This window comes from Schistocerca cancellata, chromosome 1 (assembly GCF_023864275.1).
Source record: "Schistocerca cancellata isolate TAMUIC-IGC-003103 chromosome 1, iqSchCanc2.1, whole genome shotgun sequence".
NCBI classification, from domain to species: Eukaryota; Metazoa; Arthropoda; class Insecta; order Orthoptera; family Acrididae; genus Schistocerca; species Schistocerca cancellata.
Window position 1 is genome coordinate 243,593,847 of NC_064626.1, and position 144,179 is coordinate 243,738,025.

The 144,179-nt window shown below is 40.7% G+C and overlaps 1 protein-coding gene across 1 annotated transcript; it reads left to right on the plus strand.

Moving 5' to 3' along the window:
- The first annotated feature begins 17,603 nt into the window (after positions 1–17,603).
- Positions 17,604–100,223, plus strand: LOC126170135 (rab5 GDP/GTP exchange factor). The gene is made up of 11 exons (XM_049920699.1): positions 17,604–17,708; positions 18,241–18,407; positions 25,649–25,770; positions 28,144–28,404; positions 28,524–28,653; positions 32,132–32,229; positions 69,392–69,648; positions 78,888–79,019; positions 95,262–95,372; positions 97,463–97,594; positions 97,688–100,223. Exons 2-11 carry the CDS (start codon positions 18,244–18,246, stop codon positions 98,402–98,404), a joined length of 2,124 nt encoding a protein of 707 aa, XP_049776656.1. The 5' UTR covers positions 17,604–17,708; positions 18,241–18,243; the 3' UTR covers positions 98,405–100,223.
- The last annotated feature ends 43,956 nt before the right edge of the window (positions 100,224–144,179 follow it).

Genomic DNA, 144,179 nt, shown 5'->3' on the forward strand with positions numbered 1-144,179 from the left:
TAAGGCAAAAATGTCAAAGTCAACTGGTGTGTGTTATATCTTAACTATTTCATAATGCATACTAACAAAACAGGAAAACAATCATACATACAAAAAAATGGCAAAATGTGCACGGTCTGACGTGTAACGACAAGAAAAGCGACCTGCTAACCTTACCTCGCCAGGCACTTGCCAAGAAAAAATACGATAATCATCAGTAAGTATTCATGAGAGTATAATTGCATACGTGATCATAAAATTAGCAAATGGCATTATAGCTTGTTAAATCATAAAGTGATTTCATTCAATAAACGGTTTAATGTTTGAGATATGGTGGTTGCCTTTCGATTTTCTGGTTCTCAAAGTTTCGACGTGTACAACATTGGGGTGAGGGATGCTGCGAATCCGATATGGACCTGCGTATAGAAGTTCAAATTTACTGCACTTACCTTTTAATTTACTGGATAAATGGTGTGTACGTACTAATATTTTCTGTCCAACGTGAAAGTCACGGCGTATACAAACCTGTTTTTGCTGTCTTCTCCGGCGCTCTGCAGCACGTTTGATGTTGTTCAGCGCAATGTCAATTATTTCATGGTGTCGTAGTCGACGACAGGTAGGGAAGTTGACTAATTCTTTAATTTTGTTTGGTGGTTCAACGTTTTTCAGTATAACAGACGGAGATAGCATAGTGGATTCATTCGGAATCGAATTAATTACATCTTGGAATGAGAGTATGTGTGTATCCCAATCAATATGTCTTTTGTGGCAGTATATTCGGCACAGCTTACCAATTTCTTTCATTAACCGTTCACAGGGGTTCGAAGAAGCGTGGTACTTGGATATATAGATCGGAGAAATGTTTCTGGCTTGTAACATGCGTGTCCATATGCTACTACGAAATTGAGACCCATTGTCAGAAATTACTTTCATCACATGCCCTACATGAAATAGAAAATGTTTTACAAATGCTTTCGAAACAGTTTTAGCAGTAGCTTTGCGTAACGGAGTGAAAGTAACAAATTTTGAAGTTAGTTCAACAGCGACAAAGATGTAGCAAAAACCTCTATTAGTTCTGGGAATCGGACCAAAAATATCTACTGCGGCCATATGTCTTAATTTAACAGGTACAATCGGATATAATGGAGGAATATGTGACGTTGTGTCTGACTTAGCTTTCTGGCAAATTTTACAAGACGCTAAAACTCGTCGTATACGTTTCTCCATGTTGTTAAAATAACAGTTCTGTCTCAGTATAAGAAAACATTTTCGTGCTCCGTAATGTGCGTAACTTAAATGAGTGTACCAGATTAATTTGTTAACCAGTTCGTCAGGAATACATAATAACCAATTGTTGGTGTCAGGGTGAGAGCGGCGAAACAAAATGTCATTGCGTACAGTGTAATGGTTTCTAATCGTAACATTATTCTTATCTTGCCAAAGGTGTTTAATTTCTTTCCACACATTGTCTTTATTTTGTTCTTGTGCTATGTCCTGTAATGACGATAAAATAAAATTTTCAAATGCTACTTGCTGAATGTACATGACACTGAAATTTGTTTTGCAGAAGTTGGTTGCTACGTCTTGCTGATTGTTGCCGAGAGAACGCGATAGTGCGTCTGCTATAACATTTTGCGTACCGGGTATGTGAACTATTGTGAAATTAAATTCCTGTAAATAAAGTTTCCATCTACTTAACCTGTCGTGAGTGAATCTAGCCGAAAGTAAAAATTGTATTGCTCTGTGGTCTGTGTAAACGGTGGTATGTCTGCCATAAAGAAAGTGCCGAAATCTCGTGAAAGCCCAAACAACACATAATGTTTCCAGTTCTGTGACGGAATAATTTCGTTCAGCAGGTGATAGAATGCGGCTTGCAAATGCGATGTTTTTAATTACTGTAGAACCATCTTCTTCAATTTCCTGAAAAATATGTACGCCTAAAGCTGTGTTGGAACTGTCGGTGGCAATGGAAAAATTATTGGTAAGATCTGGGTGCGATAAAAGTGGAGCATTTAACAAAGCGTATTTCAAATAACATTCTCATGAACAAAATTCTGCGTGAAAAGTATTGCTTACGTTACTGGAATATGCAATCTGTGCTGTATCTGGTTAAATTCTATCTGACGTGTTATTGAATGTATGCTGAAAATTGTGCTAATTAATTTTACGTATGTCGTGATAGTCACTTCTATACGGCACATTGCTATAGGAATTAAAATACTGTGTTTTCTGTACGTAGTTATTTCATTGCTGCCGTGCGTTACTATTTGTTGTAGCTGGGACTATACGTGCTCGCGGCGGAACATTAAAGCCTGGTTGACCTTGTGCATTACATTGTTGGTTACATATGCTAAGCGGCTGACTTTCATGCTGTTGTGGAGAAAAATGTCTATTGTTACAAAAATGCGTTTACTGTTACTGATAATTTTATACATACTGATGATTAAAATTTTGTCAGTTATTAAAATTACGCTGGTAGTTCTGGAGTGCCTAATGAAAATTGTCACTTTCGGTATAACTTGTCAAATCCGGTTTTCATTATTCATTCTTCTTAATTCTAGGTAGAGCAATAGTTAAAGAGCGGTTTTGACAGATATAAAGGATAGTAGAAGAGAAGGCAGCAGTGCAGAAAACTAAAGATGAAACAGCACTACTACAGCTCGGGGCCCTATGCTCGCTACGGCACATATTCATTAAAGCATAATGAATCCCCTGAGGTCAATTATGCGCTACAAATAAATTTTAGCTTTTGCGTTACACGCAATGGCGGTAAAATTCCAAAATCAAATTGCTGTATTCTTGCTAATTCAAGTTTCCTCATTACAGCCAATGCTGATAAAAATGCAATAGCAAATTGTCGCATCAGGTTCAAAACTCGTTTCCGCATTACAGGCAATAGCGGTGAAAGTACAAAAATAGATTGTCGCATACAGTTCAAAGCGTGTACCTGTACGCTGTCATTATTAAATTCTTTACATTTTCTGGCGGATAAAAATTGCTCGTAATCTACGTTCTCGTCATTGAATTTGTAAACACGTTCGGGTTTGTATGAGAATTTGTTCGTCTGTGTCATTTCGGATTTCAAGTTTCGTAGCCTTTCAGATTTTAAGTCGCGTGGCTTTTCGGATTTTAATTCGCGTAGTCTCTGTAAATTGTTCACATTATACGCGTTGCGCGAGTCTGACAAATGCTCGCAACGTGGCGGGTTCTGTGACGTATTGGTGACTGAAATAATTGTTAATTCTGTTACTGTAATACTTTCGTCAATTTGGTTATTGTGTCGTGCAAATTTCTCGTTAACTTCCGTATTCGGAGTGTGTGAAACTTCCACTGACTCTAAATTAAACTCGTCGCGTATCTGTACTGTGTTTTTACGGCATTGTTCAGTGACTGCATTAATTTCGTGTATCTGTGTTTCGTTCGCTGAACATTGTTCAGTGACTGCATTAATCTTGTCTTTATATGATTCTGTTGTGCCTACACGTGTACTACTTAATTCTTGTGCAACAGTTCCAACTTCTTCATTACTGTTATTAGCACAAGCCTTAGACTTCTCACATGATTGTTCTTCCGTGTCGTGACGTTGCACGATAACAGCTGTAATCTGTTCACTAACTTGTTTGTTCTGTTCGTTAAGGTTCTCTTGTTTTTCGTTCGTCAGTTTGAAACTTTCATCAATCGTTTCGCTAAGTTGTTTGAAATGGTTGTCGAAACTTTCATTAAGTTTGTCGTATGTTTCATTCGTCTGTTTGAAACTTTCATTAAGTTGTTTGAAATGGTTGTCGAAAATTTCGTGCTGTTGTTTGAACTGTTCACTAAGTTCGTTCTTAAACTGTAGCATTATTGCCATAAATTGTTCCAAAGTAACATTACCTACTCCTTTATCTGTACTGTTTGATTGTGTACCTGGAATTGTCGCGCTTTGTGTGACCATTTGGTCATTCTGTAATTTACAAAAAGGATTGTCATTCGGACCTACACTGTCACTCACTATTTCGGAATGAAATAAATCCGTCGTACTTTGTGTATCCTGTTCATTTTCATTAGAAAAATTCGTCTGTACATTACTTGAATTCTCCAAACCGGGTGCGTTAAGCTGGGCAGCGCTCATTACAATAGACCGCTCCGCGTCATCAATTGTCGTCAATTTAACAGACGAGACAATTGAGTTCGTTTGTTCCTCATTAAGATAAAAGTCACCATTAGTGGTTGTAATGCACTGATTGTTAGTGAACGCAGGATTGTCATCACTACACTGCGTGTCACATGTCCTATCGATCACGTTGTTTAAGTCGGTAATTTCGTTCATAATACCTCGCGATACACTATTCACAGTCTTTCGCGGCATTTTTACAATAGTCACAAATATTCACAAAACAATAAACACAAATGCAAAAACAACACACAAATACAACAGAGCAACAAATTGCCGTTGACCTGTAGAAAGAAAGTCACAAGTTAATAAAAGCGTAGCGCCAAATCCTAATTATATCTAAGCAAATAAGAGCAGATATCTGACTGTTGTTCAAAAGACTCTCAACGAAATACGATCCTGGACTGGGTGTCGCCAAGTGTAACCTCCCCACAAAAAAAGAAAAGACAATATTTAATAAAAAATGGAGCCAAGTAAAACTTTCCCACAAAATGTTGAAAGACAATAATTTGAATGTTAGCAAGAATACGACCTAACGTAACCTCCTAGCAAATCAATTCAATGACAATGACCATTAGACAAAAATTAGCAATCTGACTCAAGTATAAATTCCTCACAAAACAAAATGAAAGTCAATTCAGTGATAATGAAATTTCAATTAAACCGAAATATCGGTCTTTGGCCCTGTACAAAAATCAGAATTAAATTCTTACCTCATTGTAACTGCTAGTCACATTTCTGCTCTTATTCTTGCGCACAGCTTGGAGGAACTGCATTGCAAATAATAATATTCCTTTTTTTTTTTTTTTAATTTAACTGAGACTTTAGTTTAAGGGAAGTGGAACTTCAATTAAATAAATTTTTCTTTGTAAAATTGCTTTTGAAATCAAAATTATTATTGGGGCACTTGTTGGAAATTAATTACAATAAATAAACTTTACATTATCTGATGATTACCTTAATTAACAATATACCTCATTCAGCATCTTGACCAGTGTTGCCCACAGACTGCTCTGCATGACGACTACTAGCGTACTCCACGACGACTACCACTGAACTGCTCTCAACGACTACTGACTGAGTACTGCCCTCAACTAGACAGAGCTACAGACTCGCAACGACTTACTGACAGACTGAGAACCGCTCGCAACACTCGCGCGGTCAAGCGCATACTCTCTGGTCACAGATGCTACAATGCCTCGCCATCGCTGCTATGTTACATACGTGTTTCACTGTGTGTGTGTGTGTGTAAGTATAATCTAACTTCTGCACCATTTCAGTGCAGTAATGTGTTCATTGTAAATAAGTATTACAGTAGTAGTATTACAGGTTTATTACCTTATAAATAAATAAAAAACTTTTTTATTTTAAATTCAGTGCATTAGTATTTGTAAAATGACTCTTAGTGTTCATAAAAAATGACGATCATTCCACTTGGGACCTGTGGAATGGTACATTAGCTTATTTGTTTTAGTTGTAAATATTTGTCATGTATTGTTGTTTTTCTGACATGTTCCACATCCAGGAGGACCTCCTCACTACGGATCAATTGGAATGAAAGTAAATCTAATCTAATCTAATCTAAAACGTACTGAAGGGAGCTAGAACATTAAGAAGAATCGCTTCTCGGCTTTTGACAAGGTATCGCTTAATAAAGTAGGATCAGTTTATTCTATCTCGTGAGATTTTTTTAAAGTCAAAAAACACTTATGCTGTTGACAAGATCAATGTTTATCTCTCTCGCATTCCTTTGTTTCTCAACATTCTCCTCAGCTCTTTCATCTCTGTAATACATGCTCTCTGGCGACTTGTGACGTCATTGTTCAAAGCCGACGAGTTGTATCCCCTGCTGCACTAGTCCCCAATTTTTGATCAGGAAAAAGTTACGACGATTGCAACTTAAATACCGAAGCCATTTGTTATGAGAATACTCCATTACTATAAATAATCCACATAGATGCACTGAAAGAAACTTTACTGGGTAAAGTAATGCATCAGAATACTATAGGCACAAACAATGAAATTTCTGTAGATTTACTATACACTTTACTTTTCTTGACCATTATAAGATTACTAACGGAAGTTACTTACCGTAAATTACCTGGAACATAAACTATCCTTTCTCCTCTGCAAACATCTGCTTTTGCAGCGCGTATTATCAATTTTTTTTCCGTGACTGAAAAGCGTTAACGCACACAAATCCCAAAACCCGCCATTATACACACACAGTCACACCCACAAGGCATTAGCATATCATGTTCAAAGAATATCCGCGTTTCGAAAACTACCAGCGATATTGGCTAGCGTAAGAGACAACGTCATGTCCATGGATTTACCTCCATGGTCATGTCATGATGTGACATCATGATTCCTCGGTGCCCGCGAGACGCTTCTTCTATGGAGGATGCTAAGTTCACCGGACTTGGATACGATGTGACGTCATGATGACGTATACACGCTACATCGAAAACTATAGAAACCGTATATCGACTATTCGACTTTTGTGAACTTTCGAGAGGTTGTGACAGGGTAGCGCTGTGCTCTGCGCCATTCGTTTAGATGTGTTTTGCGTTCCTTGCGTTTAAATCGTGTATTGTACTGTGTGTGTGTCCTGTGCGTTGTTTTTCGTTGCTCGTCTCTAATTATGTGTTCAGCATTCGAGAGACTAATGAGAGAAAATCTGAAAAGAGTTCAGCATCGATGACGACGGGCAATTGCGTGGTTATTGTGAATCTCAAGCAGAAATTGATGTACTTCTGACCCAGCTGAAGTGCATCGGTTATTCGTACTCGGTGAGAAGAAGCACTCAGCAGCCAAAATCTTTAGATGCGTCAAGACACTAACCTTTCGTTAAGATTACATTGAGAAATCCACTTCCCCTCGTATTTCATCTCCGATCGACGATTTTTCTTCAACAATGCCTCATATTTTTCTTTTTAAGTTCGAAATTCAATCATTCTACACACCAGTCATTACTGGACACTAAGGTACCTGTCTCTTATCTTGCAAGTGGTTTATTTAAGTTTTGACAAAACTAACACATATTAGTAGATGAAGATTGAATTCGCAAACATTTACTTGGAAGTCAAGATTTATGCATAATGGGTGGTTAAACTATGTTCAGGAAATGGAGGCTTCGTGGAAATCAGTTTACCAACAAAAAAGAGGAAGCAGGTTGAAATGAAGAACATAAGCTCTCAGCTTCATTATCGAAACTTGGAACAGGGGAATTGTACAGGTGTGTGAATGATGTTGATATAGATTCCACTGGTTTCAGACTTATTGATTTAGAATTTCTCTGCCAGGGTATAAAACTTTCATGTTCATGTGTTAGCTGTAAAAGTATGGAATGCATGATTGTTGTTGAAGAAAGAAGAGTGGGAATAGCTTGTGATTTTAAATTAATTTGTAATTCGTGTGGCGATGAATTTTCATTTTCCTCCTTCAAAAAAAGCTAACACTGGTACCTATGAAAGCAATTTTAGGTTAGTGTGTAATCTGAGATGACTTGGACAGAGTAGGGAAGGAGGTAATTTATTGTGTGGTTTTCTGAACCTTCCTCCACCTTGTGCAAGGTTTGAAAAAATAAATAAGGAAATGTCTGATGCTTATGTGATACTGCCAAAGTTTCTATGAAAAAAGCAGTGGAGGAATTAGTGGAAATAAACCAAAAAGAAATAGATTCTGGGATAGATATTCATGATAGTGAATCTCCTACAAATGTGTGTGTCTGTAGGTGGGACCTGGATGAAAAGGGGTCACAGCTCTGTATGAAGTTGCATCTGTTATTCGTATTAACTCAGGGAAAGTTTTAGATGTAGAAATTATGTCTATAAACTATCACTACTGTGCAATAAGGAAAATGTACAACAACAAAGACAGTGAGAAACTGTGGCAATAAAAGCATGCAGTAGCATGCTGTAAGAATTATAGTGGCTCAAGTGGGGGCATGGAGGCTGCTGCAGTATTGAGGATGTTCTCCAGATCTGAGGACCATTATGATGTTAGATATACTCAATACCTTGGTGATGGTGACTCCTCTTCATTCACACTGTAACAGATAAAAATCCATACAATACAACAATAGAAAAGTTGGAATGTGTTGGCCACATCCAAAAAGTGGCTTGGTGGTAGGATTTATCTTGCTGAAAGAGAAGAAAGGTGAAGTACTTGAGGATGGAAAACAGCTAGGAGGAAAAAGCAGGCTTGCTCTGAAAGAAGAACACACATAATTTACAGGCAATAAGGCATGCTGTGTGTGCGATTTTCTTCAATGAACTATCCGCTGACCAAACACCAATGTACAATCTGTGTCCAAACGACCATTGGTGTAAGTTCAACAACATAAATGAAACATATTCACATAAACTTTCATTACCAGAACCTTGTATGAGCCCACATTCAGGTTTCTCGCAAACCCTGATTTATTGAGGAAGTGTCTTCACAGAAAAACACAAATACAAAAGAAAGCCTCATTAATTTATTTTGAATTAGATGCTCAAAAAGGACATCCTGTGGACGTGAAATAATCAAAATAGATGTCTATGATGCAGTTTCATGTTACAATAACGAAAAAATGGCAGAATTGAAGTGCTGAAGAGAGTTGGTATAAATCCTGGTGTGTTTTCAACAAAAGCATTTTACACCATCGATGAGAGCAGGATCAAGAAAGCTAACAGATCAGTGTCTTACCTGCAAATAAAGGCCAGGAAGATTCGAAGAGGAGAGAAGAGACTCCTAGAGGATGAGGAGTATCAGTATGGAGGATTTTAAAACTGAGATAAGCTTATTACATGTAGAAGTGTGAGAAGAAAATATTTGAACCTCTTTTTCTCTGTTTTCCATTTTTTACATTATTAGAAGTGTTTACTCAAAAAGTATATGTGCTAATGCTATGAAATTTTCAGGAACTGTTCGCAATGTGTTGCTATCTCCCTGGAACTAAAAAATACGAGATGCTGCAATTACATTCTGATTTTTAGATGATTGTCTGTAGAAAAAAAGTTAATTTTGCATGTTCAAAATTAAAATCTCTGTTAAATACGATTTGTACCATAAATTAATAACTGTAGTTCAGTGGTCTTAAAACTTTCTAAGGACACTACAATAAAATTTTCAGATTTATTGCATGATTAGAATTTTAGTTATGGCTTTTTATAAAAAAGGCAATAAAAAATTAAAAATTAAAATTTCTAGCAAAATATTAATCCTGAATATTTTATTTTTCTGCTAAAACGCAGCTCTTCTTCTTTACACATGCAAAATTTTAGATTTGTACATTAATAAATATGGGTGTAATGATTTTTGTAAATAAATTTTTGCATTTTCCATTACATTCCCCTTTAAAACGTAAACAATGTGCTTAACGCCAGGCTTTCTTTTCAAGGATACTACTCTTGCAGAAAAGGGCGTGCATAGTTGCAATTTTGAAAATTTATGCATGTGTGCAAAGTTGAACACAAAAAAGGCATCATGTGTACATGGAGCCAAACCTCAACTTAGTGGATTGATTACTTAACAGGCGCTATAAGCGTTCAATGGAAAAATTTAATCTAATACTTATTACAAGTAATAAATGCCATATTTCGAAGTTAGCGATATTTTTTTTCTCAATAAAACATTCATGACTCTGCGGAGTAGGGGTAGGGGGTTTGGACCACCTCGTCATGGTCACCCTTCGTCTTTGTCCCACCGTATGTATCTACGCCTGTGTATGTTACAGATACACAGATGCTACACCTGGCACAGAAGACATCAAAAGGTACCCAGCCTCAGCAGTACCTCTCCTCGATTTTGACTGATAATCTTTATAATAAACATGTATATGACAATGGTATCGAGCACTTGCACAATTCCCAAAAACTAAACACAACTCTACTCTTCCATGATATGTCACAGGTAGCAAGAAGGCTGCTATTGCTCTTATTTGCTGTCCTGCATATCGCAGAGCTTTTTTTCCTTGGCACTTCTCTGCTCTGCTCTTAAAGCTGATTCCATTCGTTTGCAGTGGCGGATTTACATACTGGCCCATTAGCACGAGCCTAGGGGCGGCACCTTAATGGCGGAGTCATTTTTTGCTCTGTACTCATTTTAACCTTTTACGTTTTAAAATAACTGCACCTACAAAGAAACAAAAAAATTTGGTATTGTTAAACAACTTTCTAGTTTAAATAAGCCATAAGAACGAAATTCGACAATACAAATTTGGAAATATGCATAGTTTACTTGGTGACTGTATGAAAATTTAACATTGGGTTTCTATCTGGTATCATGTTCATGACTGTTCAAAATATTTTGAAGTAAGCAGTTAGGATGGCAATCTACAATACAATGTTTGAAACATTTTTATTCCGAGAAAACCCTACCATATTTTCCTCATGAAAATACTGGGACCTTTGAACAGCTGTGATAAACTAATCAGCAGTTTCTTAAATATTGTAACATGTCTGGACCTCAATATGTAAACCTCACTTTACTTAAATTTCTTGTAGAAATTGCAGGGACATCTCAAGTCAGCCCTCCATTACTGTAATTAACGTAAACGCTCTCAGTCTTCAGTATCTGAGCTTTGATTTAATGACACCCATTTAACAAAACCAATTGGTACTCGGAATGTTTTACATTTTTAATCACATGTTTATACGAAATAACACAAGAAGAATACTTAATAATGTGTGAAACACACTTCACAACAGTTTCAAAATTATATTTATTTATTTAGTTCCTTTTTTGGCGAAAAAATGAGAAAAACAAACTACCATTTTCCTCTTTTATTGTGCTGCAGCCTGCACGATATCAAAGTTCCCACTCTGTGCAATTGAATAGTACGTGGCATTGCAAATTTTATGTTAAACTTCTTAACTCAGCTTTTTTTCTTTGAGGAAACGTTATTTTTATTATATGTTGGAACAAAAAGTGCATTTGCATGTAGACATAAGAGCAGTGTTCACACAAATGACAATACCCCATATCAACTGCCAACAAGACTACTTAAACATGTGTAGTCTGTCTTCTCTGCCCACAGATTGGATTGGACTGTTTGGGGGAAGAGACCAAACAGCGAGGTCATCGGTCTCATTGGATTAGGGAATGACAGAAAAGGAAGTCAACCATGCCCTTTCAAAGGAACCATCCCGGCATTTGCCTGGAGCGATTTAGGGAAATCACGGGAAACCTAAATCAGGATGGCCGGACGCGGGCTTGAACCGTCGTCCTCCCGAATGCGAGTCCAGTGTGCTAACCACTGCGCCACCTCCCTCGATCTCTGCCCACAGAAACCGCTAAAATGTTATACGAATAAGTGGAATAAGAGTCGATCCAGTATCACAATGGGTCCAAAGAAATATGAACAGTTCACAAAGTACAGACAAAATACAATTTCGTAAATGTGAAGTTATCCAACGGTGTAATCACGTAAACATCTGTCACTGACGTAGTAAAAAACATGTTTATCTCTCAGTTAAATGATCAGATAGCTGTGTAATTTGTGTTAGAGAAATATGGTACCGATGTGTAAAGTTGTATAAGCAAATACCATATTAGCTAGGGCTCCTTGTGCTTGCCAAACACATGGTACACAAAATAGGCGTGTACCCCCCTGAGGATTATTGTAATTATACCCTCAGGTGTTACAGATTACAGCAATGGAATGAAATGTATAGGGACTGGATAACAGCATTGCTGGTTCTAAGGACAATTCCAAAAAACTTTGTGAGTGCACAAGTGGTGGTTATGGACTTGCTATATTAACTGCAAGACTCTTCACTGGTGATTGTGCACCCGCACATTCGCAACAGATGGCTGCTGGCCATCTCTACATGGACTACAGTGGGTCTGCATCTTTGATGACCCACCAATACCATTATTTCTACAAGGACAGCAGTGGGTCTGCACCTCTGGTGGCCCACCAATACCGTAATCTCTACCAGGACTACAGTGGGTCTACTCTGTGATGACCTACCTACCAATCTTCTTCAAAAGTCGAATGACTCTGCTGTGGGTTTGCTCCATTGTGGCCCATTACCTGTCTGCATGTCAAGAGTCAGCACTGTCTTTCTGTTGGAAGGACAACACTACTTCTTCAAGACTGCATGGACATCCACTACTTCCGTGTGCATTGTCTTTTACTGCTCAGACTTTGATAAAAGAAACGGCAGTTTTACTGTGATGAATGATCAGGACTGTCTTTATGGACTGTGAGAAGATTTTAGCTTTTGACCAACATTGTATAAATAAGTGTGTGCATTTGATATCTTTGTTATTGTAATTATGAAAAATTTTTTCAAATCATTATTGGCCACTGGCCAAAAAAATTTGTAAAATTTTTTGTGGGGAGCATGGGGGCTATGTAAGTAGGCTGTTTAGATTTTTATGTTGGTAATGCCACGTAGCGCTCTGTATGAAAATCACTTGCTGTGCTGTGTGCAGTATGTGGCTAGTTTGCATTGTTGTCTGCCATTGTAGTGTTGGGCAGCGGCAGCTGGATGTGAACAGCGCGTAGCGTTGCACAGTTGGAGGTGAGCCACCAGCAGTGGTGGATGTGGGGAGAGAGATGGCGGAAGTTTTGAAATTGAACTGCTATATATATTATGATTATTAAGGTAAATACAGTGTTTGTTCTCTATTAAAATCTTTCATTTGCTAACTATCCCTATCAGTAGTTAGTGACTTCCGTAGTTTGAATCTTTTATTTAGCTGGCAGTAGTGGCGCTCGCTGTATTGCAGTAGTTCGAGTAACGAAGATTTTTGTGAGGTAATTGATTTGTGAAAGGTATAGGTTAAAGTTAGTCAGGGCCATTGTTTTGTAGGGATTATTGAAAGTCAGATTGCGTTGCGCTAAAAATATTGTGTGTCACTTTAGTGAATGTTTGAGTACGTTCAGTTTTGCTCAGCTGTTTGAAAAGCAAATAGTGTAAGAGGTTTATCAGCACAGTCTTGTATAAATAGTTCTAAGGGGACGTTTCAAATGTTATACGAATAAGTGGAATAAGAGTCGATCCAGTATGTCTCACTGCACGATATTGCAAAAATTATTTGCTTTTTAAATTAGAAATACGGTGTCAAGAATATTCATATATGCGTCCCAGCTAAAATTCCAGCGACGCGGGAAATAGAAGCCGAAAAAGGGACTGTCCCATTTTCTTTACGAGACGATTCCAACCGGCAGGTGTGCTTCTACTGTTCGCTGACAACAGAGAAACAGGCGACAATGAAATTAAATTATTCTGCATTTTCGTTCTTTCATAGCACAGCTACATCTCCTAATCCGAGTTGGACAATTCATTACCCTGCGTTAAAAGGAAAAATCTTTGTGCTCGTGTGCAATGTTTAACGTAAAAAGCTTTGTGCTCGTGTGTGGGGTAGTACGATTGGATCTGGTTACAGTCTTTCTTTCTTTCTTTCCTTTACAAATTTTGGTTGACAATTCTGTAAGTGCCTTAACATGAATAACAGTGAAAAAAGCAAATGTGCAAAATTAAGTGGGGCGGCACTTCGGAAATTATCGAAGAAAGTTGAGAACGAGAAGCCAATGTTTTAAAAACGTTTGGCAGAGTAGATAAAGTTTTTGCAAAAAATGTTGCTGGTTCGACGTAAGAGTTCAAGTAGTATGGATGATATTTCTGGCACTGCAGCTGTTGTAAAAGAAGTACAGACAGACAAATCAAAAGTCAAAAATGAAGAAAAGCAAATTGTTCCTGATTTCGAGTTTCACGACGAGAAATAATCTCGTTAGCGATGATGGTCCTGCAGAATGGTGTGTCAATCAACAATCGACATTCTCTTACAATGTGGCATCAATCAAAATTATAACTTCGATTTTTCTAATTCAAGACGATCGATAAAACCAGATATTTGACCAAAATGTATTTTACTGTAAACTTTTAAATGGTGAATCAGATCTGCGCGATTTCCTAGTATATTCCTGCAGCACCGGTGCTAGTTTTTGTACACCATGTAAATTGTTTGGAAGTAAGGCCGCAACTGCTACTAATGGTATTGCAAATTGGAAAAATATTTCTAATAGTTTACCTCATCATGAGAATTCACTTGAACACAAAAATCCTGTGTTATCAGTCTTAACAAGAAAAAAAGTGACTTGGAACAATAGATAACCATTTTGAGTCATATGTTGAGACAGAAAAAATGTACTGGTGCATTGTGCTGAAAAGGGTGTTTGCAGTAGTGATGAAGCTAACAAGTCGTGGGCTTCCCCTATGCGGACACGTTGAAAGATTCCATTTATTACATAATGATGAATTTATGATGTCTCTTGCACTTATAGCCGAGTTTGATCCTTTTCTCCCAGAGCACGATGAACGATATGGAAATCCAGGGCAGGGAAATACTAGTTATCTTTCTTCAATAATCTGTGATGAAATAATAGAGCTTCTTTCTGAACGAAAATAAAGAATTATCATAAGTGAAATAAATAAGGCCAAATATATCTCTATAACAGTATATTCTACTGCAGACATTTCACATACTGATCTATTATCTTTCATATTAATATATGTGAACGAGAATGGTGAACCTGTTTAACCTTTCTTCCTGTTTTTACCAAACCCGGGACAAAAGTCCGAAAACGTAGCTGAGGCCGTACTAAAAGCCCTGTCTACAAATTCCGTTGATATTACTGACTGTAGAAGCCAGTCATATGACAATGCAAGCAATATGTCGGGAACCTACACTGGTTTGCAGGCACACCGAAAGTGCATTATGTGCCTTGTGCAGCATATTCTTTGAATTTAGTTGGCACTAGTGCTGCAAGTATGTACCGTTACAATTTTTTCTATGCTTCTACGCAGCACTGGGATAAACCCCTTTCTTTCATGAAACCAGGAAGCAAAACGGTAAAAAGTTGATCAAAAACATATTGGTCAGCAAAAGAGGAAGTGTGTGTAAGTCTATATGAAAACTAAGAGGGCATTATCAATGCCCTCACACATATTGCCAATAATCCGTTCGAAAAACCACTTGTGCGAAATGAGGCTTCAGCTTTATTGAATCAAGTCAGCAGGTTAGAAACCGTATTCGTGATGACAGTTTGGAATTACGTACACCAGAAGTTTAATAGTGTAAATCTGAAACTGCAAAGGGTAAATATTGATACTAAAATAGTGCATGAATTATATGAATCACTTGTAGGATTTATTGCTTCTATTCGTGACATGTTCGACTATTATGAAAATAAATCCATGGAGATTGTGACTGATATAGACTATGAATACACCTATAAAAGATCACGAAAACGCAAACTTCATGATGACGAAGGAGCAGACTCTGCAGAAGTTTTTCTGACTGGAAGGGAAAAGTTTAGAGTTGAAACATTTCTCCCAGTACTCGACAACTTACACGCCGAATTAGTGAGGAGGAAGAAAAACTATAGAACACTGTTGGACTCCTTCACAGTTTCAGTAACCTTAAGAACAGTTCGCTTGACGATATTGCTGAACGTGCAATAAAATGCCAAGCATCATATGATACGGATTTAGAGCCTTTCTTACCTAGTGAATTTCGTGGAACTTTTGAAATCTTCTGAGATTAGTGATGTACCAGTCGAAATGAGTAAATTTTTACGAAAATAAAGATTACAGTTGCCGGCCGGTGTAGCCGTGCGGTTAAAGGCGCTTCAGTCTGGAACCGCGTGACCGCTACGGTCGCAGGTTCGAATCCTGCCTCGGGCATGGATGTGTGTGATGTCCTTAGGTTAGTTAGGTTTAATTAGTTCTAAGTTCTAGGCGACTGATGACCTCAGAAGTTGAGTCGCATAGTGCTCAGAGCCATTCTTTGAAAGATTACAGTCCTTGTTTCCGAATGTTGACATTGGTCTTAGAATATTTTTATGCATGGCACTTACAAATTGTTCAGCAGAACGCTCGTTTTCGGCTCTTAAAAGACTGAAATCGTAGCTACGTTCTACGTTATCTGAGGAGAAACTGAACGCCTTGTCCATTCCTCACATTGAAGCCGACCTCCTAACTGATAACCGGCTGAAATATGAAGATATGACCAACGAGTTTTCTGTCGTCAAAGCCAGACGCAAATATTGCTGACTGGTGAGTTTGTTTATTTATTCATAATAGTTTAAAAAATTTTACAATTGCCGATTGCAGACCGCTGAACTAAAACTCGTTTACGCGCGGACGTGACCGAAGGCGCCCGACAATACTAAACAATACACGAATGACCCAGGTCGCTCGGCGCTGTACAGTCAAGTCATACTGATACTGTGCTATATTAAAACTGACGCGTATTCTTGGCGTCTGCTGAAATGTATAGTTATCCGGGAATATACGTTATTGGAGAGTACGCTCAGATGAAAAAGTGTTAATAAATAACGTAGTTCAGTTCTGTCAATAAATACGTAAAAGCTTTGCTTGTACCGTTCGAGAGAGCTATGGTTAGAGCAGTAGCTGCAGTTCAAAACTGTTCAGCCCTTACATGAATTAAATTTGTTGTGTACACTTATTATGCAGCATCTAGCTACACAGACCCTAATGCTTTACACGTTAACTATTAGATTATAAAACAAGTTTAGTTTTTCCACACTAGCCTGTAAAATTATGTAATAGCAAATTCCGTTCTGTGTTTGTTTGTCTGTACTTAGTTATTAGCTCGTGCACCGAAATCTCTATTTCATTTTCATATCTTACGGTTTCCTATAGATTCACGTATTAATACCGAACACGTTTATTTATGTGCTACACATTCAAGTTATTAGATCGTAAAACGACAGTTTAATTTTAATTTTGAACGCTTGTCTGTAAAAGTACGTATTAATTTCTTATGTATGACACGTTCGCTTCAATTTTTACATCGTAACACAACTTTTTTATTTTCATTTTCGTGTAAAAGAACATGTAAAATGTGAATGTATAACACAAATCCTTTGTCTCCTACACCCTCTGCTAAATTTTTAGGCCATAAAAGCAAAGCTATTTGCTTGTGTTCGTTTCTGTTGTCTTACGACAGAAGAATGTGTTAACACAATGCAGTTTTAAGTTTGTTCTATCCGCTGCCGTACTCCAAGTACAGTTCAGGAACCATACTACACCAAACATTTTGATTGAGCGCGACTAGACCGCTGACGCGTCCTTCAGAACAATGAAAAACGGAGTATGGAAACAGCTCACAGTGCTCCCGCCCGAAATGGCAATTGTGATCGGGTACTAGTTATTATTTGAAACATGTTTTTTTTTGGGAGTGGGTCATGTAGTATGGTGTGCCTCGGGACGCAAAATTTTTAAATCCGCCACTGATCGTTCGTTTTTCGACCACTTTTATGGTCCATGTTAGTGGTTCCAGATGCACGGACAACATAATTGCCGCACATCTCGTGATTTTCTCGATTTAAACTAACAACACAAAAGAGACAGTTGAACTATTGTGATGTTCACCACGTCAGTGTGGGCGTGGAAGTGCTCACCCTTTAAAAAAAAAAAAAAAAAAGAAAAAAAGGTCAGACGCTAGACACAATCCGTCAATCTTTTTGCAAGTAAATCAACATCTTTGGCAAGGTACTAACAGCAGTTTGACGGCTGAAGAATGGCGAGAAGACGATTGTAAACACACTGACGTAAGTAAAATGTATTAGGAAGTGGCAAATTGACATTCACGTGTAAATATGCCTGTTGATGAAGTGTGCTGCAGAATGTTTGTTTACGACAGAAAGGAATGTAGTGATCCTGATTAGCTTGAAGTATCGCGTAAATACATTTTTTTTAAAGGACAAACAAAATTTTCAGTCGTTATTTACCGACAAAAAATTTCGCAGGTTTCATAACACGCAGTAAATGCTTCTGAATGATTAACAATTGTGAAAAATTGATTCCTAAAGTGCTAGGTGAGCATGAGCATATAAGCTTGCATTTGCTACCCTCGTCCGTAGGGTAATACATTCGTGTACAAAACACCTTGATTTTAATGGAATTGACACTTTTGTGCGCAACGTTAGTCAGCTGCTACAGCTACAAAGCTTTTTTACTGGACTTTCAGATAATATGATTTTAAATTTTTGCCACATATTGATGTTGAACTTGGTTTACATTTTGTTGATTAACTGCTTACAGAATATGTCACTATGTTTTCTATTGTGAATCTTTCCGTAGATTATGTACGCAACGAAAGGTCCCAGTTTGAGAATTGGAGAAGACGACCTTAAGTGTAAAAATGGTTGCGGATTTTATGGTACGCCAGAATGGGGGGGTTATTGTTCTCAGTGCAACAGAGAACAACGGAGGAAGACTGGCCACAGCAGTTTATCTTCAGTTGAAAGGTAAATATATTTTTCGCTTATTGTAAATGCCTGAGTGAATTTGTTGAAAAGTATTCTGCCTGTTATGGGGGACAGCACTTTGTGTATTGACGGTGTATTGGAAGTGTTTTTGACGTTGGTAAGTGTCATAAGAGCATTGATTATGTCTTACTAATTACATGCCAAAGTCAAAATCTTTTCCATAATTCCAAATCGGCAGGACAGCACGAATATATTTCAGTCTTTGAACTTGAAATGGGCATACTATATTAATTTCCTGGCAGTATAGTAACAAATTGTGTGTGTCCAAATGCATGAGATGTCAAAGCTGAAGTTCCGCAAGATCTGAAAGTGATTTCTGTGATAACTGAAACCATCAATACAAAATTGCAATGTCTTTGAATAATTATTTCGAAAAAATAACCAAATCACAGTAGACTTATTGAAGGCAACACAGCACTGTGCTTTGCAATATTGTTACTACTCTGTCCAGACACAACTCATGAATTACATCTGCATCTTGAATTTTGGCAGTACCCCTCTCTTATTTTCAGTAAAACGGAGGTCTTGGTTGGAGTCCCAATGTCTCTCACATTTTTAATCATTGAAGTTTCTTAATGGAAAATCTGATTGAGTAAAAGAAATCGGTGTGAAGTAAATCTTGAACAAGTGCAGTGAAGGTTGTGGTACTGGTGTTGTTGTTGTTCTGATTAGAACAATGACATCACTATCACCACTGCTTAAAAATGAAAGTTGTTGTGATGTACCAATCTCTTGCATAACTCAAGCTGTAGATGATTTTGGAAGGTGATAACTGCGTTGTGGGTTGGTGAAGCCAACAAATTTGCCATGACAATCCATTTTCCCACTGTTGTTTAGTATCTGCAAAATTTTACTATATCTGAAACCTTTAATGTCAAGAATATACCTGCTCCAAACCCGTATATTCCCAAGGATGTCCTAGTAGTTTGTGTGAAGTCATAGTTGCCACAGTGAATGGTGAAATAGATCCTTTGTTGATGTTGTCATTGGTCAAAGTTGACAGTTTTTAGTCAAAGTTGACAGTTTTTATTCTATGTTATTTCTTTCTTTTGAACAAAACACTGATTTTAGTCAAGGACAAAATGTTACAAGAAATGTTAGCTGTGCTGACTGTGAATGACATGAGTTTTGGTGCTTTCTAAGATAGAGTTGGTGGCATTCATGTGGAAGGAAGAGACATTGTTGAGGGTATTATTTAGAAGGATTGCGAAGAAAGAACACAGCTAAGATGCTTTTGGAAATATGGTACAGTTACACATCAACCTTTTTTATTTTCTGTCAGCCCCATAGCAAACAGTGCCTGAAAAATGGAAGTTAAGTGTTTCTTTTGTGTGTGTGTGTGTGTGTGTCCCTGACCTCTTCATTTCTCATCCTGTACATCCGTGGTACTCCTACTCTGCTTCTGCAATATTTCATTTCATATGCTTGCATTTTGCTTAAATTCTTTTTCTGAAATTGCCACGTTTTAGAAGCATAGGTCAGGATAGGCACATAGTAGGTTTGATGTGTTATTCCTTTGATCTTCTGTGCGAGCCTCTGTTCCACAACAAAATACTGACAATTCTCAGAAATTTTACTGCTTGCTTCCCTCTCCCATTGACTTCATCATTTCTCCCTTTTGTTTCCATCACAATTTCAAGATTTGTTAAGCTGTCAACTTTTCTGCTGTTCCTCTGCCAGCACGAATCTTGGAATAGTCTCCCTCTTCAAGGTCCCAATTATGATCTCTGTCTTCCTTACATTATATTTCATACCAGATAAGCCAATCACCTCTGCTCATGTGTCTAATTGCTGGTGAACCCCATCTTCGTTACATCATCAGTAAAAGCCACTGTTATTCAGAGGTAACATTCTTTATTTCATGAATAGGCAAGTGATGCTACTTTTTTAGTGGGATTCAGAAGCTTTGGTATAAAAGAGAACAGTGTTATAATGCGTGTTAATGTTGAAAGTGAAACTCACACAAAAGTATACAAGAAATGGGATGAAACAGAAATCTAAGGGGGCGAAATTGCACTTACCGTGTCAGTGGATGTTATGTTGCGTGCCAATACTGATAATGATTAATGTGATGAATGTTGGGAACTGAGTACAATGAATGGAGTTGTTTGTCGATAGGGAATGAGCATGTATGTTCATAATTTTCTATGGTTCATACATAAAATTACTGTGTATTTTGTTCTGTTAGGTTACAATTTAATCATGTTGTCACAGTTTTTGGCGAAACTGGAAGTAAGACTTACAAGTAGGTAATTGCAATGACTGATGCATGTGTCAGACTACACTACCCATCAGTCTGTTATTGGATCATATTTTTGTTTTATGTATGTAGTTTGAAGTACAAGTGAAAATTTGTACCAAGGTGGGGAATTGAGCCTGTGTGTCCTGCTTACTAGGCAGGTGTGTTAGCCACTAAGCCCCCCTTGGCACAGTGCACCACAAAAAGGCACAGATTATCCTGGCATGGCTCCTTCCTGAATCTCAATTCTCACTGCTGCCCTAGTCTACTTTCTGTTCATCTCTAAGGGGGAATTTAAAGTAGTTTGGGGTAGCAATGAGAATCTGGATCAAGGAGGGAGGCATGGCAGGGTAATCCATGCAGTTGTGTAAATCACTGTGTCAAGGTGGCTGAGTGGCTAATGCACCTGTCTAGTAAGCAGGAGACCTGGGTTAGTTTCCTGGTCTTGGTACAAATTTTCACTCACTGTTTCAGTTGGTAAACACAAAATCATATCTCTAAGAGACCAGTAAAGTCTCTGAAATTATGTCATTTAATTTGCCTATTTTTGTATTCATTTCTTGTCTTCGCCAACACTCAAGCAAATTGTCAGTGCCTGAGATAACTGATTTTTCCATTCACCAAATAAATACAAAAATCTGTAACCAACTTTAAAATTCATAATAACAAGATCAGTGAAAAATATTTGGCACTCTCAAGAACAAAAGTTATCAATTTGTATCTGCTGTCAAATGAAATCTTTAGATTCAGCGATTTTCATTGGCTACCATACACCATTGCCCATTTGGCTATGACAAACAGCAATGAACTGCCAACATCAGCCTGCAACACAGCACCTGCTGACACCATAAATGCACCTTAGCCTAATGTGGCTGGAATCAGCTGTTGCAGTCCAAATACTGCCAAGTGAGTCTCTCATGCTAAGCTCCATCATTATACGCAGAAAGAAAATAGGCCAGCACTAATAAGCTAAAATATATTTCCTCTTGACCCTCACTTTACGCGACATAGAGGTAGAGTCAGCTAAGATATTTGTAGATTGAACTACATGCTAACTTCTAACAGATCATAAGGGGGTTAGGAAAGCTGTTCCAAATGTACATACATACTCGTGTTTAAGTGAACAGCTTTTGAATAAAGAAGTAAACAACCACAAGGCTTCATGCATGACGGAGTCTCTCAAGAGAGTCCCACTTGACAGTGTTTACACTGCATTAATATATTCCTTCCAAGTTGCCTGTCAGTTTTAGCAGATTTGTTGGATTTTTCGAGAAAAGTCATGAGTGCCAACATACCAAGCTTTATGTCACTATACTCGTCCTTTCAAGAGCTTGAATGCTGGTAATAAGTATACTGTTCAATTAAAAATATTTTTTTCAAATGATGTCTTCTCGCTTTCAGTTGTTAGTTGTTTGTTATTTTATGATTGCAATTTCGGCATTATGCCGTGTTTATGTTAGACAGAGATGATAATGTAATATGCTCATCAAAGAACAGTTGATCAGTGATACTGGTCAATAATCCCTTTCATGTGCTGCAATCTTGAGTGGATTATATATATCATGACAGGTGACACATCTAAAAGTGTGCACTTGAATACGATAGAGTAAATGTCTAAAACACTCGACAAAAAATGTTTAATTCTAGTTCTGTTACTTGATTATGTATTGTGGTTGTCCCTTGAAGGTGCTACAAATTTCAGTTTCTTCCAGAGTGTCCATTAATCTGTCTTCCTCTAACCTATCTAGTGCAAAGGGCGTTAAAGACGTTTTGCACAGTCGTCTCTAATTTTTTTATTTTTTGCAGGAGGAAAATGAATTTTTTTGTGAACATACTTGGAACATTTAGCTATACATAGAGCCTACTCAGTGTAGCCTCCATCAGCTGTGACCCCATCAGCTGTGACCCCATCAGCTGTGACCCACCTGGTCCAACGTTCTTTCCATGAAGTAAATGCACTTTGGTGAAATTCTGGAGATTGACTTTTACACCATTGTTTGACACAGGAAATAAGGTCTTTCTCACTGTCAAATGTTTTACCGCACAGGTGGGCCTTCAGACGACCAAAGAGGTAAAAATCAGACAGAGCCAAGTCCGGACTGTAGGGAGGATGAGGAAAAATTTTCCAACCCATTTTCCTGATTTTCTCCTGCATCATAAGGGCTGTATGAGGTTTGGCATTATCATGGTGTAGTCTGATGAGCCGACCCTGAAGCTGTGGTCTGTGAGTCTTGATCGCACATTGCAGCATGTCCAATGACAAACAGTAACGGTCCCAGTTCATTGTGGAGCCAGGATCCCAAAAGTCAATGAAAATGACACCACACTTATCCAAGGAGGAGGAGGCTATCACCTTTTGGCCTGCTGTTCTTGAAAGTCTTGGTTTCTTCTTCCGAGGGGAACCCGGATGACGCCACTCCATGGGTCGGGTTTTGCTTTTAGGTAGGGGAAAAACAACTATGTTTCATCCTGGATAATGACACCGTCAAAACACTGTTTTCACTCTTCAGTAAAGGTCTTCATGAGACTCTCGCACCCATTGTTCCTCATCATTTCCATTTCGCTTGAAAGTAATCTAGGCACCTAACGTGTATAGACTTTTCTGTACGCTAGTGACTGTACCTGTGATACCACACTACCCAATGACAATCGAGTCATTTCAGCAAGCTGTCGTGTCATCGCACATCTGTCGTTTTGGATGATTTGATCAGTGGTCTCCTTATTCACATCTCTCACTGCAGTCAGTGGTCTACCGCATTGTGAATTGTCCAGTAGAGAGAAATCACCTTCTTTAACCCTTTCACGTCAGCACTGTAATTGTTGCATTGTGCGCTGTGGATGAGCGCCAGTCCCGCCTGGTCGTGCCCTCTGTATGGCGCATTTTTCACACTGCCTGCAGCACTACTCTGTCCTGCTTTCACATTCATAGTGTTATCACAATTATTGGACTTTACACTATATATTTCTTCGGGAAAATATTTATACAAATCGCACATGTTTCTGATAGCTTGTACAAATAGTCATTGTCATGAGGCTGTTCGTTATTGGCGAAATGTAAAAAAGTGCAAGATATGTTGAAATCGGTCTCTAGGTAGCAGTTTAGAAAATGTTGGTGTATGAATAATGGTGCGTGGGTCAGACTTCCACACAAGTGGAGCGTAGTGAAGCGGAGAAATATGACGTGAGGCAGAACTGCTACAGCAGTCCACTGGCTGGGCGGCACAGGCCATACTCAACTGCTGCAGCAATACACCGTCTGAACAGCACGTTCGCTCCCGACTTCTACAGAAGTTCGCCGTAGTGAAAGGGTTGAATCTCTGCAACCACCTCTGGATACTGCTGTTTTTCGCTGTGCCTCCCCTTAAACACGGAGCAGCTTCCTTTGAATTGATGTGGCAGAGTCATTGCCAGTCTTGAAGAAGAACTCCATACCCTCCATCGTCACAACGTAACATTTACTTCATAGTCCATAATGTCTCACCTGTAAATAAAAGAAAATACTTTTATATACCAACTTATAGCTAAATGTTCCAAGTATCTTCACAAAAAATTTCATTCTCCTCCTACATAAAATAAAAAAATTAGAGACGACAGTGCAAAACTTTTTGAACGCCCTTTGCACCCTTAAAGATTTCTCAATGTTGCTGGGCTAGTATTATGATTGTAGTTTTGTAGGTGAGCACTAAATGAAAATTTACAGTTCTTGCTTATGTTTGTGTGTTCTCTGAATCTGATAGGGAAATGTCTATCTGTTTTCATCATATACAAATTTTCAGTTTTGATTCGTACATTAGTTTTACGTAAATTATCGGCACCATAGTAAGGTACACATTACATTGTAATCTCTGCCTTAATGTAAACCTCTATGTCAAAATTTTGTTAGTATATGAGTGTGCTAACAAACAACAGAGTGATGATCATGCAGATAATACTAACATGGGTAGCACCACATGGGGATACTGGGCTTTAATTTCAATACAAAGTCCCCCTCCTTAGGTGTTGTTGATGAAGGGACAGAGATGTCCACTCTTTCCTGTTTTCTTTTTGTTCTCTTCCTAAAATATACCATAAATTTATAATATCCTGCTTCCAAACTCAAGTAATTTTTCTTTTCACCTTCACGTGATCCTGCATGGGCAACAGTGCCTGCGTCTCAACTGTGCATCTTTACCCTGCTGTGCGGTGGTGGCCATGGCTTGCTAGCTGTCTATCTGGAGCACTACAGACTGCATAAAGTAATAAGATGGCAGACCTAGCAGTCATAATGCAGCTTGTGTGTGTGGGGGGGGGGGGGGGGGGGGGGGAGGGGATGGCTATGTGAATTATTATGTTTTGCGATATTTCAAACTGGCATAATACCAAAATTGCAGTTGTGAAATAAAACAAACTGACGACTGATAGCAAGATGAGAATTTTTAAAAAAATTATAGAAGCTATGGACCCATATTACAAAAAATGCTTGTTTCAGTATCTTAGTTGATATTAGATAAGAGGATTAAACATGCATCAAAATTATGGCTCCTTGCTGCTCTCTCTCTCTCTCTCTCTCTCTCTCTCTCTCTCTCTCTCTCTCTCTCTCTCCCCCTCTCCCCCCCTCCCTCTCCCCCCCTCCCTCTCCCTCTCCCACCCCTCCTTCTTGCTGTGTGCGTGTGTGTGTCAGAGAGAGAACTGCTGACACTGTATAATATATTATAGCTCCTTTCTCATGCTTCCAATTTTTTTATTGAGACTGTGAGCCAAATTTTAGAAAATTCTCAGAATATAACGTTATCCCCCCCTTCCTCCCCCCCCCTCCTCAAAGACTGTAAATATTTATAGTGGACCTAGTTAACTTGGTATAGTGACTCTCACTTCATTTCACTTTGTGTCATTGTTCATGATGTATTTATTTCCTGTGATGCAGTTTCTAATTACCTGAATTATCAATGGTGCATTAACCAGTAATAGAAGTCTGCAGAAATATTTCATCTTCTTTTTGCAGAGGACACATTACTGAAGGACAGTCAAGAACTTCTGTTGCTGGATTCACAAAATTTGAAGTTAAGAAGCGTCAGCAAGCTGAAAAAAGAACAAAGCTGCCAAAATTTTTCAAGAAAACCAAAGGTATGATGATATTATCAGGAGGGAAAAAAATAAGTGGAAAAAACTAAAGCTAAGCAAGCACAAAACTATTCCAATTTTTGAATTGTAATAATTCTCGAATTTATATGATAGGAAAATTTAACCGAGAAAATTAATAACGCATGAGAGAGAATTTCTGGCTGGTACTTACCTTCAGGATCCGTAATATGTAATACTACAGACACACACAGAAGTAAAAGGGACACACTACCTGCTTTTTGGAACTAAAAGGTGTTTTCTCAGTGAGAAAGTAGTATGCTAGCAAAAGTTAAAAGTAAGAACATGTCAGTCAGACCTCAGAATGAGAGAGGCCCATCTGTAATGAGGAGGAGGGTAGTCTACAGTGAAACAGTAATTGTGATACAACTTATGAATTCTACAAATATTTTTATGTTTATTAAGGAATGATAGAGGTCATAAGATTATCTCTTAATTCTGTAGAGAATTGGGGGAATTCCTAAAAGCCAAGGAAGTACTCTAGATGTTGGGTCATTTTAATAAACAGCTTACGAACAATTGAGTTTCATGGATAGAAGACTGGCATTTTATCATCTTGTTAGTGTCCTTATTTTTCTAGGTTCATTTTTACAAGTCTACCACTGCATTTGTTCCAGGTGCCAAGCATTGTTTGATTTGAGTGTGCAGCATGTCACAGTTTTGTATTTAAGGGAGATGAAAATATTGTAGAAATTTCATAATAAAAGAAACAACTAACAAAAACTTTGGGCAGATAATCACTCACCAGAAGATGATTTGTGTGTGGCAGGAAGGCTCTCTCAGAATTACTAAGTCAAGGAAAGCAATTCGTTTTGTATCTGTGATATTTGAGTTATTGAAAATGGATGTTGAATTCAGGTTTGAAGTAATGAATTTCTTGTGGTGGCTGTATGTAAAGTTGGGGGAGAATCGTGCATGGCAAAATTCAAGACAAATATTTGATTGATATGCTAATGGAATGAATGGTTGTGTGTAAATCTGGGGGAGGATTGTGTTTGACAAAATTTAAGATGAGTATTTGATTAATATGATAATGGAAATTCTCTGGTGGAATATAAATAATGGAAGGAGTAAGAATAACAACTTGCCATATAGCTGAGGTGTTGATTGTCGACAGGCAAATAAACAAGACAGAACATTGCTGGCTTTTGGACAGGTCATGCTTCAGGACTAACAGAATACATGCACATGTGGCACATTCTTCACTCCCCCCCCCCCCCCACCCCCCCAAAAAAAAACCACACACACACACACATACACACACACACACACACACACACACACACACACACACACACACACACATGCATGACAACTTTGTACTGGCTAACTGCGTTGTTCCAGCTTAGCAGCCAGAAGGGGGTGACTAGCTGTCATATGTAGTGGGCAATGAGAAGAAGAAGACGGGGAGACAGAGGGTTGAGAAAGGGTGTCAGATGGTTGGGAGGGAAAACCTATGTGCAACTAGTGAGCTCATTATCTGTGCTGATATTGGAAGCTGTGTGCATTGCACAATGGCATGGAGGAGAGGACTGGGAGGGGGTGATATAACTGAGGTAGAGGAGACTATGGAGAAGTGAGTGTGAGTGCAGGATGAATGAAGTTAGGGACAGGGGTGGAAGTGTGTGTGTGGTAGGGTCTAGTGGTGATTAAGGCCAGGAGGAATATGGTATAGGAGGATGTGTTACAAGGACAATTTCCACCTGTATAATTTAGAGAAGTTGGTATTTTGTGGAAGGATCCAGGTGGCATGAATTTGAAGCAGCCATTGAAATCTAGTATGTTGCACTCAACAGTGCGTACTGGTGCTGTGCGTACTGGTGCTGGGTGGTAAACCATGCTATTGGGCACAATTTGGTGGTGCCCGTTCATTATGACGGTCAGTTGGTTGGTTGTCATGTCCACGTTAAATGCAGTGTAGAAGTTCATTAGAGCTGGTGTGTATGACTATGGTATCTTTCCTTCTTCTTTCCTCTGATTAAGAGGAAAAGGAACTTTTTGTTCTCTCAGTTTGAGATTTTTGTATTCTGTGGTTTTTGTATGTATTGTCTATTCTATACTGTGGCTTGAATTTACAATTTCAGCATTTCTAGATGAAATACCAAGAAAGAGACTGCTAAAGTTGCAACACTGGCTCATATTCTGGTTGACTTTTTATCTGATATGCTCACATTTTTAAGTTGATGTTAATAAAAAAAACCTTTATGAATTACAGAACCCATACTTCCACTATCTGTACTTTGTGTTCATAGTACAAAAATGTGAATGCAGTTTCAAAATGAAGATATTAGCTATAGCTTTCATTAAAAACCATATTTGGAAGGAATCAGTAGTGCATTTTGACATCTTTATTTTTAGATGCTGGAAGAACTGAACTGCTCCATGAAACACATGTCAGAACTCCGGAACTTGAAAAACTGCAGCAAGAACATCAAGCTTTGTTTGAGGCTGTTGGACAGAGGGCTGATCAGGATGTTCACAAATATGTGCATTCAGTAATAAAGGCAGTTTCTAAAAGTGCAGAACAAATCACAGCTAGTGATGCAGATGTGTCAGAGGTTGTGCAGAACTTTTACCAGAATTTTGCAAAACGTATGGATGCAAGTGCCAGTTACATTGGTGAGAGGCCATTCATTCAACTTATTGAAGTAGGCTGTGTAAACTCATTGCTGGTACCTAACTACTGTTATTATTGTAAATAATTTCTTGTATAAACATTGTCCTATATTTCTTTCTAGGTCTCACACAGGAGGACAAGGAAATGCTTTTGGATTATTTTGAGAAATATCTTATGATTGCTGTGTATAGACTACTGTTTTGTCCTCCTTGGACAACTGATGAAGAAAAGGATTTAGCAATCCAAAACAGGTATTCAGCTTTTATGATTTATTGTCTGTTCTATTAACTTGTTGTGAAAGTGAACCCATGAACATCACAAATTTGTCTGTATAATGTATGTTTTCCTCTATGTAGGAAACATTGAGCTCTATAATGCATCTTTTGGATCATCAGAATCTCTGTTGTGTACATACTATTACTACCCACTCAAAATGAATACAGTTCCACATACTGATGGCTCTATCATAAAGGCTGTATGTGTCTGGCATTGCCTTAGATCTTCTGTGTTTTGAACTATGAGGCAATGCCCGAAGACAAGATTAGGAAATCCATGCCATTAAATAGATCCCATATTTTAACACAGCATGAACGATGTAAGGGAAACTACCTCAGTGAAAAACATGTTTCTAAAATATGTGCCAGGGAAAGACCTGCTGGAACGAAGAACAGCACAAAGCAGGCCAAGGGAAATAGTATGTTTCTGTCTTCCACTTAAGTAGCTGCCAGGTTTTGACTTGACCATTGCTATACAATCAGTTAGTTATTTTCACAATTTAAGCAAAAAACATAGGCTTTGACAGACACTATTGTTGTCATGGAGCTTCTGAAGAACTCTGATTGTCTGCATATGTAGGAAGTTCAGTAGTTGACAATGACACTGCATCACAAGCAGTGATTTTTGCTTTCAGTGGTGTCATGAAGAAGAAGGCATAAGCTATGGTTAGCCAATTGTATGATCAATTTCTCAGGCCTACTTTAATATCATTTTTTAAATAAGTTTTTTGATTATAAGTAAAGATCTGTGTGCAACTTCCTGGGAGATTAAAACTGTGTGCCGGACCGAGACTCAAACTCGGGACCTTTCCCCGCGAAAGGCAAAGGTCCCGAGTTCGAGTCTCGGTCCGGCACACAGTTTTAATCTGCCAGGAAGTTTCATATCAGTGCACACTCCGCTGCAGGGTGAAAATCTCAAAGGTCTGTGTATTAAAAATATTGCCTTCAGTAAAATGAAGGTATTTCAGGTATGCTCCAAGTTATCTGTATACTTTCGGAAGAGCTTCTGAGAGTAGTTTTGATGATATGGAATACCCATACGTGATTCGTCTTTCAATTCTGGCTGTCCCATTATTTTCATGAAGTAGTGAAACAAAAGAAAAATTCTCTCCAACAAAGTACAATAACATTTTAGGCAGAAATTCGCTGGCCAGTATTTACTGCCTTGAGAAGAAATGATTAGTACAGCCAGTATACATACATAAAAGTTCTCATGCTGTCCTAACTTTTAGAAACTAAACAATGGAAAATCCCGGATGGAATGTAACAATATTATGAAAAGTGTAGTTGGTACTCACTGTATAGTGGAGGCGATGAATCACAGATAGGCACAACAAAAAGACTGTCACAAAATAAGCTTTTCTGAAGCCACACTATGAGCAGCAGCAGTGCAATATGGGAGAGGCAACTGAATGGGGGTAAGGAGGAGTGTGGGGCAGGGAGGGGGAGAAGTAACAGGATCGGGGTGGGGGACGGTGAAGTGCTGCTGGGAAACGTGCAGGGGTGAGATGGAGAGAGGGTAAGGCAGCTAGGTGCAGTCAGGAGGTTAGACAGAGAGCGGGAGAGAAGTGTGGTAGTAGAAAAGCAGAGAAGTAAAATGTGTGTTGGTGGAATAGAAGGCTGTGTAGTGCTGGAATGGGAACAGAGAAGGAGCTGATCGGTGAGGCCAATGACTAATGAAGGTTGAGGCCAGGAGAGTTATGGGAATGTAGGATATATTGCAGGGTTGAGTTCCAACTTGCATAATTCAGAAAAACTGGTATGGGTAGGAAGGATCCATATGGCACAGGCTGTGAAGCAGTCACTGAAATGAAGAATGTTCTGTTGGGCGGCGTGCTCAGCAACAGGGTGGTCCAGTTGTTTCTTGATGATTGTTTGTCGGAGGCCATTCGTGCGCACAGCCAGCTTGTTGGTTGTCATACCCATGAAGAATGCACAGCTTAGCTTGTAGATCAGATGGCTGGTTTCTCGGGCAGCTCTGCCTTTGATGGGATATGTAATGTTTGTGACCGGACTGGAGTAGATTGTGGTGGGTGAATGTATGGGACAGGTCTTGGATAGGTCTATTACAGGGGTATGAGCCAAATGGTAAGGGGTTGGGAGCAGAGGTTGTTTAGGGATGGGCGAGTATATTGTGTAGGTTCGGCAGATGGCAGAATACCAGTGTGGGAAGGGTGGGAAGGATATTGGGGAGGACATTTCTCATTTCAGGGCATGATGAGAGGTAGTCGAAACCCTGGTGGAGAATTTAATTCAGTTGCTCCAGTCCTGGGTGGTACTACGTTACAAGGGGAATGCTCCTCTGTGGCTGGATGGTGAGACTGGGAATGTGAGGCACAGGAGATTTGTTTTTGTACAAGATTGGGAGGATAATTACCATCTGTAAAGGCCTCAGTGAGATCCTCAGTATATTTTGAGAGGGACCGCTTATCACTGCAGATGGGACGACCTTGGGTGGCTAGGCTGTATGGAAGGGACTTCTTGGCATGGAACGGGCGGCAGCTATCGAAGTGGAGGTATTGCTGGTGGTTAGTAGGTTTGAAATGTTCAGAGGCGTATAGCTGCCCTACTCTCTCTCTCCACATCATCCCTGCACGCTTCCTGGCAGTACTTCATCCCCCCAGCCCCTACCCTGCTATCCTTCGTCCTTCCAGCCTCTGCCTCCTCCTTACCCCTACCCAGTTGCGTCTCCCATCAGGCACTGCCACTGCTACTCATACTGTGGCTTCAGCTGCCACAGACTTTTGTTGTGTCGGTGTCAGCTACACTTGCATGAGTGTGTGCATGTGTCTGTCGTCTATTTTTGACAAAGGCCTTGTTGACCAAAAGCTTATTTTGTTACAGTCTTTTTGTTGTTCTAATCTGTGACTCAGCATCTCCATTGTATGGTGAGCAGCAACTATCCTTTTCATAATACTGTCATTATTCCATCCTGGATTTTCCATTCTTTCACTAACTGTTCTATTGTCTTTCATCTAATTTTCTAGGCGTCACCTCAATTAGAGGATGTATTTTATAAAAGTCTGGTGCTTAAAAAGATTTATATATAAAAAATACATGTTTTTCTACTTATGAGGTGTTGTAAAAGTTTCGTACTCCATAATTTGTTCCCAAGAGTAACTCAGTAAATAATGATTAATTTGAAATGTAGACGAGTTTATTCAACCGTAGTACTGCTGTCAAACGTAATATCATAGTGAACGTTTTGTTCAGTCATTTTATTGTGGGCATACAAACCAGTTAAGTGCTCTCACATACATACCTTCAGCTACTGTTTTCTTTTTTCCATATTGGTTTCCATTGAACTGAAGATGTGTTATTGTTTGCACCCACCATCAGACACTGAAGAGAAGCTATTACTGGTTTTATGTTAAAGTTATGGGTATTATTGCTGTGTCAGTATTTGTATGGTTAGAAGTGATTTTTGTAATAAATAGCATTTATTTGTTTGTAGGATACGGCAACTGAGTTGGGTTAGTGCTAAACATTTGGACTGCAGAATTGATGAAACAAATTTAGAAGTTCGTGATCTTGTGTACACTGCTATCACAGGTAAAGATAGTTTTCGTTGATTATGTTTCAAAAGTTTCAATTACAGTTTGTGTATAAATTTCTTTAGAATACTGTAAACTGATAGACTTGCATCTGAATATGGAATCATTATATATGAAGTGCTCAGTGCTTCAGGAAATCTGTTGAATAATGTGCACTGACATAACTGGAGAATTTTGTAGTATGAGAGCAGCTGATTCATGATATAAATATTATGCTTGATTAAAATAACTATGTTATTTGCTGTTCCAGTGAGATGTGTGCTTGTGGTTAGCTGTAAGTTAATCACAGTTATTTCTTATATCCCAAATGCTCATTGTATTGCCTGTTTTGTATGTGCATGCAAAATCTTGTCAGGCATGGCAGTTTAGAAGTGGCAGAGGGGAAGGACCCAAATATTGATGGACTTTATATCATCCATTGTCTCTCTAAAAATATTTCTATCTAAAGAATCCAAATAGATAGTTTCTGGGCAAAGCTTTACTTTCTATATGAAAACTTAAAAACTTATTTCACATCTTGGCATTGTGTTTCAGCTTGGCAATCACGCTTAATTCAAAGAGCTTGCAGTGGAAGATGCGCATACTGGATACATAGTGTTACATAAACTTAGAATCGTATCATATTTCTTTATGAAACATGGTTATAATGTTGAAACTGATTTCTAAGCTTGAGTAAAGATACACTGAAGTATATTATTTGGTGGTGGGAGGTCACATCCTGCTTGAAACTGTTCTCTCAGGCTATGTCGGATTCATTGATGAGCGTCGTGTTTCTCTATTGGGATCTATTAATCAAGCACTCTGAGTCACAGTCAAAATCTACACTCAATTAACACTTGTTTTATTTTATGTTATTTAAAAGTTAATAGTATGGCTCCTTGGTAAAGTGCCATACTACAAATACAAAAGTCTCGGGTGCTATGTTTAGTCAATCCAATGATATTTATCTGTCACTTATCATGTCTTTCATTTCTGGCAGTGTGTGTTGAAGTAGAAAGTGCCAAGTTACACCTTGCTTTGGAATCCATGTTAAACTGTAGGTCCCTCTGTAACTAGCTGGATAAGCCATTTCAAAGCTCCTCTTTTTTTTGTAACATGTACTTGGTCTTTTTGGGTGCGAAAGATAATTTTAACTCCTTGGCATGTATGAAATAATTCTGGAAGATCTGTGTTACATCCTTCTTCCATGTTACTTCTGGAACTTCCCTTGATAACTATTATGTCATTGACTTAAGCCACTACTCCTACAACTGCATTGTCTTCTTTCAGTTGTTTTGTTACTTGTTAGTGGTCAGATCCCAGAAGACTTGTGGATCCCAGTGAGCAGTCATTTGAAATTTCTTTTTTAAGTGTCTCTCCTGGGCACCACAGAGTTGCTTCTGTATTTAAGCAGTATTTATTAGAATGATTGTATACCAGTCATGGACAGTCAGACACCCACAGGCAGTCAAAGAATGCTTTCCAAGTGATTGAATGCCCTTATGGTATCTACCATTATGATTATAACGTATTTATGCAGAGCATTCACAGTGCCTCCTGTTGACTTCACACTTGTAAACTCATGTTGTGTGGAGTTGATTCCGTGAAGTCTTTTCTCCTGTACTGCACTGCACAGCATTTTCTTCAGCAGTTTCTCTAAGGTATTGAGAAAGCAACTTGATCTAGAACTTTGGAGCTAGGGGACATTACTCTTCACCCTTTTCAAGATAATCACATTTGGTTTTCTTCCCAGTATATGATGTTCTTCCCCACAGTAAACACAATGTTATAGAGTTAACACTAACATAAACTTAGGTGCATATGAGGAGCATGCAAAACTTCAGCAGGGTATCCATCAGGGTGAGTGATTTATTCGTTTTCAGTTCCTGGGTGTTTTTCCTGACACCCTATACTGCAAATGGAAAATCTGTCCCATTTCACCATATGCTTCCTTTCTTGTATTACACAGTTCTCTATCTTCCTCTGCAGTGTCATCTGGAAAGTGCATCTGCATCAGTAAGTTTGCATATTGCCACCAATTTGTCATGCTGCCATCTGCTCACTTTAAAGTTGATAACTTTGTCTGTGATTTTACCTCTTTACAGACAATTTCATGTGGTGTTCCAAATGGGTCAAGATATACATTTGGTGCCAAGGATCATTTACAGCTCTCCATTTTTGCCTGCAGCAGGTGGTCTTTAAATAGCTGCTTAAGGTCTATGTATCTGCCCAGTCTGTGAGCTCTTTTTTCCACAGTTCGGCCTTTATGGTAATGATTTGTATTCTCAGTCTTTGGACACCATTGTTCTGTGGTAATTGTGAACTCTTGACTCATTTGTTTTATGGCTAATATTGCACTTTTAGTGGTCTCTTGTATTACAGTGATAAGGTCTTCAGCTTTTGTGTCCCCATTGTCATCTATTTGCACTGTGTCCAGACAGTCGAATGTACTCCTTAGATGTTTCCAATCAGCTTTCCTTGTCTTGTATTGTGTCTTTAATGTGTTTAATGCATTATTATCTCTGAAGTTCATTTCTACAGAAATCAACTGTAGAGATTAGAACATTATCATCATTCGTGGTGAGGCCTTTTTTAACTTTCCAGATTCTGATCTTCCTGGTACCACATTTGCCAACTATTGTGATGTCTATTTTAAACTGCATTCCAGGCATCCCACCACATGTGGGAGGATTTGCACTTCTGTCTTCATCTTACATATTTAATTATTTTATGTATTTCTTTAGTAATATGGCTTCTTCGCTCCGCACTGAACTAAACCGTAATGTTAGCTTAAGGTTTGCATCTGTGGTATAGATTATTGGCTTCCTTTGGCCAGGGTGACTGATGTCTTTAAATTGCTCTACGTAATAATCTATGACGTCACTGAATGGGAAAAACAGGGTGTCCTTAAAAGAATGACCCATTATAAACTATGCTCGTATCAGCTGTAAGGATTGTAAAGTGTTGATTCAAGGACGCAATTAGATAAGTGTACGCGGTACTCTGCTTTGTTCTCTTCATGCTTGCAGCACATAATATGCAAAATGGCGACTCATGAGTTTACAGTGTTTTGCGTTCTGCAGTTTGCTGAAAGTGAATCTGTAATTAAAGTTCAGCAAGCATTTTGTTTAAATTTTTTTATCCTCCGTGTTGCAAAAACATTTTCCAGTGCCTTAGTCGTATGAAACAGTCAGATGTGTGTGTAAAGGGCAAAGCATGGGACGACTGAAAGTATCCGAAGAGAAAGTTAACCATGTCAGAGCATCTTATCTTTGTAGTCCTAAGAAGTCTGTTTGGAACGGAAGTCTTGAACTTCAGTTGCCAAAGACGGCAGTGTGAAACATTTTAAGAAAATGTTGACACATGTGTCTTTACTGGTTACATTAAGTACATGCTTTAAACTCAGATGATTGTGGCTTATGTTATAACTATGCAACTGAAGTGTTAGTCTTGATCGTATGGTGTTGAAGAGGCAACTTTTCATGCAACAAAGGGACCACCTGGCAATTAGATTCTTGTAATTTTTTACATTTATGGTATGTGCAGTTCAGAACTCAAATATACCTCTCCCAAAGCAGTTCAGTGCACCTTAGCCTATTTTCGAAAGAATTTTTAAAGTTTTCCAACCATGTTTAGTATGCTAAAATAGGACTCTGTACTAGAGTGTTCACTCATGGAAGCCTGGTGGAATTAAATTTTTAAACAAAAATGCATATTCTACAAGCATTACTGTGAAGGGGTGAATACATAAAGTGCACAAGACTTGTAATCACTAGATTGAGTCTTGTTTCAATCTTTTTTTCTGTTCAGTTCGATTACCTATGTCATTTAAATATGAAATGAATCAAATACATGCTAATTAACATATTGTCACAATATTATGAGAAGGGAAGTTGCTACTCACCATATAGCGGAGATGCTGAGTCACAGATACACACAATAAAAAGACTTTCACAATTACAGGGTGTATACGACCAAGGACAACTGGGAGATCCGGGAAAAATCCGGGAATTTTTTAGAATTCCGGGAAGTTTTCATTGTTTTTGTTTTCAGTTAAATTTTTGTAATTTTGACTGGCAAGAACCGATACTCTAACAAAGGATATTACTGTATACCACTATTTCAGAATAATACTGCAACAATAAAACATGAACAAGAGAAAAAATGAAACAACATCAACATCAACATCATCATTTAAGACTGATTATGCCTTTCAGCGTTCAGTCTGGAGCATAGCCCCCCTTATACAGTTCCTCCATGATCCCCTATTCAGTGCTAACATTGGTGCCTCTTCTGATGTTAAACCTATTACTTCAAAATCATTCTTAACCGAATCCAGGTACCTTCTCCTCGGTCTGCCTCGACTCCTCTTACCCTCTACTGCTGAATCCATGAGTCTCTTGGGTAACCTTGCTTCTCCCATGCGTGTAACATGACCCCACCATCTAAGCCTGTTCGCCCTGACTGCTACATCTATAGAGTTCATTCCCAGTTTTTCTTTAGGAAAATAAAACTTAAATTGCAAAGGAAATGCGCCATATACAGCAACAAAACACAGTGCTCATACAAGCGTCTGCCAACAGCAAAATGTGTCAAAGGCTTTAGGAAGTCTATGCAATGTTCTGTAACAATAAATTGTCTCCGATGAACGTGGCGTCACAACTGTTTACATTAGATTCGTTTTAGCAGTTACGAGCAGGATCATGTGCATGCGCAGTTGAGTAGTATCTTCTCCCGCTTCTGGCTACAGAAATGTGGCTTTTGGCTGTGTAAGCAGTCGCAGCAAGCAGCTAGATGCTATAGGGAAAAATTTTACTGGAGCGCCCAAGCTGCCAGATTCTTGCATGCGCAGCAGGCCCAGTTCTAGGACGGGGGTGGGGGGCAAATTCATACTATTGAGGGGAAAAACCTTGTTTCACAAAGCAACTAGCATCCAGCGCACGTTAGTCTATCGATTATTCATATGATTTTGAAATGCATCCCTGTCGGTTTTTGAACATTTTTGAACACATTCTAAGTTGATTTCTGAATCAATTGTAAGTTGATTTGTGAATGCGTGCATAGTGTACATGATGTCTCTGTCAGGGGAATCCTTGTCACATGTAGAAATAAACTTTCCTACAGACAAAAGGGGCTATACGAGCTGAGTGGAGTAAGGCCAAAAGGATGAATGACAACCACTGTGTGGTTGATTGGGTTTGCGAAAGATGAGCGTTGTTATAATTACTAGCTAAATCCATAGATTCAGACTAAAGGAGTGGAAATAATCGAATAACAGGTAAGAAAGATTACGTATTACCTTCTCGGTGTATCTAAGAAAATGAAATTTTGACAGAAAATTTTTAGCCAGATCGCTATATTAGTGAGGGCTAGTTGTACAGTCCCTGGCTAGCAGCCGCTTTAAATTCTATTCTGGAAGAAGCGCAGAAAACGCGTTGTACGAACATGTAGCAACGCCTAACCGGAGAATAATTGCGGGATAGCTAAACCGGCGATTCTGGCAGAGTAAGTGGAGTTAACGTGCAAATAATGCAAATACGCTTTGACGTTGGCAGGAATAGTTTCAGAATTACTGATAACAAGACTGTTTGTTAGAACGAGGAAGGAGAAGAAACGGGGACATCACATAAATTATGGAACAATATGACGATTCCAAGATTGTATACAAATTTCGTACTAGTACTTTTCGATCTTATACTTGAGAAACTGGAGCACATGATTGAAGTGTGAAACTATTTCCTAACGTAAGGCTTTTTGCTTGTAGTAGGCCTAATAGGCATTTGATATTGGTACTTCGTGAATTATATTCTGTCATTACAAAAAAGACCTTTTGTGCCAAAACAGTCTTGTTTATTTGGTGTGTATGACAATTGTTGCAGTATGAGAAAGGCCTATTTTGTTTTATCTAGCAGAGAGTGACAAAATAGACGTAATCAGATCGGGAAACCACACCAGTCTTGGGTCCTATTTGCATTAACAGCTTTTTCAGTATTAGACGACAACATTTCGACTTTTCATGTAGCAAAATATTTGACGAACTTTGATGAGGTAATAGATTCTTTCGCAGAAAGGAAAGCACGCCATGTAAAGCTGTAGGAAGATAAGAGAGAACAAAAATTCTAGGAGCTAAGGATTGAAGAAATGTGTATTGTCTTGCTGTTCTCATGTCTTTACTGGGTTTATGTATCGTATAGGTATCAGATAGATTATATAACGGAACGACAGAGATTTAGGAACCAAGTTTTAAATTGTAAGACATTTCGAGGGGCAGATGTGGACTCTGACCACAATCTATTGGTTATGAACTGTAGATTAAAACTGAAGAAACTGCAAAAAGGTGGAAATTTAAGGAGATGGGACCTGGATAAACTGAAAGAACCAGAGGTGTACAGAGTTTCAGGGAGAGCATAAGGGAACAATTGACAGGAATGGGGGAAAGAAGTACAGTAGAAGAAGAATGGGTAGCTCTGAGGGATGAAGTAGTGAAGGCAGCAGAGGATCAAGTAGGTAAAAAGACGAGGGCTAGTAGAATTCCTTGGATAACAGAAGAAATATTGAACTTAATTGACGAAAGGAGAAAATATAAACATGCAGTAAATGAAGCAAGCAAAAAGGAATACAGACGTCTCGAAAATGAGATCGACAGGAAGTGCAACATGACTAAGTAGGAATGGCTAGAGGACAAAGATAAGGATGTAGAGGCTTATCTCACTAGGGGTAAGATAGATACTGCCTACAGGAAAATTAAAGAGACCTTTGGAGAAAAGAGAACCACTTGTATGAATATCAAGAGCTCAGATGGAAACCCAGTTCTAAGCAAAGATGGGAAAGCAGAAAGGTGGAAGGAGTATATAGAGGATCTATACCAGGGCGATGTACTTGAGGACAATATTATGGAAATGGAAGAGGATGTAGATGAAGATGAAATGGGAGATACGATACTGTGTGAAGAGTTTGACAGAGCACTGAAAGACCTGAGTTGAAACAAGGCCCCGGGAGTAGACAACATTCCATTAGAACTACTGATGGCCTTGGGAGAGCCAGTCCTGACAAAACTCTACCATCTGGTGAGCAAGATGTATGAGACAGGCGAAATACCCTCAGACTTCAAGAAGAATATAATAATTCCAATCCCAAAGGAAGCAGGTGTTGACAGATGTGAAAATTACCGAACTATCAGTTTAATAAGTCACAGCTGCAAAATAATAACGCAAATTCTTTACAGACGAATGGAAAAACTAGTAGAAGCCGACCTCGGGGAAGATCAGTTTGGATTCCGTAGAAATATTGGAACACGTGAGGCAATACTGACCTTACGACTTATCTTAGAAGAAAGATTAAGGAAAGGCAAACCTACGTTTCTAGCATTTGTAGACTTAGAGAAAGCTTTTGACAGTGTTGACTGGAATACTCTATTTCAAATTCTAAAGGTGGCAGGGGAAAAAGACAGGGAGCGAAAGGCTATTTACAATTTGTACAGAAACCAGATGGCAGTTATAAGAGTCGAGGGGCATGAAAGGGAAGCAGTGGTTGGGAAGAGAGTGAGACAGGGTTGTAGCCTCTCCCCGATGTTATTCAATCTGTATATTGAGCAAGCAGTAAAGGAAACAAAAGAAAAATTCAGAGTAGATATTAAAATCCATGGAGAAGAAATAAAAACTTTGAGGTTCGCCGATGACATTGTAATTCTATCAGAGGCAGCAAAGGACTTGGAAGAGCAGTTGAATGGAATGAACAGTGTCTTGAAAGGAGGATATAAGATGAACATCAACAAAAGCAAAACGAGGATAATGGAATGTAGTCGAATTAAGTCGAGTGATGCTGAGGGAATTAGATTAGGAAATGAGGCACTTAAAGTAGTAAAGGAGTTTTGCTATTTGGGGAGCAAAATAACTGATGATGTTCGAAGTAGAGAGGATATAAAATGTAGACTAGCTATGGCAAGGAAAGCGTTTCTCAAGAAGAGAAATTTGTTAACATCGAGTATAGATTTAAATGTCAGGAAGTCGTTTCTGAAAGTATTCGTATGGAGTGTAGCCACGTATGGAAGTGAAACGTGGACGATAAATAGTTTAGACAAGAAGAGAATAGAAGCTTTCGAAATGTAGTGCTACATAAAAATGCTGAAGATTAGATGGGTAGATCACATAACTAATGAGGAGGTATTGAATAGAATTGGGGAGAAGAGGAGCTTGTGGCACAACTTGACTAGAAGAAGGGATCGGTTGGTAGGACATGTTCTGAGACATTGAGGGATCACCAGTATAGTATTGTAGGGCAGTGTGGAGGGTAAAAATCATAGAGGGAGACCAAGAGATGAATACACTAAGCAAATTCAGAAGGATGTGGGTTGCAGTAAGTACTGGGGGATGAAGAATCTTGCACAGGATACGGTAGCATGGAGAGCTGCATCAAACCAGTCTCAGGACTGACGACCACAACAACAACAACAACATATTTAATTTTATGTCACTCAAAGCAGCAAGTTGTTAGCTGATAGGGAATAAAGAGTGCAAATTTTCTGAAGAGTTCTTTGTTTAAAAAAAGAGGAACAGGATGTCAAACCGGCCGTCTGTAAACAGGAGAGGCACCACAGGACATTTTAATTTCCACTGTCCTGAATATGGTTTGATGGCATCCTTTACAAAATATACACGTTTCAATTCCACAGAGCGAAGTACAGTGATGCGTGATAGAAGAATGCTGTGTGAGGAGGCGAGGCACTGTCCTTTGGCACTCTTACGACCAAATAACATGTCTTACATTTCCTCGAAAGCATGTTTTATGCATCAGAATCTTCAGAAAGATGTGCGCTACAAAATGAACATATTTTTGAAAATTCGATTTTTTTAAATTTTTGACGTCCTATCTCAAACGCTTGAGGGAGTGGCAGGTTATTGCACTGGATCGGAAATATCGTAGATCCGGGTCTGATGCACTTAGCAATCTGAGTTACAGTGGGGTAGTGGGTAGTCTCCACGTGACCCATGTTTACATTTAGTGATTTTGCTGTTTCCTCTTCGTTTACTGCTTTCACGTCAAATGAAAACAAAACAGATTTCTGATTTCCACCTTTCTGACAGTCAAGCATTAATTGCCTTGCAGAAGAATGAAGTTATCTTTGTCAGTTTGCTACAGAAATTTTCTTTTTAATTCCACACACTGTTCGCTGCATTTCAAGTGCACGTTTTCAACTTCCAGCACGTATGGCAGTATGCCATAATAAAGAACCAATCATGAGATAACACAGTACTGGTACTCAAAGAAAATTTACATCCCAAAAACCACATTGAAAAGCTTAATATCAGGTCGTAGCCTACTTAACTGAGAATATGGACATACAAATGTTCACTTTCAATGTGCACATTTTAGTATGGGTCTCGAAATTCCGATGCTCTCGGAGTATCCTCTGATATCTTGTTTCTTCTATGACATAAAGCATGATCTTTTAATGTTTTACACTGCGAACATACCGGCTCCTTGTGACATCGTATCTGCGCAAGCGCGGTGACGTCTGTCATGTGGCGCTGTCTGGCAACTGCGGAAACGAACCTATTTCTAACAGGTCACGGGAAAATATTCCGAATGGTGGTTTGAAAAGCGTTACCATCAAAATACCATTCTGGCAGTTACAACAGAGCTATGTGCGATGAATTTCTTAAACCACAGAGCGTTTCACTCTCATTTAAAAATCAACTCTTTGATGACGAGCTATTTAGAAGAATTTCGAGCCCAGAAGATTAGACATTTAAGTCGTTATTAAAAATTTTACGATTACATTTGTGTGATATATCTTAAATTGTAATACGAGCATAAAAGACCGATACTGTATGTGAAAGCTTAGCTTCTCTTGCAGCGTATTAATCTTACAGACCAATATTATATGTGAAAGCGTTGCTTTTCTTGTAGCAACTCTATGTATATTAATTTAAGCTATTAACTTTCCCTGTTTGTGTGTTTGTGCTACTTAACAGTGATGTTGCTGTTGGCTGACTACATCATGTGTCCTATGCTCTGAATATCCGCTGTCATCGGCTGGCGAGATCATGTGACATGAGCTATGAACGACTTACAAAAGCGCATCGCAATTTCGATTTCAATGCTTCGGAAAGTAACATGCGGTGTTTGGTGGAATTTATACTTTCGTAATACGAAAATATGCACCATATATGTTGCTGCACATCAAAGATCTTTCCAAAACGCGTGTTTTCCCCCGTGTTTAGTTTTATAAAGCGTCGGAAATTCTACTCCCATGTATAAAACCATAATTATTCAAAGGACTGATAAGTTATACAGTTCCGAGGGAAAATATACTGTCAGTTAGCAGGGAAAAAAAAAATGTTTTCACCCGGGAGAAAGTGTATTTTTAACCGGTAAATCCGGGAGAAATCTGGGAACTTTTTTTCCTTGTCCACGTATACACCCTGAATTAAAGCTTTCGGCCATAGGCCCTCATCAACAATACACACACATACGCACACACAAACACACACACTCAAGCAAACACAACTCACACAGACGGCAATCTCGGGCAACTGAAACACACACTTGACAGCAGCCGTGTGTGTGAGTTGCATTTGCTTTTGTGTGTGTGTGTGTGTGTGTGTGTGTGTGTGTGTCTATTGTTGATGAAGGCCAGTGGCCGAAAGCTTTAATTGTGAAAGTCTTTTTGTTGTGCCTATCTGTGACTCAGCATCTTCGCTATATGGTGAGTAGCACCTTTCCTTCTCATAATATTGTTACATGCCATCATGGATTTTCCCATTGCAAAGAAAAATTCTTAGTTACTAATATTTTATGAAAGATTGTTAATCAAGACTGTATAATTACAAAATATTACATCTATCTTTTTATATTTTAAGATTTATGTTAATGGTCATAGAACATTCATCTTTGTTTTAAAATTTTATTCTGCTAGGATAATGGTCATAATGGTCAGTACGAGAGAGGCCTTTTCCCATTGACCTCCATGTTCACCTGACCTCTCACCATATGATTTTTTCCTTTGTGGCTGTATCCCAACTCAGCAGTTTTGACGTAACCTAAAATGCTTTGTGTGTACTCTGTCCTCTAAAATTTTTCACTGAGAGATGAATTGTCAAAAGGTAATAACTCCTTAAAAATACATAAATTTTTAAGCTAATTTCTATCAGTTTATGTATGTTTGTATTCTGTAATAATTTGGTTGACTTTTCAACACTGGTGAAGTGAATCGAGTATTTGCCACAGTTAAATTGCTTCTCAGTATAATATCTTGAGATAAGTAGATGGTTGCAAACTTGTTTGCAATTACTAGACATCAGAGGCATTTCTTTCCTTTATCAACACACAAGAGTAGATAACTGAACATTACAAACTCTGTAAGAATATATATCACAGATAGTATTCTCATGTCTGCTGACATGTGAGTGTACAAAACTGTACTTCAGTATCCAATACGTGACCTAACTCACTGAAAATGGTACCACATTTCATATTGTTTTGGTTTGTGAGGAGACCTCGTTTATTACAAAAGTTGTCAGTATGTTGTGTCATGCAGCTATCGTATTTTCTTCAGTTCTTCCCCTCCATCATTTTACTGAGTTACTTATAACTTCCTATTGTAAGGTTTGCAAAAATGTAAGTGGCCAGTGGAATAAATTTGTCTATCAGTCTCATTGGTAGTTGGTAAACACTGCTGCCACTCAAGGTCTTAAATGTGAAACAATCAGTTTTTATGTGTGGAACCCAGGGAATAGTAGGTTTCTGTGTCATTCAGTATAATTTCAGGTGAATGAAAAAAAAAAAAAAAAAGTGAACTATTAACTCTATGCTCTGTGTTCTTGTTTAGTTAATCTCCCTTATACAATAAATCAAGGTTTATTCTGTCATGTACATTACTTAACCCATAGCCTGCATGTTTTACGTACATTTGTACAGTCAGATCTGTGACAACCACAGCATGCTGAGATTTATGAAAAGGTTGATATTTGAACTATTGAATCTGTGCAGTCACAGTAGATGGTCAAGAATAAGTATTTTGTGAAGTCAGAAGTTGCAATAAGGACTTCACCTATCTTAGCTTCATCTCAGAAATACGTTTTATTGTGTTCGTGGGGGATGTTACACTGAAACTGGATCAATCTTGAGTCAGTGTTACATTAGTAGTGACTGCTAGAAATCATCAGTGGAGCAGCTCTTCAGTAAGCAAATTCTGAAAGGATTACACAAACAGTAACAAAAGTACTATGGCTGCTCCTACACTCATTGCATACCAGTCCAATGCTCAAACATTTACTGTATGCAGCCTGTGTCAGTTTGTTCCAGAAGGTAGCTTAATTTTGAGCATAGCATACATCAAGGATATCAAACTGTGGTGCAGGATTTCAGTGGGAGTGGTCTTTGGCTAAGGGTTGTGTGTCTGTGACAAACACCAACTATTTGGTTTTATTAACAATAATTTCCTGTGCCAGAGTGCTTATAGAAATAAACAAGGCAAACACATGCTTTCAGTTTTCACATCAATTAACTTCAAATGAAACATTAACCAAACACTTGCCTTACTGTAATAAAATATTCAAAGGTGACACTAAGAACATAGAATAGTACTTAACCTAATATATATATATATATATATATATATATATATATATATATATATATATATATATATACACCTAAAAACAAAGATGATGTGACTTACCAAATGAAAGTGCTGGCAGGTCGACAGACACACAAACATACACACAAAATTCAAGCTTTCGCAACAAACTGTTGCCTCATCAGGAAAGAGGGAAGGAGAGGGAAAGACGAAAGGATGTGGGTTTTAAGGGAGAGGGTAAGGAGTCATTCCAGTCCCGGGAGCGGAAAGACTTACCTTAGGGGGAAAAAAGGACGGGTATACACTCGCAGACACACACACATATCCATCCACACATATACAGACACAAGCAGACATATTTAAAGACAAAGAGTTTGGGCAGAGATGTCAGTCGAGGCAGAAGTGCAGAGGCAAAGATGTTGATGAATGACAGGTGAGGTATGAGTGGCGGAAATTTGAAATTAGCGGAGATTGAGGCCTGGTGGATGACGGGAAGAGAGGATATATTGAAGAGCAAGTTCCCATCTCCGGAGTTCGGATAGGTTGGTGTTAGTAGGAAGTATCCAGATAACCCGGACGGTGTAACACTGCGCCAAGATGTGCTGGTCGTGCACCAAGGCATGTTTAGCCACAGGGTGATCCTCATTACCAACAAACACTGTCTGCCTGTGTCAATTCATGCGGATGGACAGTTTGTTGCTGGTCATTCCCACATAGAATGCATCACAGTGTAGGCAGGTCAGTTGGTAGATCACGTGGGTGCTTTCACACGTGGCTCTGCCTTTGATTGTGTACACCTTCCGGGTTACAGGACTGGAGTAGGTGGTGGTGGGAGGGTGCATGGGACAGGTTTTACACCGGGGGCGGTTACAAGGGTAGGAGCCAGAGGGTAGGGAAGGTGGTTTGGGGATTTCATAGGGATGAACTAAGAGGTTACGAAGGTTAGGTGGACGGCGGAAAGACACTCTTGGTGGAGTGGGGAGGATTTCATGAAGGATGGATCTCATTTCAGGGCAGGATTTGAGGAAGTCGTATCCCTGCTGGAGAGCCACATTCAGAATCTGATCCAGTCCCGGAAAGTATCCTGTCACAAGTGGGGCACTTTTGTGGTTCTTCTGTGAGAGGTTCTGGGTTTGAGAGGATGAGGAAGTGGCTCTGGTTATTTGCTTCTGTACCAGGTCGGGAGGGTAGTTGCGGGATGCGAAAGCTGTTGTCAGGTTTTGGTGTAATGCTTCAGGGATTCCGGACTGGAGCAGATTCGTTGGCACGAAGACCTAGGTTGTAGGGAAGGGACCATTTGACGTGGAATGGGTGGCAGCTGTCGTAATTGAGGTACTGTTGCTTGTTGGTGGGTTTGATGTGGACGGACGTGTGAAGCTGGCCATTGGACAGGTGAAGGTCAACATCAAGGAAAGTGGCATGGGATTTGGAGTAGGACCAGGTGAATCTGATGGAACCAAAGGAGTTGAGGTTGGAGAGGAAATTCTGGAGTTCTTCTTCACTGTGAGTCCAGATCATGAAGATGTCATCAATAAATCTGTACCAAACTTTGGGTTGGCAGGCCTGGGTAACCAAGAAGGCTTCCTCTAAGCGACCCATGAATAGGTTGGCGTACGAGGGGGCCATCCTGGTACCCATGGCTGTTCCCTTTAATTGTTGGTATGTCTGGTTTTCAAAAGTGAAGAAGTTGTGGGTCAGGATGAAGCTGGCTAAGGTAATGAGGAAAGATGTTTTAGGTAGGGTGGCAGGTGATCGGTGTGAAAGGAAGTGCTCCATCGCAGCGAGGCCCTGGATGTGCGGGATATTTGTGTATAAGGAAGTGGCATCAATGGTTACAAGGATGGTTTCTGGGGGTAACGGATTTTTTTAGCCGCTCCCCACAAGTTTTAACGTCATTATTTCTACAATTGTTAGCCCCATTTTCGTAATCTTTCACCACAACACCACTCCTTTAGTACGTTTTTTCGAAATTTTCTCGAAATTTTCCCGAATTTCTCCGTCCTTTAACGTGATTTAGCGGCAACACAACCACCTAACCTTTTTGCACATCGCTGTCTACCAACCCAAGTTCACCACAGGATCAACTTAACCAACACTTTTTCGTCTTTTTTCATACCAGATCTCCAATTGCTTTCTAGTTCACCTTTATCTCTCCCCATATATTTCTATCTTTCTTTTTCATTTCAACCTCATGTTAAACTCTCCACCTTGTAATACCATGTCACCCTCACAACACCCCCACAATGACCCCATTAAGTTTTATTTACATTCCCTCCGCAAACATGCCTTCACCCTAGCCAGATTACGCTCACATATTTTATTTTCTCAGGCTTGTCTGAAATTTGGCATAACCCCCAAAGGCCTCACACTTAAAGTTCCCATCTCTGGCTGCAACCCTTCTTTCCATCAGTCCCTATACCAGTTCCAAACTGAACAATCCATTGCCCTCACCCACCTAATCCTTCACCTACACATCAACTCAGCCAATGAACGCACCCGTCAACTCCTATCCTTAATAAAAGTCCTCAATCTTTCCTCTCCCACATCCACACCGGCTATTCAGAGCATCCTCCTACAGGCCAACCGCCAATTAGAACAGCATGCCACCCTTCACCTCAAAAAACTATCCAATCTCCTGGTTTCCCACCTCCGGAAAGGCAACTCACTCACCCTTCACAACCTTTCCAGCAAACCTCAACCACCTCTCATTGCACACAAACCCAGTCTCTCCCATCTACTCAATCTCCCACTTCCAGCTCCACTCCCTCCAAAACCTCAAAATTCCGATCAACACAATCTGGCATCACAACACCCTAATTCAGTAGTTAACCTTTCCTCCAAACCTCTCTCCCAATCCGAAACCTCTGTCCTATCCAAAGGCCTCACCTTCAGCCCCACTCCCAGATTCAACCAAACAGCCCTAGTCAAAGATTTACTGTCCTACACTCGTACTCTCTGCTGGAAGTATCACTTTGCCACGAAGAAAAATGATCCTAATCCTACCCCTAATGATCCAACTCCCCAAGACACTATCCAAATTGAACCCTGCCTGGAACAGTTCCGTCCTCCGTCACAGCGGGACCCACCTCCTCTTCCTCAAAATCACCCTCTCCAAACCTTCCAGGAATTTCTGACTTCCAGCCTTGCCTCTCAATCCTTCTTAAAAAACCTTAATCCTACTCCCAACATCACCACTGCTGAAGCCCAGGCTATCCGTGATCTGAAGGCTGACCGGTCCATCGTCATTCTTCCGGCGGACAAGGGTTCCACAACCGTGGTACTTGATCGTCGGGAGTATGTGGCTGAGGGACTGCGTCAGCTTTCAGACAACACCACATACAAAGTTTGCCAAGGTAATCCCATTCCTGATGTCCAGGCAGAGCTTCAAGGAATCCTCAGAACCTTAGGCCCCCTACAAAACCTTTCACCTGACTCCATCAACCTCCTGACCCCACCGACACCCCGCACCCCTACCTTCTACCTTCTTCCTAAAATTCACAAACCCAATCATCCCGGCCACCCCATTGTAGCTGGTTACCAAGCCCCCACAGAACGTATCTCTGCCTACGTAGATCAACACCTTCAACCCATTACATGCAGTCTCCCATCCTTCATCAAAGACACCAACCACTTTCTTGAACGCCTGGAATCCTTACCCAATCCGTTACCCCCAGAAACCATCCTTGTAACCATTGATGCCACTTCCTTATACACAAATATCCCGCACGTCCAGGGCCTCGCTGCAATGGAGCACTTCCTTTCACGCCGATCACCTGCCACCCTACCTAAAACATCTTTCCTCATTACCTTAGCCAGCTTCATCCTGACCCACAACTTCTTCACTTTTGAAAACCAGACATACCAACAATTAAAGGGAACAGCCATGGGTACCAGGATGGCCCCCTCGTACGCCAACCTATTCATGGGTCGCTTAGAGGAAGCCTTCTTGGTTACCCAGGCCTGCCAACCCAAAGTTTGGTACAGATTTATTGATGACATCTTCATGATCTGGACTCACAGTGAAGAAGAACTCCAGAATTTCCTCTCCAACCTCAACTCCTTTGGTTCCATCAGATTCACCTGGTCCTACTCCAAATCCCATGCCACTTTCCTTGATGTTGACCTTCACCTGTCCAATGGCCAGCTTCACACGTCCGTCCACATCAAACCCACCAACAAGCAACAGTACCTCAATTACGACAGCTGCCACCCATTCCACATCAAACGGTCCCTTCCCTACAGCCTAGGTCTTCGTGGCAAACGAATCTGCTCCAGTCCGGAATCCCTGAAGCATTACACCAAAACCTGACAACAGCTTTCGCATCCCGCAACTACCATCCCGACCTGGTACAGAAGCAAATAACCAGAGCCACTTCCTCATCCTCTCAAACCCAGAACCTCTCACAGAAGAACCACAAAAGTGCCCCACTTGTGACAGGATACTTTCCGGGACTGGATCAGATTCTGAATGTGGCTCTCCAGCAGGGATACGACTTCCTCAAATCCTGCCCTGAAATGAGATCCATCCTTCATGAAATCCTCCCCACTCCACCAAGAGTGTCTTTCCGCCGTCCACCTAACCTTCGTAACCTCTTAGTTCATCCCTATGAAATCTCCACACCACCTTCCCTACCCTCTGGCTCCTACCCTTGTAACCGCCCCCGGTGTAAAACCTGTCCCATGCACCCTCCCACCACCACCTACTCCAGTTCTGTAACCCGGAAGGTGTACACAATCAAAGGCAGAGCCACGTGTGAAAGCACCCACGTGATCTACCAACTGACCTGCCTACACTGTGATGCATTCTATGTGGGAATGACCAGCAACAAACTGTCCATCCGCATGAATGGACACAGGCAGACAGTGTTTGTTGGTAATGAGGATCACCCTGTGGCTAAACATGCCTTGGTGCACGACCAGCACATCTTGGCGCAGTGTTACACCGTCCGGGTTATCTGGATACTTCCTACTAACACCAACCTATCCGAACTCCGGAGATGGGAACTTGCTCTTCAATATATCCTCTCTTCCCGTCATCCACCAGGCCTCAATTTCCGCTAATTTCAAATTTCCGCCACTCATACCTCACCTGTCATTCATCAACATCTTTGCCTCTGCACTTCTGCCTCGACTGACATCTCTGCCCAAACTCTTTGTCTTTAAATATGTCTGCTTGTGTCTGTATATGTGTGGATGGATATGTGTATGTGTGCGAGTGTATACCCGTCCTTTTTTCCCCCTAAGGTAAGTCTTTCCGCTCCTGGGACTGGAATGACTCCTTACCCTCTCCCTTAAAACCCACATCCTTTCGTCTTTCCCTCTCCTTCCCTCTTTCCTGATGAGGCAACTGTTTGTTGCGAAAGCTTGAATTTTGTGTGTATGTTTGTGTTCGTTTGTGTGTCTGTCGACTTGCCAGCACTTTCATTTGGTAAGTCACATCATCTTTGTTTTTAGGTATATTTTTCCTTCGTGGAATGTTTCCTTCTATTATAACCATATCATTAATTTGAACCCAACAATTACGTTTGTTATTGTCGCCTTTGCATTTCGAAATCTTTCCTGTCGTCTTACTTCTCTTTTTTCTCTTTATTTTCTCTTTCTGTTTTTTACCAGTAGTTTCACTTTGTATTCACCTTCCCCTTTTACCGTAATCTACTATACAATTTTATCCCGCCTATATATGCTCAACAATACGTAACCCACTTCCCAACCATAACCAAAAAATTTTATTTTCCGCCTTCAACACTACCGCTGCTATAAAATCCACCGTTTCTAGTTCAATAACAGCTGCTTTCACGTATTTAACAACCATTTCGGCTAGTTCTAATAACTTTAACTTTATTTCCACTTCCGTTTTTCGCACTTCACTGATCATTTTAGCCGCTCCCCACAGGTTTTAACGTCATTATTTCTACAATTGTTAGCCCCATTTTCGTAATCTTTCACCACAACACCACTCCTTTAATACGTTTTTTCGAAATTTTCCTGAATTTCTCCGTCCTTTAACGTGATTTAGCGGCAACACAACCGCCTAACCTTTTTGCACATCGCTGTCTACCAACCCAAGCTCACCACAGGATCAACTTAACCAACACTTTTTCGTCTTTTTTCATACCAGATCTCCAATTGCTTTCTAGTTCACTTTTATCTCTCCCCATATATTTCTATCTTTCTTTTTCATTTCAACCTCATGTTAAACTCTCCACCTTCTAATACCATGTCACCCTCACAACACCCCCACAATGACCCCATTAAGTTTTATTTACATTCCCTCCGCAAACATGCCTTCACCCTAGCCAGATTACGCTCACATATTTTATTTTCTCAGGCTTGTCTGAAATTTGGCATAACCCCCAAAGGCCTCACACTTAAAGTTCCCATCTCTGGCTGCAACCCTTCTTTCCATCAGTCCCTATACCAGTTCCAACCTGAACAATCCATTGCCCTCACCCACCTAATCCTTCACCTACACATCAACTCAGCCAATGAACACACCCGTCAACTCCTATCCTTAATAAAAGTCCTCAATCTTTCCTCTCCCACATCCACACCGGCTATTCAGAGCATCCTCCTACAGGCCAACCGCCAATTAGAACAGCATGCCACCCTTCACCTCAAAAAACTATCCAATCTCCTGGTTTCCCACCTCCGGAAAGGCAACTCACTCACCCTTCACAACCTTTCCAGCAAACCTCAACCACCTCTCATTGCACACAAACCCAGTCTCTCCCATCTACTCAATCTCCCACTTCCAGCTCCACTCCCTCCAAAACCTCAAAATTCCGATCAACACAATCGGGCACCACAACACCCTAATTCAGTAGTTAACCTTTCCTCCAAACCTCTCTCCCAATCCGAAACCTCTGTCCTATCCAAAGGCCTCACCTTCAGCCCCACTCCCAGATTCAACCAAACAGCCCTCGTCAAAGATTTACTGTCCTACACTCGTACTCTCTGCTGGAAGTATCACTTTGCCACGAAGAAAAATGATCCTAATCCTACCCCTAATGATCCAACTCCCCAAGACACTATCCAAATTGAACCCTGCCTGGAACAGTTCCGTCCTCCGTCACAGTGGGACCCACCTCCTCTTCCTCAAAATCACCCTCTCCAAACCTTCCAGGAATTTCTGACTTCCAGCCTTGCCTCTCAATCCTTCTTAAAAAACCTTAATCCTACTCCCAACATCACCACTGCTGAAGCCCAGGCTATCCGTGATCTGAAGGCTGACCGGTCCATCGTCATTCTTCCGGCGGACAAGGGTTCCACAACCGTGGTACTTGATCGTCGGGAGTATGTGGCTGAGGGACTGCGTCAGCTTTCAGACAACACCACATACAAAGTTTGCCAAGGTAATCCCATTCCTGATGTCCAGGCAGAGCTTCAAGGAATCCTCAGAACCTTAGGCCCCCTCCAAAACCTTTCACCTGACTCCATCAACCTCCTGACCCCACCGACACCCCGCACCCCTACCTTCTACCTTCTTCCTAAAATTCACAAACCCAATCATCCCGGCCGCCCCATTGTAGCTGGTTACCAAGCCCCCACAGAACGTATCTCTGCCTACGTAGATCAACACCTTCAACCCATTACATGCAGTCTCCCATCCTTCATCAAAGACACCAACCACTTTCTTGAACGCCTGGAATCCTTACCCAATCCGTTACCTCCAGAAACCATCCTTGTAACCATTGATGCCACTTCCTTATACACAAATATCCCGCACGTCCAGGGCCTCGCTGCGATGGAGCACTTCCTTTCACGCCGATCACCTGCCACCCTACCTAAAACATCTTTCCTCATTACCTTAGCCAGCTTCATCCTGACCCACAACTTCTTCACTTTTGAAAACCAGACATACCAACAATTAAAGGGAACAGCCATGGGTACCAGGATGGCCCCCTTGTACGCCAACCTATTCATGGGTCGCTTAGAGGAAGCCTTCTTGGTTACCCAGGCCTGCCAACCCAAAGTTTGGTACAGATTTATTGATGACATCTTCATGATCTGGACTCACAGTGAAGAAGAACTCCAGAATTTCCTCTCCAACCTCAACTCCTTTGGTTCCATCAGATTCACCTGGTCCTACTCCAAATCCCATGCCACTTTCCTTGATGTTGACCTTCACCTGTCCAATGGCCAGCTTCACACGTCCGTCCACATCAAAACCCACCAACAAGCAACAGTACCTCAATTACGACATCTGCCACCCATTCCACATCAAACGGTCCCTTCCCTACAGCCTAGGTCTTCGTGGCAAACGAATCTGCTCCAGTCCGGAATCCCTGAAGCATTACACCAAAACCTATATATATATATATATATATATATATATATATATATATATAACAAAAGCGCTGGCAGGTCGATAGACACACAAATAAACACAAACATACACACAAAACTCTAGCTTTCGCAACCAATGGTTGCCTCGTCAGGAAAGAGGGAAGGAGAAGGAAAGACAAAAGGATTGGGTTTTAAGGGAGAGGGTAAGGAGTCATTCCAATCCCGGGAGCGGAAAGACTTACCTTGGGGGGAAAAAAGTACAGGTTTACACTCGCACACACACACATATCCATCCACACATACACAGACACAAGCAGACATTTGTAAAGGCAAAGAGTTTGGGCAGAGATGTCAGTCGGGACGGAAATACAGAGGCAAAGATGATGTTGAAAGACAGGTGAGGTATGAGCGGCGGCAGATTGAAATTAGCGGAGATTGAGGCCTGGCGGATAGCGAGAAGAGAGGATATGCTGAAGGGCAAGTTCCCATCTCCGGAGTTCTGACAGGTTGGTGTTAGTGGGAAGTATCCAGATAACCCGGACGGTGTAACACTGTGCCAAGATGTGCTGGCCGTGCACCAAGGCATGTTTAGCCACAGGGTGATCCTCATTACCAACAAACACTGTCTGCCTGTGTCCATTCATGCGAATGGACAGTTTGTTGCTGGTCATTCCCACATAGAATGCATCACAGTGTAGGCAGGTCAGTTGGTAGATCACGTGGGTGCTTTCACACGTGGCTCTGCCTTTGATCGTGTACACCTTCCGGGTTACAGGACTGGAATAGGTGGTGGTGGGAGGGTGCATGGGACAGGTTTTACACCGGGGGCGGTTACAAGGGTAGGAGCCAGAGGGTAGGGAAGGTGGTTTGGGGATTTCATAGGGATGAACTAAGAGGTTACGAAGGTTAGGTGGACGGCGGAAAGACACTCTTGGTGGAGTGGGGAGGATTTCATGAAGGATGGATCTCATTTCAGGGCAGGATTTGAGGAAGTCGTATCCCTGCTGGAGAGCCACATTCAGAATCTGATCCAGTCCCGGAAAGTATCCTGTCACAAGTGGGGCACTTTTGGGGTTCTTCTGTGGAAGGTTCCGGGTTTGAGGAGATGAGGAAGTGGCTCTGGTTATTTGCTTCTGTACCAGGTCGGGAGGGTAGTTACGGGATGCAAAAGCTGTTTTCAGGTTGTTGGTGTAATGGTTCAAGGATTCCGGACTGGAGCAGATTCGTTTGCCACGAAGACCTAGGCTGTAGGGAAGGGACCGTTTGATGTGGAATGGGTGGCAGCTGTCATAATGGAGGTACTGTTGCTTGTTGGTGGGTTTGATGTGGACGGACGTGTGAAGCTGGCCATTGGACAGGTGGAGGTCAACGTCAAGGAAAGTGGCATGGGATTTAGAGTAGGACCAGGTGAATCTGATGGAACCAAAGGAATTGAGGTTGGAGAGGAAATTCTGGAGTTCTTCTTCACTGTGAGTCCAGATCATGAAAATGTCATCAATAAATCTGTACCAAACTTCGGGTTGGCAGGCCTGGGTAACCAAGAAGGCTTCCTCTAAGCGACCCATGAATAGGTTGGCGTACGAGGGGGCCATCCTGGTACCCATGGCTGTTCCCTTTAATTGTTGGTATGTCTGGCCTTCAAAAGTGAAGAAGTTGTGGGTCAGGATGAAGCTGGCTAAGGTAATGAGGAAAGAGGTTTTAGGTAGGGCGGCAGGTGATCGGCGTGAAAGGAAGTGCTCCATCGCAGCGAGGCCCTGGACATGCGGAATATTTGTGTATAAGGAAGTGGCATCAATGGTTACAAGGATGGTTTCCGGGGGTAACAGACTGGGTAGGGATTCCAGGCGTTCGAGAAAGTGGTTGGTGTCTTTGATGAAGGATGGGAGACTGCATGTAATGGGTTGAAGGTGTTGATCTACGTAGGCAGAGATGCGTTCTGTGGGGGCTTGGTAACCAGCTACAATGGGACGGCCGGGATGATTGGGTTTGTGAATTTTGGGAAGAAGGTAGAAGGTGGGGGTGCGGGGTGTTGGTGGGGTCAGGAGGTTGATGGAGTCAGGTGAAAGGTTTTGTAGGGGGCCTAAGGTTCTGAGGATTCCTTGAAGCTCCGCCTGGACATCAGGAATGGGATTACCATGGCAAACTTTGTAAGTAGTGTTGTCTGAAAGCTGACGCAGTCCCTCAGCCACATACTTCCGACGATCAAGTACCACAGTCGTGGAACCCTTGTCCGCCGGAAGAATGACGATGGATTGGTCAGCCTTCAGATCACGGATAGCCTGGGCTTCAGCAGTGGTGATGTTGGGAGTAGGATTAAGGTTTTTTAAGAAGGATTGAGAGGCAAGGCTGGAAGTCAGAAATTCCTGGAAGGTTAGGAGAGGGTGATTTTGAGGAAGAGGAGGTGGGTCCCGCTGTGACGGAGGACGGAACTGTTCCAGGCATGGTTCAATTTGGATAGTATCTTGGGGAGTTGGATCATTGGGAGTAGGATTAGGATCATTTTTCTTCGTGGCAAAGTGATATTTCCAGCAGAGAGTACGGGTGTAGGACAGTAAATCTTTGACAAGGGCTGTTTGGTTAAATCTGGGAGTGGGGCCGAAGGTGAGGCCTTTGGATAGGACAGAGGTTTCGGATTGGGAGAGAGGTTTGGAGGAGAGGTTAACTACTGAATTGGGGTGTTGTGGTTCCAGATTGTGTTGATTGGAGTTTAGAGGTTTTGGAGGGAGTGGAGCTGGAAGTGGGAGATTGAGTAGATGGGAGAGACTGGGTTTGTGTGCAATGAGAGGAGGTTGAGGTTTGCTGGAAAGGTTGTGAAGGGTGAGTGAGTTGCCTTTCCGGAGGTGGGAAACCAGGAGATTGGATAGTTTTTTAAGGTGGAGGGTGGCATGCTTTTCTAATTTGCGGTTGGCCTGTAGGAGGATGCTCTGAACAACCGGTGTGGATGTGGGAGAGGAAAGATTGAGGACTTTTATTAGGGACAGGAGTTGATGGGTGTGTTGATTGGCTGAGTGGATGTGTAGGTGAAGGATTAGGTGGGTGAGGGCAATGGATTGTTCGGTTTGGAACTGGTATAGGGACTGATGGAAAGAAGGGTTGCAGCCAGAGATGGGAACTTTAAGTGTGAGGCCTTTGGGGGTGATGCCAAATGTCAGACAAGCCTGAGAAAATAAAATATGGGAGTGTAATCTGGCTAGGGCGAAGGCATGTTTGCGGAGGGAATGTAAATAAAACTTAATGGGGTCATTGTGGAGGTGTTGTGAGGGTGACATGGTACTGGAAGGTGGAAAGTGGAACACGAGGCTGAAATGAAAATGAAAATAAATATAAAAATATGTGGGGAGAGATAAAGGTAAAACTAGAAAGCAAATGGAGATCTGTTGTGAAAAAAGGCGAAAAAGGGTTGGTTAGAGCTGGGCTATGTTGATCCTGTGGTGAACTTGTGTAGGTAGATAATGATGTGCACAAAGGTTAGGTGGTTGTGTTGCCGCCAAAACACGTTAAAGGGTGGAGAAATACGGGAAAATTTCGAAAAAACTACGTGAGGATGTATTAAAAGGGTGGTTTGGTGGTGGCAGATTATGGAAATGAAGCTAACAATTGTCTGATGAAGAAATAATGACGTTAAAACCTGTGGGAAGCGGCTAAAAATGATCGATGATGTGAGAAAAACGGAAATGGAAATAAAGCAAAAGATATTAAAACTAGCCGAAAAGGTTGTTTAATAGCTGAAAGGAACTGTTTGTGAACTGGAAACGGTGGATTTTATAGCAGCGGTAGTGTTGAAAGCGAAAAAAAAAAAATTTTTTGGTTAAGGTTTGGAAGTGGGTTACGTATTATTACGTATTATTGAGTATATATCGGCGGGATAAAATTGTATACTGGATTACGGTAAAAAAGGAGAAGGTGAATAGAAAGTAAAACTGCTGGCAAAAACAGGAGGAGGAAATAAGATGACAGAAAAGACTACGAAATGTAACAGTGACAATAACAATAACAATAACAAACGTGATTGTTGGATTCAAATTAATGATATGAATATAATAGAGGGAAACGTTCCACGTGGGAAAATATATTTAAAAAGAAAGATGATGAGACTTACCCAACAAAAGCGCTGGCAGGTCGATAGACACACAAATAAACACAAACATACACACAAAACTCTAGCTTTCGCAACCAATGGTTGCCTCGTCAGGAAAGAGGGAAGGAGAAGGAAAGACAAAAGGATTGGGTTTTAAGGGAGAGGGTAAGGAGTCATTCCAATCCCGGGAGCGGAAAGACTTACCTTGGGGGGGAAAAAAGTACAGGTTTACACTCGCACACACACACATATCCATCCACACATACACAGACACAAGCAGACATTTGTAAAGGCAAAGAGTTTGGGCAGAGATGTCAGTCGGGACGGAAATACAGAGGCAAAGATGATGTTGAAAGACAGGTGAGGTATGAGCGGCGGCAGATTGAAATTAGCGGAGATTGAGGCCTGGCGGATAGCGAGAAGAGAGGATATGCTGAAGGGCAAGTTCCCATCTCCGGAGTTCTGACAGGTTGGTGTTAGTGGGAAGTATCCAGATAACCCGGACGGTGTAACACTGTGCCAAGATGTGCTGGCCGTGCACCAAGGCATGTTTAGCCACAGGGTGATCCTCATTACCAACAAACACTGTCTGCCTGTGTCCATTCATGCGAATGGACAGTTTGTTGCTGGTCATTCCCACATAGAATGCATCACAGTGTAGGCAGGTCAGTTGGTAGATCACGTGGGTGCTTTCACACGTGGCTCTGCCTTTGATCGTGTACACCTTCCGGGTTACAGGACTGGAATAGGTGGTGGTGGGAGGGTGCATGGGACAGGTTTTACACCGGGGGCGGTTACAAGGGTAGGAGCCAGAGGGTAGGGAAGGTGGTTTGGGGATTTCATAGGGATGAACTAAGAGGTTACGAAGGTTAGGTGGACGGCGGAAAGACACTCTTGGTGGAGTGGGGAGGATTTCATGAAGGATGGATCTCATTTCAGGGCAGGATTTGAGGAAGTCGTATCCCTGCTGGAGAGCCACATTCAGAATCTGATCCAGTCCCGGAAAGTATCCTGTCACAAGTGGGGCACTTTTGGGGTTCTTCTGTGGAAGGTTCCGGGTTTGAGGAGATGAGGAAGTGGCTCTGGTTATTTGCTTCTGTACCAGGTCGGGAGGGTAGTTACGGGATGCAAAAGCTGTTTTCAGGTTGTTGGTGTAATGGTTCAAGGATTCCGGACTGGAGCAGATTCGTTTGCCACGAAGACCTAGGCTGTAGGGAAGGGACCGTTTGATGTGGAATGGGTGGCAGCTGTCATAATGGAGGTACTGTTGCTTGTTGGTGGGTTTGATGTGGACGGACGTGTGAAGCTGGCCATTGGACAGGTGGAGGTCAACGTCAAGGAAAGTGGCATGGGATTTAGAGTAGGACCAGGTGAATCTGATGGAACCAAAGGAATTGAGGTTGGAGAGGAAATTCTGGAGTTCTTCTTCACTGTGAGTCCAGATCATGAAAATGTCATCAATAAATCTGTACCAAACTTCGGGTTGGCAGGCCTGGGTAACCAAGAAGGCTTCCTCTAAGCGACCCATGAATAGGTTGGCGTACGAGGGGGCCATCCTGGTACCCATGGCTGTTCCCTTTAATTGTTGGTATGTCTGGCCTTCAAAAGTGAAGAAGTTGTGGGTCAGGATGAAGCTGGCTAAGGTAATGAGGAAAGAGGTTTTAGGTAGGGCGGCAGGTGATCGGCGTGAAAGGAAGTGCTCCATCGCAGCGAGGCCCTGGACATGCGGAATATTTGTGTATAAGGAAGTGGCATCAATGGTTACAAGGATGGTTTCCGGGGGTAACAGACTGGGTAGGGATTCCAGGCGTTCGAGAAAGTGGTTGGTGTCTTTGATGAAGGATGGGAGACTGCATGTAATGGGTTGAAGGTGTTGATCTACGTAGGCAGAGATGCGTTCTGTGGGGGCTTGGTAACCAGCTACAATGGGACGGCCGGGATGATTGGGTTTGTGAATTTTGGGAAGAAGGTAGAAGATGGGGGTGCGGGGTGTTGGTGGGGTCAGGAGGTTGATGGAGTCAGGTGAAAGGTTTTGTAGGGGGCCTAAGGTTCTGAGGATTCCTTGAAGCTCCGCCTGGACATCAGGAATGGGATTACCATGGCAAACTTTGTAAGTAGTGTTGTCTGAAAGCTGACGCAGTCCCTCAGCCACATACTTCCGACGATCAAGTACCACAGTCGTGGAACCCTTGTCCGCCGGAAGAATGACGATGGATTGGTCAGCCTTCAGATCACGGATAGCCTGGGCTTCAGCAGTGGTGATGTTGGGAGTAGGATTAAGGTTTTTTAAGAAGGATTGAGAGGCAAGGCTGGAAGTCAGAAATTCCTGGAAGGTTAGGAGAGGGTGATTTTGAGGAAGAGGAGGTGGGTCCCGCTGTGACGGAGGACGGAACTGTTCCAGGCATGGTTCAATTTGGATAGTATCTTGGGGAGTTGGATCATTGGGAGTAGGATTAGGATCATTTTTCTTCGTGGCAAAGTGATATTTCCAGCAGAGAGTACGGGTGTAGGACAGTAAATCTTTGACAAGGGCTGTTTGGTTAAATCTGGGAGTGGAGCTGAAGGTGAGGCCTTTGGATAGGACAGAGGTTTCGGATTGGGAGAGAGGTTTGGAGGAGAGGTTAACTACTGAATTGGGGTGTTGTGGTTCCAGATTGTGTTGATTGGAGTTTTGAGGTTTTGGAGGGAGTGGAGCTGGAAGTGGGAGATTGAGTAGATGGGAGAGACTGGGTTTGTGTGCAATGAGAGGAGGTTGAGGTTTGCTGGAAAGGTTGTGAAGGGTGAGTGAGTTGCCTTTCCGGAGGTGGGAAACCAGGAGATTGGATAGTTTTTTAAGGTGGAGGGTGGCATGCTTTTCTAATTTGCGGTTGGCCTGTAGGAGGATGCTCTGAACAACCGGTGTGGATGTGGGAGAGGAAAGATTGAGGACTTTTATTAGGGACAGGAGTTGATGGGTGTGTTGATTGGCTGAGTGGATGTGTAGGTGAAGGATTAGGTGGGTGAGGGCAATGGATTGTTCGGTTTGGAACTGGTATAGGGACTGATGGAAAGAAGGGTTGCAGCCAGAGATGGGAACTTTAAGTGTGAGGCCTTTGGGGGTGATGCCAAATGTCAGACAAGCCTGAGAAAATAAAATATGGGAGTGTAATCTGGCTAGGGCGAAGGCATGTTTGCGGAGGGAATGTAAATAAAACTTAATGGGGTCATTGTGGAGGTGTTGTGAGGGTGACATGGTACTGGAAGGTGGAAAGTGGAACACGAGGCTGAAATGAAAATGAAAATAAATATAAAAATATGTGGGGAGAGATAAAGGTAAAACTAGAAAGCAAATGGAGATCTGTTGTGAAAAAAGGCGAAAAAGGGTTGGTTAGAGCTGGGCTATGTTGATCCTGTGGTGAACTTGTGTAGGTAGATAATGATGTGCACAAAGGTTAGGTGGTTGTGTTGCCGCCAAAACACGTTAAAGGGTGGAGAAATACGGGAAAATTTCGAAAAAACTACGTGAGGATGTATTAAAAGGGTGGTTTGGTGGTGGCAGATTATGGAAATGAAGCTAACAATTGTCTGATGAAGAAATAATGACGTTAAAACCTGTGGGAAGCGGCTAAAAATGATTGATGATGTGAGAAAAACGGAAATGGAAATAAAGCAAAAGATATTAAAACTAGCCGAAAAGGTTGTTTAATAGCTGAAAGGAACTGTTTGTGAACTGGAAACGGTGGATTTTATAGCAGCGGTAGTGTTGAAAGCGGAAAAAAAATTTTTTTGATTAAGGTTTGGAAGTGGGTTACGTATTATTACGTATTATTGAGTATATATCGGCGGGATAAAATTGTATACTGGATTACGGTAAAAAAGGAGAAGGTGAATAGAAAGTAAAACTGCTGGCAAAAACAGGAGGAGGAAATAAGATGACAGAAAAGACTACGAAATGTAACAGTGACAATAACAATAACAATAACAAACGTGATTGTTGGATTCAAATTAATGATACGAATATAATAGAGGGAAACGTTCCACGTGGGAAAATATATTCCCACGTGGGAAAATATATTCTTCCTCAAAATCACCCTCTCCTAACCTTCCAGGAATTTCTGACTTCCAGCCTTGCCTCTCAATCCTTCTTAAAAAACCTTAATCCTACTCCCAACATCACCACTGCTGAAGCCCAGGCTATCCGTGATCTGAAGGCTGACCAATCCATCGTCATTCTTCCGGCGGACAAGGGTTCCACGACTGTGGTACTTGATCCTTTTTTACCGTAATCCAGTATACAATTTTATCCCGCCGATATATACTCAATAATACGTAATAATACGTAACCCACTTCCAAACCTTAACCAAAAAATTTTTTTTTTTTCGCTTTCAACACTACCGCTGCTATAAAATCCACCGTTTCCAGTTCACAAACAGTTCCTTTCAGCTATTAAACAACCTTTTCGGCTAGTTTTAATATCTTTTGCTTTATTTCCATTTCCGTTTTTCTCACATCATCGATCATTTTTAGCCGCTTCCCACAGGTTTTAACGTCATTATTTCTTCATCAGACAATTGTTAGCTTCATTTCCATAATCTGCCACCACCAAACCACCCTTTTAATACATCCTCACGTAGTTTTTTCGAAATTTTCCCGTATTTCTCCACCCTTTAACGTGTTTTGGCGGCAACACAACCACCTAACCTTTGTGCACATCATTATCTACCTACACAAGTTCACCACAGGATCAACATAGCCCAGCTCTAACCAACCCTTTTTCGCCTTTTTTCACAACAGATCTCCATTTGCTTTCTAGTTTTACCTTTATCTCTCCCCACATATTTTTATATTTATTTTCATTTTCATTTCAGCCTCGTGTTCCACTTTCCACCTTCCAGTACCATGTCACCCTCACAACACCTCCACAATGACCCCATTAAGTTTTATTTACATTCCCTCCGCAAACATGCCTTCGCCCTAGCCAGATTACACTCCCATATTTTATTTTCTCAGGCTTGTCTGACATTTGGCATCACCCCCAAAGGCCTCACACTTAAAGTTCCCATCTCTGGCTGCAACCCTTCTTTCCATCAGTCCCTATACCAGTTCCAAACCGAACAATCCATTGCCCTCACCCACCTAATCCTTCACCTACACATCCACTCAGCCAATCAACACACCCATCAACTCCTGTCCCTAATAAAAGTCCTCAATCTTTCCTCTCCCACATCCACACCGGTTGTTCAGAGCATCCTCCTACAGGCCAACCGCAAATTAGAAAAGCATGCCACCCTCCACCTTAAAAAACTATCCAATCTCCTGGTTTCCCACCTCCGGAAAGGCAACTCACTCACCCTTCACAACCTTTCCAGCAAACCTCAACCTCCTCTCATTGCACACAAACCCAGTCTCTCCCATCTACTCAATCTCCCACTTCCAGCTCCACTCCCTCCAAAACCTCTAAACTCCAATCAACACAATCTGGAACCACAACACCCCAATTCAGTAGTTAACCTCTCCTCCAAACCTCTCTCCCAATCCGAAACCTCTGTCCTATCCAAAGGCCTCACCTTCAGCTCCACTCCCAGATTTAACCAAACAGCCCTTGTCAAAGATTTACTGTCCTACACCCGTACTCTCTGCTGGAAATATCACTTTGCCACGAAGAAAAATGATCCTAATCCTACTCCCAATGATCCAACTCCCCAAGATACTATCCAAATTGAACCATGCCTGGAACAGTTCCGTCCTCCGTCACAGCGGGACCCACCTCCTCTTCCTCAAAATCACCCTCTCCTAACCTTCCAGGAATTTCTGACTTCCAGCCTTGCCTCTCAATCCTTCTTAAAAAACCTTAATCCTACTCCCAACATCACCACTGCTGAAGCCCAGGCTATCCGTGATCTGAAGGCTGACCAATCCATCGTCATTCTTCCGGCGGACAAGGGTTCCACGACTGTGGTACTTGATCGTCGGAAGTATGTGGCTGAGGGACTGCGTCAGCTTTCAGACAACACTACTTACAAAGTTTGCCATGGTAATCCCATTCCTGATGTCCAGGCGGAGCTTCAAGGAATCCTCAGAACCTTAGGCCCCCTACAAAACCTTTCACCTGACTCCATCAACCTCCTGACCCCACCAACACCCCGCACCCCCACCTTCTACCTTCTTCCCAAAATTCACAAACCCAATCATCCCGGCCGTCCCATTGTAGCTGGTTACCAAGCCCCCACAGAACGCATCTCTGCCTACGTAGATCAACACCTTCAACCCATTACATGCAGTCTCCCATCCTTCATCAAAGACACCAACCACTTTCTCGAACGCCTGGAATCCCTACCCAGTCTGTTACCCCCGGAAACCATCCTTGTAACCATTGATGCCACTTCCTTATACACAAATATTCCGCATGTCCAGGGCCTCGCTGCGATGGAGCACTTCCTTTCACGCCGATCACCTGCCGCCCTACCTAAAACCTCTTTCCTCATTACCTTAGCCAGCTTCATCCTGACCCACAACTTCTTCACTTTTGAAGGCCAGACATACCAACAATTAAAGGGAACAGCCATGGGTACCAGGATGGCCCCCTCGTACGCCAACCTATTCATGGGTCGCTTAGAGGAAGCCTTCTTGGTTACCCAGGCCTGCCAACCCGAAGTTTGGTACAGATTTATTGATGACATTTTCATGATCTGGACTCACAGTGAAGAAGAACTCCAGAATTTCCTCTCCAACCTCAATTCCTTTGGTTCCATCAGATTCACCTGGTCCTACTCTAAATCCCATGCCACTTTCCTTGACGTTGACCTCCACCTGTCCAATGGCCAGCTTCACACGTCCGTCCACATCAAACCCACCAACAAGCAACAGTACCTCCATTATGACAGCTGCCACCCATTCCACATCAAACGGTCCCTTCCCTACAGCCTAGGTCTTCGTGGCAAACGAATCTGCTCCAGTCCGGAATCCTTGAACCATTACACCAACAACCTGAAAACAGCTTTTGCATCCCGTAACTACCCTCCCGACCTGGTACAGAAGCAAATAACCAGAGCCACTTCCTCATCTCCTCAAACCCGGAACCTTCCACAGAAGAACCCCAAAAGTGCCCCACTTGTGACAGGATACTTTCCGGGACTGGATCAGATTCTGAATGTGGCTCTCCAGCAGGGATACGACTTCCTCAAATCCTGCCCTGAAATGAGATCCATCCTTCATGAAATCCTCCCCACTCCACCAAGAGTGTCTTTCCGCCGTCCACCTAACCTTCGTAACCTCTTAGTTCATCCCTATGAAATCCCCAAACCACCTTCCCTACCCTCTGGCTCCTACCCTTGTAACCGCCCCCGGTGTAAAACCTGTCCCATGCACCCTCCCACCACCACCTATTCCAGTCCTGTAACCCGGAAGGTGTACACGATCAAAGGCAGAGCCACGTGTGAAAGCACCCACGTGATCTACCAACTGACCTGCCTACACTGTGATGCATTCTATGTGGGAATGACCAGCAACAAACTGTCCATTCGCATGAATGGACACAGGCAGACAGTGTTTGTTGGTAATGAGGATCACCCTGTGGCTAAACATGCCTTGGTGCACGGCCAGCACATCTTGGCACAGTGTTACACCGTCCGGGTTATCTGGATACTTCCCACTAACACCAACCTGTCAGAACTCCGGAGATGGGAACTTGCCCTTCAGCATATCCTCTCTTCTCGCTATCCGCCAGGCCTCAATCTCCGCTAATTTCAATCTGCCGCCGCTCATACCTCACCTGTCTTTCAACATCATCTTTGCCTCTGTATTTCCGTCCCGACTGACATCTCTGCCCAAACTCTTTGCCTTTACAAATGTCTGCTTGTGTCTGTGTATGTGTGGATGGATATGTGTGTGTGTGCGAGTGTAAACCTGTACTTTTTTCCCCCCAAGGTAAGTCTTTCCGCTCCCGGGATTGGAATGACTCCTTACCCTCTCCCTTAAAACCCAATCCTTTTGTCTTTCCTTCTCCTTCCCTCTTTCCTGACGAGGCAACCATTGGTTGCGAAAGCTAGAGTTTTGTGTGTATGTTTGTGTTTATTTGTGTGTCTATCGACCTGCCAGCGCTTTTGTTGGGTAAGTCTCATCATCTTTCTTTTTAAATATATTTTCCCACGTGGAACGTTTCCCTCTATTATATATATATATATATATATATATATATATATATATATATATATATATGCATGTCATTCATAAAAAATATGTTTTCAGTCCACAGAAACTAACTTTAAAAGGACACAGAAGTAATACTGCACAACAATGCTAACCCATCAGAAAATGCATCACCCTACTACAACCAACACCTTAACCACAGCATCTGGCCATTCTGATTTAGGTTTTCTGTGATTTACCTAAATGCCTGGATGGTTCCTTTGAAAGGGCATGGCCGACTTCCTTCCCTGTCCTTCCCTAATCCTATGAGACCGATGACCTCACAGTTTGATCTCTTCCCCCAAATAACCAACCCTTAACCACACACCAGACAGGCAACACAATTTACACGGACACAACAAGCTAACCTACAATCAAGTATTAACCAGTGGCACAATTACGCAGTTTATCTCTTACACTGTTAGACACTCCACGGCCTCGCTGTGCCTTTTTCATTCAGTTACAATTATAACGCAATCAGAGTGCACCATAGCCTTGCCATGCCTTTTCAAGTACCACTGCATAAGTACTTGTCTACTAATACGGGTGCAACGTGGCGTCACTGTGTTTTGACAGATGCAGATCGCTGTCACACGCTAATGCCAGCACATGTGCAGTAGTGGTAGTGGACACACTCAGTGGTGTAAGTCACTCATACCCTGCTTTAGAATCATCATAAAGGAAACACTCATTTGCAATTCCTCCCTGCTCCTAGCTGCCACATCTCCTGCACAAATGGAGGAAATGCCATCTGCTGCGCCAGCCATATGATGTCCACGTGACAACCGGCCACACACCTATTGACTGTTGCACTGCTCTGCTGCTCCACAGCACTGTCTGCTTCTCCAGGATCTGTCTTGTTTCACAGTTGTAGGCTAACTATCCACTCCACTGAAGGCCCCCCCCCCCCCCCCCCCCCCGTAGGTCCGGGGGTTAGAATAGTTCTGAGGTATTCCTGCCTGTTGTAAGAGGTGACTAGGAGTCGTCTCACGTGTTTTGGCATTTATGTGATTGTCCCCTGCAGTGTTGACTCCATTTTTCAAAATTTTCACAAAGAATGAGCCAATTGGAGAACTGGCCTTACATGGTGCATAATGTCCATCAAGACCTCTCGCATCCTTCGTCAATGTGGATCTGCACTTCCGCTCATTCTCCAGCGAGGTGCGTTTTCCTCCATCCTCTGTGCAGTATAGCTTTCTGCACTGTTGATGATAATGGACTTCTTAGCTCGTTTGCGCCTCATATCCAGCACAGTAGCCAGTCTGTTGTGGTGGGGCCGCCATGTACCCTGTTGGTTGTAGCCCCCTGACTACACAGGGGTCACTCTGCTGATGCCTTCGCCGTATGTATGCCAAGGAGTAAATGACAGTCACCCTGTGTCATCGGGATTCCCAGCAATGGCTACCCTCCCAGGTGGCCTTTGCTGCGGTTGGGTGGCACCCGTGTGGTGGTGATCGCCTGGTTGGAGTGGGTGGCATCAAGATAGATGACACGCCATGAAGAGTAGTACATCATCTCTTGCTGGTGGTCAAGCACAGGAGTCTCTAACAAGTCAAGGTCTAACTTCAATGCTAAGAAATATGACCCAGGTCGCTTGGCGCTGTACAGTCAAGTCATACTGATACTGTACTATATTAAAACTGACTTGTATTCTTCGCGTCTGCTGATATGTGTAGTTATCCGGGAATATATGTTATTGGAGAGTACGCTCAGATGAAAAAGTGTTAATAAATAACGTAGTTCAGTTCTGTCAATAAATACGTAAAAGCTTTGCTTGTACCATTCGAAAGAGCTATGGTTAGAGCAGTAGCTGCAGTTCAAAACTGTTCAGCCCTTACATGAAAGTTTTTGAAAGATTTATTATGTTACTTTCGTTGGAGAACATACTGCTGGAAGATAACAAAACTTAGCAGCGTGTCTCCAGTGTCGATCAGAAATGTGTATCCACAAAGTACTTTTTGATTTGGAAACTCACCATTTGATGTCCAGTATTTCTTCATTAGCCGGCAGCCAGTAATAATTATGTGTTGTAAATCCATATACTGCAGAAACTGCTACCCTCTGTGCATGAGAAATTTCAACTCCTCATTACACCCACCCGAGACAGTGAATCAAATCCATCAGAGCAGCAACAAAATGCCAAGACCTTGCAGACTCTTTGTAATACTCCCCTCTATGAACTCTCCAATTGAAGTAAAAATATGCATTCATTATATAAAATGAAGGACTTTACAAGCATGGTGATTTGATGATAGTTATTTTTTTTTCTTAATATAAAATTATATTTCATATTTAGAACTCATTATTATGATTATTCTTATTGTGAGATAAATAAAATACACATACATACATATTCTTGATCTGTTCATTGTAAAGTTAAAGAATGTAGTAAGTATTTAATTCTTCACAATAAGCCTTGCGAGTAATGTTGGTGGTACTCCGCACACCTTTAGAAGGAAATATTTATGCTGGAGCGTCACTAATGCACATCACCAGCTCAACTGGCAGGCTCTCATAAAAACAAACCCACTCCCCACTGGCTAGCTGCACATTCATATTTAACCTGCATCTTGATCACTGAAGTACCATATGTTTTCCTCTTTAGATGTGAATGGAATTACTCAGGTGCACACATTGAGAACGATGCATGCACCTACATATGTGCCTCTAAGTGGGTGTGGGGCAAGTACAGGTATAGGTCACTAGCTGCAAGACATGCAGGTGTACGAGCAGCTGTACAGAAACACTTGAGATACTGTAAAATATCCTTCTTAAAGTCAAATCCAGAAAACACTGTAGATTGTCCTCTGTGTCCGTGTAATTAAGATTGAAAGAAAGAGTACAGATTTAGTGTGGTACTGAGCTGCTTCATATCAAATACTCTCCGTATCTCTGTGTAGTTCTTGATTATACTCAACAAACAAGTACTTCTAATAATACAATGAATGCCTGTTTTGAAGGCAACGGATTCATATCCTTATCTGGTTGTCCCTCACCCATAATCTTCCAGTCTGCATCGCTAATGATTTCAGCATCAGAGTGACATTAGGTGTCGATTTTCCTTATTTCAAATGACTGTAATATAGATGAAATGTTAATTTTGGATTTTAATCTCAGTGCTACTTGCATCTTTAAGTATAACTGTAAGAACATGAAATAGAAAATGAGTGCAAATAATGACATTCACTGTTTCCTTCTGTATTTTGCAGAAAATATGTACCCATGTTGTATAAGTGTTTGCACAACAAAGCAGTGCAATTCTCATCAAATAAGCATTTTTTATGTACAGTATTAGTACAATGCAGGAAGTTGTCAAGTTCTTACGTCTGTTAGTGATAAGATTCAGCAGTCAGTTCACTGTAGACTGGCCAACTGTTAATGTATTCTCCTACCATATATAAGAGTCACTCACCAAGGCCGTGTTAAGTTATGCATCTCTAACACTGCAGAATTTACTATTAAAGACGAACAGCAAAAGTATGTTTTGCTGATTCAGGAGGATGTCAGAATTGTCATAGACCTAGTACACATGCTTGCCAAGATAGAACCACCTGAAGTTGACAAGTAATTGTCACCAAGTAGGAACGGAAATATGCCCATTGGCTAATCACCACCCATAGTGTGGCCAGGTTGCAACTGTTTTACATCTTTAGTGTAGAAAAATTATTCATTTCTCTACACTGCTTCTATAATAGTCTCAGCAGTGATTATTTCAATAATCTTATTTTGCCAGGTTAACTGGAACCTTTGTAATTTGTAGACACTTTTCCATTTGGAATATCTATAGTGGCACAAATTTCCCAGAACTGCAAATTTATGACATATACTTACTTACATGTATTTTCGCTAATGCCTGGTGCTGCATCATGTTTAGATTATTCACATACATTACATTGTTGGTCACAACATGAAGGTGTCAAGTGTTGTACAGTATTCTGCTGTGGAATATGTAATTTGCTGTTTTGAATTTTCTTTCTATGATTCACTTCCATTTAGATTGATGCTCATAGACGAACTTAATGCAGTTGGAGATAGATTGTTTACTCCAGTTAGTTACTCTTTATTTACAGATATTTTGGGAATGGATTCAGCAAAGGCACCACAAGATAAGTTGGGTTGTGTGGTACGCTGTTGCCGAAATATTTTTTCACTCCTGCAGCAGTCTGTAGGAGGTCCAGCATCAGCAGATGATTTCCTCCCAGCATTGATATTCATTGTTTTAAAGGCAAATCCAGCAAGGCTGAAGAGCAATATCAACTACATTACTCGATTCTGTAATGCTAGCCGTCTTATGTCTGGTGAAGGAGGCTATTACTTTACTAATTTGGTAAGTAGTTTCAGAGATAGCATAATAATTGAAATGATGGAAATTTTGGTTTCATAATATGTAAAAAATAGGTTCTTGGTACCAAAAACAGCAGACGTAAGTGTGAGGAATATGGAGCTTTGAGCCAGGGACTGTTCCTCTTGATATGCAGATATTTAGATATTTGAAGCATATTCAGAGGTAGCAAAGCCCTTTATGTCTTAGTGTGACGACACAAGGAGGAAGTCAGAATGAAAATTAAGCAGTATAGAGCATCAGATGAATTGAAATACCGCAAAAAAAAGTTAGTAGGGATGTCTAAAAAAGGGTCTATCAACAAATGAACCTGAAACAATAATAATGAAGTAGAGGAAATACAGATAATGGTCAGCTTTCCTTACATGAATGTAGGCTTTCTTGGCATGTACTGCCGATGAAAAGCTCTTAGAGTTTCCAGACAGGTGGCAGTCTTGAAATACTGTGAGACTCTGACCAGCATTGTATTCATCTTCTGGTGAAGATCAAGTGGCAGTGTTGGAATGTCATCCCATAGCTTTTCTATGGAGGCCAGTTGGGCCAATAGAATGAGAGACAAAGTTATAAATTTTGGTGATGGACAGATATATAACCAAGGGATGACAACGGAAATTTTTTTGTGATTTATTGCCTTAGAGCTCCTGCCTCGTGATCATTGTTTAACAATTTTCATGACATTTTGCCAGCATGAATGGCTGCCATTGTCAAAGATAACCCCAATTGCTGGGGTCAGACTGGAGTCGAGCCTGCAGCTAGAGATTATACGTACATCTTGCACCAACAGCTGTGAGCTTTTCCCTGGTCATTACTGCTGTGGTTCTCCTGTATCTACGGGCAATGGTCATTCAGTGCAGCATGGTAATCCAGTGGCTAAAGAATGCCAATACAACATCTGGTAGGTGAATGGAATCTGGCTTAAATCTTACCCCAAAGCAAGAAGCAGAAAGTAATCTTGGATGTGAGAAGCGAAGTGGACGGTAGAGTGGAATCTGACTGGAGCAGTGCACACAATGGAATCACTTAAGGATCTGTCCGTCACCCACTGCTGTTTCTCCGATGTAGAAATTACTTACTTGTGCCATAGAATCATGCATTTTGATTGTGTGCTGTTGATATCTAGCATAATGATAGGTATTAGATCTTCCACTGATTCAGATGATGGTGTGAACCAATTGCTGTTAAACACCTTACATCATTCGATGTAAATTCGCTATCAGTAAAACTGATAAAATTTACTATATCAAATCCTAGTCTAACCACATAAGCCATGGATCTGTGTAGTGCATGAAGTACATACAAAAAGTATACTAATCTAAATTCGTAGGCATCCACGTAGACAGCAGGCATACCTGCCATCATCATACCCTCCAAAAATGAAGAAATCTCTCCTTGGCTACATTCATCGTTAGGAAAATTTCAGCTATCAGAAAGCTTAGCATCACAAATTCTGCTTACTTCAAGGGAATCACAGATTTTCTGTTATATACTACATTGGTTTTCTTTGTTTCTACTGAATAAATTGCTCTTTCCAAATTAAGTGCTTGCCAAATCTATTTTAAATTTCCATTTATTCATTCCAGAGTCAGTAGAACTTGAGGCACATCATTTACAAATATCTCAATTTTCTTTAAGCTATGAAACTTTGCTGCAAGTTAACAACCTTCAATGTTGCAATCATCACTGTAGTAACAAAGACTTCTCTGCTATTTTATTTTGTGATTTTATACCTCTGGCACTTATTGGTATTTATGAAAACTTTATTACTAGAAGCCAATTATCCATTCAACCTTTCAGATACACACATGAACTAAATTTAATACTCATCCAATTTGAGCAGCCTCCCTATCAGTAATTATAAACAGCACTGGTACAAAACAGTAGGTATTCACTAATCATATGATTGTTTCACGTACCAACACAGCCCCCACTGATCCAACTCCATAATTTCATTATAACCTGTAACCCCATCTTAAGTCCTTAGTCCCGTTCCAGAATGTCTCCCTCAAATCCATCTCCCATCCCATCCTAATTACCTTCCACACTTTCTGCACAACCATCTTCTAAATGCTTCCCAAACATCAATAAACTTAACTGTCCTGGACTAACTATTGTAACTAATAACTGTGCACCTACGAAAAGAAACTTGCTATGTTGACTAACACATCCAACCTATTGCACACAGCTGAATGTACATCAAAAACAGAAACCATTTCCTTCTCATCTGTAAACTATCCCTGTTCCATTATAGTCTGAGTCCGTGCTCTTCACTGGTAATGCCACCTCAATATACACCAATATATTCCATGCCAATGTCAAACACGACTTGTCCCACTGTCCTATCAATCCGAAATCCTCAGTCCCGTTTCTTGTAGACCTGACGAACTATATCCTTATCTTTAACAAATCTTCCTTTGAAAGGAAGATATACAAAGACATCATCAACACGGAAATGGGCACTAGCATGACATCCTCTTAAGCCAACCTGTTCAGTCAATGTAGAGCAGGCTGTTCCAACCGAGCTCCAGGGAGCCTGAGCGCTCACTGCGACAGCTCGGAGCCTGTGTGGAGGGGGAAAGCGAACTCACTGCCCCCTGGCCGCATGCAGCCGCAACTGACGCAATAATCCGTGTTCAATGACAGCTATGACTAGCCGCGGGAGCCCTGTACCTCTATTGGAGGATACATTTCTATTCATTGAGAGGGATGGTTGTCCTCAGTGTCTTGTATGTCATAAACTATTTAATTCTGCGAAGAGGTACAATATACGACGACATTATACACGTCTTCACGCAGCGCACTACGATCAGGTAGAAGGCGTTGCACACAGAGAACTGGTAGCCAGGCTTAAGAACGACATACCACGAGACGTAAGATTAAAAACAATTTCGTAATACGGAGGGTATCAAAACATGCAACATAGTTCGTGTTCTGTAATGCGTTTATAATTTTCAGGTGAATGAGAGCAGAGAAAACACTACTGAATCTGCAATTCGAGCAAGCTACAGGGTCGCTCACATCATTGCAACGAGTGGCAAGCCGTTTTCGGTGGGACCACTCGTAAAATCGTGCATGGTAGCAGTTGCAGAATGTTTGTTTCCAAGGGAGGTGCAGGCAATTGAAGGGGTTTGCCTGTCGAAGCAAACTCGTCGAATCCTGGACATGGCAGCGGATTTAGAGACTCAGCTCAGGAAAAACGCGGAGAGCTGTGTTGCATTTTCGCTAGCGCTTGACGAAAGCACCGACACGTCGGACTGTGCTCAGCTTACAGTCTTTGTGCGTGGTGTCGACATGGAGCTCCAAGTAACTGAAGAACTATTGGATGTGGTACCACTCGATTACACTGCAACAGGACGTGACATTTTTGAAGCTGTTTGGGAATCAGTGGACAATACGAATTTGACGTGGGATAAGCTCCGTTCTGTAGTGACAGACGGTGCACCACAAATGATTGGGCTTCACAAAAGGTTTTGCTTCTCGTTTGAAAAATAAACTCAGGGACGAACTCGTGAAAGACTTTGTGACTCTTCATTGTTTTATTCACCAAGAGGCACTGTGTGCTGAAACAGTAGAGCTAGGTGGCGTAATGAAAGATATCATGAAGTGTGTGAATTTTAGCGGCGTCATGGTATGAATCATTGCCAGTTCAAAGGATTCCTGAAAGATATGGAAGCGGAGTATGGGGATATACCTTATCACAGTAGTGTTCTTTGGCTGAGTCTGGGAAAAGCTCTTGATGTTTTCTTTGCCATTCGTGAGGAAATATCCCTTTTTCTCTAAATGAAAGGGGAAGAAATGCGTTGTCTGGAAGATATAAAATGGATATTAGACCTGGTGTTCCTAGCTGACATAGCTATGCATCCGAATAATTTAAATCTGTCATTGCAGGCCATTGACATGCACGACCAGATCAAAGTATTCATGGAAAAGTTATGTTTATTTGAGAGACAGATGAGTAATGGACATTTAACGTTCTTCAATGGTCTTGCTTCTTTAAAACTACCTGAAGGTACTACTTTCGGTGATTACCAAGCAAAGTTAAAGCAGCTCATCACGTCGTTTGAAACACGATTCCCAGACGTCACTAGTTTGGAAATGGAACTTAAGGTGTTCAGCACTCTGTTTTCAGTTTCCCCCGATGACTTGTCATCGTCACTTCAAATGGAGATTATTGATTTGCAAAATTCAACTTTGTTGAAAGAGAGGTACTACAACACGTTGGATTTGTCACGATGGTATTGTTCATTACAGCAAAAAACATTTCCCAAGCTTCACAACAATGCAACTCAGATCATGTGCACGTTTGGATCTACGTATTGTTGTGAGCAGCTTTTCTCAGCAATGAAAAGAGTAAAAAGTAAGGAACGATCGTTTCTTCAGGATGTAACAATGAAGGCCATCCTCCGCATTAATGCTGCAAACACTTTGACGCCTGATATTTCCGATCTTGTAACGAAAAGAAGATGTTAAGCTACAAAGGCCTAATAAATTTAGTATGCAATTTCTTGTAAAACAGTTGTTTCTTATTTATTTCCTGAACATTGTATTTCCTGGTGTAGCATGTCACCACGTCTTAGCAGCTAAGAGTATGAGGTTGTCAATCTTGTAAGATGCAGCTGACACATCAAAACGCTTGCCTTGCCGCCTGCATCAACCAGCCCTGCCACGTGCCGGCCCACTTGAATGGTCACAGCGAGCGACACGGCTCCCTGGAGCAGGGAGTGCTCCGCAGCTCACCACGGAGCCGACGAGCTGGAACAGCCTGATCTAGAGGAAACCTCCCTAGCCAGCCAAGATCCAAAACCCTTGGTCCGGTTCACTGATGATATGTACACGATCTGGACCCAGGGTCAAGGCACTATCCTCATCCCTCAACAGTCTTAACACCAACTTCCCTTTGGTTCACCAGGTACTCTCGGCACAATGTGCCACCTTGCTTGTTGTTAACCACCACTTTCCAATGATTCCACAAAAACTTCTGTCCATATGAAACACACCAGTCATCAGTAATACCTCCATTTTCATTGCTGCTATCCCTGTCGCACTAAAAATTCTCCTAGGCAGTCTGGCAAACTGAATGGCACCCCTGCAGCGATGAACAATCCTTTACCCAGTATAATGAACGTCTTCTACGGCCTTCTGAATATATGCATTGCACATACAAATATCTTGTGCCATGCCCATGCATGCCCCTAATCCTCTGACCAATTCTATAAACCAGCTGCAAAGGAGCGATCCCTCATAACCCAATTATCACCCTGGACTGGAACAACTGAACTATATATTTCACCAGGGTTTCCCCTAATTATGGTACTTAGGAATGCAACACATTATCCATGATCATTCCCATCCCTTAAAGGCAATATTCTGCTGTTCAACCAATCTATGAAATATCCTTATGCTCCCTTATGTCACATCTACTCGCACACCTTGCCAAATGGATTACCCAAGCACAAAACATTTTCCATGCAACCACCCAGCAGATCCTGTTTCAATCCCATTACAGGCATATTTAAAGACAGGACCACCAATGAAAGTAAAAATCATATCATATATACCAGGTCCATTGTCGCTTTTGCACAGCTTTATATGCACACACGACTAACCAGTTGTCCATCAGCGTGGATGGCCACCACCCAACTGTGGCCAAGAGAGGAGTGGCGAAGTAACTGCTGAACACAACACGCTTGACTTCTATAGCTGCTTTACAATACACACCATCTGGAGCATCACCCTACCCATTCCCAATACCAGCCAGTTTTTCCAAACTATGTAGAAGAGACGAGAATTGCCCCCACAACTTATCCTTTGATCCCTCAATCATCTTGGGGGGACTGTCCTCACTAGCACCTGTCTCTCAATCAACCTCTTCTGCCCCCCCCCCCCCACTAAACTCATTCTACGTTCACACTCTCCTCTCCACAGTCTTCCTCTTTCTCTGTCCCACCCCTCTCCCATGGACAATCTGCCCCTTCTCCCTCACACCTCAACACCTATACCCTCGTCCACTCCTCCACACCACTGCTCTTCCATTTGGTCCATGTTTGCATAGAAAAACAACAATATTGGAATTGTGAGTCCGCCTTGAGGCAAAACATTTAGTTAGTTGTTTACTTATTTATTCCCCAAACTAGTTTTGGCAACGAATGTTCTTGATCATAAACAAAGTGCAAAAGTTTTGTTTTTCTGTGTGTAGAATCAGCTACATGCTGTCCAGCGAACTTGCAGATGACATGATGTACGCTGAGAAAAAACAGCAACAGGAAAAAGCATAGAAAATGTGCAGCAAACAGGGACAATAATTCTTAAAAACATGGCATAACATACAATAAATAAGATTTAAAGAACCCACTGATGATGGTGATATTTGTTGCTGAAACTAGTTTGGGGAATAAATAAGTAAACAAATAACAATGTGTTTTGCATCAAGGTGGACTCTCAATTCCGACATTGTTGTAGTGCCAGTACAATTTGTGTGTGTGTGTGTGTGTGTGTGTGTGTGTGTGTGTGTGTGTGTGTGTGTGCGTGCGTGCGTGCGTGCGCACATATGCTCACTAGTTAATTCTGAAGGAGGAAATGGTCTCAAAAAGTTAGCAACAACTTCACTGTTGTTGAAGTGCATATCGGCTATTCAATACTAACTACATGGTGAGTTGTTACCTTCCAGAATTTATAGTTATTTTATTATCCAGTATCTAGCAAGTATCATCCATCTTTTTAGATAAAACAAACTGAAAGTAAGTGTCTGACAACTGAGTTTCCTGGTTGAAATAAGATTATGTTACATTTTAAGAGAGATCCTGACCATAAATGAGTGAAGAAACTATTTTCTGTGTGTCATGTGTAATCCATGAAATGATTAACCTGAGAAAATGCTAGATGGGCTCATATGCCTGTATATCTGACTCTTGTCATTAAAGTAACACTCAACTTTAAAACAACTGCAGAACAAAATTTAAACAATAACAAATATCGTCTTTAAGGCAACCTCAAGGGTTCATAATTTTGTGTGTTCCACATGTGTAATTTTTACTTCCTATTTTTCACATAAACTTGCACCTTCTCCTTTCCCAGGTGTTGAATTTCTTTTCTGATGAAATTTATAACAACTCTCACAAATCATTTTAACAGCTCCTCAAATATATAGACACTGAAACTGTCATTTCTTATTTTTGGCAAAATGAATATCAAACGCTGGCAAACTCAAATTTGCCAAAACCATTCCAGTTCCCCCTGCACTCACATATTTGACACAACCATTTCTCCCTTGACAAGATTGTATTTTCTACTAGTTGGTTCAGATACAAAGAATAATATGCAAGAACAATTTAGTACATTGTTCACATGTACTGAAAATAATGTGTCTACCTCGAGACATACAAAATTTTTGATGTTGTGGTGCTCTGCACTAGACTGTGTTGCATAACATTCTGAATTAACATATTAATGAGACTGAGCTCACAATACACAGTATCATCTCTAATGTTTGTTTAAACACTTATGCCATTCAACCATTTGTGCTAGTATAACACAAAACTATGCCGAACAAATAAAAAGAGTGCATAAAAGCAGTGTAGATGTCCCTCTTAAAATTAATCTAATTATAAAGATCTATAACTTTATTTTACTTTTAACTAGTTCATTACTACAGTGCGTATCTTTAAAGTTATTTGGCAGCATGTTGAAGATTTTAATATTGGTGGATCGTACACATTTCTATGCTGAACTTTAAGTCTTTATACATCACACTGCAGATCAGCCTTCCTTCTAGTGGTGTAAGGTCAGGAGTGTCCCAGCTAAATGCGATAGGCCAGTTCTTGTTCTCTGTGCCTGTAAACAATTTGACAATCTGTGATTGGTTGCTGACGACGTGGAAATGAATGGGACAGTGTCCTTTTTAAGTGACTGTAGGAGGACACAGGATGACTTCATCAAAATTTCTATTTAGTGTGACTAATGGCAGCTTGCACTAAATGTGGACAAAAGTTAATTAATGCAGATGAGAAGGAAACACAATCCTATTCTGTTCGAATACAGTATCGGTGGTATGCTCTTTAACAGAGTCACGTTGATTACATATCTAGGCATAATGTTGTAAGGTGGAATAAGCACATAAAGTCATTTATAAGGAAGGTAGACGGTCAAACTTCAGTTTATTGGGAGAATTCTGTAATACTGTAGCTCATCTGTAAAGGATACCATAGACAGAACACTTATGTGACCCATTCTTGAGTGCTGCTCAAGTGTTTGAGATCCCTACCAGGTCAGATTGAAGGATGACATAATGCATTTCGGAGGTGTTCTGCTATATTTGTTATTGATAGGTTCAATCCATAAGTGAGTATTATGGAAAATATATGTGAACTCGGAACGGGAATCCCTGGAGGAAGGAACACATTCTTTTCATAAAACACTATTGAGAAAATTTGGAGAAACAACATTTGTGATTGACTCTGACATACAACTCACCTATGTACCACAAAGACAAGATAAATCAGGGCTTGTATGGAAGTATGTAGACAGTCATTGTTCTCTCACTCCATTTGTGAGTGGAACAGGAAAGGGAATGACTAACAATTGTGCAAGGTACCCTCCGCCATTCACCATATGGTGGCTTGCGGAGTATGTACGTACATGTAAGTCATGGTAAATTTTGTAAGCCTGGTAATGTACAGGACTGTCAACAATGTACTCCTTATCAGATAAATATGCTGAAAAGTGGTGGTCAGCGTGCCTAGGCACTATGCAAATAATTCAGACAACATTTTCTTGAAGACAGATTTTCATTGACAGTGGTATATTGCCCCCGAAGATAACACCATAAAACATGAAGTGGCAGAAGACCCCTTGATATTTAGAGAGGTCCAAAGAAAATTGGTATGGTAAAAATAATTTGGGTCTTTCTAATGAGTAGAAAGCAGACCAACCTTTTGTGTACTTAGTATCATTTTAGTTAATGCAGCTGCATTTTCTCTTTGTGACTTTTTTGGTTTGGTTGAGTAAAGAAAATGTAGTACTTACAATTAAATCAGTATGTCTGTGTTTAGAATTTATAACTTACAAATATGAAGCAAACTGAAACTTATGTGCAGTAAATGTGTAAACGTAGACTGTTGTAATAGGTTGTACTTCTTAATTCCATTAACTTGAATGGTTGTTTCAGTAAATCTTTGTAAGTACCTTTTAATTCATGCAGATTTCTCATGGCTGATTTTTTTCTGTTGCAGTGTGGTGCTTTGTTTTTTATTGAAAATTTAACAGCTGAATCCCTTAACATGCCTGTTGAAGAATTTGATCAATATATGTCTGGAGAATTAGCACCTCCAAGTACTTGGGAGTCAGCACTCCTGATGTGTGAGGTATGTACATAAAGTTAGGATGTCACAGGTATAACCAATAGGCTGATCTGCAGTTCATTATGTTTTCGTGAGTAATTTTCTTACATGTAATGCATCATTAACACACTTTTTTGAGAATAGGTATTGTGAGCATAAATCATGTATAAGCTTGAATAAGCAAGAACATATTTTTCCACTACAGTAGAGTACATATTGAATTCATTGCTTGAGGGTAGGTTAAAAATCTTCTCTAGCAAGAGGATCAATAATCATGGATGGGTGAAGAAAGTACCTTAATGAATTAGCTTGTTTGCACTCAGAAGTAAGCTAACATCACATACATATGTGCTGACAGAATGTTAATCCATTTATTTTAACACTTCTTCAAACCAAATTCCATTCTGTGAACATTTTCTGTCTTATTGGTGTCAGTGCCTTAGTATACCTCTTTAAGATGGTAACTGTGACTGAAATAATACAGTCAAGTAAAATGTTGGTGTAGTTTGTATCACTGTCACAGGGATTGAAACCTGTGACCTCTCTAATTATTTACATTGATCAATGTTTACAGAGGTGCAGTGTGTGTCTCTCGTGTTGTTAAAACATGAAGTGTTATACGTTGAGAATGTGTGAGATGAAGACTTAAACCTAGATCTCTGTAGTACACACCTCACCTTTTGCAAACATCTTTCGTCAATCTTTCTAAAATATGTACAGGCTCTCCCAAGATCACTTGAGCTGCTCTGCAAGCAAAAGATTGACATAACTTGAAATTAATTCCTGGTTGGAACTTTCCTTTATGTAATTTTGATCATGTTGAGCACAGCTGACACAGATGTTAATCATTAATAAAAACCCCCTCAGCTGCAGTTTACACATTTATTGTGTTGCAACTGGCTTTGTTCATTGAACACTTCATGTTGATGAATTTTGTTGAAGTCATGACATAAATCGTCTGGTTATTGTAGGTAATGGAAAACCAAATCCAAAAACACTGAACAAACATTCTACTGACCATCTGGTAGAAGTATGGTGAGCATGCATGGCATGCTACATACATTGGTTGGCAGAAGGTATATGATCAGTGTTTTTGGATTTGATCTTTAATGTTACTTATGACAATCAGACCATTTATGTCACAAATTTGGAAAAACTCAGCAACTTGAAGATGTTAAACAGACGAAACTGGTCATAACACAATAAATGTGTAATAATACAACTGCATTGGGGTAAGATAGATACTACCTACAGGAAAATTAAAGATACCTTTGGAGAAAGGAGAACCACTTGCATGAATATCAAGAGCTTTGATGGAAATCCAGTTCTAAGCAAAGAAGGGAAAGCAGAAAGGTGGAAAGAATATATAGAGTGTCTATACAAGAGCAATGTACTTGAGGACAATATTATGGAAATGGAAGAGGATGTAGATGAAGATGAAATTGGAGATATGATACTGCGTGAAGAGTTTGACAGAGCACTGAAAGACCTGAGTCGAAACAAGGCCCCGGAGTAGACAACATTCCATTAGAACTTCTGACAGCCTTGGGAGAGCCAGTCCTGACAAAACTCTACCATCTGGTGAGCAAGAAGTATGAGACAGGCGAAATACCCTCAGACTTCAAGAAGAATATAATAATTCCAATCCCAAAAGCAGGTGTTGACAGATGTGAAAATTACCGAACTATCAGTTTAATAAGTCACAGCTGCAAAATAATAACGCAAATTCTTTACAGATGAATAGAAAAACTAGTAGAAGCCGACATCGGGGAAGATCAGTTTGGATACCGTAGAAATATTGGAACATGTGAGGCAATACTGACCTTACGACTTATCGTAGAAGAAAGATTAAGGAAAGGCAAACCTACGTTTCTAGCATTTGTAGACTTAGAGAAAGCTTTTGACAGTGTTGACTGGAATACTCTATTTCAAATTCTAAAGGTGGCAGGGCTAAAATACAGGAAGCGAAAGGCTATTTACAATTTGTACAGAAACCAGACGGCAGTTATAAGAGTCGAGAGGCATGAAAGGGAAGCAGTGATTGGGAAGGGAGTGAGACAGGGTTGTAGCCTCTCCCCGATGTTATTCAATCTGTATATTGAGCAAGCAGTAAAGGAAACAAAAGAAAAATTCAGAGTAGGTATTAAAATCCATGGAGAAGAAATAAAAACTTTGAGGTTCACCGATGACATTGTAATTATATCAGAGACAGCAAAGGACTTGGAAGAGCAGTTGAATGGAATGGACAGTGTCTTGAAAGGAGGATATAAGATGAACATCAACAAAAGCAAAACGAGGATAATGGAATGTAGTCGGATTAAGTCGGGTTATGCTGAGGGAATTAGATTAGGAAATGAGGCACTTAAAGTAGTAAAGGAGTTTTGCTATTTGGGGAGCAAAATAACTGATGATGGTCGAAGTAGAGAGGATATAAAATGTAGACTGGCAATGGCAAGGAAAGCGTTTCTGAAGAAGAGAAATTTGTTAACATCAAGTATAGATTTAAATGTCAGGAAGTCGTTTCTGAAAGTATTTGTATGGAGTGTAGCCATGTATGGAAGTGAAACGTGGACGATAAATAGTTTAGACAAGAAGAGAATAGAAGCTTTCGAAATGTAGTGCTACATAAAAATGCTGAAGATTAGATGGGTAGATCACATAACTAATGAGGAGGTATTGAATAGAATTGGGGAGAAGAGGAGCTTGTGGCACAACTTGACTAGACGAAGGGATCGGTTGGTAGGACATGTTCTGAGACATTGAGGGATCACCAATATAGTATTGTAGGGCAGTGTGGAGGGTAAAAATCATAGAGGGAGACCAAGAGATGAATACACTAAGCAGATTCAGAAGGATGTAGGCTGCAGTAGGTACTGGGAGATGAAGAAGATGGCACAGGATAGAGTAGTATGGAGAGCTGCATCAAACCAGTCTCAGGACTGAAGATCACAACAACAACAACAACAACAACAACATGGTTCTTATTAATCATTAACTTCCTTTATGTAGCAGGGAGAAGTGTCAAAGTGATGGTTATGTTCTGTTCAGCTTTAGCTTAAAAACAAATTCTAAACTAATGTTAACATAGGTATTAATATTTGATCAGAAGGGAATAATTCTGACTGAGTAATATGCCATGTTGGCAGCAGCATGTATTGGGTACAGCTAATAAATAAAAATTTAAAGAAAGTAAATTTTATGTGATGCCAAGAGCTACTAGTAAAGGAAACCTTTAACTACTACCAATTTTAATTGAAATGATCGTCAGTAGGTATACTGTGGCATTAACCCATTAGTGCTGGAATTAATTTTTTCGTGATTTTTTTTTTAAAAAGATGTGTTATTATGCCTGTAAGAGGCATAAATTACACAACAGAGTTATTTGGAGGACAGTCATTACCGCCATTAGCGAGATATTTGATGTTGCCATATGGCAACGCTAGGGGCTTTCACTGCCTAAATTTATATGGATTACAACTTCAACTAAAATAAGTAGGTTATTGAAATTTCTTATTAGATATACAAGTTTTGTGCAAATTTATTATTCAGTCTTCGTCATACAATTGATACTTTATAACACAGTACAATTAACAATCAAAAATCAAACCATACATTATTTTACATGAAATGGAATAAAACAGTCAATACACAATCCCACAATACACTTTGAACACATTGGTCTCACAATAGATTTACAGTCCTTGTGTGCACACCTTTTCTTCTTCGAGGTGGTCAGTCTTATCAAACCTAATTGAATCTGATATGCAACTGTCAGAACATGCCCTTGATGCAGATGGGCTCCCAGCTCCTTTTGGTAAAGCTTGGTGTCTTTGCAAGTACACTGTTGCCACTTCTCTCTTGAAATCAAGCTGAGAAGTAGTTTGGTTTCTTGCTTTATTGTACAAACTCCATCTGTTTTGTATGGAGACATCTAAACATCCATGTAAAGAGACACCAGTACCATTTCTTGCTTCTTATTGCAATGTGATAGCATGCTAGATTCTGATCCATCTGATCAGTACCTCCCATATATGTATTATATTTGGCTACCAGTTTTGGTGTGGGAATCATTATATTTCGCTTTTTTAGTTGCAAGAATCTCTCGACTTGGCCAACTTCTTGTGCACCACGTGAAGAAGAGATCATTGTGACAACTGAGTTGTCCAGCCGCCACACATACAATAATCCATCATTCTTCTCTATTGCTGTCTCAAAATATCCCTGATCTTTCTTGGGAAATAATTTTTTGTTTTCCAGTGGACAGTCCTTAGGAATTCTGTTTTCTCTTATGGTACCGACGGCAGAATATCCGCCAACATGTTCATTTCCCAAATCTTCATCTGTGTCTACATTCGAATCTGGGGGTTCAACAAACACATCACCTTCAGTATCGTCATTATAAAGAATCTCCAGCACCCCAGCAAGCGAGAAACCTCTTCTAAAACTAAAAAGAGAAAATTCGTCCTTTTACTGAGTACAAGCGCCTAGCGTTGCCATATGACAACAATGACGTTCAAACAGCCCAAATGGACATAATTTACTTCACAGCAAGCAGTAACCTCCAAAGAATATATATTTGAGTATTTAAAGCACAACCATACTAAAAAAACCAAATTATATATTGTAAGTTACTGTGTAAAACATACTTACTCGAACTTATACTCCATTTTTCTTCGTCATTCAGCAAACGACGACTTACAACACTGCTTACGCTGCAGAATTTAAATGTATTGTTAAAACTATTGCATTGTAGTGATCTTTACAGTCTTGCAGAAAGGAATCCAGTGCTGCCAACACACTCACTTCGTTGATGTCGTGGAAACAACGATTTTAAAAAAGTGTTACCAACATTGCCATATGGCAACACACGGCGCTAATGGGTTAATCAAAAAAATGAAATTCTAAATTAATGATAGTATTATGAAAAGGATAGATTGTTACTCACTGTATAAAGTAGACACTGAGTCACAAACAGGCATGACAAAAAGACTGCTACATATTTGAGTTTGGCCAAAAGGCCTCCTCCTAAAGCGCGCACACACACACACACACACACACACACACACACACACACACACACACACACACACTGTCTCTGCCCACTGGGGCATACTGCAGCATGCCCCAGTGGCCAGAGACAGTGGTCACGTGTGTGTGTGTGTGTGTGTGTTTTCAAGTTAAACTTTCGGTTGAAAGCTCAAATGTATAGCAGTCTTTTTGTTGTGCCTGTCTGTGACTCAGTATCTTCTCTGTATGGTGAGTAACAGTCTAGCAGTCTATCCTTTCCATAATACTGTCATTATTCTCTCCTAAGTTATAAATTAAATCATTCTGCATTAATATGCAGGTACCTAGAAATGGACTTATATACATGCGTTTTATCCTTGGTGGTGGCACACAATGACCATTTTTATTAGACACTGAGATTTACCTCCTGTTTATTTGTTGTATCAAAATTAAAATTCATCTGAGAAAAATATAAAATGATGAAACAGAAATGCTCGTTAGTACATAGCTTCAGGGGCAAAGCATTAAGTACTGCCAAAAGACAAATATAAAATCACACAAAAATATTGTAGCCTTTTGAACTGTTAGTACCTTCCTTGGGGAGGATAGGGGGTTAGGCTGAGGGAGGTTAAAAAGTAAGGCCTGAGGATGAGTGTGAGCCACCTGTTTTGAGAACAGAGGGAGGCCATGACGAAATGAGAGCTGTCAGAGAGGATGCTAGGTCCTAAGATAGTACAGTGAAACACTGTGCCAGATTCAATCCAGATATGACAGAATGAGAAGTAATGGTGGATTAAGAGGATGAAAAATAAAATGAATAGTACAATTAACTTCTAGGAGGAGATGGGGGGAAATCATGAGAAATGGGGGAAGAGAATGAAGATGAGAAAGTAAAACCAATAAAAAGTAATGAAATAAATATTATGACAGTCATATGTCAACACAGGCAAGTCCCTGATGGTGCCAAGATGTGAGGATATGTTAGAGGGCAACATCATCATCTCCAGAGTTGAGGCAAACTACTATCAAGTTAGAGGATTCAAATGGCCTGTATAGTGTAGCAGGCACTCAGTCCTGTACATTTATGCCATAGAGCATGTTCAGCTACTGGGTAATGGGTATCCTCAAGGTGGACAGTTCTTCTATGGCCATTAGTGTGCTCTACCAGTTTAGTGGTGAATGTTCGTATATAAAACATTGTACAGTGGACACAAGTTAGTTTGTAAACAACTTGCATGATTTTGTAAGTTTCTCTGCCTCTGATACTTTAGGATATATTGTTGTTTTGGCTGGAGTTGGTGGTAATGGTGGATGCATGGTGCAGGTTTCAGTGCAGAAGTGACTGCAGGGGTAATCTGGGAATGTCGTATGGTTTGACAACAGTCTTTCGGAGGTTAGGACAGTGACAGTTTGTGATGTGGGGAGGATGTCAGGGGGGGAGAGGTTCTCATTTCAGGGATAGTCAAGGGAAAATTGAAACTTTGCTGGTTGGTTTGGATATCATTAATCACCAAGTAGCAGTCTAATAAATGAGTTATACTGACCAAGTCCTAAGAATGAGCTGATTGGCTAGTACTGCTGTGGGAGTTGTTTGGTATCAGCGTTTCGAGGACTGAATAATGCATTAACACAATCAATAAGATTATATTGTAACAATAATAACTATGGTGTTCCATTGTAATTAAGTGTTATATTTCTTGATTTTACACAAATGTGAGGCAGTTGCTCCCTTCGCCTTACAATTTAATGATGGTTAAACTTAATACGGTTGCTCTTTGATATCTTTCCACACTGTTGCAATAATTAACACAAACACATCATAATCTTCACTTCAGTCCAATTATAGGTGGCTGGTGCAGTTGGCACAAAATGCATAATGAGAGAACAATGTAGGTATTTCAATAAACACTTCAAAATAAACTCTATAGTCTTCATTGCTAAATTGCTGAGAATCAACCTGTGGCATCAGGGACATGCTCAGTTGAATATATGTATTATGGTGGCTTTCTGCCATTACACCATGTCCTGCTTACTTATAGCAACTTCTCCCTGTTCACTCCCAGCACTGCACTTACTACCAGTTGCTGTATCTGTCTGGCACTTGATTTTGATATCAAGCCTACATTGAGTTGTGTGAGGCAAAACTACATTTCTCTGTACATAAGGGGCTGCAGACCCCTTACATCCCCACCCGAAAAGACTTTGCAGTTGGAGGACAAATTCCATACATAATGTACAATAAATTTCTCTCTTCAACAGTTAGTGTGAAATTCTAAGTATCTATTACATAACACAGTACAAAAACTCTTATTAACTTTATTTCGGGTGCCCCCTTGAGTTTGCTGTCTGTTCAGTAGGGCTTACCATCCGAAAACACTTCACCTCAGTTCTGCGCCACACAAGGAGGAGAGGAAATACCTCTAACCATTGACTATTCTCGATCTGTAACACTCAAGTAACACAAAAGATATTAAACAAATATTATAAATAATACAAATAATTGCAGTGCCTTACTTCTTACCAGATTATGCGAGTGTAAGTCTGTCTTTAACGTGATTGTCTCAGAACCGGTTTCCAAATAGATGGCTGTATTACTCTGTCCTAAGCTATTTTTCTGAATTTGAACAGTTGTTATTAACATTGCACATAGAATGGTGAATACCTTTTGTTACATAGATTCAACATTTGAAATATCCATTCTCATCATTGACTGCCTAGAGGCATTCTACCTTTGCACTCAACCTGATAACATAAATTATCAACCTCAACAGCTAATTAGATCACTGAATCATACATTGTTCATCATTACAACCTTTAAATGCGTACTGATATAAATAGGATTACTCGTGTGAACATATATGACATTCAGACATCACCTGTACTTCATATTCCATATGTCTTACACCTTATATAAATCTCCATGAACATATACGTACCTACCTCAACTCAACATCTCAATTCAGGCAGCCAGAGACTGTGGTCGTGTGGTCGTGTGTGTGTGTGTGTGTGTGTGTGTGTGTGTGTGTGTGTAGGTTGTCTTTTCTGATGAACGCCTCTTTGGCCATAAGCTTTGTTTGTTGTGCCTTTCTGTGACATGGCATCTCAGCTGTATGGTGAGTAGCAACTTCACTTTTCAAAATACTATCATTATTCCATTGGGGATTTCCCATTGTTTGATTTCAAATGTACGTCAAATCCACATTCCTTCGTCATCCACTAATCATTTTCATTAGTCTCCATAAAAAACACAAAACTCCACAATGCTCCATTAATTCCATGCATATTACAAACTTCATTAATTTTATAACATCATAACACTACTTCTCTCTGTATCTCAGTATCATTTGCATTGACTATTACTTATCAGCTACATGCCCCTACACACATTCTCCTATTGACAATACCTATCAGCTGTTGTTTAGCTATAATTCCTAACTGATACTAATTATCTCTTTTCTATATTTAAACGGATGTTTACCTTCAGGTCTGGTATTACTATTTTTGTAATTTAACTTCCAAACAATTACATAAAACACGACTTCTTCAATAGTTCATATTTATCTTGTATTATTGAAATAAGAACACCGTGAATTCATTGTCCCAGGAAGGGGAAACTTTATTGACACATTCCTGGGGTCAGATACATCACATGATCACACTGACAGAACCACAGGCACATAGACACAGGCAACAGAGCATGCACAATGTCGGCACTAGTACAGTGTATATCCACCTTTCGCAGCAATGCAGGCTGCTATTCTCCCATGGAGACGATCGTAGAGATGCTGGATGTAGTCCTGTGGAACGGCTTGCCATGCCATTTCCACCTGGCGCCTCAGTTGGACCAGCGTTCGTGCTGGACGTGCAGACCGCGTGAGACGACGCTTCATCCAGTCCCAAACATGCTCAATGGGGGACAGATCCGGAGATCTTGCTGGCCAGGGTAGTTGACTTACACCTTCTAGAGCACGTTGGGTGGCACGGGATACATGCGGACGTGCATTGTCCTGTTGGAACAGCAAGTTCCCTTGCCGGTCTAGGAATGGTAGAACGATGGGTTCGATGACGGTTTGGATGTACCGTGCACTATTCAGTGTCCCCTCGATGATCACCAGTGGTGTACGGCCAGTGTAGGAGATCGCTCCCCACACCATGATGCCGGGTGTTGGCCCTGTGTGCCTCGGTCGTATGCAGTCCTGATTGTGGTGCTCACCTGCACGGCGCCAAACACGCATACGACCATCATTGGCACCAAGGCAGAAGCGACTCTCATCGCTGAAGACGACACGTCTCCATTCGTCCCTCCATTCACGCCTGTCGCGACACCACTGGAGGCGGGCTGCACGATGTTGGGGCGTGAGCGGAAGACGGCCTAACGGTGTGCGGGACCGTAGCCCAGCTTCATGGAGACGGTTGCGAATGGTCGTCGCCGATACTCCAGGAGCAACAGTGTCCCTAATTTGCTGGGAAGTGGCGGTGCGGTCCCCTACGGCACTGCGTAGGATCCTACGGTCTTGGCGTGCATCCGTGCGTCACTGCGGTCCGGTCCCAGGTCGACGGGCACGTGCACCTTCCGCCGACCACTGGCGACAACATCGATGTACTGTGGAGACCTCACGCCCCACGTGTTGAGCAATTCGGCGGTACGTCCACCCGGCCTCCCGCATGCCCACTATACGACCTCGCTCAAAGTCCGTCAACTGCACATACGGTTCACGTCCACACTGTCGCGGCATGCTACCAGTGTTAAAGACTGCGATGGAGCTCCGTATGCCACGGCAAACTGGCTGACACTGACGGCGGCGGTGCACAAATGCTGCGCAGCTAGCGCCATTCGACGGCCAACACCGCGGTTCCTGGTGTGTCCGCTGTGCCGTGCGTGTGATCATTGCTTGTACAGCCCTCTCGCAGTGTCCGGAGCAAGTATGGTGGGTCTGACACACCGGTGTCAATGTGTTCTTTTTTCCATTTCCAGGAGTGTATATTCTAGATGATATCTGAATAACCACTATTAAATCTATTTATTGACATAATGAATAAGTCCTACTATTTTGTTAATTGCTTCTTAGTACTTGCCAGGATTGCTGATTGTCCGACAAATTAATGCCTAAAAACCTCTTAAATCAAAGGACAGGAAAAATGGTAGATGAGCGAGACTTGAAAAAGGAAGAAAAATCTCACTCAGGTGGGAGCATACCAATTGCCCCTCAGTATACAGACAAAAGAGCTGCCTGTTCACTATGCTCTTGGCCAGTCCTTTAATTTAGGTTACCTCTATCCCTCAGTCTACCATCTCCCCTCTCATCATTCCTCAAATCCTCATCTCTTCTGGAACTGTTGTAAAATTGACAACCATGTTCTTGGTTTCTGTAGCCATGACCACCTCCCTTCCTCTGTGGGATGGTTGGTTATCAGAGCGATTTCCTCGGCAGTTATCTCCTCCTTGGTTTTGCTTGTACATTTGACTGTCTTCCTGCAGATGTGTTGATTCTAACTGCTCAGGTACCTCCATCAGTGCATCCATATCCTTGATCAGGCTTACTGATAAGATCTCTTTCATTCTTCTTCTAGGCGCTCAGTCCGAAACCGCGCGACTGCTACGGTCGCAGGTTCGAATCCTGCCTCGGGCATGGATGTGTGTGATGTCCTTAGGTTAGTTAGGTTTAAGTAGTTCTAAGTTCTAGGGGACTGATGACCACAGATGTTAAGTCCCATAGTGCTCAGAACCATTTGAACCATTCTTCTTCTATAAGATCTCTTTCATTCTTCTTCTCAACCTTCTCTTAATGGCAGACATAATTATATCCACTTTTAATGACTGCTCTAAAGTTCCATTCAATTCCCACAAATGTTCAACAAACTCCCTCAGCGTACCTCTTCAGTTTTAAGTGCCTTGCGATGTAGTAGGTCTTCCATCATTGCACACTGATGACTCCTTCAAATTGATCATAACTGTTAATTTAGTCCTTCTTCTTCATCCCCCATATGAATACTTCATCCTCCATTCTATCTGTCGCAAATTACATCTTGTCTTCATCCTTGAAACATTCAGGGAAGATGCCCTTCAACCATTTCGTAAATATCATTGAGTGCAAGGTTCCCTTAGGTTTAAATCTTTGTCCTACATGAACCTGGGTGTACTTGTTATCACCATTCACCACCTTAATAACTCTACTCTCCCCCACTGCTAACTCCTCACTAACAATCTTCTTATCAATTTCATCAGTTTTCGTTTCTAGTTGTTGGATTACTGCCGGTAAATGCTGCATATCCTGTGTAATCTTATGGTTATTTTCTCTACTTCACACTGCTTTAGCATTCTTTATATTTACAGCCAGTTCGTCTCACTTAGAGGCTAGTCCCTGAATAGCAGCATCACACTGCTGTTGCTTCTGTGTCAACCTTTCGATGTGGTGCCCAAAATGTCTCTCAGTGTCTTGGATCTTCCCCTCCAATTCTTCCTTGACTTCTTAACATCATCCTCAATGTTACTTGTCACCTTCTATCCATCTTGCCCATCTTCTCAGAGTTGTCAGGTTTTGCTGCAATTTGTTATTTCTTCAATTGTATTCTCTCTTCATCTCTTCTGTAAACTCCTGTAACTCTTTCTTTGAATGACAGCCTTGTTCTTGTAATACCTTCTGAAACCTTTCTTCATTCTTCCGGTCAACTTTTTGTAACATTACTTCATTCTTCTGATTATACTCTCTATTGATTTGCAAAATTGCTGCCATCACTGATTGCATCTTTTCCCACCTTTCCTCATCTGGACCTCATTTATTTTCTGTTCGCTTTATTGAATAATGGGTTGTCAACTGACAATCCACAAACACTGCATGCAGGATATTGCTGTTGTCCTGAAAAAATACAAGAGCAATAAGTATTATAAAAATGACTCCATTAATACAACAAGAGCTTGTAAATGCTTACATGTGGTTAACAGTGCCTATGCAGAAATGATATAAAGAAGTCAAATAAAAAGTGCAGACATCATGCCAGAACTGGCCAAGCTGATTAGCTCCAGTGCTGGCATGATGTCTAAACTTGTTGCTTGGTTCATTTATATAATTTTTGCACAGGTGCTGTGAACCACGTGTAAGCATTTATGAGCTCTTATTGTATTAATGGTTTCATTTTTGTATTAATTATTGCTATTGTATTTTTTAGGACCACAGCAACATGCTGCATGTATCATATTGTTGATGCTCACTGATAAGAGCAAGAAGGACACTAGGTGTCTGAGAGTGGTCAAGAAATTAAATTTCTTTTATACAACTGGTTGCTAATTATTTCTATATATCTTATTTAACTGTTTTCTTTATTGCTGACTCTCTCTCTCTTTTCTATTTTTTTTGTTTTTTTTTTTTTTTTTATTTTGCCACATCTCCATCTCTTCCTTCCTAGTTCATTTAGTTTCTCTTCCTGTTAATCCTTAGTTACCTTATACTATGTCTCCATCATATCTTGACTGTAGCTGGCACAAAGCATTGTACTGTCTACCTTGTACCCTATACAATATCTCTCCCCCCCCCCCCCCTTTTGTTTTTGTTTTTCCTCTGTCCTCACAAGAGGTGAGTCCCCCAGATCTTGGGGATCAATGTGAGATGCCCTTCTTCTTTGTCCTTCTCCAACATTTTCCTCCATTGTCTTCAAGGAAAGAACTGATGGTTTGATACTCTCTGACAAAGTAACTAAATGAAAGATAGGATAGTTTAATGCACATTGATGTGTGGCTAGTGACAGTACTAAAAGTTTTGCCTCCTGAAGGTATATATTGACCAGCAAATCTTCTCATAGTTTTATGTTTTTTTTCTGACATTTAATCTAGCCCCCATAAGTAGATATTGAGATTCACAATTATCAATGATATATTTACTGTAGTTGATGTCATTTCATCCACAGTTTCAGGTCCCAAGCATTATTTGATGTCTGAGGTACAACTGCGGTTTGAATAGCAAACAAAAATTTTGCAGATTTTATTTCATTTATTCTATATTTTCAGAACAAAAAACATATATGCATTGCTCCAGTATGACTATATCAGTGTTGCCACAATACCATTATTTAAAATGAAAATACATTTTCATCTGAAGTGACACGTTGTCGGACCAACCACAACCTCTCTCTCTCATCATTTGGCCGGCACTCTCTGCTGATATTCATCCCACCTCCAACTGAGGCAGCTTCTTTCGTTAAGGTGGCTTTATATGTCATAATTACAACACAGCATTTAACTTAAATTGTGTTTTATATAATTTCAAATTACACTGAAGGCTAATTTTATCGAAGATTTAGTGAATCGAAATAAAAATCTGGACAACTCGTTTTTGTTCGCATGCAAATCATATTCAATAGATATTGATTGAAATGGTGTGATGTAAGGATAAGACTAAAGAGATACATAAACATAATTCTCAATACAAATACCAGAATAAAAGTTGAGCAAAATTTTGGTTTTATGTACAATGGATAATTACATTTTATAATGGAAGTACATATTTTAAATTGAATTTTTTGAAGGAAAACTGTTTCTAAAGTCATTGAAGTTTTAATTGTAAGTGATTAAACATTGTCTTTTAGGTGAAACTACAAGGGTTGGAACAAAAGTAAGGTTCCCACTGAGCTACAGCCTCAAGGGAAGGTGCTAGGATAAATCTGACAATAGTGCCATGCACAGTGGTTCCCCCACTCTCGAGCCCGCCCGTACGCGATTCGCTATGTCACTCAGAGTTGGCTTGGCAGCCATCAAAGCTGGAAGTGTTGATCGCCGCTCCCACTAAGTGCGAGGCTCGAGCAGTAATCCAGTTTCTCCATGCAAGGAAGTTGCCGCCCATGGAGATTTATCGGCAACTGACTGTAGTTTATGGTGAAGAATGCATGCCCATTCAGCACGTCCACAAATGGTGCAGGGCCTTTGCTGAAGGTTGCACAGAAGTTCACCATGAAGAACGGAGTGGAAGATCGCTGGTTTTAGATGTGATTGTCCAGAAGATCAACAGTGAGCTGCTCAAAGAATGGAGGGTCACTGTCTGCGAAATTGTTGAACGCATCCGTGAAGCTTCCCATGGCACAATTGAAAGAACTTTAACAGAAACGTTGGGTTGTCTCAAGGTGTGTGCTTACTGGGTCTCCCAGATGCTGACTGACAGACACAAGGAGCAATGTCTTGACTGTGCTCGCAAGTTTCTTCAGCAATGTGTGTGTGTGTGTGTGGGGGGGGGGGGGGGGGGCAACAAGGAGAAGTTGTGGGACTCTATTGTCATGGGAGATGAAACGTGAGTGTTTCATTACACCCTGAAACAAAACAACTCTCTCTCTTCAGTGGCGTCACTCTGGTTCACCGCCACCAAAGAAATTCAAACAAACGCAGTTGGCAGGAAATGTTATGGCGACTGTGTTATGGAATTGGAAGGGGTTACTCCTCATTGATTTTATGCAACCTGGGACAACAATAAACTCAGACAGGTATTGTGAAACATTGACTAAACTCCGATGTGCAATCCAGAATCGCCAGAGAGTACGTCTGAAGGAGGGAGTAGTGCTTCTTCTTGAGAACGCTCTACCTCACATCACTCATCAAACATGAGCTTTTGAAGGAATTTGGGTGGACTGTTACACCCCATCCCCTGTACAGCGTGGACTTAGTCACCAGCAATTATCACCTCTTTACCAAGCTAAAGGAACACTTAGGTGGCAAACACTTCAAGAGTGACAATGAAGTCTGAGCAGAGGTCACATGCTCCCTCAATGGTTTGGAGGGAGACTTCTTCAACTTAGGAACAAAAAAGCTGGAGCACCGTCTTCAAAAGTGCGTTGAAAAAAAATGGAGACTATATTGAAAAATAGACAAAAGTGTAAGCTTTTCAACAGTGTGTAAATTAATAACAATAAACATTTTTTTCTATTTGTAAAAAAATATGAGAACCTTACATTTGGTACAACCCTCATAGCCGCACGGAGTGGCTGTGTGGTTAGAGGTACCATGTCACTGATTCCGTGACCCCTCCTGCTGGAGGTTCGAGTCCTCCCTCAGGCATGGGTGTGTGTGTTGTTCTTAGCATAAGTTAGTTTAAGTAGTGTGTAAGTCGAGGGACCGATGACCTCAGCTGTTTGGTCCCTTAGGAATTCACACACATTTGAACATTTTTTACAACCCTCGTACATAACTGAATTGAGCTATTTTGACCTCGTGCTTTGACCCAGACACGTCAATTGCTTTATAAGATGATTTTCAAAGAGTAACATACCTGGTCCTCAATTAATGCTCAGTGCAGTATGGCAGATGCCAAAAGTCATGTTTTCCTAATTCTTTTGAGTAGTGTAGTTGGAAGTTTGGTAATTTTATCACACCCTATCACAGTTAAACACACAGAAGAATTCCCCTGAAACTTCTTTGTGAACACTGCTACTGTAAATATTGATGAATAATATACGTCCTCATGATATACCTTAATGGGATAAAGAAATATATTGTACGTCAGAGTATGTCCTTTTATGGATGAGTTAAAAGCATATCTTTACATTATGTAAAGGTACTCTTTCAGAACCCTAATTGTTTTTGCCGATTTGATTTTGGGTATTGGATCAAGTGTTTATACAGAGAAGAAGGAAAACACAAGCAGAGCAGTGTTAAACCAATCAAGACTTTTAAATGACTGCTATATACAATATACTGTGTATACTGCAGTCTTGAACGAACTGTGACTGAAGCCTGAACAACAGGAGACTGACACACTAGAACATGCATTTCTACTATGAAATGGTGCATTGATAACGACTAGGCACTAGCCAAAATCTAGATTTGCCAAATAAAACCTGCAAGAAAAGGATGACTGATTGCTGTGCTGTATCATTTGAAAGTCATTGAATGCGCCCATGTTCCTAATGGAAGGTAACCTGGTACCAACCAAAACTGGTTACTGTGATATCTTGATGCAAGAGAGAGGTGCATAAATTTTTCTTCTGTCTTCTTTTCTTTTGTTCTTGCTGAATGTGAATTGAGATGTACTAGTTGTAGCACCTGGATATCTCAGAATTATTCATAGCTTCTTGCTAGATATTAAAAATTAGTAATAGTGTGGCCACTGAAAATTTATTTACACTCGCATATAGTAACTAGTAGTTGTATTGGACACTCTGTGCTTCAATTTATTATGATAATTTCATTATTTATAAGAGTAACATGGAAGATGATGAGTAAAGTCAATTTCAGCCTATAATGTTAAAACTTTGTGAAGCTCCATGGTATTTCTGTTGCAGGGAATGCATTTAATGTATGAGAACTTGGCAATGTTGGAAGATTTAAGAACAAGGCATGAAAGTCTTATGAAGGGAATAGCAGAACTTAAAGAGAAAATATATAATTCTAAGGTAAATTTCTGATATAATTATTTTTATATGTATGTGATTCTTCTGTGATATGCTTATATTACTCTTGCCCAAGCAGTTGATATTGATTGTGTTACTTTGATACTGTGTTTTCTGTAAGAGAAAGTGTATCAGATCCTCATAATATTAGGTTGGTGCATAAGTTTATAGTATTTGCGTGTTGCATATTGGTATTCCAGTGTCTGTGGTTTTATTTCTTGATTGTCTTTTCTGTTTATAGTCTATTGTTGCTGTTTGAGTTCACATGTTGTTTTTTTGGTCATTTGGAGGGAGTGAGTGGTGCTGTGGATGATAGAAAATGGAGTGCCATGTGGAGAAATTGTAACATTTCTGACATATTCTTTTGTTTGAGTTCAACAGAAGGGTGACAGCTGTGGAGGCAGCTAGGAAAATTTGCACCATGTATGGGGATAAAGTCATTGGACAGAGCATGGCAAAAAAAATGCTTTTCACATTTTGAGGGTGATCATTTTGACATTAGAATTCTCCACATTCAGGAATACCTTTGGGATTTGAAGAAGATTGTTTAAAGGCATTAATCCACAATGATCCACGTCAGTATACTCAAGAACTGGCAAATGTGATGAACTGTGATCATTTGACCATCATGCAACATTTGCATGCAACGGGGAAGATTAAATAATTGGGTTTATTCCTACTGCATGTTCTGAGCCAAAATTACAGAAATCAGTGGGTAGTCATATGTGCATTTCTGCTAGCTCATCATCAATTGACTAGTGAACAACACATCATTTGTATCATGTATCATTACTGGTGACAAGAAATGGTGTCTTTATGCTTACATAAAGAAAAGGAAGGACTGGTTGAGCCCAAACAAAGCAGCAGCTCCCTATACAAAGACCTGCGCACATCCACAAAAGATAATGTTATGCATCAGGTGGAACAGTGATGATGTGGTGTACTACAAATTGCTTTTCCAAAGGTGTAACCATAATTACTGACATTTTTTATTAACAACTGAGACATCTTGCCACCGTAGTCCAAGACCAACAACCAGGAAGACTGTGAAGTGATGCTACTCAACAATAAGTGTGCCTGCATTCTGCTTGACTGACAAAAAAACACTATACTGAATTGAGTTGGGAAGTCATTCCACATCCACACTATTCATCCGATCTTGCTCTCAGGTTTTCACCTTTTCTGCTCTATCAAACAACCTTCTAGGAACTTCCTGTCCACATGAAAATGTACTACAAACATGGCTCAATGAGTTCTTTGCCTCAGAACCACATGATTTTTGGAGTCGTGGAATTGAAAAATTACTCCAGCATTGGCAGACTGTAGTAAATAGTGAAGGAGAATATATTATTGATGGCTAGAGCCTCTATTATGTTTATCAGTTGTGTTTTTTAAACTTATGGAAAAATGCTATGAACTTATGCACCAACCCAATAATCTATACATTTACCATTAATGGTGTGTGATCAGAGCAACACAACTGTAGATAATAAATTAATAAATCGGTGTAAAACCAGCAATGGAATATAGTTCTTATCAGCAGCCATTCATTAAATAGAATAGGTCTTTAACAGCAGGGAGACATGTAGGAAAGGACAGTGAGCTACAGTGATAGGTCTAAACAAGGACTTTATTTGGAAACTTATGAAGTTATTGCCCTTTCTGTGTGCCTTTCACCTGCTAAGCATCTCTGCTATTTGATCAGTAGTTTAATGGTGCATACATGGTTATTATTGTCATCATATTATGTAATTATGACTAAAATAAAAAAGATGTGCTGATGGTAAAAAATATTCAAAACAACCCCCCCCCCCCACACACACACACACTCACACTCACACTCACACTCACACTGAATGACTTCAGTGCATTATTGTTTTTATGCATCAGTACAGGCATTGGCTCACATTCTTGGTGATGTGCTGGATAACAACTACAAACTAAGCAAAATAGTTTGATTTATGTAATCTGGATGCAGATTCTCATATATCATTTTGCCACAAAAAGTAGTTTCTGCATTTTTTTATCTTTATGATAGTGAAATTACTTTTGAAGAATAAGAACATTCCTGCTTTTTTTTTCTTTCTTTCAAGAATGAAGTGACTGTGAAAGTTGAAGCTGTTCTGGCACGCACGCCTCTCAAAATTCGCCCAAGGAAGACTCCAACCAATATTGACTCGGATGATCCAACATGCCAGGCCTTGCCCCCACCAATTACTCCACAGGTTTAGTATATCGTTTTGTCATTTTCATTTAGTGATTGCATACACTGTTCAGTCATTTCTTTCAATGTTTAATATGCCCATTCTGATTTGCAGGTTGTTGCTCTAAAAACTGAGCTTCCAAAGAAAACCGATGAAACACAGTGTTTAACTGATAAGAAATTACCAATTCAAGAAGCAGAGTTGTTTTTAACAGATTCTATTCCTGCTTCTACATCTTATGACTACCTTTCTTCACCTTCTCCAGGGTTTGGGTTTTCTGATGGCCTCAATGGACTGGCAACACCAGATGAGATCTTTGCTGCCCAGGAGAGTTTGAGTTTTGTCCAAGGATTAGCATCAGTTAATTATGACATTGATATTTCAGATCTCAGTACAGAAAATAGCTGTGCTGATGATCCTGTTTCACGCACTTCTCCTAAAGCTGATGTGACTTTACCTATTGAAACAAAACCTGTTGACGAATCAGCTTCATCGCTCTTAGACAGCACTGAATCTCCGACTGGGGGCCTTCTTCCTTCTCCGATAAAACCGGTGTTAACAGCAGAGTATCATGGCTTCTCCTCACAAGGACCACAAATACCAAGCATACCATGTGATACAGGAGATACAATGGTAGTACTTCCAGAACCACAGTCATTAGCAGCCTCTAATACTGCCAGAGAAGTATTGAGTCCTGTGAGAAATGACAGGTATGGCTCACATAATTCAAGCCAGGTGACTTCTAGTAGCAGACAGAATTCTAGTCAAGTAGAAGAAACTTTAGTAAAGGCACTAAGTGAAGTAATGAACACTTTTGATAAACTCTTTTGATAAGTTACATGTGTTTGTGTATATTTTGCATCACAATTTCTTTCCTTAAAGTACAAAATATTCAGGATATGGTTCAGAATTTACTTTTGATTTTATAAATAATGTACATTTTATAACTAGAATCCACACATTTGAAAGACTGCAGTTGTCAGTTGTGAACTGCTATTTGAAATTCGTTTTTATTTAAATATGTGATTTTATCAAGGTAATTAGTAGTATTTTGTTTGTAAAGTACAAACATTAATTGGTGTTCCACACAAATTGTTCATAACATTACTAAAATTATCCTGACATTATTTGAATTCTCGATTAGCGGTTGGCAAGTCTTGATAGAAGAACAAAAAGAAACACTCTTTTCACATTGAAAATGTAAATGAAATGTTTACTTTTGTTCTTGAAATCATAATGGTTAATGATATGTCATTCACTGCATAAAAAAAACTTCAGTTGTTGGGTCAGTGGAAATCTAAGAAAATAAACTGCACATGTTAGACAGTTGTGATAAGACTGATTTGTAGTATGCAACCATTCCTGAAGGATGTGTTTGCATTGTACAGAAAATGAATTACTTTACGGAACTCATTGGTCTGCTTAGATCAGTGAAAAATAGTTTGAGTGTTCTTTATCCACATTATAGTTAGACTCTTTATTTGAATTTTATCCCGTTTACAGTATTAATTATTGATAGAAGATACTCTTCATGACAGCATCAACATATGAAATAACTACACAATTTTTAATGAGGTTTCTGATTGTTATTAGAGACTGCAGCATAAGCAGGATGAATGTATTGAAGAGTATTTGGAGTTACTTGTTGTAACTGACATCAATAATTTCTTTTTTCATTTCCTTCCTTTCTTGTTTAATTCCTTGTGTTTTACGAATATATATCTAACACCAGTGGTGCTACTTCTGTATGCAGTTACACCAATACCAGAGTTACTATCTTTGCGTATTAATTCTGTTGTACATTTCAGCTGTATTCATCATTGCTCACTTACTTTAATGTGAATTGATGTAGAGACATCTAATGTATAAAGACTTGCAATAATGACAATGTAAAATGTTATATGTTTATTTCAAACTGTGATCATGTTAAATATATTTAAGTAAATGCCTGAAAATAGTTCGCATTATTTGACATCAGAAGCTTTGATGACATGAAAAGTCTACACATATCTGTCAGAAATAGTTCATACATATAACAACACAGCCAAGATAAAAATTAAAAATGTCTTTTTTTTGACATATTTCATCAATTAGATGTTCCCTACACTGACGCAATTCCTTGGTGAGTGAAATTTGCCATGGTGCACCATGGCAGTGGTGGGGTTGTTGCTCAGTGTAGCGAAATTTGCCACAGGGGCTTGCCATAGCCAAATGTTTGCTACAGTGAATCACAATCATATGTCATCTCTCAAAAGCCAGACTTTTCTGCTGCATTGAATAACAGTGTTTTTTTCACAAAGAGTGCAAATAAAAACTGCACTAAAAACAGAAAAATTGAATCCTGTATTCTAAAATGAAATCAGTTTCTGTTTATTATGTTCAGTTTTCTTGTGACACATTACTCCCATCTGTGAAAATCTTGGAAAAATTGTACATTCATCATTCTGATGGCACTTAATTTCAATATTCTGCATTTGGTAACTGTTAGAAAACAATAACTTTATGTACTAAGAATTTTTGTATGTGATCCTTGGTTCAGAAATTGTCTCCATGTAATGGTGGCTGTTTAGTAACATTCTTGATCTGTCAGGCTTAATTGCCTTGTACCTCTGTATGTAAATAGTTCAGCTAACACTAACACAGGAGCGCGCGCCTGCACCCTCCCCCCCCCCCCCCCAATCTCTCTCTCTCTCTCTCTCTCTCTCTCTCTCTCTCAACCGAGCTCCCAGAGTTGGCGGTCATATGTGCATAAAGTGTGATTTGCCTGTGTGAATGAATGGCATGCGTTTCTTTTTTGGATGTAGGCTGTAACTGAAAGCTAATATGTAAATGTCTTTCAATTGTGCCTGTCTGCAACTTACATGTCATCTTTACGGTAAGTAGCAATCAATTTTTTCCTTACATTGTTGATATTCCAGCCTGGAGTTTTCTTTCTTATATAGAGCTAACTTTTAGACAAAAACCTAATCATTTTGTTAAGAAACACCACGGCTTCATTTGGGTGCAAGGTTGGTGACCAGGAGAGGAGACAGTATCCCAGTGTTTACTGTTACACATTTGTTGCCATACTGAAAGACTGGTTGAAAAAATTATGTCTTCTGAATTTTGCTGTTTCCGTAATGTGGATAGAACCAATGGATCATACAACATATTTTTATTTTCGTCTCACAAAAATAGAATCACCTCAAAAACAAAACAGAATTTGTGTAATATCCCAATTCCCCAACTTCAATAAGGGATGTTTAAGAATCGAAGTCTCATGTGTAAAACAGCTTCAGATGAGTTAATGTTGTGTTATTTGGCATCAAGCTTGTAAGCAAGAAGAAGTTCAGAAAAGGTTTGAAATTTTATACACAGTTTATTGGAAGTTGCTATGTGGTTTCATTCTCAAATACTGGGTGAATATAGCCCAGGCATTTATGCATATCATGAGTTACATTGCTTCAAGATATAATACTTGTCTTACTGTGTTAATCCTGTAACCTAAAATTACACTACTTAGTGAGTAAGTGTGTAATGTAAGATTATAATCCTTAGTAGATTTTAAATTTTTAAATTTTGTCGGTAAATGAAGAGTTGACATGGAAAAGGATATAAGTGCCACAAAGTAAATTTTTCAGGAGAAAGAAAAAAGTGTTGCTGGTACTATATGTAAAAAAACGGTTTGTATGTAAAAGTGGCATTGTTCGGTGGTTTGAATTATTCTCAATAATTAAATTATCAAACATTTATATAAAGCATTGTTATCTACAGCAGTACAGAATTTGTAGGAATCGATTGCCTTGTTGAACTTGTTATATTTTGAGACAAAGTAATCCAGCACGGACAATAAATCTTTTTTATTGCCATCACTGATTGCCACGTTTACCGCATATTATGGTCATATGACGTACATAATAAAATCACATGTTGTTTGCACAGTTGTGCTGTGTAAGCCGCATTGTGTAGTGTACAGGCGACGGATCGGTTAGCTGTGTAGTTTATGGTGTTAACTGTGTTCGTGCAAGCTCTGCTTTCAATGCCACATGTCTACAGTAATGCGTAATGTGCAGATATGGTGTATGTGTATGGGTTCTGTGACGGTAGTGCTACCGCTGCAAGAGAAGAATATCACACGCGCTTTCCAACTCAACGATTACCTGATTGCAGGGTGTTTACCAAAGTGTTTATCACTTTGGGTGCAACAGGCTCTCTTCCAATATGACATTTTTCATCTGAGCCTGCACGCCAACAAACTTTGCAAGGACATGAAGAAATTTTCGCACATGTTGAGCAAAGTCCCAGTACAAGCATACGAAGAATGTCCCTGCGTATGAATGTATGACTTCAATTCAGTCACTGGGTAATTGAGAATAGTCATTTGCTGCCATACATACTATTCACTGATGAAGCCCAGTTTTCATGACATGGAATAAACAACACACGCAATAATCATCTATGGTCACGGGAAAATACACACAGTTCAGTGGATAGCAATTTCCAAATTCGTTTCGCCATAAATGTTTGGTGCGGCATGATCGGCAACCTTTTGATAGGTCCATTTATTATCAGTCAGCGATTGACGGGAGAGGTACCTGCATTTTTTGTAACATTCATTTGTGGAACTATTGGAAGACACTCCTTTAGCCAAGTGAACTGGAATGTACTTTCAACATGGTGGTGACCCTACACATGTTACCTTACGTGTGAGGGACCATCTCAACCGCACCTATCCTATTCGCTGGATTGGCCATGGCAGTGCTATTAACTGGCCTCAAAGACCACCTGACCTTACATCTTTAGATTTCTGTTGGGGGGGTTGGATGAAATCAGAGGTGCACAAAGTGAAGGTAAATACACAAGATGAACTGCTTCGTCGCATCTTGGATGCTGCTGAATTGATTAGGAACCAACCACAGGCAATTGAACAAGAAACACAACACATGTTATCACTAGAGCACAAAAGTGCATTGGCATTCATGGTGGGATATTTAAACCTGTTCTGTGAACTGTACATCTGTACGGTAAGTGTTAAAGCCATTTGTAAAAGACATGGTATGTCTTTTTGAACTGAATACATGTAACATGCATGTTATAATGCATTCTGTACTAAATGCAAAGTAAATAAACATTATGTAAAAATGTGTAACATAACTGTACTTCTCTGTAACATTGCCGGCCGCGGTGGTCTAGCGGTTCTGGCGCTGCAGTCCGGAACCGCGGGACTGCTACGGTCGCAGGTTCGAATCCTGCCTTGGGCATGGGTGTGTGTGATGTCCTTAGGTTAGTTAGGTTTAAGTAGTTCTCAGTTCTAGGGGACTTATGACCTAAGATGTTGAGTCCCATAGTGCTCAGAGCCATTTGAACTCTGTAACATTGTTTTCAAGAAAATCATGTTATGGCCCACTTGTATTGCGTATACCTTCACATTGTGCACATCAATTTTGCAGAATTAAAGTTTCTTTCAATACCCATATCTCCCTAATGAAGCATTTGCCAACCTATGTTCATATAACATTTTTTGTTGAAAATTACTTACACTGTCACTGTGTAAAATATTGACCTTCCTCCCAAACACCCTGTGTGTACGTCCCATTTATCTTGGCCACCCTACTGTGTGTACATCCCATTTATCTTGACCACCCTACATAACTGTTTGTTCTGATGCAAATTACAAAATGTTTCAAGCAGATGTTCTTTAGCTGTCAGGGGAACATCAATTAGCATGATTACCTTCATTGTAGCTTTGTTTTTTACAAATATGTTAACAGTAGTATGACTTTTTTAAATGGCACCCTGTATTTTTTATTCGGTAATTCATTTCCTCTCCTAAAGACCTATTCAAAAATGTATCATAGTGTACCATTCACTGAAACTCACCGTTATTAATTAAATAACACAAGTTTGACTTTGAGCTCGGGATCACAAACTTGTCCACTTGCTGGAGCTGTCAGGAAGCAAATGAAAACCAAGTAAAAACATAACACAAAATTGACTTTGAGTCTCCTGTACCATTGCCCAGGAGTAGAACATTCAAAGGTGCTCAAAGTGGTGACCCTGGACACTGATACACTGGCGCATTCGTTAAATGAAAGAAGTATTTACTGCTTCCAGTGTTGCCTGCTGAAGAGAATTACAAGCAAGCACAATACGTTCATGCATGTTCTCTGGAGTTGTTGTAATATCATGATAGACAATGTCTTTAATGCATCCCCAAAGAAAAAAGTCCAGAGGATTTAAATCAGGAGACCTAGCAGGCCAAATAACTGTTCCTCCTCGACCAATCCATCTGGCAGGATACCTTCAGTTCAGAACACAAAATGCACACAAGGCATATGTGCTGGACATCCATCGTATTGATACCACATAAGCGTTCTGGTTCTTAGTGGCACTTCATCCAGAAGATGAGGAAGAATTCGTCTGAGGAAGTTGGTATACACAGTACTGTTTAGACTATCATTGATGAAATAAGGGCAATAATTGTAATACAAGCATCCCTCACCAGATATTAACTCTTCATTGATGCTGATGTTCCACCTGTCTAAGCCATCGTGGGTTGTCGCTGGACCAATAATGCATATTCCTTGTATTCACCTGTCCTTTGTTTGAGAAGGAACATTCATCGGTAAATAGAACATTGGAGAAGAAGTTCAAGTTGGCAAGGATTTGCTGCCGTGCCCACTGACAGAACTGTACACGATTCTGGAAATCATTCCCATGCAATTCTTGATGTAGGTGCACATGGTAAGGATGGAACTGGTGATGTGTAAGAATACGATGTACACAGGTTTTAGGAACGCCAATCTCGTGTTCAAGCTGTTGTGTACTCACACGTGGATTCATAGCAATGGAAGTGAGAACAGTAACTTTGGCAGCTTCGCCTGTGAGAGCGCTACGACGATTGCATTGTCATGGGTTGAAACGTCCCATTTCCTGAAGTATTGCAACAAGACGAGAAAACATCTGTTGGGAAGGTGGGTTCTTGTCAGGATATCACTCTCTGTACAGTTCCACTGCCTGCGTAGCGTTTTGCCTACCTTCAACAACAACAACAACAACAACAATAAATGAAATGTTATGTTGATGCATTTTGTAGGAAGTACAGTCTTTACTGTATGCCTACTGTACACAACAGTATTTGAAAGGACTGAACTATTTACTAAACATGCCCGTACATAAAGAAACAGTATTGCAATTACTGTTTTGCCTACTCGCACAACTCTTCAACTGACAATGGTTGACGGAATGACGGGTGTGCATTCTACTTATGTTTACATTTGTCCTCTGTCAATGTCAGCACGTGGATGTGTTCCATTGCCCTGAGTATGTGCTCTAAGCGCTTGGAGCGTCAATGTCAATGTTGTGTTATGTAATTAATAATGTTGTGTTTCAGTGAATGGTACACTGTGATACATTTTTGAATAGGTCTTTAGGAGAGTAAATGAATTACAGAATAAAAAATACAGGGTGCCATTTAGAAATGTCATACTGCTGTTCATATCTTTGTAAAAAACAAAGCTACAATGAAGGCAATCATGCTGATTGATGTCCCCCTGACGGCTAAAGAACATTTGCTTGAAACATTTTGTAGTTTGCATCTGGACAAACAATTATTTAGGGTGGTCGAGATAAATGGGACGCCCTGTACGCGCGACTGAAACTACAGTTTTCAATTAAAACTCTGCAAATGGGTCACTTACATTCAAAATATCATGATAATTATGACTAATATTGGAAAAAAAACTAGCCCAACATCAAGAATACAAAAATGTGAAATTATCAATTTTTCAACCATAAAGTTTCCTCAAAATCGTTTGAGAGAGGTTGATGTCTCCTGTGGACATCAGCAATACATGCGCCATGCAGCAGCAGTGGCATGACAGAAAATGTAGTGTGCAGCAATCATATGGCAGCAAAAGCAGCAGTGCTGTGTCACCATGTGGTAGACAATCATATCAGTACGAGTACTCCCATTAGAAGCCGTATGGCCCAAAATTCATGTGTGATTTTAAATGCTGTGGTGGTTGTGGCACTTTTTCTGTCCCATCAGTGTGGTAAACCATCAGATCACCAAAGTTAATGGCTGTTGGGCTCTGCTAGCACGTGGATGGGTGACGGGAAGGGTCTGTTGAGAAATGCTGGCATGCGGGGTGCACTCAGCTCTTGCGAGGCCAGTTGAGGAGCTGCTTGATTGAGAAGTAGCGGCTCTGGTCACAAAAACTGACAGCAGCCAGGAGAACTGGTTGATGATCACATCTCCCTCCATATCTACATCCAGTGATGCCTATTGGCTGAAGGTGACCTGGCAATTGGTCAGTACTGTTGGGCCATTTGAGGCCTGCTCGGGCAGAATGTTTAACAGGAATGTGGAGGCACTTTATACAGGTAATATGAGTGATTTTGTATTAAAATTTTACAGGGCAATGTAGCATTAGCAGTTCATATGTGCAAGTTCAGACATGGTCATCAATATTTGTAAACCCACGAAGCTGTTCAGTCTTTGTACAGTTTAGTTAGTATCTATTTTGGTTAAGAATTGGACCTCATACTGCTGCTGACAGATCAGTGATCTGATCGGTGACGAGCAAAACGTGCAATATCAAGTCATTTGACAGCAGTCAGATTAAGGGTGTTCATCCCATGTGACCCTTCATCTCTGATGTCTTTCAGGCATTGGGCTTTTCATATTCCACTGTGTCAAGGGTATACAGTGAATGCCTTTATTCAAGAAAACTGTCACCTCTTGTGAAGTGATGTGAACAACAGTCTACTGTCCATCAGAGATGCAGAAAGTGTATGGTTCACAGTACAGCAAGTAATTTGCTATTACTGGATGATGACCACAGCTAGTGATGTGCAGCTATTTTGTCCAGAGCTATCTCCTCACAATGAGGGACAGGAAGTCAGTGCCACTTAACCTTTACCTCTGCTCACTATGGGGTCCACTGGATGCTCCAGACAAGAGAGATCATCACTTCGATGGATGTATTATAATACATGTTGTACAAGCAGATGACAGATTATAAATGTATTGAAAATCATGCAGCGATGGATCCTGCTTACCGTTAGGAATGGAGAGATTATTGTGTGAGGAATATTGTAAACAAAATTAACTGGGAGCCGTGATAGGTCTGTCATCATGTTGAGCCAATGAAAGTCACAAACAGGAATTTGCTGTTTAGTCATGTTCATATGTTTGTTTCCCTACAGCATACTGCACATATGATGCGTGCCTTCAACAAGAAAATTCACCACTCAGTCATTGTCAAACTATGACAGAGAGGTTCGAGCAACAATCCACAAACATAAGGATTCTTGTATGGTCCCTCAACTCACCTGATTGTAATCCTGTTGAGTATATCTTGGGTGTCACTGAGAGTTTGTCCCAGTTCCTAGTACTAAATGTTACTATGTAGGTATCTTTAATTTACTTGTCCATGAGTAAGTGACCAACTATACTCTATTCAAGCTGAAGATACTGCCTGCATTCTCCCACAGTCAAAATTGTTTCATAAAGTATATCACTTCAAAAATAAAATGAGAGTGGCTCTTAGTGGCCACCAATGTTAGAAAATGTAACCTAGGCTAGACAAAGTCAAGATAAAAATTATTTGTGTGTTTCGTATTGTTTGAAGAAATAACCATTGAACTGAAAAACATTTGGCTGTGATTTTTGCCTATAGAGAAGAATGTACTATTTGGGAACTATAGCTTGGGATGTAGAATCCCCAGTTCTGAGTGGTACCAGTCGAAAAATTTCATGCCCATAGTGATTTGCAGATGTTTGTTGCCACATGTTTTGCATATTATTAGCTGCTGTTGACTGCATTGTGTGCTTTGACATCGTGTTGTGTATTTTTGTGCTGTTTTGATTGTGATTTTTTTCAGAAAGAATGATGTGGTGGCTGCTGGCCCATCACAGGAGTTATCTTCTTCTCCAGTTATGAAAAGGAAACTGGTTGTTAGGAGCAGGTCAGAAAATGATGTCGAATACAGTGAAGTGCTGTGGTGCTGAGAAAGTAGACAAAGAACTGGTACATCCAGTTGCACGTCTTCCCTCAGAACTGCAACATATTCCAGCAAGTGTAGAATTACTGTAATTAAAGTTTTTGCCAGGAATCATCCAGACATGCCCCTGGAACACCTGACAAGAAAAGGTTAACCATAGTTGTAATTCTAATAGAGAGTAACTCAAAACAACATCACACTTCGTCCTTATTACTTTCAAATATGTACTCGATTACTGGCAGAGTATTTTGTACAGAGAGTCAATGCATACAGTGATGACTAATAATACATTTTTAATCCATTTAGGAAAAGATTGTGTTGAAGGACATTGAATAAATTGTTGGTGAATCCAGCAATTGCTATCAGTAGGGACATAATAGATGAGTTCTACACCATGCGAAAGATAGTGCCTAGTATACAAAAACTGCTATTTCTTTTATAGAAAATTAACTAGAGATGGAGTAGTACCTCCAATGGAGTAGTACCTCCCTGAGAAAAGTGTTGAACTTTATTGGTTTTGTACAGAGAAAGCTGACACACAAATATTTTGTTTCAGTGAATAGGGGATGGGCAGGTTAATGTGTATCAGATGTTGGCAAAACAAAGATACTGTGGTTATTACTGTGTGGGGAAGTGTCTAGAAAACTAACAGTTGGAATTGTGAGTCCTAAAAAGGGATTTTGTCAGGCAAGCACAACTAAAGTTCATGGCCAAATCAACCCAGTGTGACTATCAGTGTCAGATGAATTCTGCTAATTTTGAAAAATGGTAGAAGTATCTTGTGTTCCCAAATCTTTCTTCTCAGTCTGAAATAATCATGGACCTCTTGTCACAACAGGCAGGCCAACAAACTGCCCATAGGATTGGATGGGAAACTGTCTGATAGCGTGAAATGATAATTAAATCAAGACCCTACACTGCCGACAGGTGTTGATATACATCAACAGGGACAGTTGAAAATGTGTGCCTTGACTGGGACTCAAACCCGGGTTCTCCAGCTTACATGGCAGATGTTCTATCCATCTGAGCTACCGAGGGCACAGAGGATAGTGCGACTGCAGGGATTTATCACTTGCACACTCCCCATGAGACCCACATTCCCAAAATAATGTCCATACACTACATTTCGTAGTGCCCCTGCCCATTAGGCAGGAGATCCCAGGTTCAAGTCCCTGTCGGGGCACACATTTTCAGCTGTCCCTGTTGATATCAACACCTGTCGGCAACGTAGGGTCTTGATTTAATTATCATTTCATTCTAGAGTGCTGCATGGTCACCAGTGGTATCTGATAGAGTGGCTGCTGAAGAGAGTATCTGATGTCTTGAGAGCATGTCGAAGGAAGCTCTATACTCCCTGAATCAGGAGAATAGGTCGGCTGCAAACTTACATACACCTGGCATATTGGCCACAAGCTATTGTGACTTTAATGCATTAGAGTTAATATGGGCAAAAATGAAGACATTAGGGAGTGGTATCACAGGTGACACATCATCTGAAACAAAGTTGAATCTTGCAGATATTTCCTTTCAGGCTATTATTGAGCATGACTGAAAAGATTACTGTAGAAAGGTACAAACAGCTTGAGGAGAAGCAATGAAGGCATGACAGTGTAATGAAAATAGCCATTGATAATCCATTGTCAATATGAACACTTCAGATACCAGTGATGAGTCTGAGTACATGTTTGCAATAGTTGTGATGGTTATTTTCTCTGTTGTAATTAGTGTAGTATCTTTCCTTCATGGTTCAAGATTTTAATAAAAGTTCAAATGTTAATTTAAAGATATTTTAAGGAATAAAGCTTGACATTAGTAATCATTTACCAGCAAGAAAGAGTGTTTAATAGTCAGGTTCAACACATACTTTCACTCATAGTCGAATATTTTGATTTACTGTATAATTCAAGCAAGCAGTTCTGTTGTCTTGGAAGCAAAGTGTATAAATCACACACTATTGTAATCTAGTTCTCTCCAATGAAATAAATTTCTTTTTGAGATTAGTTCGATTGTGACAAGATGTTGCTACACTGGTGATAAACTGCAGTTGGCAGGCATAATTACATACACACAGCTTTGCTATAGACCTCTCCCAGTAAAGTTTCTGGTCATATGCAACTCTTGAGTAAGAGCGTTTAAATAAATTCATGATAGTTTAAACGTTCTTAATCTTGCACAAAAAATATCCAGTAGCAACATTAATAGACAGCAACTGTGCCCTAACAGAGATGTAATTTACCCACCTACACAATCTTGTGAAGGCTATTGACAATATTATGAAAAGGATAACTACCACTCACCATGTAGCGCAGATGATGGCTCACAGATAGGCACAACAGAAAGACTGTCAAGCAAGTAAGTGACAGCCAAGAAGGCCATCGGTATCACGTGCGCCCCGCCCCCCCCCCCCCCACACACACAAACACGTATGGAAATACAACTCACACATGCATGACCACAGTTTCTGATGATTGCTGAGGTGAAGCTTTGAGCTGCAGCGCATGGTGGGAGAAGCAATCTGGATGTTGGGGGGGTAAGAAGGCACTTGGGGCGGGGATGGGGTGGGTTAGTAGGGTGGGGGGGGGGCAGTAAAGAGCTGCTTGTGGGAGCTCACAGGGATGAGGTGGAGGGGGGTAGGGCAGTTAGGTGCAGTCAGAAGGTTAGACAGAGGGAGAGAAGCGTAGATTGTGGGCGCATTGGTGGAATAGAGGGCTGTGTAGTGCTGGAATGGGAAAAGGGAAGAGGTTAGGTTAATAAAGGATAATGAATAACAAAGGTTGAGGTCAAGAGGGTTATGGGAATATATATATAAATTGCAGAGAGAGTTCAATCCTGCACAATTCAAAAAAATTGGTGTTGGTTGGAAGGATACAGATTGTTCAGGCTGTGAAGCAGGCATTGAAATGAAGAATGTCATGTTGGGCAGCCTGCTCAGCAACTGGGTGGTACAGGTGTGTCTTGGCCACAGTTTGTCAATGGCTATTTATGTAGACAGCCAGCTTGTTGGTTGTCATACCCACACAGAATGAAAGACATGGTTGTAGCTTAGCTTGTAGATCACGTGACCGGTTTCACAGGGAGCCCTGCCTTTGATGGGGTAGGTGATGCTTGTGACTGGACTGGAGTAGGTGGTGGTGGGAGGACATATGGGACAATGGTCTGCATTTGATGTCCAGGGAGGGGACAAATAAGCTAGCAGCTCTTGGAAAAAATGGTGGTGGTGGTGGTGGTGGTGGTGAGTACTCAGTGTGATGATGAGCAGGGAATGTATGATGAGACGTGATTTTGATAAAAGTAATTGTATTTTGTTAGAAATTCGAGTGCTAGATATGACAAAGATTTTCTCCCTCATAACTAGTGAAGTAGAATTCAAGAGTTTAATATAAGTTCAAATGTAATGTGTGTTAATTTTGTTTTTTACACAAATATACAGGGTGTTTCAAAAATAACCGGTATATTTGAAACGGCAATAAAAACTAAACGAGCAGCGATAGAAATACACCGTTTGTTGCAATATGCTTGGGACAACAGTACATTTTCAGGCAGACAAACTTTCGAAATTACAGTAGTTACAATTTTCTACAACAGATGGCGCTGCGGTCTGGGAAACTCTATAGTACGATATTTTCCACATATCCACCATGCGTAGCAATAATATGGCGTAGTCTCTGAATGAAATTACCCGAAACCTTTGATAACATGTCTGGCGGAATGGCTTCACCTGCAGATGAGATGTACTGCTTCAGCTGTTCAATTGTTTCTGGATTCTGGTGGTACACCTGGTCTTTCAAGTGTCCCCACAGAAAGAAGTCACAGGGGTTCATGTCTGGCGAATAGGGAGGCCAATCCACGCCGCCTCCTGTATGTTTCGAGCGAGGTGGCGCAGTGGTTAGACACTGGACTCGCATTCGGAAGGACGACGGTTCAATCCCGCGTCCGGCCATCCTGATTTAGGTTTTCCGTAATTTCCCTAAATCACTCCAGGCAAATGCCGGGATGGTTCCTCTGAAAGGGCACGGCCGACTTCCTTCCCCATCCTTCCCTAATCCGATGAGACCGATGACCACGCTGTCTGGTCTCCTTCCCCAAACCAACCAACCAACCAACCTTGACAGAACTGCACTCCTGTATGTTTCGGATAGCCCAAAGCAATCACACGATCATCGAAATATTCATTCAGGAAATTAAAGACGTCGGCCGTGCGATGTGGCCGGGCACCATCTTGCATAAACCACGAGGTGTTCGCAGTGTCGTCTAAGGCAGTTTGTACCGCCACAAATTCACGAAGAATGTCGAGATAGCGTGATGCAGTAATTGTTTCGGATCTGAAAAATGGGCCAATGATTCCTTTGGAAGAAATGGCGGCCCAGACCAGTACTTTTTGAGGATGCAGGGACGATGGGACTGCAACATGGGGCTTTTCGGTTCCCCATATGCGCCAGTTCTGTTTATTGACGAAGCCGTCCAGGTAAAAATAAGCTTCGTCAGTAAACCAAATGCTGCCCACATGCATATCGCCGTCATCAATCCTGTGCACTATATCGTTAGTGAATGTCTCTCGTGCAGCAATGGTAGCGGCGCTGAGGGGTTGCCGCGTTTGAATTTTGTATGGATAGAGGTGTAAACTCTGGCGCATGAGACGATACATGGACGTTGGCATCATTTGGACCGCAGCTACAACACGGCGAACGGAAACCCGAGGCCGCTGTTGGATCACCTGCTGCACTAGCTGCGCGTTGCCCTCTGTGGTTGCCGTACGCGGTCGCCCTACCTTTCCAGCACATTCATCCGTCACGTTTCCAGTCCGTTGAAATTTTTCAGACAGATCCTTTATTGTATCACTTTTCGGTCCTTTGGTTACATTAAACCTCCATTGAAAACTTCGTCTTGTTGCAACAACACTGTGTTCTAGGCGGTGGAATTCCAACACCAGAAAAATCCTCTGTTCTAAGGAATAAACCATGTTGTCTACAGCACACTTGCACGTTGTGAACAGCACACGCTTACAGCAGAAAGACGACGTACAGAATGGCGCACCCACAGACTGCGTTGTCTTCTATATCTTTCACATCACTTGCAGCGCCATCTGTTGTTGAAAATTGTAACTACTGTAATTTCAAAAGTTTGTCCGCCTGAAAATGTACTGTTGTCCCAAGCATATTGCAACAAACGGTGTATTTCTATCGCTGCTCATTTAGTTTTTATTGCCGTTTCAAATATACCGGTCATTTTTGAAACACCCTGTATATGTCTGTGTATGTTTGCTGTGTTAAAATGTAGGATTAAATGTAAAGCTCTTGTGTAAATATCATGTGTAAGTAGAAACTACTGTAACCTGTATAAGGTTATGGTCTATAGTGTGGCTGGTGGTTGGAGTACTGTAAGGAATCTTTAACTGAATATCTTAATTTGCCTCTGTGTATCAGATATAAGTAAATCAACACTCATCAAAATAATGATTAAGGAGTTCATGTGACTACAAAATTAGTCAAAGACATGAATAAACTCAAATTATTACACATGTACATAGTTGAATTCACAATAAACAGATGGAACGAACATTAAAAATGAGTCGAACAATGCCTTGGCAATGTGATTAAAGTGAATTTGTATCTGGACAAAACCTTTACATTTATGGGCATCATAACCTGATTGCTAAAGTTCAGTGCATAGAGATAGAAGGATATGCGTATGCATCTATTTCTGGAGTTGAAAACATGTTTAACCTTTTACTGCCATCATGTCTTCATAATGAACATTGTTACAAATGATGTAGCTTTCCGTACAGTTTGCCTCACTGTTGCAGGTCTATCTCACCATACTCATAATCATCAAGTGCTGACTGATGTGGCTGCAAAATCAGTCATTGGCTCGGTACCAACAACTCCTCTCTGTCTGCATCTGAGTTCCACTCAGCTGGATGAGAGCCTCTCGTCCCAGATGAGCCTGGAGAAGTCACCTAGAAGTGAAGCCTGCCTGTCAAGTTGCGGAAGAAAGAAGCTTGTTCTCTGCATTTTTCAGCAATGTGTAATTTGTGATTGGCTGAATACTAAGTCTTTTGAGTGCCAATTAACGAGAAGTTATCTTACAAGATACTGATCTCCCTCCCTTACTCATGTTTCAGGTAGTTAACCAGTTAACAAAATTGCTAGTCTTGGTGCTACAAAACGTATCTGAATTTCTCACTCTCTCTGCCTACTGTCACATGTTGTCTAGTACCACAAGATCTTCATCAACACAGTTATACTCCTTACTCCCATTTATAAATTATTTACATGAATCAGTGGTAGCTGTTTTTGTGTTTCTGTAACTATTTGGGTTTGGTGGCACCTGGCCAAGGCGTTGGCATCTCATGATCTTCAAAGATGCCCTAAACTTTCTAAGATGTTTTAATAAAAGCCCATGTTTATTTTTGGTGACTTTGGACTGCCCACAGTTTCTCTCCACAATGGTAGTTCTTCTGACACACTGCCATTAAGCAGCATGCATCTCTTGGCCATGCTGGTTGTGAGAAACAGTCTCTGTTGTCCTGTACATCCTGAAAATGTAATCAGCAGTTTGACTTTGGGTGGTCAGCACCATGGTGTTTCCTTTCAAAATGCAGCCCAGCTCAACGTTATGCCTGACTGGCATTTCCCTCCACATGGGGGCGAGTGGCAGTTTATGAATGAGGGTGAGGGACTGGACTCCCTTCAGTTTATGACCCTACTATGCATCCCTTGTATGCAGAGCACAACTTGCTTTCACAGTGGCTTTCCATTTAGTTATGCATGCTATTCAATGTATGGAATCATAGTCTAATTATTAAAGTATTGTAAATCACTGCTACTGATTCACATTTCATTATCCGTTGGGGATGAATTTATTCTTATTAGTTTTGACTCTTTCTCTCACAGATTTTACACAAGTTATAGGACAGTTTGGTGAAAACAGTCATGCAACACCTGGTAAACACCATATCTCTGTTGTTAAAAACTGATTGGTAGACAGTTCAAATCTGGAACTCAAGGCGAGAGGTGCATGGTGGTCCGTGTCACATTTGTGGAAGCTGAAACTCAGCAATTTTGGCGTGAAGAAGCTTATTTCCAGTCAAATCTGGACAGAAACCATCAGGATGACATTAGATGGAGAAACAATTTTAAGAGGCAAGTATACTGAAACCCATCTTCAAAGACCATCATAAGAGTAATGAAAAATCTTCCCGAGACTAGTCATAACATCATTATTGCAACAGTTTTGTAATGGAGAAGAGAGAAGATGGAAGAGCCGAAGGTTGAAGATCAGAACAACAAAGATTTAGTTCAAAGATATGCAGAAGACTACAAGAGAGTGAAGATTTCAAGACATCAGAATAGTCTAAGAATCATGGTTAGATTTCATCACAGAAATGCGAGTATATGGTGCAGTAATAGTGGCTGTGAATAGAGTAAGTAGGTTCTTTTATACTGACTGCGAGAAGCGGAGAGACAGTGAGGTACAGCAGGAATGCAGACAATACGATAGAGAGTGAGTATTATGTGAGCTTTGTGTTATTGAAAACAGACTTTGATCATTGCTGCATTTGTTAATTATTTTAAAAGTGAGAGCCACAGTACATGTTGATTGAAAAGTGTAAGTTTTAAAATAATTTGGCATCATGCTACTCAAATAAATTGTGATATCAGTGCCCATTGTTAAACTATGAAAGTGTGTGTGTATGTACTAACCTTTCAGATCGCTTAAAAAAATCCCATCTAAAGTGTATTAAAGAGTTCCAGAGGTTGGGCAGAGTCAAAAAACTACAGTTTGAGTAATTAACACTTTTAGCTAATTTTGATTATTACAAAATTAATCATTACCACATTGGCAACTCGCACTGTCTTCCAGCAGAGCTGATGACTGTGAAACGTCACTGCTGCTTACTGAAACAAAATATCAGCTGTGCAATATTAATACCTTCAGATGCATGTATTAGTTTTTATTTATTTACTTTCCAATGGTACAATTCATCACCTTCAGATCCCTAAGTACAGCAAACACATCATTCTCTATACTACACAAAAAACAAAATCATGGTATTTGTATTTACTTTTTTAAATGAGGAAATATTACAGTATTAAAATAGTAAGACATCAGTTGCAGAAAGTGTCTCCACTGCATTGTAATAATTATAACGGCTAAGGACGATGGCAGAGGTGAACTCAACACAGTCAGCATTATGGAGAACCCATCTGAGCGGGCGTCCATAGGAGCAATGCTGGGAGAGGGATAGGAAGATTGGGAGGCGGTCACTACCACACAGGTCAGTGAGGACCCTCCAGTGGATATGTGATAGAAGACCAGAGCTGCAAAAGGAGAGATCAATGGCTGAATATGTTCTGTGTGCCACGCTGAAGTGTGTGGGGGCACCAGAGTTTGTTTAAGAGCCAATGATTGAGCTGTGCCCGTGAAGTTTTGATAGTTTTACCATGTCCAGTGATCGTTGTATGACCCAACAAAGGTTATGGGCGTTGCAGTTTCCCAAGACCAAGAAAGGGAGGGGGGAGCTGAGAAAGTAATGAAAGTACATGGGACACAAAATCATTTGGGGGAATAAACATTACAGATGGTAAAATACTGACATGCCCTCACCTGAGCAGCCACAGCCTCCAATGGTATTTTTAGGAGGCACAAGGTCACTGTATATAGAGCCCAGCACATACGTAAAACTCCACCTGATACCCTTTCAGAGTCAGTATGATTCTTAAAACAACCTCGGTAACCAATAAAGGTAGGGGTTTGAGCTGCTGGAAACCACATTTCGTGGATGGCGATACATATGCAGGGTAAGTGCTTAAAAGGTGCCATAGCTCAGCCAGGTAGTGGGAAAATATGTTAAAATTCCACTGGAGGCTCAGACTGTGAATTAATGTGTGTGTGTGGGGGGGGGGGGGGGGGGCGGCATGAAGCGACTGGGAGAGGAGAGGGCGAGGGCAGGTTAAGACCCAGGGTCGTGTGCTGCCACCAGTTGAGATGTTGGGATCCACTGTCATAGTTTCTGCGGCACATTGCCTTGAGAGATGTGGTGCCTCAGGGGCCATTGGGATCTCCACCCTGGGCACAGGAGTAGGACTACATGCAGAGTCCAGTGGTGTGGGAGTCACTGGAGTTCCCTTCATCTTAGAGGACTACTTTTTATCCTTCTTGTCCTTCTCCTTAGAAGACGAGGACTGACATGGTTTCCCTGAAATGTTTTCAGGGACAGAGGGAGAACCTAAAGTCTGATGGCCAGCAACGTGTGATTTCTTCAGCCACTGGCTGGCATCTGGCTGTGGACCAGAAGGAACCATGGAAGGAAAAGTCCTGAGGGCCTCTTCCTAGCTAGAGAAGCAAGAGGAGATGAGGTGACTCTGGCTGGGGGCGGTGACTGTGTCCCCAGCAGACGGAGAGCCAATGCCCCTGAAGTGGGTGCAGTCGAAGCACCAGAAGGTCCCCCAATCACCTGGACAGTTGGTGGTTAGCAGGTGGCTCAGAGGGCTCACTGTAAGAGGCACAACAGAGGAAAGCACCATTGACAGAGAGGGCAATGGTGTCGCGGCTTTAGCGTAAGATTGTGTCATTTGTGTGCGACTGAAACTCTCATACTTTTTTCTAGCCTTTTGGTACATGAGGTTATCCAGGGTCTTATACTCCTGAATTTTCTTCTCACGCTTAAAACTGGAGCAATCTGGTGAACAGGGAGAGTGGAGCTTGCTGCAGTTTACACCGATAGGGGTAGGGGCACACTGAACTTTCATGTGCAGAGGACGTCCACAGTGCCTGTGGACAGTTGGCGGTGAAACGGGAAGACATACGTCTGAACTTCATACACCTGAAGCATCTCATAGGAGGATGAACATAGGATTTCACATCACAGTGGCAGACCATCACCTTGACCTTCTCAGGCAGCATATTACCCCTGAAAGCCAAGGTGAAGGACTTGGTAGAAACTCTGTTTTCCGTTGATTCCCTTAGGACAGATGAAGTGCACACTCCATGGCCTAAGCTGGCCATCAGTTCATTGTCAGAATGTAAAAGAAGATCATGGTGAAAGATGATGGCCTGGACCATATTGAGACTCTTGTGGGGAGTAACAGTCATGGGAATGACACGAATTTTCATCTGAAAGCAGCACCTATAACTGGACAGGAGAAGATGTTTTAATCAGGAGAGAACCACTCTTAGTCTGAGAGATGAGTGCAACTTCCTTGTGCTTCTTCTCAATGTGTTCAAGATAACTCTGTCATTCCTAGTATAGACCAGGTATTGGAGGGAGGGTTTTGCTCCTGCTTGCCTAGTTGTGCGTTCCTCCCGCGCCATGGCCAGGGACAGGAATACATTTGGGATCATACTTAGTTGCATCATACACAGTCTTTCCATGTGAAGGGACTGCTGGGGCAGTGTGACCACTGGTGGGAGAAAGTTGAAGTTTCTTCATGTGAAAAACATCTGCCATGGTGTCATCCACTTGGAGGGGGGGCTCTCTTCATGGGCTCCACCCAGCCATAGCAATGGCTGCCTGGTCAGTAAGACATTGCTGGGGGTCTCCATGCCCCAGTCATGACAGGCACATTAGGAGTATGCAGTACAGGCACCAATAGTCTTCTCTGCTGCATGCTCTTTGCAGAAGTTAACTGTATGTTGTGTGTCAGGTGGATCAAGAACATTTGTGTGTTTAATTCCTTCTTAAAAATATTTCATCAGCACTTTCATTCCAGTTTCCTTTTTATGAAACTGTGATGAAACAGAAACTAGTAAAATGGTTGAATAAACCCTGGAATTATGTAGAGGAATGTCCAAGAATGGTGTTGTACGTAGGGCAGAAGTATGTTAATCAATGGCCCAATCTGTCAAATCACCTTCGGGCAAGCCAATAGCTGAATGGGCATGTAACTGGCTCACAGCGAAAATCTTTAACGTTGTGATTACATACTAAATCAAATGTGCAATTTTTTGGAACCCAGGTGGATAACAAACTAAAATGAAGTCAGGTCAATGGCCAGCTTATCATGAAACTAAGTTCCATATCTGTTGCACTCTGAACATTCGTGGTGCTTTGCAAGTGCTACCATAACTTCTTCTCAGATAAGAAAGCTAACTATCCACAGTGGCAGTAGACATTTGTTACGAAACGCATTACCCCTGCATCACTCCTCTGCGTTGTGGCACCTGTTTGACCTGCACACTGCAAACCTATTTAAAATGTGTAGTCTATACTTACTGTTCATAAATCACTTCATTGCTAACTTCCTTACTTCTCAACTGGCAGAAGCTTGAAGACTTCAGACTGTTAATGCTTTGTGTCTGACCACAGCCACTAATAGTAATACTAATAATAATAACAATATTGTATACAGCAGTATAGTAGCCATTATGTAGTTACTGCTATGTCATGCTGACAATTAATTCATTTATCTGTTTCAAAGTGAGTAATGAAGCAATTTCAGGGTTACTGCAGGCACTACCTACAACTCTGAGAAGACATTTTCTTGAGATATTTAGCATTTGTTATGTATATGTCTCACTTTTATCTCTGTGGTGTATGGGACAAAGCACAACATATGTTTGTAGTGGGTGGACTATGTGATGAACCTGTGATCTCTGCCGCATTAACGTTACTAATTGAGAAAAAGTAATCATTGATAACTTATATAATCAGTATTAGAATCTTACAAAATTGTGATAATAGTAATGATCTTTTGAAAATAATTTAGTTTTGTGACTGAAACAGAATTGAATCATTTAGTTTTCACTCCTCATAAAATTTCATTTTACTCCTCAGGGGGTAATTAACCCAGGTTGGGAACCATTGTGATATTTAGAAAAGAGTGGTCTGTAATAGCATCAAGGATGTAAGCATTTCAAAGCTATGCCACTATACCAATACCAGTGAAATATTTGAGTGTAAAACATTATAATAAAAATAATAAATTTAAATTTGCTGGAACCCCAGCATAATAATCAATAAAATAACCCATTGTAATCAAACTGACATAACTGTGATCAATAAAACTGAGCAAGTCACTTCCCTCAGAGGTGTCACCACTTGCAACACCCAAAATTTGCAAAATGGTTGAATGGAATTATGTCCAAATACAGGGACCTGGCAAAGGAGGTAATAGAAGATTATGCATGTCATTCCTGTGGTAATATCAGACCCTGATTTTATCCCAGAATAGACAATAATAGAGCCTACTCTGTTGGCTTCTGTAAGAGGAAGTTGTTCTGAACAGCTGCTGGATAGTTTGTTGGGTTCTTGGTGAACATTGTTAAATTAGTGATAATCTTTTGTTTGAACTGTTGTAATTACATCAGTACCATGTAAAACTGAGTGAACCAACAAATGATAGTAACTGGTAGAGTTTTGCTAAAATATTACAGGCAGCCATAATTTATGACAACAAATGTGTTCGCAGCCTTGTTGGCATCGTTGCACATATCCTTTTCCCTTTGCTTTGTACGGACCCTCCTTTGTATGAATCCTCACTGCTGCATCTACTCAGGCTTGTATTTCTGCCCAAATTCACTGCCAGGCAGCAACTTGGATGCATGTGTGCCTATTTAATGGTGGGAGGATGATAAGAAAATGGATTAAGATTGCTCTTGCCCTAAATATTGCAATGGCAATTATAGCAGAAAGAGCGACCATGCTGGCAACCTTGGAGGTATTTCCCTTATACGTACTTCCTTTCTGATAATCTAGAGAGACACCGTCAAAATGGAGGTGAAGATCCTGTTTAGACAGTTTTGGTTGACTAGGGACTATGAAAGAAAGGTCCTAGACCATACTGTAAGGGAAAGAATAAATTACCCTTAACATAATGGTGACTGGAAACCAGGTTGTTTCAAATACTGCAGGTTGTAACATGTTGTCCTCTTAGAAACAGACTGATGACCATAGATGTTAAGTCCCATAGTGCTCAGAGCCATTTGAACCATTTGAATCTTAGAAACAAAACAAACTAAAACAATAGATTCTCAAGAAGTGATGAGAAACAGCTGTTAAGTATTTGTAAAAAGCCTTTTTCAACACACAGCTGTATGAGTTATCATTTACTACAATTAGTTTCTATCTACACTAATTATGTTTTTGGTATTTAAAAGCTCATACATTAGGTCAGGGCTTAACAACTAGCTGATTTTGGGTATGAGCACTCATGACTGCTTGACTCTTGGTCATGAACCCTCCCTCAAATCACCTGTTGATTGTCACTAATTACCAAATTAATTTCTTTTAATAAGCTTTGAGAGGAGTAAGATTTACAAATAAACTTTTCTTTACTTATCTTCTTTTCTCGTAGTTGGCTCCAGTTCATCATGTCTAGAGGTTGATTCTTGAGGCTGTCATTTTTTAAATTGTAGGTTCTGAATGAAATTATAAAGTTTAAGTGAGCCTGCTCTGTAATTTCTGTTTTGTGATTTTTATTATATCACATTTCTATACAGGGTGTCCCAGCTATCTTGTCCAGTCAAAATATCTCTGGAACAATAACAGCTATTGGAAAACGACTTTCACCCGTATCAATGTAGGGCTGGGGCCCATGAATGTACATATTTGGAAACATTCTAAAACGAAAGCATATGTGTTTTTTAACACAAACTTATGTTTTTTTAAATGGAACTCTTATATTTTTTCTTCAGCAATCCATAACATGACAAAGCACATACAAAATGGCGTTGATTGCATCACAATATTCCCATTACATCCCGAGATATTGAGACGTGAAGTTGACGCTTGAAACACCCGACATGCGCTGCTAGTGCACGTCCTGCAGCTCAGGTGTGAACCCCATGCTGCCCGTAATTGTTATGTGATTGACATGTGTAATCACACCTCCATACTTATCAAGAGGTCCGAAACGAATAATACGGTCTGCTGCCACCAACTCTCATAAGCACATAATGGTTTCCCTCTTGTACGTTTTACGTATCTATGTACACAATATGAACCAGTACCGATCGGTGTACACCTGTCAGGTTGTCTTATTTATCCTGCACACCCAAAATAAGGTTTAACTAATGTGTTATATGACCCATTGGGCCTGTCGCGCAGGGCCTGGCTCTACCTAGTCAAGTGTCCAACATAGTTCCCACTATTGCCACAGTTACCACTTCGCCTTGTTTATGATTTGCGACCCACGCAAACTCGTGTACTTCACCACCCTCCGAGCATCCCATTTGTTGTTGCTTTTTCGTGCAGTACACCGCTTGCCAGTGTAGTCGTGCATCAGAGTAATCTAGTGACGGCACGGAGGTAGTACACATTGTGAATGAACATTGTGTTGTGGAACTTATACTGTACAGTATAATGTACACACATGAAGGTATGGTAGAAATGCTGCTGATCTATGGAGAATGTACGTTGATGGGAAATAGTTATGAGATTGCTTATTTGTTGAAAGTACTGTTAGCGAACATTATGATTATTAAGTTAATATGTCTGTTTTCTACGATACTCTACATACCTGTACTGTACCCTATTGTAGGTGGACGAAATGCTGTTCAGGCAGAACGACTGTACAGAAGACGATTCCCTGATAAGCCATCACCTTCGCGCCGGATGTTTCGTCGTCTCACATCTCATCTACATGAAACGGGAAGCTTAAATCCAAGACCTCGACATTGTCCTAGAACACGCACAGATGAACGTGCTGAAGAGGATCTTCATGGAAATGACTTCCGCAATAGGGTAACATTTTGTCAGTGGGCTCAGCAAAAACTTCTGACTAATCCAAATTTTTTTTGCAGATGTTCTTTTTACCGACGAGGCATCATTCCCCAACAAAGGAATTGTCAATATGAGGAATATGCATTATTGGTCCACAGACAATCCAATATGGCTCCGTCAGGTAGAGCATCAACGTCCGTGGAAAGTTAATGTTTGGTGTGGGATTATTGGAGATACCATTATCGGACCTTTCTTTATAAATGGCATCCAAAATGGCAGACAATACTCCAGATTTATACGACACAATCTTCCTGTTCTCTTGGACACCGTACCTCTGAACTTGAGAATGGTCATGTGGTATCAGCATGACGGATGCCCTGCACATAACGCCTTATGAGCACGATGACTTCTGAACCGTAAGTTCCCTGGTAGGTGGACTGGACGAGGTGGCCCAGTTAGGTAGCCTGCCCGATCTCCGGATCTTACACCGCTGAATTATTTTCTTTGGGGAACAGTGAAGGATGCTGTTTACCAACATGAACCAACAACACCAGAAGACATGAAGCAATGCATTATTGATGCTTGTACAGCCATCAAAGGGGAAACAGTAGCACGAAGTAGGGCATCCTTCATCCGCAGTGTGACCCTATGTATACAAGCCAATGGGCATCACTTTGAGCATGAGATGTGAACGCTATGTTCAGTATGTAGTGCTGGTATCACAGTGGAAGTTTCTACAAAGGGCCATTTTACCCAGTCATGTTAAGAAACATTTGTTTGCAACAGTTTGTCATTTAACACATTAGATAAACATAAGATTGATAATTATGTGATAATAAAACTAATTGGTTAAACATGTTTACATTCATCTTCTATGGCCTACCTGAACTTCCCAAATCAAAATATTTTTACCTAAACAACGGTAAAACTTTTAGTCCACTTGCTCATTTCACTAAAACAGTCAACATGAATTTTACTATTACGAGTGAATGATTAACTATCACTTGCGCTAGATCGACAGTAAAGTAAAGTTTTAACATTGAACAGTATTACCTTTTTAGTAACAGATTAATGATAAGCGAAGTTAACTTTGTGACTAACGTTGCGGTACACAGATATGTTACAGAACCGCACCACCCCTAACCTATGGGATAAATACCTGCTGGAATGTACGACGTTAATGCAGGATGGCAGCAGACCGTATTATTCGTTTCGGACCTCTTGATAAGTATGGAAGTGTGATTACGCATGTCAATCACATTGCGATTACGGGCAGCATGGGGTTCACGCCTGAGCCTTAGGATGTGCGCTAGCAGTGCATGTCGGGTATTTCAAGCGTCAACTTCGTGTCTTAATATCTCGGGATGTAATGGGAATATTGCGATGCAATCAACGCCATTGTGTATGTGCTTTGTCATGCTATGGATTGCTGAAGAAAAAATATAGGAGGTCCATTTAAAAACATAAGTTTGTGTTAAAAAACACATATGCTTTCGTTTTAGAATGTTTCCAAATATGTACATTCATGGGCCCCAGCCCTACATTGATACCGGTGAAAGTCGTTTTCCAATAGCTGTTATTGTTCCAGAGATATTTTGGGTGGACAAGATAGCTGGGACACCCTGTATATCACACCGTCTTTACAATTTACACTTCATTTTCAAAAATTATATTGTTATTGCCAAACATAAAAATATGTCTGATTACATCAAAGGCATGCCCACTACTACTGCATTCTGCGGTACTAAAATATTCCAAAGAGTTTACAGATTTTGTTGACAACTGAATCTTCACCAATTTATATTGTTATTTTATAAATGAACCCAGAAGTAAATCTAATAAATATTGTCAGATTGTGCAATTAATATTAGGAATTTTAAGCATGCCAGATATTTCATAATTTCAAATGTTTCTAGAAGAAGAGTAAATATAACTTTACATGTAGAGCTAGTACATGTAAGTTGTGACAAAGAAAATTTCTTTTTATACATTTTAGCCTGAAATATAATACATTGTATACAAAATCACATGAATTTCTTTCACTTAAACAGCTGAGATAATATTAACCTACATAAGATTCAAAAATATTTTTGGTATCGATTATTTCTGTTGGATAAAGTTAATGTTAGAGGAGGGTGTCCCTTTACAAGCTGCAGTGTGGGGGGAGTGAGGGGAAATGTGCATGCACTGTTTGGCCATGACAATACTGAGAAATCGCAGCTGTGAATTGGGAAGGGCTAATTTTGACAGCAGTATGGTCTAGTATGAGCAGTGGTGAGTTGAAATTGTGTAACACTGACAATGTCTTCACATTTTAATCTGCAGTGTGAGGAATCTTATCTTTTTACACAAAAAGATGAGTTCGCGAAATATTTAGTGTATCATAAGACATCGAATACTTTCGAACAGTGCAATTTACATAGAGACTACATGTCTCACCATGTCAAAGGATATGGAAATGGGAAATGTGAAGGATCTGAGCATGTACAAAAGGTTTTAAAACTTAGAAGGAAGCTCTCTGAAAAGGAGGAAGAAGAGCAACAAAATTGAGTGTGTCATTCCAATACTATGAATGGCACTACTTTTAGCAAAGTCTTTGTGCCCTGTCATGGATGGTGGTTTAATAAAAGAATACTTAATAGCTGCAGCTGAACTTTTATGCTCACTTTTGATAGAATAATTTCTTGTGATACCGTTATCAAACATTATAATCATGCATCCTGCACAGGTTATGACACATGTGAAATATTTGTAAATAGTTTGTTACCTGTTCTGTAGTGCTCTAAGAAAATGTAGATATCACAGGCATGCAGCTGTATGTGACAATTTTAGCAGTGTTTAGGAATGCCGTGCGGGATTAGCCGAGCGGTCTAAGGCGCTGCAGTCATGGACTGTGCGGCCGGTCCCGGCGGAGGTTTGAGCCCTCCCTCGGGCATGGGTGTGTGTGTTTGTCCTTAGGATAATTTAGGTTAAGTAGTGTGTAAGCTTAGGGACTGATGACCTTAGCAGTTAAGTCCCATAAAATTTCACACACATTTGAACATTTTTTTGAGTGTTTAGGAATGTGTAGAGAATATAGGTTAGTCGTGGAATTTATTAGTTTCTGTGTCTACAGATGGAGCCACAGTCATGTTTGGAAATGAATCAGGATTCATAGAGCAACTGAATGGGAAAATGAAAAAGCTTCCGGTATTCAAATCACACAGATCAGCAACTTCAAGTAACTGATATGCAATCTGCCAGGAAATATAAAGACTTTCTAGATTTCTGAAGCATTTCTCTCAGAATTGATTTCCTCATTTATATAAGACTTCACATGGCTCCCCACCCTGTTACCTGTGGTGACGAAGGGGGTACAGTACTCGCTACTCATTCACCAGTCTCCATCTGCTCAGAGAGCACGTTTGCTGTGAAGTTGTGTATTAAGTGGATATCATATGACATTGTTGTTGCTTATAAAAGACAACTGGACTGAATTTTTAACAGACAGTGTGGGCCCGGAGGGAACACACTACACTGCTGACTTGTGTGACATCTCCTGTCTCCACCCAAGCTACCCATTCATCTGCTGATTCCTGAGTTGGGCCATGGCCTTCACCTATGTCTGAATAAGTATATACAGTCTGTCAAAAACAAAAAGGGGGGGGGGGGGCGTAGTGTTTTGAAAGAGCAACAGACAAATGTAAAATTTTAGTGAAACTGGCAAAGTGCATCACAGAGCCACATTGCTGATTTAAACATGGGTACAATGGTGAATGTCTTTCACACATTCAAGTTTTTGAGTGATTTAGCCCTTTATTTGGTACATGAAGAAATATTGTGAGGAAAATATATTAAGTTACTCTAATTAGATGTATAGATGTATATGGTCATGTAAATAACTTTACATACACTGAGTCAAAATCCAAAATTTTACCTGTAAGTAATATTGCCCACAAAGCTGAATAGGTGCTACAATAAAGTAGAACTATGTGACTGAAAAATGGTTTTATTTTGCCCTATTGCCTGTGAAATGCCTGAAAATAATTCTTTTTTGCTACAGGGCACAGAGAAAATGCCACATTTTCCACATTTTACAGTCAACTGTCCCTGAGGATGAAGTCTAGGTCTTTTGCTTTTGCCTCATATTCTGGCTAGTGGCCAAAACTGTCATATCACATGTTTCACTGACACAGGAACTGCTGTTTACTTCTTCTTCTTGTCTTCTTGCCCATACATTACTCAAAGCCAGATTTCCTCTTCCCAGGAAAGATAAATCCATTTGCAGTGTCCCAAGTAAGAATTTGCCAAATTATTTGTATAACAATTCACCTCCAAGACTTCCTCTTTCTGTTTGTAAGCAGTTTTTATTGCACAGTAAAAAACAGTGCCACAAAATAGAATGAAACTGCTTCGCTAATAACTGATGGTCACATAACATTGCAAGATGTATGCTAAAGATTCACACTATTCAGAAACTTTTCACCAGAGACAACAGTATTTCACTGTGTATGGTGGCTTATATGTTGCTTGCAAACAGCCTTATCCATCCTAGGACAAAACTTCAAACCAGTTTTGGAAAAGAGTGTGTCATTTTGATGTTGCTTGAGAGCAACACTGCCAAATAAACAGTTCTGCAGATTTTACATTAACATTTTCACAAGAGAAAAATTGGTTCAAAAATGGTGGCCAAGAATCCAATGCCTGTGAAGTTATTTTTGGTTAAGCATTGGTCCTTGTGTTGGAACATCCACCTTAATCACCATACATTGTTCTGTGTGCTTTTTTCTGTTCCCAAAAGTGAAATCTGCACTGAAAGGAACAAGATTTGAGACAGTTGAACCATATAAGAAAAAGTGACAAACATGCTGAACATGTTTTCAGAAAATATCTACAGGTATTGCTTTGAATAGTGGAAAATTCACATGAAGAATTGTAAGGTATGCAGGGGAGGGGGGAGGAGGGGGGCTGAGTCTTTTGAAGGAGGTAATGTAAAAGCGGTGATGAAGTAGAAATATGTTAATATTGCTGATCACATTATTTTGTTGACAAATCTTGTATGAATTAAAATCCTTATCACTGAACTAGATGTGGTGTGAGTTGTCACATAACTATAATTGAAATTAGTGTGTCAGGTCAATGTTTACTACTATACATTGAGATGTAACTAAACACAGTAAGAACTAACATACTGACTGATAACAAAATATTATAAACCAGAATGAATATTTCACTCTGTAGAACAATATAACTGTTCTTAAACTTTCCAAAAAATTAAAAGTGTGCATTGGACAGGAAACCAGACCTGAACTCTTACTTTTGAGGACAACTCTCTTAGCAACTGAGCTTTCCAATCACAACCCACCCTCACTTCTTTATTTCCATGAGTATCTCTTTGGTGAAGTAAAGCTGTGGAGACGGCCATGAATCATGACTGGATAGCTCACTTTATAAGAGCATTTCCCACAGAAGGCAAGGTTCCATGTTTGACTCCCTCTCTGGCACATAATTTTAATTGCCCATGAAGTATTATATTATGATTTGTTTGGTACTTGTGCATGCATGCCAACATTACATTTTCTGAAATGAGGAACTAATACAGTATTCCGTAATATTGGTTGTTAAAAATTGATGAATGCAGATAAAAATTAATTTGATATCAGAATTTTTCATATTATATGTGGGAAATACTTTGACTACATTTAGTTAATTGTTGAAAGTAATTGCACACATGTAAAACTTATTAAACAACTAATATATAAATGTAAGTGTTAATAGACGAATAGCACCACACGCACACACACACTCTGTGTGTGTGTGATATATATACTGTAACAAAATTATACAGTGATTTGTGATAGATGCTGCTTGGTCACTATGTAAATTCTGTAGAAACTGATTTGATGAAAGAATGTATGTTTCTGGCCTTACACACTTCTCAGACAAATGCTAGTAGTAACATGTATGAAGTTAATTAACTGCAGGTACCGGGTACAACCTATGCTGTAGTCAAGATAAGTGTCTACATGGAGTTGCAATATGGTATTTTAACATTGTCACGTCAGAACTACAGTCAATTTTAAATCTGAAAGCAGGATCATGAGTGAAGAACAAACAGTACGTAGCACTGAAAGCATGTTTATTATGGACACCAACATACAGACAAAACTGCATTCTGGATGCAGAGTTTTGCTATTTATACAAATATTGAATATTCCAGTTTCTGCAAGCATTACAAACATAAAAAGTTTCAAGAACCTTCTCAAAATGATAAACACTAAGTAATAAATTTTTTCTTGTGTTGGATTTTGAACTGGTGATCCACAGCACACCATTCAGTAACTCTAACCACTACTCCACCCTTGCATGCAGCACGACTTGAGGTATTGCTTCCTCCCCTGAAGAATCAGCAACCTGTTGCTTCAGAAGTTCTCATTGGAGCCAACTACAGCATCCCTCAATTTTTTTTGGGTCATCAGTCTTTTGACTTGTTTGACGTTTCCCCTTGTGAATTCCTCTCCTGTGCCAACCTCTTCATCTCAGAGTAGCACTTCTAACCCATGACCTCAATTATTTAATGGGTGTATTCCAATCCCTGTCTTCTCTTACAGTTTTTACCCTCTGCAGCTCCCTCTAGTACCATGGAAGCTATTCCACGATGTTTTAAAAGGTGTCTTACAATCCTGTTCCTCCTTGTTGTCAGTGGTTTTCATATATTCCCTTTCTTGCCAGTTCTCTGGAGAACTTTAACAATCCAACTAATTTTCAACATTTTTCTGTAACACCACATCTCAAAAGTTTAGATTCTCTTTTTTTTCCAGTTTTCCCACAGTCCATGTTTCACTACCATACAATTCTGTGCTCAAAATGTAAATTCTCAGAAATTTCTTCCTCAAGTTAAGACCTATTTTTGATACTAGTTGATTGGGCCAGGAATTTTCTTTCTGCCAGTACTAGTCTGCTTCTTATGTCCTCATTGTTCCTTCTGTTGTGGGTATTTTGCCACTAGCTAGCAGAAATCCTTAACTTCGTCTGCTCTATGATCACCAATCCCAATGTTAAGTTTTTAGCTGTTCTCATGTCTGCTGCTTCTCTTTACTTTTGCCATTTTTTGATTTACTCTGTACTCATAAGACTGTTCATTCCATTCAGCAGATCCTGTAATTATTCTTCATTTTCAATGAGGATAGCAATGTCATCAGCAAATCTTGATCAGTGATATCCTTTCTTCTTGGACTAATTTCGGCTCTTGAACCTTCCTTCCACTTCCATCATTGCTTCTTTGATGCATAGATTGAACAGTAGGGGCTGAATACTACATTCCTGTTTTACATCATTTTTAATCTGAGTACTTATTTCTTGGTCTTCCACCTGTATTGTCCTCTCTTAGTTCTCATTGTTATTGTATATTACCTGTTAATTCCTATAGCTTATCCCTATTTTTCTCAGAATTTCGAACATCTTGCACCATTTGAAATTGTTGAACACTTTTTCCAGGTCAACAAATCCTATGAACATGTCTTGATATTTCTTTACTCTTGCTTCCATTATCACCCGCAATCTCAGAATAGCCTCTCTGGTGCATTTAGCTTTCCAAAGGCCAAGCTGATCATCATCTAATACATCCTCAATTTTCTTTTCCATTCTTCTGTATATTATTCTTGTCAGCAACTTGGATGCATGAACTGTTAAGCTGACTGTGTAATAATTCCCACACTTGTCAGCTCTTGCAATTTCCAGAACTGTGTGGATGATGTTTTTCCAAAAGTCAGACGGTATATCACCAGAATTGTACATTCTACACACAAACATGAATAGTCATTTTTTTGCCACTTCTCCCAATAACTTTAGGAATTCTGATGGAATGTTATCTATCCCTTCTGCCTTATTTGATCTTAAGTCTTCCAAAGCTCTTTTAAATTCTGATTCTAATACTGAATCCCCTATCTCTTCTATATCAACTCCTGTTTCTTCTTGTATCACATCATCAGATGTGTCTTTTGCCTCATAGAGGTCTTAATGTACTTTTTCCACGTATCTGCTCTCTCCTCCTCATTTCCGTTGCTCTAGAGAACGATGGATTTTGATTAGTGAGTGTAAATAACAATTCAACCCCTTGCTTTTAATTTCACTGAAGGTTGTTTTTGACCTTTTTATATGCTATGGACATCCTTCTGGCACTAATTCCTTTTTCAGTCTATTCACATTTGCCATGCAGCCATTTTGGTGTAGCTTCCATGGACTTCCAATTTATTTCATTCGTCTGTGACGTGTGTTTCTGTATTCATGAATTTCCATGAACATTTGTGCACATCCTCCTTTCATCAATCAGCTGAAGTATTTCTCCTGTTACTCATCATTTCTTCGCAGTTATCTTCTTTGTAGCTATGTTTTTCTTCCCAACATCTGTGATTGCCCTTTTTAGCGACATCCATTTTTCTTCAACTGAACTGCTTACCGAGCCATTCCTTATTGCATATCCCTACAGCCTGAGAGAATTTCAAGCGTATCCCTTCATTCCTTAGTACTTCCACATTCCAGTTCTTTGTGCATTGACTCTTCCTGACTAGTCTCTTAACTTCAATCAACTCTTCATTCCTACTAAATTGTGATCTGAGTTTATGCCTGTTCCTGGGGAAACCTCATAATTCAGTATCTGATTTCAGAATCTTCACCTGATCATAATGCAATCTAGCTGGAATCTTCACGTACCTCCCGGAATTTTCTAATTACACCTTCTCCTCTTGTGATTCTTGAACATAATATTCACTATTACTAGCTGAAATTTATTGCAGAATTCAATCAGCCTTTCTCTTTTCTCACTCCTAGTACCAAGACCATAAACTCCCATAAACCTTTCTTTTACTCCTCCCCCTAGAAACTCATTCCAATTACTGTTGACAATTGGATTTTCATCTCTCTTTGTGAAGTGAATTACTAATTCAATATCCTCACATACTTCTTCTCTCTCTTCATCTTCAGCTTGCGACGTCGGCATGTATATGTGAACTATCATTTTCGATGCTGGGTTACTGTCGATTCTGATGAGAACAACCCCTTCACTGAACTGTTCACAGTAACACATTCTCAGCCCTACCTTCCTAATCATAATCAATCTTACTCCCATTATACCATTTTCTGATGCTGTTGATATTACTCTAAATTCATATGACCAGAAATCCTTTTCTTCTTTCCATTTCACTATATCTAGATTGAGCCTCAGCATTTTCCTTTTCAGATTGTCTAACTTCCCTACGGTGTTCAAACTTCTGACATTCCACTCTCCGACTCATGGAATGTTATCCTTCCATTGGTTATCAACTCTTTTTCTCATGGTCACCTCCCCCTTGGCAGTCTCCTCTTGGAGATCCGAATGGGGAACTAGTCTGGAATCTTCTGCCAATGGAGAGATCATCATGATACTTTTTCAATTACAGGCCACATGTCCTGTGGTTACACAATATGTGTCTTTAATGCAGTGGTTTCTATTGCCTTCTGCAACATCAGGCAGCTCCTTCCATTGAAGCCCTGTGATCGTCAAGCAGGCTTTCAGTTTACTTGAATGAGAAGCCCACCATTGTCGATCTGTGCCTCAGGAATGTAATAGGGATTTATGTGGAGGACAAGGAGTATGTCATAAACCTTGACTTTGTATGTGATGTCCAATAAACAATGAAAGATACGATATAGCCCAAAATAGCATTTTAGTAACTTTTGCCATTTCCACACTCATACTAAGTTTCCTATGCTGTATCTCTCTGGCTAGTGCTTGGCATTCTAGTGCTCTCAGTCCTTCTCCTTGCCTTTTTAAAATTTGACACAATGCCAAAATAATCTTTCAAATTTTTATATAATGAAGAGACATTTTTAGTACATGATGATATGCATTCATTGACATGTTTTATAAGACTTCATGATGCTTACCTGTTAGCAGATTAATTACATCTGAAGATGGCAGTCAAGTGCTGAAACTTGTAATGTGAATATCATAATTTTTAAGCAAGCCTGAACATAATAAATTATTATGTAACCTTTTCTCGTGTGTCCAGCGACAATAGGCAAGCTGACTTTTTGCTTATTCAGTCCTAGCAAAGTGTGTAATGTGACCATCCTCAGTATTGTCTGGTTGAAATGGAAAGAGTGTTTACGTCATCATTTCAGCCTCATGGCCATGGCCATGAAACAGAAAGAAGGCTCTTGCTTCACTGTGTTGTAAGCGAATGTCATGACAGGCAATATTGTATCCCAGTCTCCCTGTTTAACGTCAATGTAGATTGACAGCATACCTGTCAATGCCGTATTAAAATTTTCTTAGAGGCCATTCATCTCTTTGTGATAAGCAGCTGTCATTCTGTGGATGATGCCCCTTTGTTAAATTATCTCCAATTCTAGTCTAGACTGGTAAACTTTTCCATGATCCAAAACCATCATATGGGGTGCTCTGTAGTTCAAAATGATGTCTTCTACAAGGAACCTTGCAGCTTCTGGAGCTAAACTGATTAGCACATCTCTGGTGACAGCATAGCAGGTGAGGTAGTCAGTGCCAGCTATTATCCATCGATTCTCCTTTTTAAATTGTGGGACCTTCCTGAAAGATCAATTGCATTTCAATGGAATGACATGGCTGCAGGCAGAATTGTTACTATATACCCAGGAGGTAATTTCAGGACATAGCATCTAATGCATCAGTTAAGACCTGGCCAGTGGTACACAAGTCTGATTCTGCCTAAAGTCTTCATGAACCTCAGATGACCAGATGTTGGAGCATTGATAAAACACTTCAGGGTAGCTTGCCAAAGATGAGATGGGAGGGCAAGCAACCATTTCTGCCATACTAAATCATAGTTCATCTTACGTAATGCTTTGTTTGTTAATTGGAATTCTTCTTAGGTTGGTTCCTCCTCCTTCAACACTTTTATGGTTTTCAGCAGTTTAGCATCTTCACCACCAATGTCATTAAATGCAACAGTGAGAGATTTCATCCATGCTGCTGTGTTCTGTTGAAAGATTTGTTGCACAGCAATCAGCATCCTTGTGTTTGTGTCCGTTTCCGTGGGAGCATTGTACTCCTGAAGCCCGTGTTCAGCTTAACAGTCAACCTACAGATCCTTCAGGCTGTTCAGTCAGCATAGACAATGGTGGTCTGTCACAGTAGTGAATAATTTGCAGCATACATGTAAACATGATTGGAAATTATTGATGACCCAATAACCACAGGGCACTCTTTCTCAGATGTGAAGTAGTTCATCTCAGTCTTTGAGAGTGCTCTTGGAAGCTTAAGCTACAACCTTTCCAGCGCCTTTCTTATTTTGCACTAGAACTGCACCTATCCTACAACTGCTAGCATTGGTTTGAAGTTCTGTCTCAGCATTTTCATTCTACGATGCTAGAACCGGAAGATATGTCGGTGCTTCCTTAAGGACAAGGATGGATCTTTCTTGCACCTTGTTCCAGGAAAGTCTGGCATCTCCCTGCCATATGGAATGTGCCTTGGCTCATAAGTCCTTTATGAATTACTGTAGTATGAGTATGTTCTGGGAAAGCTGGTCACATCACTGTCATTATTCTGTCGGTGTGATACTGTTGTAACATTCGAATGTGTTCCAATACTTTATTAACTGTGATAGATCCTTCCTGTGCATTAATAAAGGATGGAAAACTCTGGATTTAACATGGAGTTTAAATATGTCAGATTCTGCATTGGTAATATCTCCAGAATCCCTTCCCACTAGAAGTTGCTACAACATCGTACGACATCCTCAAAAATTCCTGATAGTTCACTCTGCCCCTATCGAACTCTCTGAAAATAGTCTCCCCCATACAATGACAAAACTAAAACAATAAACAAGAAAAACACAACTATTATTTGATCCACCAAAAAAAAAAAGGCAAATTATTGCTTGATACTCCCTCCGTGACTGTAACGCATATGGGACGCTATGCGTCCGCTGTTGTCCCTCCGCCGCGAACTCCTTCTTTCATGTGCTTTGCCTAGCCTCTGCAATTGGGTCACTTCCTTGTAATTGAGATAATCCATCCACCATTCCTTTAAAATACTTTACTCTACTTATGTGGATAACGGATGTTTTGGTTGGCAGCTGCACTTTAACATTTACAGGTGAAGTCATCTCCACGACCTGTTATGGTCTGTGGTACTACGTCAAGAATTTTTTTGTCTTTCCCTTAGGTGTATATGGATTCATGATCAGTACCCATTGACCTACCCTGTACTGTGGTAAAGGTCCCAACCGCTTATTCTGTTCTTCCTGCCTTTCCAATGCTTTCGTATTGGCCTCCTGTACCCTCTTCCAGACTTCCCGTAATGTCTGTGCAAATTTCCTCACTGCGTCCCCATTATCTCCTGATTTTGGATGTAGAACGTCAAACAGTGATGGCAAATCTTTTTTCCATAGACCACCTTGAACGGTGACATTCCAACCCTCGAATGTATTTTGGTGTTATAACTCGATACCACGTACAGAAGATAAACATCCCAGTTATGGTGGTTTCTATTCACATAATAACTTAGCATTTTTGAAATTGTCTTATGTACTTGCTCCATTCTCCTATTCGCCTGCAGATGAAATGGACTGGTCCATAATTTTTTAATTTTCAATAACCGACACAACTGTGACATTAATTCAGACATGAAGTTCGTTCCCTGATTTGTAATTATGGTATCAGGCACCCCAAACTTCAATAACCAGTTATTGACTAAAGCTTGTGCTACCGTACTTGCCTGTTGGTCTGGTATTGCAACCATGGCTAGAAACCGTGAAAAGTGATCAATTATAGTTGAAATGTAACGATTCCCTGCTAGTGTTTTGTTATATGGCCTGCAGATATCTAGCCCGATACACTCGAAAGGTTTCGAAGCCTCTGGTAACTGTTGCAATGGAATTCTTGCCCGCATCACATCTGCTCACTGCGCACACGATACACAATTTGCTATGTATTGTTCCACATCCCTTCTCCGAGTGCGCCACCAAAATCATTCTGATACTCGTCTTTCCGTTGCTTGATGACCCCCATGCCCTGAAAGCACATGATCATGAGCCTGCTTTAAGACTTCCTCTCTCAAACTCTTTGGTACCACTGCCCGTGGTCCACACCTGGTAACTCTACACAACAAATTTCCCTCCATAATGAAATGTGGTTCAGTTCTAAAACCCTGCCACTCTTCATGCTCTGCTTGTGCCATTTGCCATTCCACGACACTCTTACCCAATGCTTCTAATGCGTCTAACTTGCGACTTAAAGCCTCTGCATTCCCGTGTTTCTTCCCTGGCTTATGAATCACTTCGAAGTCAAACTCACTTAATTTTAGAGCCCACTGTGTTAACCGACTAGAAGGATCCTTGAGTCCCAGGAACCATCTCAGTGCTGCATGATCTGTCTTGACCTTAAACTTTCTACCATAAAGGTAACAACAAAAATATGTTACTCCATATATTACAGCCAACTTCTCCTTTTCCGGTGTGGAATAATTCCGCTCTGCCCTATTTAACTGTCTGGAAGCATAAGCCACCGGATGCTCCTGTCCCTTTACCATTTGGCCCAGAACACATCCTACTGTGCCGTTTGAAGCGTCTCGTGATAAGATGAAGTCTTCTTCAAAATTCGGAAACACCAACACTGGAACAGAAAGTAATCTCATTTTTAATTCATCGAAAGCTTGTTGGCATTCCTCTGTCCATTGAAATTTAACCCTTTTCTTCAAAAGCTTCATTAACGAGTTGGCTATTTTAGTAAAATCCTTTACAAATTTACGATAATATGAACATAACCCAATATGCGATTGTAATTGCGTCATTGTAGGTGGTGTCGGAAAATTTTGAACTGCCTCTGTTAACCGAGGATCGGTTTGAACCCCTTGTTCACTGATTACATAACCTAAATATTTGACCTGCGTCTGTGCAAAATTACATTTTTCTAAACATAACATTAACTGTGCCGACCGAAATCTTCTAAGGACTTCTCTTAAATGGGATACATGTTCTGATATATCCTTCAAAAATACTGTACTGTCATCTAGGTAAACCATACATGTCTTTGGTTTCAGTCCCCTTAAAATCCCCTCTAATAATCACTGAAAAGTTGCCGGTGCATTCTTCAACCCAAACAGCATACGTATGTACTGATAGTGTCCCCCAGGAACAGTAAAAGCTGTCTTTGCCCTATCCTCTGGCACTGCTTCCAACTGGTGGTATCCACTCCGTAAATCCATTGTCGTAAAATACTTAAATTGTCGCAGATTATCCAATATGTCCGTGATATTCGGAATCTGAAATGGTTTTAACATTCAGAAACCTATAATCACAACAAAACCTATATTTCCTTGTACCTTCCACCGCCTTCTTAGGTACAAGAACTACATTGGTTGAATATGGGCGATTGCTATGCTCTATGATTCCATCCTGTAGTTGTTATTCTATAAACTCCTCTAGTAGCAGTTGCATATGATGTGCTATCCTCTATGGGTACCTAAACACTGGTGTATTATAACTCCATTGGTATGTGATGCTTTGTAATCGGTGTTGCTGGTAACCTACCCTCCATTCCAAAATGTGAATAACAATTCCTCCAAAGCGACCCTGTCGTCTCCTTGCAAATGCTGTAATTTTCCCCTCAGTTGCGCTGCATTGACGTTTTGCTTATGGCTTGCCTCTAAATCCTCCCTATCAAGGTTATCTTCATCAAAAACCCCCAACGTGGCCAATAAAAACCCTTTTGACAAGCTAAAATCCGCTCTGCTGAAGTTATCTATACTTACAGGAATCCTATAATCTCCTTCCACATAACTTGTGTGACCTAAACTCCTCCACACAAAACAGTGCACATTATCCAACTCCTCATTACTTGAGAGTGGCTCCACCATGTACAACGTCTCCTTTGACAAGTCCGTATTTATCGAAACGCAAATTACCTTCCCTGTATCTGCTGGTATGTTATCCTGCTGATCGACCTTTAATGAATCCATTCGCAGTTTACTGGCATCACCTTCGTGTTAAGTGTGCCTTGCAACATTCGTCCATTTGCAACCATTTCCCCCATGCAAAACATTGTTCCACTGAGTTCCACTGTTTGTTGCCAAAGATCTATCTTCACACGATGTTTGTCAAGGAAGTCCAGTCCGAGAATCACCGAATACCCCTCAACCACACATGGTAAAACCTCTACCTGCTCACTAAACTTAGTTCCTGCAATCACAAATTGAAGTACCATCGTACCCAATGACTGCACTTTATCATCTCCCACCCCACGTAACCTATAACATAGTGGCTCAAGCCTTCTGCTAACCAGGTCTAGACTAATAACAGACACGTGTGCTTCCGTGTCAACCAGTAACCTCTGTTTCCTTCTGTTCACCAAGCCTAATAAGCAGCATTCCATCTTCGCACCTACAAGCGCATTACCTAATTTCACTGGGACCGCCTTCCGATGGTTGAAGTAGTTCCGTTCTTGTTTAACGGCTGCTGTCACCGAGGTTCCCCCCTACTTTTACTCCTGCAGTTCACTGCCCGGTGACCCATTTTACCACATGAGTAACACCGCAACTGATGCTGACATTGCCTTGTAATGTACCCTACCTGGCCACAACCAAAACACCTAATTTCTGCTGCCAGAACTTCATGCAACACTCTTTGCTTCGACACATAATCTACCTCCTATAAGTATGTGGCAATCTTTAGAGCTGCCGCAAGATCACTGGGATTCTCCATTCTCGCCCAGCGTGACATCTCCGGCAGTACTCCCCGCAAAAACACATCTAACGCCCTGTTTTCGGCCTCCTGTAACAGCACTCTATTCGCCTCCCCACTCAGTGACACTTCGAACATTTGTGCATTCAACATTCGAATCCTGTCTGAGAAAACCTTCACAGTCTCATTTATCCTCATAACCAATGCACTTAATTTTTCCCAAAGAAACCTGGTACTATTCTGTTTTTGGTACCACTGGCATAGCACAGCCTCAAGCTCTGCAAACATCCCCACGTTTTTCAACGTTTCATGGTACAGTACATACGACTTGGCATCCCCTATCAAGCGTAACTTCGCCACTCGCAACGTTACAACATCCAACCACCCATTGGCCTCAGCCATAGTGATGATGTCATTAAGGAATACCAACACATCCCCTGTTGTTTTACCCGAAAATGGGTTAATCAGTGCCGCAACTGCTGGCTCAAATGGTCTATGACACTCCCCTAACTGCAATTTACTTTCGCCAGACATACATACCCCTACTTGCAGTGCCTCAAATCTCCCCGCTAATTCTTCATATTCTTCTTTGTCCCTTATCCTTGCCTCCAACAATACCCGAATTTGCTCAGTTAGAGGGGCTACAGCTTCCGCTGTAGTCACTGCCGCAGCCTCTGCTGCTTGCCGTGTTTCCACCATTCTTGCTTATAGCTCTACTGTTAGTATTAATTCCACTCTGCTACTCCTAAAACTTAGTTCTTGCGGCGAATCATCGCCCATCTACATTCTGAACAACTGCGTGCCAAATGTCTGTTACAAATAAACCTCTTTGGCACCCACTTTGTACATGGTAATCCATGACCTGACAGGTTACAAAAATTACATCGCTTAGGCACTGTGTCATCATGTCCCCCATTTCTCCTGAATTCAGATAAATCTACAGGCTCCACTGGCCTTACAAAAGACACCTTCAAAAAGTCCATCCTAATTCACACTTAACCCCACAAAACACAAAAGAATGACACACAAATAACAAATCAAATGTTTCTCACCCATCCTCATCATGCTCGTGTGCAGGTGACAGTCCTGCTTTCCTCCCTATACTGGTATGGACGAACACTTCCCGAACGACAAGACATAACAAGAAGTGTACGACCACCCGTCATGAATGCAACCAAACACCTCAACTTCACAGGCACACCTCAACGCTACTTGCTCGACATAAGATCTGGAAGTGGAAAACCGGTACCAGTGTTGTAACCGGCACCACTTCTGACACCGCTGTTGCAGGGCATCGATGGTCGAACCTGGGACTCCAGATGGCCGAGCTGAAGCTGGGACTTACTGCACTGCTTCTTGTCAGGAGGCCGAGAAAGTTCAATAGCATCAAGGGGCAGTGCAGAGTGATACAGCGGTATTCGGAAGTGTTTCTTTATTCACATACCGAGCGAGGTGGCGCAGTGGTTAGCACACTGGACTCGCATTCGGAAGGACGACGGTTCAATCCCGCGTCCGGCCATCCTGATTTAGGTTTTCCGTGATTTCCCTAAATCGCTCTAGGCAAATGCCGGGATGGTTCCTTTGAAAGGGCACGGCCGACTTCCTTCCCCGTCCTTCCCTAATCCGATGAGACCGATGACCTCGCTGTTTGGTCTCTTCCCCCAAAACAACCAACCAACCAACTTTATTCACATCATTTACAGTACTATGATGGCTGCAGCATAGTGTTGGCGTGCTGCCCGCAGTGTTGTCCCGCGAGTCCAGCTGGCTCAGCAACTCTGGGTATGCCGACACTGCTGCTGCCGTCTGCAAGGCGGCTTAGCTGGAACTTGGCCACACTCGCCCAGTTGCCACTCGCTGATCGCTGATTCCAGAGACTGTTACAGTCCCTGGTCCCCCCCCCCCCTTGCCCTCCGCCCCATTTGGCCTGCTCTGTCCGACCATGGGTCAATGCTGGTTGTACTGGTCACCCGCAGTCCTCGGCCGCTGCTGCTCCCAGACAGGGCTGGACTTGAACTCGCACCCTCCTGGATGCGGTGCTGCAACTTGCCGCTAATGGTGCTTGCCGGATGGCAACACCTGTGGCCTCCTCTCCAGCACTGCCATGCCTCCTGCAGCGTACGTCTTGCCCGGACACCGGTACGCCAGGTGGGAAGCGAACGTGGCCTATCCTGGACCTGCTGCAGACCGCTGTCACTGCCCTCCTTCAGGCAGACCGTGCACTCTCCAAGTACCCGGCTGCTGTTCTGTCCCACCCCGGTGTTGTGTCCCCGGAGGTGGAATACAGCCCGAACAATTTCTTAGATATAAAGAACAGGTTACACAGAATATTTACAACATCACTGCCAGACTGGTCCCTATAATTGTAGACCAGCACAGGTTCATCCCGACTCTCGACCAACCTGGCATACACTTGTCTCTAGCTAAAATTGCCCATCTATTTATATGCTTTCCCCCTCACTTCTAACATAGTGTCAGAGACAGACAGAAACTATGGTAGGAATAAATTTCCATACGTCAGCCATTTACACATCGCCCTCCTGGCTCGCCTCATACATCGCAATAACTTCAGGCAATGTTGCGGTTTCCTGCCTCACTGTTGCTTCACACCAAACACATCATACGTGTAATATGCCATCACAGCTCTGCACCATGTTTACTCTGTCTGGCCAACTGGCTGCCAACTATTACTACACACTGCCAGCGGCCACAGACTTCATTGCCCAACCACGCCTTTACTGAATTTTAACAAAATACTGGCGCACAACTGCTCTTGTGTTCTCCGGATTGGGATGGACTACATTGCCATTGACCAGATGTCCCCACATTTTTGTTTTTTGATGAAGAGACACTTGTCTGGATTCAGGTAGAGACCTGAGGTCTGAACACATTTCAACACAGTTGTCAAGCAGTTTAGATGTTCTTCAGATGTCTTCAGAAAGAAAAAGTGTCATCCATATAGCAAAGACACATTATCTATTCAATGTGTTGCAGCAAGTTGTCCATCATATCCTCGAAGGTACTGGAATGTTACACAGTCCAAACTCCTTAGGTTTGAGCTCACGAGGCCATCAGGAGTTATGAAGGCTGTCTCTTTCTGGTCAGCCTCATCAACCCCGATTTCCCAGTAGCCCACTGCATGTCCATAGTTGAGAAATATTTTGATTCTGTAAGGAAGTCTGCTATATTGTCATTGCAAGGCAATGGAGAGACGTCTTTTTTGTGTTGTTTTTTTTTTTTCTTTGCAGTTGTAAGTAGTCAATGCAGAAACTGTATGAACCTACCTTTGTAACAAGGACTGCACGAGAGCCCCAAGGACTCTCTGAAGGTTCAACATTGTCATCTTGCAGCACCTTTTACACTTCCTCCCGATTATGTGCTGTTCATCTGGCAACATCCTATACAAGTTCTGGCTAACTGTTCGATGATCCCCTGCATTGATACTGTGATTTTCCATAGGTTGCTTGATCTGTCTTTTCTCTACTGTGAAATTGAAAGCATCTAAAAAGCAGAAGAGCTGACATTAGCTGATGACACTCCACCATCATGCTAGACCCTAGTGGCAGTAGCGTCCTCCGCTGCATTGTCTGAAGTGATAACAGAGCATGATTCTTCGTTGATGGCACTCAGCTGCTCATACTGGACTGGTTTGGCTGTTCATATGCACACACCTTTAGGGATGAATTATGACTACATGTGACAGACAGTGATCCAAAGTTTCCACGACCTCCTGCAGTGCTTGTGATCACTACTGGAGGTAGATTTATTTGCTGAGCTTTTTGTAATTGAAAAATGATTCACAGTTTAACTGAGTATGTAGGTTGACATATGGAACTTCTCGTGCTGATGACAGCAGGATAACGAAGTCTTCAGTGGCAAACAACTGCCCACAGCAATCTTCGTTATGTGTGCTTGTAGGAATAGCTTCAGCTGTCTGGAGCTCTGATCTTCCAGTCTATGACTGCTTGTGATGCCTGCAAGAGGTCCCATCCAAGAATAACATTATGATAACATTCAGTTAAAACAATAAATCCAATGGACTGTGTTTGTCGCTGATAAATTATTCTTGAAATACATTTTCCTGTTGGTTGGCTTTAGTGCAATCAATTTCGTATCACAGAATATAGTTGTCTTCAGTTGGCAGTGATGATTATACTAGTAATCAACTAGTGCCTAGACAGGTTGGCCATTGATGATGATACTCATGATCATGATCATGGTGGTGGTGATCTCAGTGTTGATTACCTGACACCTTGGTTACTGTCACCTGTGGAGGATTTACACCTGTGGCAGCCTCATGTGCATAGATGTCACCTCACTTAGTCTTTTTGAATTTTCCAACTGGGAAAGTGTCTGTTACCTGTGTACAGTGATGGGGAATGGCTACAACACATGGTGGGGGGGGGGGGGGGGGGGGAGCGGGACTTCATCTGGGGTATACTGACAGGGTTTATTCCACAGGTCAACTAGAAGCATCTGCAATTGACTGACATGAATAGGACTGTAATGATGGCTAACATCATGTGGTGTAAGTGTCATTGAACACTCATCATCTTTCTCTGCAGTAGAGTAAACTGTGTCCAGGGCATCCACAGTGGAAACACACCAACACATTGTCCTCAGTTTGTGAGTGTACAGACTTGATTTAGTCTTGCCTTGAATAAGGACAAGCCACACACATGGCAATAAGATCGGTCAACACAGTGAGCTTAGTGTGCTGCACAAAGGGGTTATCAACAGGAAGTGGATGGTAAAAATTCTGAGCAAGGGTAAACGTGCATACCCATGGACAAGTGAAACTTCCACCTACTGAATATATACAGTAAACACGTAACAACCTGGTTTATATGAAATTCAAATGATACTTAGTAATGGCAATTTTAACTGATCTGATTCAGTCAAAGGAGCCAGAGAATAATGTGATCCACATAGCAAGACATCAGCACGTGTCCCCTTACACCTCTAACTTTTCCATAAATATGTTTAATATTAATTCCAAATAACATTTATGTGCTATGTTACATATTTTGTTGATATATTAAATCAGGTCATTATGTAAATCAGTCACAATTTAAATCTGGTATGTCTTAGTTATGAACTAAGTGCATCACAAGGAAGGATAGAAGTTCGTGTAACTTTTTGTTATAGCACAGCCATTTACATGTTATGTTTCTTTATCTTACAGTAGTGCATATTGACACCAGTCATTGTTTTTATTGCCAAATGCTATAAGATGAGTTTTGGAAGTATTTGGAAGGTGAGGGAGTAATCAACATGAAAAGACACTTATTTTGATCTGTTGTATGATAATGAAAGTATGAATTTGCCTCTGATAGTCATTTTAACAATAATTCTGTAAAAAGTCAAACTTTACTAGTTTTGTCTGGCTTCCAAGGTTTGAAGTAGGTGTTATTGGAGCACCTTGTGGCCTTTTCGTTGGTAGGTCTTGTTTCAGAGATGGCCTGAGGAGTCAGTGATCAGCAGTCAGCAGTTGGTGGAGACACACAAGTTGGACTTACTTTTTCTGAGTGGCAATACAGGCACACCATTTCAATGCTTAGAAAATTCACGGGGACAGAAACTGAACAACTGCCTGATCTTGGTCATTGCCACACTGCTCTTGAGTGAAGGACATTGGCTTGCCATGAGTGTATAATCACAAGTATTACATTGTAGTTGAGAAAATTTCACTGTGATTTTATAATTGGTAAGCTGAATGTACTGGGGACTCTGCCAAATAGTCCACAATTTTATGCAACTTAACTGCGCTCCATTAAATTTTTATTAATCAACTTGAGGTGGAACAGGTGTGTTTTAATTTTCTTTTGTAAGGCCATCATATTTTTGAATGAATTTTACTGACAATACAGTATTCCAATTTTTAAACCACATTCATCATTGTGTTGACTACATTATTGAATCTTCTGTTCCATTCATTTCCTCACTTATATTTAATTTGTTTTATCAATTATTTATTTATTAGCATCATTGCCTAACTTTATGTATAGTGCTTAGTGTTTGCCCATAAGACCTTATAATTAACTAAAACTAAAAATAAGATAGTGACATTCTCCCACTCCTCAGACGCAGAGCCAAAGGAATTGACAGGGGAATGTCCATTTGCATACTCAGTGTCCGGTCTGGGATTAGATTATCCCACAGTGCAGCATTGAGAAGTCATTTTGGCAGTGTGCTGATGGCTCGTGAGCAGCAGCAAATCGCCAATAACAGCATAGTGAAAGGCAGAAACTAGAGAATGGATAGTTTTATGAAGAAG

Bases quoted from the DNA above. Each gene is read 5' to 3' on its own strand.
- LOC126170135 (XM_049920699.1), top strand. From the start codon at position 18,244: ATGTACGCAACGAAAGGTCCCAGTTTGAGAATTGGAGAAGACGACCTT. The intron at 28,654-32,131 runs GTATTCAGCTTT...ATTTGTTTGTAG, and splicing joins GATTTAGCAATCCAAAACAG to GATACGGCAACTGAGTTGGG. The intron at 79,020-95,261 runs GTATGTACATAA...TTTCTGTTGCAG, and splicing joins CAGCACTCCTGATGTGTGAG to GGAATGCATTTAATGTATGA.